At 39.6% G+C, this 142,924-nt stretch overlaps 6 protein-coding genes across 11 annotated transcripts in view; 4 read left to right on the forward strand and 2 right to left on the reverse strand.

The window, feature by feature from the left end:
* LOC309594739 (nicotinamide riboside kinase 2-like) overlaps positions 1–2,834 on the reverse strand; it is a 3,140-nt gene extending 306 nt beyond the window's left edge. Inside the window, exons 1-7 of the mRNA XM_082321034.1 lie at positions 2,531–2,834; positions 2,203–2,293; positions 1,694–1,739; positions 1,377–1,563; positions 1,067–1,138; positions 293–399; positions 1–72 (exon numbers count right to left, since the gene is read on the reverse strand). The exon at positions 1–72 is cut by the window's left edge and continues 20 nt beyond it. Of these exons, the coding sequence (XP_082177160.1) occupies positions 1–72; positions 293–399; positions 1,067–1,138; positions 1,377–1,563; positions 1,694–1,739; positions 2,203–2,293; positions 2,531–2,556 (601 nt within the window). The 5' untranslated portion in view covers positions 2,557–2,834. The remainder of the gene's footprint in view (positions 73–292; positions 400–1,066; positions 1,139–1,376; positions 1,564–1,693; positions 1,740–2,202; positions 2,294–2,530) is intronic.
* Positions 2,835–9,029: 6,195 nt separating this feature from the next.
* Positions 9,030–10,232, forward strand: LOC309595397 (CDC42 small effector protein 2-B-like; the record flags this gene model as incomplete). The annotated part of the gene is made up of 3 exons (XM_082322283.1): positions 9,030–9,083; positions 9,515–9,616; positions 10,158–10,232. The coding sequence occupies 3 exons, from the start codon at positions 9,030–9,032 to the stop codon at positions 10,230–10,232; spliced, it is 231 nt and encodes a 76-aa protein (XP_082178409.1).
* A 9,836-nt stretch (positions 10,233–20,068) lies between these two features.
* On the forward strand, positions 20,069–49,946 carry SPPL2A (signal peptide peptidase like 2A). Of its 6 annotated transcripts, none has more exons than XM_082322195.1 (17): positions 20,069–20,241; positions 24,078–24,197; positions 24,969–25,151; positions 25,988–26,077; positions 29,431–29,564; positions 31,697–31,848; positions 34,010–34,106; positions 35,490–35,591; positions 36,291–36,372; positions 36,613–36,687; positions 37,376–37,432; positions 37,590–37,643; positions 38,074–38,173; positions 39,057–39,134; positions 39,471–39,631; positions 42,481–42,514; positions 47,164–49,946. In XM_082322195.1, the coding sequence occupies exons 1-17, from the start codon at positions 20,188–20,190 to the stop codon at positions 47,193–47,195; spliced, it is 1,605 nt and encodes a 534-aa protein (XP_082178321.1). In that variant the 5' UTR covers positions 20,069–20,187; the 3' UTR covers positions 47,196–49,946. The 6 variants fall into 6 exon arrangements, with proteins under 6 accessions (XP_082178321.1, XP_082178320.1, XP_082178322.1 ...); XM_082322198.1 differs by lacking the exon at positions 20,069–20,241 and adding an exon at positions 20,363–20,730 and having other exon boundaries at positions 42,481–42,516; XM_082322197.1 differs by lacking the exon at positions 20,069–20,241 and adding an exon at positions 20,363–20,705 and having other exon boundaries at positions 42,481–42,516.
* An 8,946-nt stretch (positions 49,947–58,892) lies between these two features.
* On the forward strand, positions 58,893–117,293 carry TRPM7 (transient receptor potential cation channel subfamily M member 7). The gene is made up of 40 exons (XM_082321386.1): positions 58,893–58,973; positions 80,457–80,536; positions 82,946–82,984; positions 83,475–83,673; positions 85,351–85,564; positions 86,099–86,223; positions 87,366–87,537; positions 88,402–88,576; positions 89,808–89,931; positions 90,861–90,933; positions 91,218–91,318; positions 92,236–92,370; positions 93,735–93,788; positions 94,346–94,486; positions 95,057–95,191; positions 95,792–96,072; positions 96,557–96,785; positions 98,021–98,176; positions 98,316–98,459; positions 99,144–99,272; positions 100,232–100,516; positions 101,625–101,799; positions 102,162–102,294; positions 103,158–103,342; positions 104,044–104,176; positions 104,644–105,359; positions 107,454–107,530; positions 108,417–108,476; positions 109,938–110,019; positions 110,420–110,490; positions 110,989–111,026; positions 111,724–111,749; positions 112,100–112,150; positions 112,239–112,304; positions 112,908–113,191; positions 113,520–113,602; positions 113,931–114,136; positions 114,754–114,805; positions 114,897–115,003; positions 116,042–117,293. Exons 1-40 carry the CDS (start codon positions 58,971–58,973, stop codon positions 116,170–116,172), a joined length of 5,670 nt encoding a protein of 1,889 aa, XP_082177512.1. The 5' UTR covers positions 58,893–58,970; the 3' UTR covers positions 116,173–117,293.
* A 7,595-nt stretch (positions 117,294–124,888) lies between these two features.
* Positions 124,889–129,240, forward strand: USP50 (ubiquitin specific peptidase 50; the record flags this gene model as incomplete). The annotated part of the gene is given in 7 exon segments (XM_082322054.1): positions 124,889–125,001; positions 125,434–125,629; positions 126,251–126,442; positions 126,930–127,072; positions 128,171–128,303; positions 129,033–129,188; positions 129,190–129,240. Coding segments are annotated over 7 exon segments (957 nt in total). The 5' UTR covers positions 124,889–124,915.
* Positions 129,241–130,055: 815 nt separating this feature from the next.
* USP8 (ubiquitin specific peptidase 8) overlaps positions 130,056–142,924 on the reverse strand; it is a gene marked incomplete at its 5' end in the record, with an annotated part of 16,597 nt that continues 3,728 nt past the window's right edge. Inside the window, 16 exons of the mRNA XM_082322055.1 lie at positions 130,056–130,990; positions 131,225–131,357; positions 131,736–131,878; positions 132,405–132,641; positions 132,978–133,188; positions 133,712–133,924; positions 134,529–134,791; positions 135,187–135,267; positions 135,876–135,965; positions 137,227–137,823; positions 138,954–139,174; positions 139,370–139,514; positions 140,763–140,925; positions 141,224–141,368; positions 142,108–142,165; positions 142,784–142,924. The exon at positions 142,784–142,924 is cut by the window's right edge and continues 1 nt beyond it. Coding sequence (XP_082178181.1) covers positions 130,805–130,990; positions 131,225–131,357; positions 131,736–131,878; positions 132,405–132,641; positions 132,978–133,188; positions 133,712–133,924; positions 134,529–134,791; positions 135,187–135,267; positions 135,876–135,965; positions 137,227–137,823; positions 138,954–139,174; positions 139,370–139,514; positions 140,763–140,925; positions 141,224–141,368; positions 142,108–142,165; positions 142,784–142,924 — 3,027 coding nt within the window. The 3' untranslated portion in view covers positions 130,056–130,804. The remainder of the gene's footprint in view (positions 130,991–131,224; positions 131,358–131,735; positions 131,879–132,404; positions 132,642–132,977; positions 133,189–133,711; positions 133,925–134,528; positions 134,792–135,186; positions 135,268–135,875; positions 135,966–137,226; positions 137,824–138,953; positions 139,175–139,369; positions 139,515–140,762; positions 140,926–141,223; positions 141,369–142,107; positions 142,166–142,783) is intronic.

Consider the following 142,924-nt stretch of genomic DNA (forward strand, 5'->3'; position numbering starts at 1 on the left):
CAATCTTATTCTGGATCTGTCCATACACGTCGTTAAACAGTTCCTCCTTTGATTTTGTTCCATTCAAGTGCACTTAAAGTAAGAAAGTAAAATGAGAGAGCTGTAATTGAATGTTTCTGTAAGTCTGCCAGATCCTAATTTAAAAAGCATGCACCTGACTGGTATCAGAGAAATATACTCCATCCACCTGCTTCGACTCCTCTCATGCATTTAAGCAGTGTGTATATCGCAGGTTTGAAAAGCGCTCTCAGAAAGCAATCTTTCAAAAGTGCTTTTGTCATTGAAGACTCACCCACATCAACTCCAAGATCTTCCATTATCTTCCTGTGCTTTACGTACATAGGCCAAACGTGGCCATCAAACAATCCAGGTGGATCTGGTACAGTGTAATTCCTTGAACTATAAATTAAGACATTGTTATTCAAGTGCAGTCTAATTACAGTTTAGGGAAATGACAGATCATTCATTCAGTTTCTCTACACACTAGCCTGACGCTGTTGCCTCCAATGTAGTTTCTGAGCTTATCAAAAGTCAGTATTTAGCATAAGCTGCAAGCATAAAGATACCCCCCCAAAAGTTGTTGTTTGATGTGTGGGTCCAAAGTGTTCAAGATGCAAAAAGGATTCCTAAAATGGACTCATCTTAATATTGATTAAGCCTTCTCTTAAAGCTTTAGCAGAACTTTGGGTAAAATAGCTGTCTGCTGATTCCTCTGAAACGTAATTTCAAGTTTAACATGTTTCATTTGCATTAAGAACCATGTATGTGTGCAACAATACAGCCAAATATAAAACCCCGGGGTAGTTCAAGACCTGGGACCCATATCATTGGAAAACCAGAAAGAGAGAAAGCCTATTGAAAGATCTGTGCTGAAATTGAGCATTTGTCTCTCACAGTGGTTTGGTAGAAAGCTTTTGGGTTGGTTTGGTGAAGGAAGCCACAGTCTTCTAACACAGCAGCTACACTAGTGTTTATCCTTTCTTATTTAGAAGCTTTAGAGAAATAAAGTCTTGAACCGAGTAAGATGTTATTGGGCTAGCAAGGGAACTCAGAAACACAAACTTACCTCCTTCTCCTTTTACACTCTTCATATGGAATGGAAAGAAAGTACCGATGGTGGAATACGTCAATCAGTGGCCTGAAAGAGATACGTTTGGTTACAGCTAGACTGTTTGATTAGTAGCAAGAAATAGAAAGGTAAAACTACATCCATTTCCTGTATCTAGAGCCGTCTTCAGATTTGTGACACCTAAACTCACCAGTAGTCAATACCAGCTGCTAACTCTTGGTTTAGAACAGGTCTTTATTCCCTTGGAGGCTCGCCTATCACGTAAAATCATGTAAAAGTCAAAATATATAAAGTCACATTTGATTACCTGTAGGTGTAAAGTAGGAAGCCTTCAACAATAAGAATGTGGACTCTTTCATCTCCTCCCTCCTTATCTTCCAAGATCTGGGCATCCAGTGTGTTGTTGATCCCATGAGAACGTTCAAACTTGACTGGGTTTTTTATCCAAGCGTTGATGGTACTCATCATAGCTTCCATATCTAATGCACTAATCACTAAGACAAAACAGACAACTATCATTAAGCGGTAATTACGTATCATCTAGTACAAAAATAGTGCACATAAAGGATCAAAATACTCGAGGTTTTTGAGGTACTCTTTGATAACACTATAGCAAAGCCTTACCATCGTACTGTTTAAACCCATCTTCAACTTCTATTTCATCTTGGGGCTGAAACAGGGATAAGAAAAAAAACTGCTCGGTCAGCACAGCTAGTGGGAACCTCGATACCCATTTCAAAGCAAGATGCGAGATCCGAACCCTGAAGCTACAAAGAGGAATCTTAACCCTCCACCAGGTTTCTTTACATGCAGATAAAAAGCAGTAGTAACGAGGCCAAGATAAAGCAGCCTGCTCCTCTATCTTCCCACCAACACGAGCACCCGGTACAGCACTCCAAGAAACTGGAAAGCCACCGGGACGCGTTACAGCGCAGGCTTATCCCCCCGCCGCCCAGCCCACCCAGCGAAGCGCCGCAGAGGAGCCGCAGAGGAGGGCAGGGGGAGCCTGCGGGGCCGGGCAGGGCGGCGCGGAGGGCGGGCAGGGCGCCAGGAAGAGCGGGCGGAAGCACGCGGGGGTCACCCCTCGCCCTCCCGGGGCCTGCAGCGGGCGGCCGGGCGGGCTCCCGCCTCACCTTGAAGAAGTCATCCTGGTGCACCACGCTGCAGTTGGGCAGGGCCTGCCTCAGCCGGCGGGTGAGGGTGGTCTTCCCTCCGTTGGTGACCCTGCGGCAGAGCGCCCAGCCCTCAGCCAGCGCCGCGGGCCACGTGCGCGCGCCCGGCCCCCGCCCCCCCACCCCCTCCTCCGCGCTCGCGCCACTGCGGCGGCGGCACGAGGAGGCCGGTGGGGGAGGGAAGCGCCTCGGCCGGGCCCAGCGCCCCGGCGGCGGCGGCGGCGGCGGCGGCGGCGCCCCCCCCCCCCCCCCCCGCCCGCCCGCCCCCGGCCCTCCCCGCGGCTCTCACCCGCCGATGCCGATGATGATGTTCATGGCGCGTCCGGCAGCCGCCCGGCCCGACTCCTACAGCCTGTTCCTGAGGGGCTGGGAAGGGGGGGGAAGGGGGGGGTCGGGGACCCGGTGTCTCCGGTACCGGCCGCCTACGTGCCTGAGCCGGGACCCGGGGGAGGGGGGAAGAAAGGGGCTGGAGAAAGAGGAGAAGGTAGAGAGGGGAGAAACCCAACGTCAACTGCCGGGCAACGCCATGGTCGGAGGAGGAGGGAGCAGCAGCAGAGCTGGTCCGCGCCGCACCCGAGCGCTCCGCAAAGGGAGGCCGGCACCCGCTGCATGGGGCTTCCCCTCACGCTCCTGCGCGCCCATTGGGCGGCCGCCGCCACCGCCGCAGCCAATGGAGAGCCCGTGGCGCGGACGCCTCGCAGCTATTGGGTGGGAGGCGCTCACTCACGCCCGATAGGGTTACAGCGCGGCCGCCCGGCGGCGCTCATTGGTCGCCGCGCTGGGGGCGGGCAGCTGCGCCAATGGCAGGGGCATCGCGCGCCTGAGGCGCTCCGGTGGCGGCGGCGCTGTGCGGGTGCGCCGCGGCGGGGCCGCGCGCTCTCCTCAGGCCCTGCGGGACCGGGCGCTGCGGGAGGCTCCGGGCGCCGCGCCCCGGGCCCCGCCGGCAGTGACGGCACCGGCGGCCGGCTCGGTGCCGCTCGGCTCCTTCGCGGTGGTAGCGAGGGGGTGCGCCCTGAGGAGGGCGAGGCCGAGGCCGAGGCCGAGCCCCGCGCCTTGAGGAGGGCGGGGCAGGCGTCGGTTCCGCTGCCGCTTCCTGAGGCTGCGCTGCGCTCCGCGCCTCCGCCCGGGCGCGGTGACAGCGGCTCCGGCGGCAGGAACGGCGTGGGGCGGGGGGCGGCCCCTTAGCGGGTTGGCAGTGAGGCGGAGGCCGTTGTTCGCCTTGCGGAGCCGTTAATGCACCCATCCCAAAGGCTCGGGGGCTCTTCGCGCCCCGCTCCAGAGAGCGGCCTGTGGAGCGCAGAGAGCTGCGCTCGCACCCAGCGCCTCGCCCCGCTGCCGGGGGCGGCCCGGCCAGCGCCGCCGTCGTGCTGCGGCCTGCAGCTGCCCCGAGGGCCGCGGCAGAGCGGGGAAAGGCGCCGGGTCGGGCTGTGCGGGCATCGCCTCCCCTGCGGCGGGGCTCGGTAAGGCAGGGCTGCTCCGAGTGGGAAAAGCTGGGAGCGAATCCTGCGAGCGATGTGCTGTGCTCTGTGGCAGGGTGACCCCTGCAGTTTTCCAGAGTAAAATGCGCCAGCGGTTGTGCAAGCATCTTCTGCCTTCAAGGTCAAAATCCATCCTTAGGCCATGAAATGAGGGAGTTTTAATGGGAACGCAGAAATTTGACTGGGCAACTTAGTATGGAGACTTTATCCCCTGTAATCCCCAGGTCTTAACAGAAGGGCAGTTCCCTGCTGCTGTAACTGGAGGAGCAGGCGTTTCCCGGGCACTTGCGGTTGTCCCTCGGCTGCGGGCTGCCAGTGCTCCTGCAAACCACAGAAAACTGCAGGACTGGGAACTCTGCTGTGCCTGAGGGACTTACACCTCTTCTTGTTAAGACTTTTTCCCTTCTATGAAGAAATAAAACTTAGGGTCACAGCCTTTTTTTTTTTTTTTTTAATCTAATCTGAGTGTGCTCTTAGTAATGTTAAATTCCATAATTTGCAAGCTAGTAACTCAGTTCAACATGTTTACAATACCAGCGGTTGGTGTGTTGCCCACCATTCAGCTTATCTTTTTGTGAGTTTCACTAATTTTCTTCTGGTAAGACTCCAGGCAAACCTCAGTTGATTTCTCTCACAGTTATTTTTAACTTCCAAACAGAACACATCATTTGGTCTCTTGGCTTTTCTTTTTCGAGGGGGAATGGACAGTTAGTTAAAAATGCATTTTTTTTCATTTTGTGACTAAGCTCATTTCCACTTTGAAATAGAGGAGCTGCCTTGGTGGTTTTCTGGTTGGTTGATTGGGTTTTTTTAATGTGTGTGTCTACTTAGCTTTTAAAAGGAGAAGCTTCAAATCTCTTCAGAGACTACACCCAAATTCCTTAGATTAACAATACCAACACACCTAGATTAATGGAGGTCTTGGGTAAAACCCTGTTCTCAGCTTTCTATGAAGCTTCAGGATGGCAGAAGGTCAATATATAATCAGTATATAATAGCATTGTTATGTAGTTTGAGGACTACATCTCCAACTAAATTTGTAATCTGTACATATGTTAGTAAAATCAGGATGCTATTTCATAGAATCATAGAATGCTCTGGGATGGAAGGGACCTTTAAAGGCCATCCAGTCCATCGCCCCTGCAATGGGCAGGGACATCTTCAACCAGATCAGGTTGCTCAGAGCCCCATCCAGCCTGGCCTTGAATGTTTCCAAGGATGGGGCATCTACCACCTCTTTGCGCAACCTGTTCCAGTGTTTCACCACCCTCATCGTGAAAAATTTTTTCCTTGTGTTCAGTCTAAATCTACCCTCCTGTAGTGTAAAACCATTACCCCTTGTCCTATCGCAGTAGGCCTTGCTGAAAAGACTATCCTCATCTTTCTTGTAGGCCCCCTTTAAGTATTGAAAGGCTGCAATAAGGTCTCCCCGCAGCCTTCTCTTCTCCAGGCTGAACAACCCCGGCTCTTTCAGCCTTTCCTCATAGCAGAGGTGTTCCAGCCCTCTGATCATTTTTGTGGCCTCCTCTGGACCTGCTCCAACAGCTCCATGTCCTTCCTGTGCTGAGGGCCCCAGAGCTGGGTGCAGGGCTCCAGGTGGGGTCTCACCAGAGCAGAGTAGAGGGCAGAATCACCTCCCTCAACCTGCTGGCCACGTGTCTCTTGATGCAGCCCAGGATACGGTTGGCTTTCTGGGCTGCGAGCGCGCATTGCCAGCTCATGTCCAGCTTTTCGTCTATCAGTACCCCCAAGCCCTTCTCTGCAGGGCTGCTGTCAATCCCTTCACCCCCCAACCTGTACTGATACTGAGGATTGCCCTGCCCCAGGTGCAGGACCTTGCGCTTGGCCTTGTTGAACCTCCTGAGGTTCACACAGGCCCACCTCTCCAGCTTGTCCAGGTCCCTCTGAATGCCATCCCATCCCTCAGGCGTGTCGACTGCACCACTCAGTTTGGTGTCATCTGCAAACTTGCTGAGGGTGCACTCAATCCCGCTGTCTATGTCATTGATGAAGATACTGAAGAGCACTTCCAAGCAGTTAAGCTCACTCTGCATCAGGATTTCAGCTGTTTGGCTCCAAGGTTCTTCCAAAGTCTTGGTAATTTATTGGTTTTTACTCTCCACCTTACACCAAGCAAAATGCACTCTTCAAGTTTTGTGTTCAAAACTACTTTTTGATCTAGAAATGCAAGTTCCGCTGTTCTTTGCCATTCCAATATGTAAATGTACAACTATTTAAGGATTTTAACATGATGTAAATATCAAACAAGCAAAGTAAGGATAGCGAACAAATTAGAAGCACAGCAGTTTTTAGAAAGGCAGCTAGGCTGAAATATGCTTCTCTCACATCGATCCAGTACTGGCAGAGCTGGAATGAAAATGGCAACAACTGGACTAAGTTACCACAATTTAACAACAATTTTGGGGCAGGGTGATGGTAGCCTGCATCTGATGTGTGATAATATATGCTAACGTTACACTCATTGTCTTTCACTATCAGCTCAGAGTCAAGGATTTGTCGTGATCAGACCTTCAGTCTAAAGGCCAATTGGGAAGAATAGGTATGTTTAGTGGATGTTATTTATCAAGATGACCGTGCATCTCTCTTGTCTATGGAAAGGGAGGATTCTTTTGCTTTGATTCAGGCAAACATTTTCCACTTCATATAGAATTGATATTTGGTAAGTAAAATACAGAATATTTTGAATACGTTTTAATACACCGCAATGATAGAACAAATTGAGTGTTACGCTCAGTAAAGTATATCTAAACATTCATAAAGCTCTCAGGCGCTTTAAGGCTACGGACTCCAGAATGGCTGTGCATCCTGCCCATCGCATTCAACATCTGGGTCTGCGCGTGCTAGCCATTTCCCTGGCCCTTTGTCTCTGTCTCCTCAATGATACTGCTGCTATGGTGAAAAATAGAGAGAAAGAACAACAGGATATTGTCCAGTTCTGGTCCGTGTGCCAACAGTGACAAAATGTTGTTTTCTCCTCGGTTTGGGGATTCTTGTTGGCTTTTATTAGTCCTGGGCGAGCCTGAAGGCATGAAGATGTTTTTTAAATTCTTCCACCTAGTGTGGAAACCTTGAGTCCCTGGGCGGAAGGTGGTGTCCCGTGCCCTGGCGCAGACATTCCCGTCCTGGAGGATGATACTCTGACTCATGCAGAGGAAAAGAAGAGTTCTGTTGTAAAACACAACAGGAAGGCGTCCAGCGCTGCTGTGTGCCAGGAGGACACCTGCAGAGCTGCCGCAGGGGTGGAAGTGAGCCACAGGCTGTATGGATAGTGCTGAGAAAACTGCATGGCCGCACAAACCTGACGCCAAACTAGGGCGCTATTTTTGGTTTCCGTTCTGCTTTTCTGACACCTGTAGGTAAGCGTGAAGTCCACAACAGGCTTCTGCAACACCTTACAGAGCAAAGGAACCGTCGCACGGTATGGGATCACAGTGAAGCATTCTTGCTTAGCAATCAGGATTAATTATAACGCAGGAATAGGAACTGTAAACGCCCTGGAGTTGCCAAGAGAGGAGCTGGCTGCATGCCAGCGCTTGAATGAGGACGTACCATCCCGTCAGGACTCCCCGGGAGCAGCAGGTAACACCCAGGTACGCACGGAGCCCCACGGAGGTAGATGGCCAAATGCTGGGGGGGACAGCAGGAGGAGAGGGGGCGTTCAACCGTTATTTTGGGCTGGGGATGTTTCTCTGTCTAATTTGGTGCTTGTCTCAGTCAGTCTGCTTTCAGAATAGGTTATTACTGTACAGTGACACACTTTATGATTTTTAAGAAAATCTTAGCTTTGATACAGTCTCCTTAACATTAAATAAACCCAAAAAATCTGCAATTAATGTGAAGTGTAGGCAAAAGCTTTGGCTTCTGTGTGTTTTTCTGGTTTTGTGGGCCACTTGTTTGCTGCACCCAAACAAGGCATCAGTGGTGATAAAGACCATTGTGAGAGGATGAAGTGAGATGAAAAATGATAATTGAGCCAGATAATGAGTTGTATTAAAACCACCCAGGAAAAAATGGGATAGTGTATGACACATTCTGCAATAATGTATCATATAGGCCACCTAAAGCTGAGGCAAACATAACAAACGCTTCATAAGATAAATGGCAGAACTTTAAAAGATCTGTTTGAAGGGTGAGGAGTGGTGAAGTGTAAGAAAACCACATAGGTGAAAGAAATAGATGCGCTAATTACGTAATTGTGGGTCTACATAAGAAATGCCTGAGAAGGGAGAAACTTATGCTGTTTGGTTGTGAAGATTTCTGTTGGGGTTCAGAAAGGCTGAACTGATGAAGCTGTAACTTCTGTTAAGCTGTAAGCTTTAAAAAGATCCTTTTTAATAAATTAACATCTTATAATATTGTTCTAATGATCTGGGGTTTGGAAAAGTTGATATGAAAGGCTACTCTATAGCCTTGGGTTTCATTTGAAGGAAGATAATAAAAAAAAAAAAAAAGTTAGTAACCACTAAAAAGTTGTTTTTTGTCATAGCTTCAGGGCACTTAAAGTCAGTGAGTTTCCTGTTTGTCTCCAGTTCAGGAGTGCTGCTGTGTTAATAGTTTTATACATTCTGGGAAGCTCTAGGCTCTGTCTGACGAATGGTTTCTGTTGCTGATATACAAAGCTCTTTTTTTTTTTCTCTTTTAAGGGCTTTTTGGAGTTGTAGAATACTCTTTACTTTGAGCTTTTCTATGTCTAAGAAGAGTAACTATATCAGATGTAAGAAGGAAACTTTCTTTTGCACCTGTTTGTAAATGTTAAACATTCAAACTGTTGTGCTTCAAAGGTATTTTCTTTCAAAACACTGAATAGTTCATAAGCATTGGCTAGCTCTTCTTACAGTCAGATCACAGACTGTTGAACAAGACCTGACTTAATTCTAGCATTGCTTTTATTGCGCTTCTGTAAATAAACCAGAACTTACACTACCGTCTGTCTGGGAGTAAATGTGCAGAGTTCTCAAGCCTGATTTCTGACATGAACATACTGATTTTAAATTGATGCTACTTTTCTGTCCAGGTATGTTTAAGAATTTTGCAGTCTTGTTGTAGTCTTCTGAAAAGTCTGTTGCTCAATAACTGTTACAAGACTTTGATATATTTTAGTATGAACTTAAATAATAATCTCTTTGCAGGTATACTCATCAGATGCTTTCTGTGATCTTTATTAGTGAATCTGCACAAGCAATTCCTTCCTAAACGCACTTTAGGAACTGCATCTTGGTCCTCGAGCTGCTTTAACTCCCAGAGAAATAATTACACTTAACAAGACCTTATTACCTACTGAAAAATATAATGACTGAATTCCTGGTTTGTTTTAATTGGTGCAATGGTGAACAGCCCCAGCCGGTAGGTAGATGCATGACTGCCATCCTTTATCAGATTTGAAATTTTGTCTTTCGGTTATGTGGAAAACACTTTTCATTGTCATGTTGTTCTGACTAGTTTGGGCTAAGTAATGCAAAAGCTAAAACCAGACCTGTTAAATTATGTTTAAACTACGTGTGTTTCACCAGAAACTTTGGCCATATGACTGTTTGCAGTTCTCAGGCCCTGACTTTCTAACATTAAAGGAAGTTTTTTTTTCTAAAATTCAATTAGCAGTAATACAGTAATAAAAGTGACTTTGACCCTCTCTTACTGCAGTCTGAAACCATGTTACCATGAGGAGTCATTAGGGGTCAGTACTGACTGTCTGTTTTTTAACTCAGCTGCTTATTTCTGTCTGAAAGCTGCTCATGTTTTCTGAATAGAGACCTAAGAAATCTTCTTTCTTATAGAAGAGGCGTCGGAGACTGGACCGGAATATGATAGGAGAACCAATGAATTTTGTACACACTGCACATGTTGGGGCAAGAGAGATGAGTAGTGACTATTCATCGGTAAGTGTGCACCTCTTGGATAAGCAGAAATCTCCACTCAGTAACCTGTAGAGCAGGTAGCTAATAAAATACTAGATAATTGTAAGAGAGAGAAAAATCTGACTTTTTTTTTTTTTTTTCATGAATAGGATAGCATCAGAACAGAACTGTCCTTTGGTTTGTAAACATAAGATACTGTGGAAGATACATTCAGCAAGAAGTGCTCGTTTCCCCAGTATCTTTACATATGATGAGACCCTTTGGATAAAGACTCTGTGGATGTACTTGATACTAGGTCCAGATAACACATCACCCTGAAGTCAAAGCTGTGCCAGGGTGAGGGATGTAAGAATAAGTGGATTTTGGATAGCAAGACCTATCTTATGCACTGATTTAAAATAGTGTTTAACAATCCTGGGTTTAGTTGTTATTTCTCCCTGCTACCGTTGGGACCCAGCACTGCAAACATATGGCTGCCCTGCCTCTTCAAATTGATGCTTTTAATAATTGCTCTCAAAACCAGACTTTATAAGATGCATGTTCTAATAAACTTTTTTTCTAGGCTGTATCAATTCAGGACCACATGAAGTCTAAAGGTGGCTACACAAATGGCGCTTCTGCAACTGTTGAGATATAAGAAACAGAGAAGGCCAAAATCTGCTCTGCCTTATGAGGAGCCCCTGGACTGTGCTTTCATATTCTCTAAAACGTCTTTATCATGGAGTAGGGAGAGTACTTGAATTATAAATAGGTCAGTGCAAGCTTTGGTGTTCTTTGCACAATAGCTCCTGAAGGAGTTATTGTAAATTATCCTTAAAATGGTCTGTCATGGCAGTGTTGTAGTAGCAACTATAATTTGTCACTGTGGATGACTTCCTAGCTGTGTCCCAAAAACCTCACAAAGTTGTCTTGTAGGATGGGATTGGAAGTCAGTATGAATTGTCTGGGGTTTTGGTCTCTGTCTTTTCCTCCCATCAAGAAATGCGGAGGTTGATTCAATTGGAAGATATCCCATGTTTGCAGTTCTTATGTGGGCTAAACTGAATTGCTAAGTAGGATCTTGTAGCCTGTAATATAACTTTGGACCTGTGTTTTAGATGGCTTACAACCTAATGCATAAATCTACTGAGCTGTACTGTAGTATTTTTTGAATGTCTTTTGATGGTGAACAAACTCTAACGTAACATAGTTAGCCGAGTCTGCAAAACCCAGTGAAACTTCTGCCTTGCTGTGATAATGCTTTTGTAGCTAAAAATAGAGGGTTTGCAACCATACCTGCTTTCGAATGAGGCTTAGAAAAACAGACATTTCTCTCAATTACTGGGCTGCCTCCCTTCCATTCATGAAGTAGTGTGACTGTCAGGTATTACTACAACAGAGCTAATAATATGTACCGGTTAACTTCAAGTGATGCTACAATATGCTCACAACTGTGTGTTAATTTTGCATGGCTACTACTGAATTTTAAACTAAACATATTTAAGATCACTCTCTCTGTTACCTATCTGTAACAGTAACTAAACAGGACTTCAAGGGATATATCATTTGTCTTTCTGGCTCCTTAATTTTGAGCCTGGTTTTGGTTTGTGTTTTGTTTTTGTTTTTGTTTTTTAACTGAATTTTTTCTTGCATATGGTTTAAATAAAAAGTATGGTTTAAGTGATACAGCCATGTGAAGGACAGAAATTTAAAGAATATTGTGAAAACTTGCAGGAGAATATTAAATGGAAACAGTGTCTTGCAGAGTTTGAGCACTTCATAAATATGGATATTTAGCCATACCCAAACTACAGTTTAGTAACTACTTAGTTCTATTAGTTTTAGTTTTGGAACTACTTGGTTCTTATTCATCTTTCTGTTAAGTGATGTGACAAAACTGCTGAAGTAGAGCTAGGTTTTTCTTTTACCCAATCACTGACAACTGTTCCCCACCTCGAAATTCTGAATGACTACCAGTGCAGAAGCTTAGGAAATCTGCTTGCTGTCATGGGATTAACTAAATACAAGTGTTAAAATTGCTGCTGTATTAGCACCAGTTGTGCTGGAAGTCAGTGGAATTCTCTCCTCCTTACTCTAGGCCTAAGATCAGTTACGAACCTTTTTCCATTTTAAAAAAAACTTCTAGCTGGCAAATCTTTTAACTTGTATGATTCTGTTTGTGGCTTGTGATACTTCTTATAGACTGCTGGCTTTGCTGAATTGTTAGGCTGCCTTTTCTGAGTATACTAGGGAACTTAAAACATGAAAGGTAGCTCTATGTTTCTGTATGCACTCAAAAAAACCCTCCTCTTCCCCTTATATTTCATCTTTAAGGGCCAAAGAAGAAGAGAGAATGTTACTTTCTGTAACAGTCAACAGCTGATCATAACATTCTGCCACCACATGAGAGAAATCTAATACCCATATCTTGCTAGATCCTTACTCTTGAATTAGAATACATGCCAAATTTTAGTATATTTTTAAATTGGCATGAGTTAGCTGTACATTTAGCTTTTTAAAATCTTGCGTATTTCTGTCTTCTAACTTCAGATTTATTCCAACAGTAGCACCGATTCAGCTTTATTCCAACAGTAGATTCCAACTTCAGCTTTATTCCAACAGTAGCACTGATTTATTCTAACATAGTGCCGTATTAAAGTGTCACATCATTAAAAGGAAATGTTTTGCTATTGCATTAAAGCTATTTTGCTATTGCATTAAAGGCGCCATTACTTTTAAAATCAAATCTAAACAAACAAAAGCATGTCTTAGGACTTAGGTTTTTTTATTGTTGTATATTTAGAAACCTTATCTAGCTGTAACCTGTCATGTAACTCAGTATAAATCTACCTTGGTTATAATAAATCTGTTGAACTAGGCACTTGCACTCTTTTCATATTGTGGAAAATCTTGATATTCTTTCTACCCTGAAAACCTGTTGGTCAAGTGGATGGATCGGCGTGGCTTGAACTTTTATTGCACAAAATCAAATTTCTCCACTAGAGAGCACAATTTTACATCAAGTCTTTTCTGCCTGCTCTATGCAAGCTATTACTCCACTGTGGGGTTTTTTGTTTGTTTGACGGCTTTTGAGCTTGACTGGAATAAAATACAGCAAATATGACCAAAGGATCAAACTTTTTAATCTACGGTGTAGGCTGTGAAGACCTTGTATCAACACAACGTGGCAATGAAACATTATAGCTCTGACTTGAAATACTGTCTGTCTTACCCCTTTGTGTCCCTGCTGGGCTTTGCTGACTATCCCATAATGCTGGATGAACTTGCAGTCAGTGCATAGAAAAGATAGACGAGATGAACTACAGGAAGAAAACAGTGCTGTGTTACAGTGGTATCAAAAAGATCTCCTCTGGTGAGTGGGTGCCTGTAAGGCTTCCAGATACTTTGTGGTTCTGCAAACTTGGTTAGTCAAGAATCTCGGGCAGTTGTTTGAAGCACTGTACTATGAAATCATTCAGATAAAGTTAGGCAGTCCAGGAATAGGAGGTAGAAGATAGATCTTCCTTCCTAACATTTGTATCTTCTTTTCTCGGAAAAACACACTCTTCAATGGGACTGATGGAAAAGAGTACTTACAGTACTCTGGTTTACTAGGTTATGCTTCTAGTTTATGGCTCCTGAAGGTAGACTTTCAATTCTAAAATCTGTAAGACAGGAGAATCACATGCTAAGGGTTAATGTCAAAGGTGTGGAGTCCTGAAATAAAAAAAAATCTGGTTCATTAGATTGCAGATTGGCTTCAGGGCAGAAAACAGACTAACCAGAGATAGAATGTTTTTCTAAAAACAAGGCTGCTTGGAATAAATGTTTTTTATTTATTTGTTTTTAAAAAGTGGAGACTTGCATTTTTAACTCCTTGCAATTGTAGTACCACTCTTGCTATATACCTTTCTGTCTTAATACAGGGGCTGGATCAACAGAGTTTAGACCCAAAGTAGCAGTTAATGCTTGACATTCAAAGTTTTAGATGCTTACCTCTCTACAGTTGACATCCCCGTGCGCCTAAGGAGATGCTCTAAGTGGTTGGTGCTTGGGCTTCTGCAGACAAACTGCCCTTTCTTCATACACAATAATTTGTCTGGCACACGAGGCCCAAGTTACTTACATCAGTGGTTTTCCTGTTGATATTCATGTGGTTACAGTGTACATGTAAAAGGTTTCTTAGTCCTGGGCAGAATAGGTCCTCTCTAGGAACTGGCCTGTTGGGTGGTTGTTTCCTCAACAGAGCCTTAAGTTGTGGAGTTACTTAAACTTATCACCACATGCAGCTCTGAGTCAGCTTTGTACTATGCTACGTGAAGGCATAAAGTCTCCTTGTTACTGCTTAATTCTTCATACTCCAGGGAAGGTGGTCAGAGAGGCTAACGGGTCGATCGGGAACTACAGAAAAATGAGATACACGAGTGAGGCAGGTTCAGAAGCCATGGAGAGGCAATGTGGTATATGTTTATGAGGAATGAGAAGGGAGCAGAACATGTGGATGTTAACATTTGTTATCTGCAATGCACAGGACAGCTTTGTTGATATCAATTGGAAAATACTCGTCATGTGTGCATAATTGGTATATGGAGGAAACTGGGCACTTAAATGCATGACTAAGCTGGGACTTTGAGACACAGATTGCCATTGTAACTTTAATGGGTGGTAGTATCCTCTTCCTGCATTGGCTTACAAAGCTGTTTTCAGAAAGTATGGAGCCACCCAGAAAGCTAGCTTTGGTTTCAGCAGTTGCAGACTGATGGCACATATATGTTTGGAAGATGAGATGTTGAGATGGTGCCTTTTTTTTTTTTTTTTTTCTGATGATGATGAATGTGAGGTTACAGATGTTCTAAATGCTGAGGCCTGCTGCACCCAACACTACCTCTATGGAACGCAAAATAAATAAAACTTAGAGTTAATACAAAATAGCAGAAGTGAAAGGGTATTTGCCTTCAGTCCACCATGCTGCTGAAACTTCAGGGAAACAAACTAGATCCATCTGATATTCAGCTTCCAGGTGTTGGGAGAGTATGGACGGGTTGGAACTGAAAGGTCATGAAGACTTTCTTGTGCCTGAGGAGGTTTGAGTGATGTTCTCCTGGACTCTGCAGGCTGTGGTGCCAGGAGGTCACCATGGCTACACCAGATTTCCATTAAGACGTTTTCTCCTGGTGCTATGTAGAGAAAGGAAACATGAAAGAAAATAATGAAAGCACTTTGAGTAGGCAGGTACGTTACTAGTATGTGTTCTTGTGCCAAAAAAGCTCACAGCTTGAGGTGCTTGATACTGAAGGAGGACTGCTGTCTTCACCTGGGAACTTAGAGATGAGCACGCTCATGTTATAAGAAAAAACTGTGCCCTTTCAGGGAGAGTGGGGTGTGCAAGGGCACCCATGGCATGGTATGCTTTGGACTCTCCAGCACCTAAACCCAGCCCTAACTGGCTTGTCAAGTGTTGCCGTATGGCTACTGAACACCTTGTGGTTGCCACTTGTTCCCTACGTCCTCTTTCTGTGCATCCCATTAGCGTGACCAAAATCCTAAAATATTACCGAAAAACGTAGTTCAACTGGGAGGAAGTTCCCTTAACCTAATTTTAATTCCATTCAGAAGAGAGTAGTAACAGATGGACAAGAACAACAACGTTGGGGTGTCTGTTGAGACCTCTACAGTAAATTACTCATGAAATCAAGGCCACAAAGCTGTATTGGAACTACTTTACTCAGTAAACCTTTTAATTTTTTTTTTGTTGTTATTAAAACAATGTAAAAGGGAAGAGTATTCTCTTTATAACAAATTTTAAGTTTCCTCTGATATTTGCATATAAATCCAAACTGAACAAAATCAAGGTTATTATTACTAAGGGCCCACCCTAACTCGGGTGAAAAAAAAAAGCTGAATTATGTCTCTTACTGTTTTAATATATATGTTTTAATATATATGTATATATTTAGACCTTCATCTTAAGTAAGCTATGTGGAATGAAATAATCCATTCTTTTAAACTGACATTAGTATGATTGCTCTGGGTTACTGGAAGCTAAAAAAATGGACTTAAAATCTACATTTAAACTACTGAGAGAGAATTTGGTGTGCTTTTAAAGCTGACATTGGCCTGTACAAGTGGATGAGTAACTAATTTCAGATTCTTCATCAAAGAGCTAGAAAAAGGGGTTTTTTTATAATAGTGTATTTACATGCATCTGATCTTGCTGGTGCTTAAGAAAGACATGTACCTTTTACATAACTTACCTGAGCTGAGTCTAAAGCTGAATGAAGACTATACTGATAACCAGGAATTAATCTCTTTGCAGTGAGCTGTCCGAAATTAAGGATTCGTAGATCGAGCAAAACAATGGCACTTATTCTAGACAGAAATCTATTTTTAAAAAGTTGATCCCATGTAAGTAAGTTTGAAAGTCCAGTTGCAACATGTGCTGAAGCTGCATAATAATGGTGAAAGTAATACGCCTTGAAATGCAGTTAATCCATGTTTACCCTTGCAGTCTCTACAACCAGGAAATATTAAAACCTGACTCAATACCTTTGAGGGCGTGATACAAGCTTGAAAATATAATTCAAAAGTAAGCTTTACTGTCCTTCATTAATGCATGCTAATGTGACCTTGCTGCATAATAGCATGTGAGGAAGGCTTTCACTAGTTTCTTTCAACTACTTTAAACATCACCTTTGAAAATGCATTTGAATTGGCTGTTCTCTGTGCCGCATAATATCCAGTGAACTAGGGTCTCTCTTGCTTGCATAGGCTGATATTTACTGGTGTTCAGATAAGGCTGTTAGTACATGGGGAAAAGTTGCTAGACATGTGTTTGTATTAATAAATAATTCTTAAATACTGGTCTTTCTCTGTTTTGGATCATTTTCTCCCCAGGAGATAGAGGTCCCATCAGGCTGTTGCATATGTCCCCATCTTTGCCACGTGTGTACGCCTCACAGAGACGGCAGGTTTCCGTAACGATGTTCCCCATGTCACTTTAATCAGTCACTTTAATCAGTGTTATCTTGCTGTCTTGTTTCCACGCTCCAGCCAAAACGCCGTGAAAATATGAAGCACTGAAAGAGACAGTTTATAGGACGGGGTAAAATTTTCTTTGGTTAAGCCACTCCCTTTTCCTTGTCACCTGCTTTATTCTGCCCTGCTACTCTACCGCCCACTAAATTTCTTTGAAATAGATCTACATTCAGTATTTGGGTCAGTGTTCTCTCTTAGTTTGTAGAAATTAACACAACATATTAAAAATTCCTTCATCCCTTTGAAGCTTGTGTATTGCTTAATGAACCCAAAATCCCCTCTTTACTGATTTTTGTAGGACAGAACTGTTTAGTGAGCAGAGTCTAGTCTCTCTTACCATCTTAGTCCTTTAGAAATTATGCAATATATTTTCTCTTAAATACCTAATGCTGATAGCCACCCTTCCAAATCTGCTTACCTAACAAGGCAACTATTTTCTGTTTATGGTATTTTATGCAAAATTACCAGAATTAGACAGTAATTCAAAGTTAAACTAATGGAAAAGCAAATGTAATTCGATAAGGCGATATAGGGAAAGGAACAGAAAAAGGCAGATTGGTTGGAATAAGTTTACTCATAAGCAGAGAGGCTGATAAATATGAAAAAAACATAAAGAAGCACTTAATGCAATGGGAGAGTCAGGAGAACAGCCTTGGACTGGAAGATGTTTTGGGTGTCTTTCCTTGTGAGTCAAATCATTTCTGTTTAGAAGTGTGCGTATGTGGTGGAAAACAGGCAGGAGGAAGGAAGGGATAATTTCATTATCCCTTTGAAAAGAATTTCAGTACACGTATAGTACATTCAAGCAGTTTCTTTTTTGTGGTAATGGTTATTTAGCTTCAGTTTCCACTTTCTAAAGTGCTCAAAGCCTACATTAAACAACATCTTTGTTCCTTAATGCTTTGAAATGCTTTAGGAATGCCTGAGCTGAGGTACAAAATCTATTTCACAGTGATGTTTTGGTTGGGAAAGGGATTTTTCTGAGTGTTGTTTCTCTTATTTTCTCTGATGGAAATAATTATGGTGGTATAGAAAGGATGTGATTCCTGGTGTGGATTTTCAGTATCTTACACTGATTATGAGTAGAAGCTTTGTTCATTCCAAATAAGGAATTTCAGGTTTAAAACTGGGAAAAAAAAAAAATCTTTTAGGCTTTGAAGTCATTCTTCAGGCTCTGAATGTCTTCATAACCTACTTTTCTTCTGCCTGCAATTGGAAATAAAATATATAAATAAAATCTAGTTTTTCTTATAGTGCTGAAATTTGAGACTAGATCATCTGTTTTTAGTTTTGGTTACACATTAAAGCTAATGGTAAAAATCAGGGATGACTTAAATTGCCAATAAAGATTACCTAAGAAGTTTTTATTGATGTCCTGAACATGAGCTGCCCATGTCCGGAGCTAACATTAAGGCTCTCCAGCGCAGGTATTCCTAACCCGCACAGTCCCCCTGGACTGCAGGGACAGTGTTTAATGTAAGACATGTTTACACAATATCTTTAAATGCGCATCATCAAGGCAGGGGAGATCAAACCAAACATTCGCTTTAAGTAAAAGGAAATTGTACTCCTAGTATTTCTCCTTGGCCCATTTCTTTTTAGCTGCAGACAGAATAAAAACTGCTGTGCTTTCCTGGGGAACGCGAGGAGAGAGATCAGTATTTGGTAGGGCAGGACACTCCGTGGAATCTGATCCTGTGAGCGCTTGCAATTCAAATTAAACACTTCTTCCATGCCTGAAATACACTGTCATGTACATACCCTTAGCTCTTTACAGATCACAGAATTGATAGATTTATTGAAGTAATCTGTATTAATCTGTCATCCAGATCTTGTTCGATTCAGAAGAGGAGATAGTCGTTGGCATAAAGCGTCACGGTTACTCTGGCAACAGCATCAAAATAGAAACACACAGATGGACAATGTACTAGCTGGGTTTTTTAAATACCAATTCTGCACGGAATATGAATTATTAGCTGTGTCATGGTGTGCCATTATCTTTCAATGTTTAAGCACGTTAAATTGTTAGACACACTTTTGCAACTTGGCAAATCTACAAGATGCATAAGCCTGTTCTGGTGCTGATATAAAGACGAGTTGCAGATTGTCACTGGAGGGGAAAAAAAGCTTGCCTGTTATCATCAGACTCTCTGTATTGATCAAAACACTACTTATTTACAGGTAGGTAAATGTTACTCAGATTTTTACAGCAACAGAACAGCTTACTGAAAATTTGCCATGATGCAGTGGGAAATGTTCCCTGTAGATATTTTACATGGCTTTGTCCTCAAGTTCACACAGAGGGAAAACCACGTGTGGAGGAAACCTCCTTCCTCACGTAGTAACTAAAACCCACTTAGTTTGCGAGCAGCTCAAGCGAGTGGGTTACCCACTTAAGGCTTTGACGTACTAACGCTGGACTGCAGCTCAACGCTCATCCTCGTGCCTTTCTCCCTTTCCCCTTGCGCCTCCACCGCCTCGCTCGTGGCCACGTCCCCTGCTTTCCCCAATGTCCTTATCCTCGCCTCTTCCCCTCCGCTGCGACGCTGGCCCCGAGGCAGGCCCGGGCCCTGCGGCAAGGGGCTGGAGGGGACGGCACAACCAGTGCTGGAAAGCCTCCAGAGACAGATGTTGCACAACTTCCTTAGCTGGTAAATCACAGAGCTGTTTCAGCTCGTCTCCTTCCTGCAAATCATTGCTGGCTCTTACATCTGCTGCATCACAGCCCTTTTAATGCTTTTGAAGCCTGGAAGACGGCTCTGAAATGCTGCTTTTTTTTTTTTTTTTTAAGTGCAAACAATGCAAATTCCCTCAACCTTTTGTTATAGTTCAAGTTTTGCTGTTTCTTGTACTTGTTGCTCTCGCTTCAGAGCCACTGCTATCCTCATCGCACCCCTCTCCCGTGGCTTTGTGCGTGGGCTTGATCATCCAGGAAGACGGAGCGAGATGAAACACTCAGATTTGTCCCGGGAGACGTCGGGCAAAACGGACCGTTTCCTTCATTGGTAATGGCTGTGAAGGGTCCGGGGCAGCGTTAAGTACCTCAAACCCGCACATCTGGGGGCTGCCAGGTGGGAAGCCCGACCAGCTGACAGCTGCTGACCGCCCAGAAAACCACAGGCAAAAAGAAATACGGGGGGCAAGGGGCCGCTGTCAGCAGGAACACGCGTGGGCCCGCCCGGCTCTCCCCGCCACCGACCCCTCCACACCCGCCCCGTCGGGAAGCAGCCCCGGGGACACCCGGCCGCTCCCCGCCTCGGCCCGGCCGTGCGGGCCCGGCAGCGGGAGCGGGGACCGGGCGGCGGGACGGGGTCTTCGCCCCCCCGGCGCCGCCCCGCGGGAGCGCCGCCCTGCCGCCGGGGGCCGGGCGTCCCGGGGGCGGAGGGGGGCCCGCGGCGCCCCGGGGGCCGCGCCGGCGGCAGCGGCAGCAGCAGCCGCCCCCATCGGCCGCGGCGGACGGAAGAGGAAGTGGCGCCTCGCCGGCAGCCGGCGGCGGTGAGAGGCTCGGTGGCGGCCGCGGGGAGCCCGACCCCAGGCGAGGCCCTTCCCCGAGCAGGTGGCGGCGGGCGCTGAGGACGATGAGGGCCGCCGGGCTGCTGTGGGCCGCGCTGTGGGGCCTGCTGCTCCCGCCGGTAAGGGGCTGCGCTGCCCTCGCCGCGGGAGGCGCCGGGGCCCGGCGGCCGGGCCGGGCCGGGCCGGGCCGCGCCGCTTGCGGCGGCCCGGGCGAGTGCGGGGTGGCGGCGGGGCCGCGGGTGGCGGCGGGGCCGGCCGGGCCGCCCGTCCCTCCCGCTCCGCTGCCGGCCGAGGGGCTCCCCCTGTCCGCCTTATCCCCCTGGAGCCGTTCCCTGGAGGGCCCCGACCACGGCCCGCGTAGCGCTGGGCCGCTCCGGCCGGACCGGTGTGTGCCCCCGCCTCCCAGCGCCCCAGGGGCGGTTTGGCTCCGAGGTGTGTCCCGGGGCCGTTTCGGGCCTCCCGGGCCTGCCTCGGGCAAGGCCCCTCGGTTGCCCCCCACCTCCCCGGAGCCCCGGGCCTCTCCCCTGTGCCCGGGCCCCGGTGACGCCTTGGTGGGTTTGGATGGCAGATCTGCCGGGCCCAGGTAAACGCCGATCTTGTTTCGAGAGGTATTTAAATTGGGGTGCTGGGAAAGGGGGGAGCCCGTGGTGTGTGTGTGCGGCCTGGCTTTTGGCTTGTTCATCTGAAGTGCCGCTTTGGTTCCCGTGTGGGACATCTTTGCAGCTCCTCTCTGCACGCAGGTGTATATGGCTATGGAAATCTGGCAGGTTGCTTTCTGCCTAATGCAGTAGCGAAATGGGGAAGCCAGAAACCTCTGTAATCTGCTTAAGCAGTATGAAGGGTATATCTGCATTAAATGCTGCTCCATTAAGTTGTTGTTGGGGTTTTTTTGTTTGTTTGCTTGCTTGTTTTTAATGTGATTTTTGCCTTCTTTTGGTAAGGCAGGATGCAGAGCACTTCCCTGCGTGGGAAGTCACCACTGGATATGCTCAACAGTAGGCGCGCAGCGCAGTTTGTTAGTGCCTTGAGAATGCCTTTGGGCGAAGTAGCTTGTGTCTGTCTAGGAGGTGCTCCCTCGCTGTTTGTAAATCCTGCATAGCTGTCATTAGTTGTGTTGGGGTTTTCTGAAGAGCAGCTTTGCTCCTTAACCCCATGGTTTGCTGCTGCTGACAAGGGAAGGGGCTTCTACTGCCCTCCTGTAAGACTCCAGGCCCCATGTCCTGCCTCCTTCTTTGCTCTACAAATGCATTTGTAGCAGGGGTGAGCATTAGACGAGGTCATTCAGCCTCAAGAACAGTATCCCGAGACTGACAGCCTGGGGACTTGGCGCTCGGGAAGGTCCTAGGTGTTTGGGGAAGGGCCACTGCTGCTCTCTGAGCATGGGCACTGGTTACCCTGGGTCAAAATGCCCGGAGGGAGGGAAGGAGGGACAGTTTGTGTGTGTCACAGGGCTACTGGCAGAACTACAAAATGATGCTTGTTCTGTTCATGGCTACTTTTTTTCCTACCTTTTTAGGTTTTTGTGAAGTTTATGTACTTGCTACGTACAAAATACCTTCTCCCTGTTCTGTACCTTTGAGTTTCTTATATGTCTTATCTAGATGCTAACTGTGACGGATATTGTAAATGTAAGCATGGTTTGGTCTCTTGTGTTCACTGGTTCATATAACTTCCAGTATTCTAGGTGGTGGGGTTACTGGTGCACTCCAAAGCTCAGCAGTCAGCCCAAGCTCATATCCCTGCACTGACAGGCACATGTTAGGAAATACGAGGATAAAGAGACAATATGAGATGTCTTCTTCTCTATCAAAGATAAGGAATTATACAAGAAAAATTTAAAGGTGGTAGAGGAAGGAAATATGGTGAGGGAACCACCTGTCAAAAATAGGAAGAAATTTGTCTGAAGGTGAGGGGCCATTGGGAATTGTCTGAACCTGAAGTGAAAGGGGATGATCCTGCCCCTTTAGGTAAGGACGGTCTCTCCTGTCACGCCTCTGCTCCACGTGGGATCGTTTTTATGCTGGAGCAAGTCAGCCTATGGAAGCAGGTTAATCTTTTCAGGAGCAGTTTTGTGGACACACTCTTTGTCTTCCACTTAAGTAACAAGATAGAAAATGTGCTCAGTAAGAAATTTTTACTTTGTGTGTATGCTGAGAGTAAGATTTGTCTTGTACTATTCAGTGGCACAGCTGACTGCAAGGCCGCGTACCCAAACTAGTGGCCTTTGTCTGTTGCGAAAGAAGGATACTGAAGCAGTTAGAAAATAATGAAAGTTCAGCTGGATGCAACAGGATTTCAGGGGGGATGTTCCAAGTGAGGCATAGCATGTAGCATCTCTCTTCATTTTTAACTTCTAAATGCTGTCTTCAGAGCTCGGCAATGACTACGGGAGGGTAAACGTCATGCTCTGGTCCTCCCTCCCCCCACCTTGTGAGCAAGAATTGTGTTCCCCAATTTGTCCCCGGAGAAGGGAAGCTTGCCAAACAAAACATGCGTATCAAATAAGCAAGCAATCACTCCTTCTAGGTAGACTTATGCTTGTGTAGCATTAACACTTGATTTCCGGGAAGCCAGAAAACAGGTATTATTCTACTTCATGAAGCAGAAAGAGCTTTTAATGGATGGAAACATCTGGGGTTTGCACCTGTTGGAAGTCATTATTGCTTTTAATTTGCCATTAGCTTATACTTTTAGGTGAGTGCACTTAAGAGGGAAGCTTGATAATTTTTGTGCGGATCATAAATCATGAAACAACTTATTTCAGCTGACAGCTGAAGAACTGTTATATGTTAAACAGTTAATGTGCTCCAGCCCTTTGATACTGTTCTCCCAGCAAATGTTCATGCGCTATGGCCAATATAAAGGATTCCTCTGAAGAAGGCCTTTTTGCTATTCAAACCAGGCAGACACAAACCTCTGAAACAATATCATCAGATGTTTTTCTTTTCTCTCCAGTTCTCACTTGCTGCAGAATACTGATACGCTAGCCTGAGGAGAAATGCCTCTATAGCGCTGTTAATGATTAGCATTGTACATCTGACAAATATTTGGGCTTTCCCCCCTTACTCATGCCTACTTCTAGCTTAATATCTCAGTGTTCTTTCGGACAAACCTGGAATTTACAAGAGGATTTAATTTTTTTTTTCGTCTATTGGTACCTCCTGATATTGAGTTCAGTTTCTCTCTCAAGCAAAACAGTCGAAATGAGATCATCTCCCAGTTTTCTTAAGGTGACACTTCTTTGAGATACAAATGACGCTTATTTGTTTTCACTACTTCACATAGATACCTGACCTTTATTAGTATATTAATGCTTGGGGAGAAGTATCTATCCCTAAAATTATCAGAAGTTTTAAAATTCATATCTATTAGTAAATAGCTGACATCATATTACATGAGGGACTCTGAGAGTAATCTTAAGAGACACCAGTATTTCCTTGACTAGACAAATTCTTCTTAAAGTACACTAGTTGATCTCTTTGTGTTTACAGTTATTTGGTAAAAAATATTCTAGGAATTGCCATATAATACCTTTATTAGTAGGGGAAATTCTAGAGTCTGCAAGGAGAGAAAAGACTTCAATCCACTTTTCCATGTACTGTTTTAATTGCTTTCTGTGTAAAATTTTACACTTTTTGGAAAGTACAGGGTACAGAATCTGAAATCATTTGCCTGGGTTGCTTGATGGTATTCTACTTGGTGACATGAACTGTACATGTAACAAATACATTGTATTTAAAATGAGGATAAACAGTTTTATGCAGTGACTTGATTTTTACTATTTTTCCATCCTGCTTTCAAGCTACCCATCTCATTAAATCAGTCATTATATAAAATAATTATTTGAATAAATTCCTTTTCTCCAAACAGCTCTTTCTAACAGCTTTTTATAAGAATTATCTGTACACTGATAGTCTGAACTTTGTTTAATTCAGAACACCCTGGTTTATTGCAGGTAACTGCAGATGAGGGGATCCTGCACGCTTCTGGAAATGGTGTGCCTCCAGTAGCAAAGGATTACTGCATAATTTACAATTCTAATTGGGTATCTCTTCCAAAGAGCCTGGACAATGCTGTAAGTAGCTTATGATCATACTCCCTAAAACTAGAATGTAATATGAATTTGGATCAGCTATAACTGGGCTTCAAAATTTTGCGTTAAATAGGTGCTATGTTGAATACTTACCTTTTTGGGTTGTGTGGTGTCCCCCACCAAAAAAAACATTTCAATGTAAAACAGTAAAAATCATTTGTCTGCCCCAGACATCTTTGCTATGCTACTTTGGCCACTGGGATGTCTTGACTAACTAAAGAAAACTGACAATAATTTAAAAACAATTGTCAATGTGGAATTGAACTTTGAAATAAGGATAGAATTTTTTTTCTTTTTTAAGTTCTTTTGTAATAAGTATCTTATCAGGCTCACCAACTGTTTTTGAACAAGTATTATAATTCAGAACTCTGATTATGTTGTATTTGTCAGTGCTTTTTTGGCTTGTGAAACCTAGAAATATCACAGAGTGTACACTGGATTGCCCAGAACTACAAGCAGTGATTTTTCTATATAACCAGTTTCTTATGTTTAAATTACAGCAACGACTGCTGTGAAATCGCTGTTTAGAAACAGCTAGATATTTCAGCTATACGCTGCTCTAAATGTCCCTCAGTATTGCAGGCTGCAGCAACTGCTGCTCTGATTTTATGTTCCTGAATTAATGATTCCTTTCTGTTAAGCCTCTTTCTGGCAACCCTCAAATTAGGGAGCATAGTAATGTCTTCTAGATTAGTTCGCATTATCAAATTCCCTTCTTTCAACCCGTTCCTCTTCTCCCCCTTCTCTTTGCAGACTTTCAGGACTCTGGAAAACCTGACTTCTACGGTACTGTGCAATTCTTCTGAAGTTCCTTCTGGCTTAATGAAGGACAAAGCAGTTGTAGTGATGAGAGGAAACTGCACTTTTTTGGAGAAAGCAAGAATTGCACAAAGTTCGGGTGCTAAAATGCTGTTGATTGCCAGTAAACCTAGGCTGGTAAGTTACAACATATAGTTTTCTTCTGTAGTGAAATAGTGTCTTATCTGTTTGGTCCGATGCAGTGTTGTGCAGGGTTAGCTGAGAGAAACCCCAAAGCAGAGGACGCTGGCAATGTGTGGGATTCCAGCATGAGTCATTAACCTTCCCCACAGAGCCCTGTGCTGGCACAGCTGCTGTTCCTGAGACCAAGAGGGTTGTTCCGAGTTAGTTCTGTGCAGCGCTGTGTTATATCGTGTAAAAGTATCTGCAGCTGAATTGTATTTTTAATCTGTTCCTTGTATCTTTAATCATGTTTCTGAGTGCAAATGCCTGTCTTTATCGTTCCCTAATTTTAGTGTACTCTGAACTCGCTGTAATCTTGGCTGATACTTTGTTTTAGACACGTGTGAAAAAAATAAGCTAGGAAAATTTAATCCAAAATTGGAAATAAAAAGAGGCGTTTTGAGATACCATTACAGATACTTCTGTTGTTTTTTTTGTTCTCTATTACAGCTGCAACATGTATGAACGAATATTTGCAATTTATGGATTTGTGTGATTATCATGAAAACTTAATCCTGTTTTAAAAGTGTAGAGAATAAAAACAATGTTTTGATTATCCCCTGTAATACTATAAAAGCATGAGAACTTTATGAATCCAGATGTGTTGGTAGTGTCACCTATTTTGATTTAAGCACATCTGTCTTCACTAACGTTTTGCAAAAGGTGCTGAATGAGCTTTTTTTTTTTCTTCCTACAAATACACTGAAATTTAAAGGATAATCTGCTTTAAGGGATCTAACTTGCTTTGCAATTATGCTCAACATACTTAGCACTGACACTTTCTCTTTTAGTCTCCTCTTTCAGATAACAAGACTGATTTTGAAGATGTGACTCTTCCAGTTGCTCTTATAAGATATAATGACATAGTAGATATGCAGTTGGTAAGTAATATAACTTCAGCATGTTATGGTTTGTATAAACTTAAATTTTTGAACAAATAAACAAAATAATTTCAGGTCAGATGTGCATGTCTACCTGATTTGAATGTGCATAGATACTGCTTTCAGTTTCACAGAAGAGGATGGATATTAAGTCGTGGAAGTGCTAGTCTTCCTAATTCGGGTCAATTTGAGAGAATGATTAATTAGAACACTAAGAATGGGAAACGTAATACCTAACTGGAGGGAGGGTAATCTTAGAAGTCTTCCTGCTAAACGAGATAAGCAGCCTTCCAGTAGACTTGCATACAGTTGCAGATGCCTGACATACGTCAAGAGCTATGGCCTGAGAGGGCTGCTCCTTTAGCGCAGAAGCTAGAACAGCTGAGCTTGTATCTGCCGGTATCATATCTTTCAGGCAAGCAGTACCTTATCAGGCTGGATCTTGAGGAAGGTGTGAGGGTTCTTTTTGTCTTTGCTAGATGATGAGCTCTCTTTATATAGCATGACAGCATCTGTTACAGAGCAGTTAGGCAGTATAGATTGAGTTTCTGCTCATGAGTTCATGGTGAGATGCCAAGCGTGTGTCATTAAAATGTGGCAGTTGTGGTATCTCCTACACATTATAGGCAGGGGAGTTTGTTTTGGGGCTATCTGGAGTGTTTTCCTTGACATGTAATATTAGGATACAGAATATTGCAGAGGGTTTTAAAGAAAACAGTATCTTTTCTTCGGTGTGGCTTTTTCTGTTGTTATTTTGTTGTTTTGTTTTTTATTTATTGTTAAATAGCTTTGCTAGGCAGGAATTGCACTGCCCATGTTTTTCTGTGAATAGCAGAGGCTAGCACTAACCTGTGTAGTCTTAGCTGCTTGGATTGAATTTGCAAGCTCACTTCACCATTTCTGCTCTTAATCTTCAGAGCTGCCATGGGAGGTTGTCTTAGGTAAGTATGCAAACTGAAACCATGCCTAGATGTATAGGACTTTGGTTGTTTTCTGTCTGTTCCCATTAAAGATTGGTTCTTGCCGAGCACTGACATGACTGAAGGAAGGTTTGTGATGACTGTCTTCAGTCTGCCATAGTCTTGATGAATACTGTGTTTTGGTTCGGGTTGTCCTCTGTCTCGAAATTTGTTCCTTCAAGTAAGACAAGTGTTGTTTGCTTAGTTGAGTGGTGTTCAGATATGCCCTACTAACATGAAGGGGAACTAGGGCAAGGGTAGAGCCCTAATTTGTTCTGAATCTTCTCTGCACCACTTTATTACCCAGTGCTGCTTGGGGTGGTATCGTGTAGAATCGCTTCTGTGTGGCTATAGTAATTCACCAGAGTAACTTTGCTAGTAGGTTAGTGTGCCAGATGATGTCTCATCCTGCTGTTGAATCGAAGAATTGGGTTTGTCTTATAATGAGACTGCCTTCATAAAAGTAGTGAGCAACACAGCCTAGACTATAGGTGATCCTTTCCTAGTTCTGATGTGTTTTGCCAAAGCCTTCTGCCATGTCACTGGCAGCTGTTGTTTTGAATGATATGTGCTGCTTAGAAGCTGGCAGCCATTGTACTCTTCCTACTACAGTTGTATCTCTGTTTTAACTCTTTTCAAGGCTTCCAACTGTCTCCTTTTATTTAGAAGAGAGACAGCACCAGTCTGAGGGTAGCTAGTTTGCATAAGCATTCTTTCTACTTTTTCTTAGAAGATTTCATCTGTTAGCTTTCACCATTCGAGTCAGGTATACTATGAGTCTTGGTAGCAATAGCAGAATGTTACAAACCTTCTAGTAAGTGGACAGCTCTCTTGCAGAGTTGTTATCTGATGTGATGTATTTGATTCTAGTGCTCCCTGTGGTGGAAGTTGAGACTTTGCAAGTTTTTAGTGAAGAGCAGAACAATAGGAACAAAAGGAAACAATCACTCTAGGTTCTAATGTGAATTATACTTTATAAGATTTCTGGAACTTAAAGGAAAAACTGGATTAAGACATGTTGGAATTTAATGCTAAAAATGTATAAGCCTTTGGATTTCTTAGGGTTTTTTGGTGCTTTTTTTTTTTGTCTGTGGTTTGGTTTGTTTGGAGTTTTGTTTTATTTTTACATACAGGATTCTGTGATTTGAATAGGGTTTCTTTGCCTTTATCTGATGTTATGTTCCACTTCATACAACTGCAATGTTTCACTAGAATTTAATTTTCTTTCTTGTTTTCTGAACTTCCATAACTTCAGGCAAAGGAATGATTCTGACTTCTTTAGCCTGCAGTAAGGTTAATATCTGTAATTAGATAATTCAGATGCTGAAATGAATCAACCTTCTTCACATATGGCCAGCATATTCCACTACACTACTCAGCTTCCCATTCAGTCTCTCCACTGCCAGTTTCATCTTCCTGTAGCCAAACCTGCCTGGCATGTTCGTCTCCTCTCCTGCTCTTATCCCACATGCAGGCTGTTAACAAATCTGGTTTTCTGCTGTCTTTTGAAGTCTCATTTCACTGCAGGATTGCTTTAGATGCCTTAACTTACTTTGACTACAACAGCAAACCTTTCTTCCCTACCACCTTCCATTTCCTGTCAAATTATCCTTTGTTTCTTAAATCTCTCCTTTCATTCAAATGGAAGCATCTTGGTTTTGCTTTCAAGATTTTTGTAGAATTCCGTATCAGTTATGTCTCCATGTTCCCTCCTATCTTCTTCAGTGTCCTTCAGCTGATTGTTTTTTTACTTTGGTCTTAATTTTTTTAAGTAGCATGAAACTGCTTTCTTTTCTTTTGAATCCATCTCAAATCACTGTCGTGTAAAGCTGTTATTAAGTAACTTTCTGCCACCTTGAGTTTTCACTGTGTCCTGTCTGAAGCATCGTGCGCCTATCTGAACTGTGAGTTTTGTGGTTTCGAGAGCTAGAGGTAGATCTCTGCTTATATCTCACTGGAGCTGTGAGTTTGTATTTCAAGTTCATTGACTCAGATATGCTCTCCTGCAGAGCAGAAGTCTTTGATAGTACTTGGTATATTTGGGGGATGAAAAGCTTTTGGGCTAGAGGCACAACTTCTCAGAAGCGTTGAAAGAATGCAAAGAAGTACCATTTTGCCTGTGGTATCCATATGTTTCCACAGCAGTAGTAATAGGGTTGTTTTCAAACCTGACCATCCTGAAAGGTAGCATAGAAAGCATTTGTTCTTTACAGTGACCAAGGCAAATATATGGGATGTCTTCTGCAGTAAGTTGAAAACTTACTCTCAGGATTGTGTAGGTTAAGAGCAGGAAATCATGACATGCATCTTGTTGGAAAATAAACCATATAATTTCTTTGTCGTCCTTATGGACCAACTTGTATGGTGTTTGTTTGTTTGGTTTTTTTTTTTTAGACACTTGGAAATGAAGTTAACGTGACTCTGTATTCACCACCTTTGCCAGAGTTTGATTGCAGTATGGTTGTCATCTTCCTAATTGCTGTTTTTACGGTGGCACTAGGAGGCTACTGGAGCGGAGTAGCAGAACTGTAAGTTTGTTAAACTGCTTAAATTATGTGAACTACAAATTTGTGAAAACTGTGACTATGATCAGTGAGAAATTATGTTCTTTTAGGTTGGTAGTTAAAAAGTTAGAAGATCTAGGTGCAATTAGGTGCTTTGCCATGAAACGCTTGAGGACTGCAACCTTTGAAAAAATCACCGTAGGTCTTTGAGAAACCTTGAGCAGTAGATTGTAAAAGTCCCTGAGGGATAATGCAGCTCTTGGGAGGAGGAATGAGTTAACATTTGGACAAATTACGAAATACTCTGTAACTAGCATTGTAATACTCCAATATCCATGATAGAAAGTAGGTATTTTAGTGACACCTTTAAATCCAGTGATCCAAGAGGTGCTTATGTAGCTGTATATGGTGTCTGCATTAGCAGGGATCTGTACAACTGCTTCATCCCAGCTGGCTGTGCAGCACCCTCTGGCATGTCTCTGCACCACACTCCTGTCACTGGGAGCACTGGGGAATGCAGTTTGGTTGTGTCGCGGTGGCTCCAGACAGTTAAAGTCCAACCAGGCTTATCTGCTTAGCTTTGTGTGTTACCTGGTGGAGCAACAGAGCCGGGGCAATAGCAGCTCCAGCGCTAGGCAGGGGCAAGCAGGCAGCAGCGGTTCCTGTGCAGGGAAGGGGAGGGAGTGGAAGTGTACAATGTGGCAAATGCAGGGAGAGGAGAGGCAGGAAGGGTTTCTGCACTGTGCTTGGGGCGGATGCGGCTTTGTTCAGTGAAGTGAAGCGCACTCAATGCACAGAACTGTTTTTAGTCTGGGGTTAAGCTGGATGTAGCGGTCCTTCAGAGCATGGTATTATTCTGCAGTAGTTCTTGGATGTCTGCGTACGTTGGATGGACCAGTGTGGGTTACTACCTAGGGCTTCCCATTCTCAGTGCTGTTCTCCTGCTTTGTTCCCCGGAACAACAGGGAGTGGATTGTATGTGATAACAACAGCTTCCTTTTTCCCACTAGTTATGCAAATCTAGTGATTTTTAAAGAGATTAAAGAAGCAGAAGGAGTGGGGGGGGTGTTTCTTTTCTTTTAAAGGTTGGATCTGCTTATGCCTCTTTTTTTACCCTGCAGTGCTATAGGGTGTGGCTGCAGTGAATGCTAAAATAATAAAATGTGATGCTGTCTCCTATATTGAAAAATACCTGGATGTAATTATATTAAACTTGTTAAAGCGCACTTTCATAAATCTAGGGTGAGCTTTTTTTAAAAAGCTGCTTATTCAAAGCATGTCCTCTGAGAAGGTGATTCATCTAACAAAGCATCTTACTCCTGTGCATTTTTCTCTTTTGAAGCTAGCTGTTTCAGTGCTGAATTTAGCATTTTGTAGGTAGGTCCTGGGATTTGTCAGGAACATGCTGTCTGGTGGGCAAGTTGCACTAGCGTCTGTACTAAAGAGTAGTAGGGCTATCTGCTCAAAGAACAAACGCAACAATTTAAGTCTCCTTATTTTGCATGGTGAGGTATAAATATGGAGTATGTATGCACAGAAACCTTACTCCCAGTGAAAATCCCCAATTAACACCCCCTCTCTTTCATTTACTCTGTAATTATGAGGTGTAAGGCTAAAAGAACTAGTACTTAGCTAGCTTCGTTCTGCTGACATGAATGGGTTTTGCAGACGCTTAATGTCTATAGTTGATGTTTTAAAACAGTGTGTAACACCCATGATTTTGATTTATCATAGGCATATTTATCAGATTGACTGCATTTAGCCCAAGAAATATTGTAGTCAGAGGTGATGCGCTAATAGAGTTGAGTGCATGCATCCTGAAAAGGAGTTTCAGTATCAGACTAGTTTTCCTCACGTGGACCAGGGTTAGGGTACTCCTTAAAGTTGGCAATCGCCACATGATTGGAAAAGAGGGCAGTTAATCTTTTCCTTGTGATCTATGCTAGGTTTGAAGTGCATATTGCCAGTAAAAGATGGAGAGAAACTCAAACACTAAGCATACCATTTTTCTGTCATTTTAAAGTCCAATATTGGTATGAAGGATTAGACTGAAATGCTGTCAGCTAAAGGCTTTATAACCAACAATTCTGGTCCAGGTAAAATGCTTTCATATTCTGTCATCTGAGGTAAATGTGTTTGTCATTTTCTTAAAACAGTGAGAATTTGAAAGCAATAGCGAGTCCTGGGGAGAGAGAAACAAGACGGAAGAAGGAAGAAAATGTTACTTTCACCCCTGTAACAGTTATCTTGTTTGTTGTCATCTGTTGTGTCATGCTGGTCTTACTTTATTTCTTCTACAAATGGCTAGGTAAGAACCAATGGATAATCTCATTTGATTTATTTTTCTGCATGATCTTATCAGGTGTCTAATTCTGAAAAGCTAGATTTCTAAACTAAAATTAATGTAATTATTTTAACTGTTCTCTCCATGTATGAGTTGAGGGTTGAAAAGATATAGTTGCTACTTAAAAAAGAGAGAAACTTTCTTCTACTCTCTTATGAAGGCTGCCTTGACAGTGCTTGTTCCGAATGAAGTAACGTGGAGGAGACATGACTAGCGACTAGTAAAAAAAGTATATGATATGTGTCGATATTCTTGGGAGGTTGGCAATGATAACTTCGTAGTGTTTAGAGTGAAAGCGTTTGTTAGGTATTGCTACATTGACATTGAGTTTGTGGTTGCAGTGCCTTAATTAGTGTCAGGCGAAATGGCATTACCATAATGGAATAAGCTCAGGCATGCTAGCAAAAAGCTAAGTTCTTGAATTATGCAATTCCAGTAAAATGTAGTTTCCAAGCTGCTGGTTGATTTTTTTTTTTTTTTCTTTAATTCTGCCCTCAAATCATGCAACCATAAAATGTACACTGTTTTAAATTACACTTTTTAGTACAAACAATGTAACTTTCATTCTGAAAGCTTCCTAAATTCACTCTTTCCTAGAATTTGTTACCAGTTAACCTCCTGCCTCTGCAAAAGAAACTTCACCATCCTGATTTTGTTTAGCTTTTGTTATCTTGGCTATGGGTAATGCTAGCTTTACTAAACTTGTCCCACTAAAGACTGATGAACCTTTTAATGTGATCAAAAGGTTTAGGTTAAAAATGTCCCCTGTTTACTCTGAGCTGTTTCAGGTGACATTTAGGAAGAAGTGAAGAAAGAGGCTCCTTAAAGGAGACAGGGAGAGGAGTAACAAATTAGTTAGGGGGAGGAAGAAATGTGAATGGTTAAAAGAGAATATTTAACAGCTTTTTGCTAGGAAGCCTTAGGTCTGTGCACTTTGGAGCAGACATATATGAAATTTCTTGGAGGTAAAGAAGCTGTTACCAGGGTATGACATGCTGTCCCAGGATAAAAACAAATAATCTGTATTTAATGAAAAACAAGCAACCAACACCCCCATTCCCCTTTGATATGTCACTACTGTAGTGTGTGAATGAGAGTCCTAATATCAGTACTTGGAGTTAAGATCAATTCTGTAACTGAAGTACTAGGGAGAGAGTGTTTCCAGCACAAGGCCAGTTGTAAAGCTGAGCTCTATGATGGAGTTCTCTGTATATCTTTTTGTAAGTATTCAGGCATTATTAATTCTGCATTGTTGTCTCAAAATTTGAGATTCCTTAAACAGCTGGTTTCTTACTGACTTCAGAGGAACCTGTTGTGCAAAACTTCTTGTTTTGCCTCTTGGAGGCTTAACGGGTCATAACGGCGCACAATCTTGGTTACAACTAAAAAATCTGCTTGTCTTACCTCTTTTTTCAGTAATCTCCTTGTAGGTATCAGAATTGCTTTCTAGCTAGACCTTCACTACCAAAAAAACACCAAACCACAACTAGCAAACAACTGGTTTTGTTTGTCCACATTTCAGAGTGCTTACCATAAGTTAAATACACAATATACTATAAGTTGTTAGAAGATGGAATATTGAGTTTTTTCCTAACTAGGTGATGCCTAGATACATAGAAATTTGTGGAAGGGATGGGGTGTTTACTATCTTAAAATGCCACCTAAATCATTAGTCAGATCTTGGAGATGCTGAAATTTTTATGCATAAGCCGGCAGTGATTAAAAGGAAAATTTGCAGGGAGGCGTATTATCACAAATTGAGAAATCTGGTAGTTGTAAAATAGCACTTTGGTTTTAGCCGTAATTAAATAAAAGTATGTGAAAGCAGTAACAGATGACATATTTCTTCTTACAGAAAAGGGAGGGGGAAAAAAAAAAAAAAGGTTTTCAATTAAAATTGTCAAAAGTCAAGTCTTTGCTTGATGAGAACTCTTGTCATGGCAGAGACACTTAGAATTCAGCTCTTTCTGTAATCAGCTGGCTATAGTCTCCAGTGACTGTATCGAGCAGTGCTATAACTGTTAACCGTTTATATCAAATGTACATCGTTGTGTTTGATTCCTGCTTGCTATTTTTTTTTATTGTATTTTGTCACTGATTCCCATCTTCCATTCTTTTTCTTTAGTGTATGTTATAATATCAGTCTTCTGCTTGGCATCTGCAATGAGTCTATACAACTGTCTTGCAGCATTAATAGGAGAAATACCATTTGGGCAGTGCAGGTATTGTACACCTTTCAACTATTATAAATGTAAGGTTTCTTTTTGTATTTTCTGGTCACTACTCAGGATAGTGTGAAAATATGAGAACAGTGTGACAAATTTTCCTGTATGGTTTAGTGTGCAGGATTGTTACAAAAGAAAATTACAAGCTCCTTTAATAGATATTAAAGGTACCCATAGCATGATCAACAGTTAAAACAGTGTTGTGGGATATTTGCTGCATTACCCGTATTTGAAAGCATTGCTATAATCAAATTTGAAAGGCTCTGCTTGGCTATCTGAGCTGTTTTACAAAATACTGATTGCCTGTAGCATGTGCTCACTTTAACTCTGTAAGGAGGGATCCTGCATGTACTTTGTTTTCTTGGCAATGGGAATGCTAAATAGTTTCCAGTTCTTGGTGGACTGTTTTGAGCAAGTACAATTGCCTCTATAGGCAATAGAGGGTTTTTTCCCTCATGTTAATCTGTACTGTGCCTGTTTCAATTTTTTTTTTTTTTTTTTTTCTTGCAAAGGCAAGACATTGCTCATGTCCTCTGTGTTAGAAGTTAGTGGTTACAGTCCTAACTCAGGTAGTAGGTTATCAGTATACAGATAGCCTCTTACTACTCTTGAGTTACGTGTCCTGCAGGTATTGGTGAGTTTGGGAATGTCCCTGTTTTCCTCCCCTGTATTTTCCCTTGAAATGTTTAATGCAACAAATGGTTCTTTTCCCCAAAAGAACAATGCTTATAAGTTTGGAAGCCTAAGACTATGTTTGCCTGTTACTTAGTACAGGATATTAGTGCCAGGTGATCCAGTAGCACATCAAAGGTAGAGATCAGGTAGAAAAGATGCCAGGTTTTGCGTAAGCTGCAAGACAGGCATTACTTCTGTCAGTTAATATCAGTTCAAGAACTGTCCCAGAAAATTGAGTAGGCAGTGGAAACATATTGGTTCACAATTTTGCAATACATAGTTATTCCATTTTTAATCTTGTATTACGTGTTCTAAAATTGATTTTTCCCCACCACCACCCCTTTCTGGAATGATGACGTGACTATCCTTCACTGACATAGTTCTGGTGGCGTAATTGTTACATGACAGAAATGGAGTCATTCAGTTCATCTGCTTGCTGCCTTCCCTGGATGTGTTTGCTAAAATGAGGACTGTGTGTCAAAGCCCAACTTGGTTCACTGTCTGTGGGCATGTTTTTAATGCAGCCCAGAGAAGCACTGGCGCTGCCGTTGCAAGAATAATGCCACCTGAGTCCGGACAGAACAAACGGGCAAAGGAGAAGCTCTCGGGATGAGAACACCTTGTCAGCTTAAGGACCCATGGTAGCACAGGCATGTGTTTTGGCTGTTGCAGGCTTTCATTTTTAATTTAATTATTTTCTTTTAGGATTGCATGTTGCAACAAAAACATTGAAGTGAGGCTTATTTTTCTTGCTGTATTCTGCATAGCAGCAGCTGTTGTCTGGGCAGTGTTCCGAAATGAAGATAGGTAAGTGATGCATTCTGACTTAAGAGTAATATGAATAATTGTCATTAATGAACTTCCCATCGCATAACTAATCCTGGAGCATAGCATCCTTCTAAACTCCAGTGCCGTTTTCAAAAAAGTCATGAAAGTATTTATGAAGCTTAACAAGCATGGGAATAATAGAGAACAAAGCTATATAAATGAACTGTGCGGTAGTTTGGAGTTACAAAAAATTATGAAGATGAGGAAGAACTAGCTTGAGTGATAATGATTGCCACAGAGGAAAAAAGTGCAAAAATAGCATAGGGACCATAAGACCTATGCTTCCTATGGTCCAGTGGAAGCATAGGACCACAAACACACAAATATTACAGTAAAATCCTAAGTAGCATCTTGAGCCAGATGTGAAGTAGGGCTTCCAATCAAGCGAGCAATCGTACAAGTGAACACCAAGGCCTTGTTATGGCCTCTTTTCAACTCATTTTCTCTGTAGTACGCTGATAAAGAGCAGTTACCTATTTATGATCAGAGGCTAATGTAAGTTGACAATCTTGAAACTAGTATTTTTCTGGATTTGGTAGTAATACTTCCTAAAAACTAATTTCTTGCTTTCCAATCCATTTTGCGATCTTGCTATTTCCAGCAAAATCTAAAATCATTATTGCACTTAGATTCCAGCAGTAGTTTGAACAATGTGTAAAAATGTGTTCTTATTTTTAGGTGGGCTTGGATTTTGCAAGATATTTTGGGAGTTGCTTTCTGCCTAAACTTTATTAAAACACTGAAAATGCCCAACTTTAAGGTATTGTAAGTTGCTTACCTTAAGAAAGTATTCTAATGCTATGAATCTGTAAGTTTAGTGTCAGGAAGTAGGTTTTCAACACTCAAGAAACATATATTAAAAAAAAAAATCTTTACCATTTTTACTGATTGAGAGAAATTTTAACATTTTTTAACATGGTGGTACAGTAATGGTACCAATATCTTAACTATACAGTCCTTGGAAACGTATGGTAATATCTTCTTCTTTGTTTTTTGCCAGTCCTGTGTGATACTTCTAGGCCTTCTTCTTCTATACGATGTATTTTTTGTCTTCATAACACCATTTATCACAAAGGTATGTTTGTGAATGTATCTTTAAAATAAAACCAAAAATGTTGTCGGGTCATTGGGGCAATATTTTTGTCAATCAGATTACTGTTTTCAGTAATCTTGATGCAGAAATGCTGACTTTGTTTTTCTCCATTTAAGACAGCAGTGGCCTAAACTTTCATCTTGTAGGGGCCGTAGAGTGTACTGTTTGTGTAGGTGCCATAAATTTTATTAAATGACTAAGTTTTCAACGTGGCCAAAAGTAAGCTGTTCTCAATTGCGTGACAGTGTGATGATGAGAAATTACTGTCCTCCAGTTTTTTTCCTTCTTTTGCTTTCAGCACATGTATATTGGAACATGCTCTAGTTCTTTCTGCAGTGCTCGTTTGCAGTGTGGTATGAACTGTAGGCAAGTGTACCGTCTTTTATTTTTAGACGGAAAGCTCATGGCAGAAAAAGCTGACATGTTTTTATCTAAACTTCCAGCTACATCTAGTGGGTTGTTTGTTGTTTTTTAAACCAAGGCTGGACTGCATGTTTTTAATGCAAAAAAAATACTGTATAATACTGTATGATACTAGTGCATTTCTTTTGATACTCAGGATGTTTCCAATCGTGAATTGTAAGATGAGGTACAAGCCGTTTTTGTAAATGTAGTATGAATGTTTTGGTATATTAAACCACTAACTTTTGAAAAATAACCTTAATTTCAGAATGGGGCAAGTATAATGGTTGAAGTTGCAGCTGGTCCTTTTGGAAACAGTGAAAAGGTATGAATAGTTGTTTTAATATGTGCAACATACAAATACTGACATTTCGTAGCTAATTCATAGTGTGCTTTTCGGCATAACTTTCTCACAAAATATAGCCAGCTTCTGCTATTTTCTTTTAAGTATTAAATACCTGTTGACTTGGGTTTGATCCTAGAATGATGGAAACTTGGTGGAAGTCCCTACTGAACGCTCAGCTCCCCATGAGAAAGTAAGGATTGTATTTCAGATACTGGATTTTTAAATTATTCCCTCTGAAAAGACTATTCTTTTGGGGAAAACCTGACTGTCCAAATTCTCTTCAGGGCCTGGATATCATTGATCAATACTCTATAGTTAGGTTAATAATCCAGACTTCTTGTTCTCATTATATGGTTAAATGTTGTTTTAACTTTTTTTTGTGCGTGCGTATTATTTGTAAATCTGAAATTCCAGCTTACCTGTTGCCTTAAGCTTTATCCACTCTCTATGTTGGTTTCTGGTTTTTACTTTAGGTTCTACCTATTTTGAAGTTCTGCATTAACAATTAATTAATTACATTAAAACTGTTTATTAATTTAAGCAAACAAACAAACAAAAATCCAAAACACCAGGATGCTTTAGATTAGATTTATGTGGGCTTCTAAAATACTGTTTTACAGTTACCTGTGGTTATTAGAGTGCCTAGACTTGAATACTCTGCATCGACACTGTGTGACATGCCATTTTCGTTGTTGGGTTTTGGAGACATTATTGTCCCAGGTGAGCACATGTTTTTGGCAATTATAACTTATGATTAAATATTTTGGTTTTGATTCTCAACTGACTTATATTAGAGTTTGTTCTACAAAGTAGTGACTGAATCAAATGCAACAGTTTGCCTTGATCTGTCAGTGCAGAATACAACAAAAGCCACAATGTAAGAAAGCTTAGTATGTTACAGAACACTTAAATAGTGAAGGGTTTTTGCTTTTCTATTGCACTGTGTTGTGTAAATACAAGTCCCATGGATAAATCCAGTTGTCAGTATTAATTAAATCTCATTGAAATCTCACAGAAAGCTAGTATTCTGTGACTTCATAGTATTTTTGTATCCTAGGCTACCTAATTGGAGGTGAGGTAACGGAAAATGTATTATCAAACTTTTCCATCTTTCTCAGAAGAGCTGAATTTTGCCACAGTTGGAGTCTTCAGCAAATTACTTAAGTCAGGCACAAAGTACCATCTCATGAGCAGCGTGCTTTCCCTTTTCCTGTGATTTGTACTGAGGCAAAACTGCTGATTGTTAAGAGCAAGCATTAAAATCCGATTGAAGAAAAGTATTAAAACTACATTGTTACTTTTCTGTATTAGTGCCTTCAAAACTGAAAATACCACAATTTAATTAGCTTGCTTAAAAAAACAAAACCTTTTAATACCAAGCTCACTTGGCTCATATTTGCATTATGGTTTTGATTTTCAAGACTTACCGTAGGATTTCTTAACTGGTTCTTGGCTTCCCAGAAATAAATGGGAAGAAGATAACATACAGTAATGGGAAGTCTTACTATAAATTCTTTTTATGCTGCGTGGGTTTGGAAGATTGGGGAGAAAAAAAATCATGGCTAAATATTTCTTTTTTTTTTTTTTTTTTTTTTTTGTCAAGGGCTTCTGGTTGCCTATTGTAGAAGATTTGATGTTCAAACAGGTTCATCTTCTGTATACTACATTTCCTGTACAATAGGTAAATCGTGATATTTCAGCAGTGTTAATCTTCATGCTAGCTTTTTTTTAAATGGCAGACCTAGATAGTTTTCTTTGGGTAAAGGGTCAATGTTGTCAAGAATCTTTTTATAATCTTTTTTTTTTAATGTGCCTGCCCATCTTTAAGGTGAGCATTCTTTGTGGTAGTCAGTTGCTTTGAGAAAGCTTGCAAATACAGAGCAACCTATCGTCCCTCTTTTCTTCAATTATATTGACAAGGAAGATATTACTTTAATAATTCTGGCTTACTAAATGAGTGACTTAATTTAAAAATTCACCTCTTCTTGATTGTGTATGTATAAATATCTTTTTATAGCTTATGCTGTTGGTATGGTGCTGACTTTCATTGTTTTGGCATTAATGAAGATGGGACAACCTGCCCTACTCTATCTTGTACCGTGTACACTCATTACTAGCTCGCTTGTTGCTTGGAGGCGCAAAGAGATGAAGAAGTTTTGGAAAGGAAGCAGTTACCAGGTAGGCTGGATGCCTTGAGTATTTTGTTGTTGTTAATTCCTTTGAGTATGTGCTTCTCAAAGTACTTGGTAATATATATAGAATCATAGAATTGTTCAGATCGCAAAAGACCTGTACGATCATCAAGTCCAACTGTTAGCCTAGCACTGCCCAGTCCACCACTAAACCATGTTCCTAAGCACCACATCTACCCATCTTTGAAATACCTCCAGGGATGGGGACTCAACCACTTCCCTGGGCAGCCTCTTCCAATGCTTGACAATCTTTTCGGTGAAGAAATTTCTCCTAATATCCAAGCTAAACCTCCCCTGGCGCAACTTGAGGCCATTTGCTTGTGTCCTATCACTTGTTACTTGGGAGAAGAGACCGACCCCCACCTCACTACGACCTCCTTTCAGGTAGTTGTAGAGAGCGATAAGGTCTCCCCTCAGCCTTCTCTTCTCTAGGCTAAACAACCCCAGCTCCCTCAGCCGCTCCTCATAAGACTTGTGCTCTAGACCCTTCACCAGCTTCGTTGCCCTCCTCTGGACACGCTCCAGCACCTCGATGTCCTTCTTGTAGTGAGGGGCCCAAAACTGAACACAGTACTCAAGGTGCAGCCTCACCAATGCCGAGTACAGGGGCACTGTCACCTCCCTGGTCCTGCTGGCCACACTATTCCTGACACAAGCCAGGATGCTATTGGCCTTCTTGGCCACCTGGGCACACTGCTGGCTCATATGCAGCTGGCTCACTCGCAATGCAATTCTTGCTAGTCTCAATGTTGGTTATCTTCTGGAATGAATAAGGAAGAATAGTCTTTACTCTTAGAAAATTTTAGTCTAGTAGTTGACACGACAGAAAAAAGCTTAAGGGAGATGAAATAGCTGGTTCAGTACTCATGGGGCAAAAAGTAATTTGTTCTGTTTTATTTTCTTTGAAATGTTTTTTCATGTTTTAACATTCCTCAGCTATCATCTTGATGTGGTATAACATGAGTCACTGAACTAAGCATGCAGATTCCAATTTGCACTAGTCCTGTATTAAAGGACAGCTCAGAAAAGTTGGTGATCAACTAGAATTTTAGAAACTCTCTGTGCGTCACTGGTGTCCTGCGTCGTCAGGATTACATGGAGCATTCAGCAACAAAATAGCTGGCTGGTTATGTACCTACGTTCTGTCGCAGCACACGCTGTGTACACGCTGCCGTGGGGATTCTGCATTTCCCCGTTGGTTATCTCTAACCCTACCCGGGAACTGCAGTCCTTAAAATCCCACCAGCTGTCTGCCTCTGCCTCTTGACATGTGCATGTTCCCCCTGGTTTGACTTCATGTAGTAACCGAATGTGCCAGTAGCCCTTGTGAGCTGGCATTTATGATGACAAACCAGTCTCACGATTACTCTGAATTTTGTTTGAAACCTAAAGTCCAATACTGTTTGGATTCAGCAACTATTGCCTGTATCTAGGCTGTGTTGAACTCAGCTCAGAGAATGGATAGTCTGATGCAGGGGGAGGTGGGTGATGTGAAGTTGATGGTGGAAAGGAGCAGCTCCTGCTTTTTCAGCTTCTGGATTGCAAGGTTTAAGTGGATCAATGGAAGTCAAGGTGGTGGTAATTCTTGTAAATGTAAAACTGCAGGCACGCAGCTCCTGTAGCGCTATCAGCTAAACGCTGCTTTTTCTTGATCTAATAACTCTACACCTGCTTCAGCTGGAGGTTGGCTAGGTATGAAATTACTCAGGAGATCTTCAGCTTTAACTAATACCCTGTCTTTTTGCCTACAAAACCAACTCTTCTCCTTTCATAGGTCCAGTGAATAGAAATGTTTCTCTGTAGGTCAGAATGAATTTGGCTTGTCATGCATTTGTATATAAATTGGTGACTGTATTCTAAAATAAACAGTGTCGCATATATGAAGCCCAGTAACTCTGCGACTGCTGGGGGGGAAAGAGCTTCGCAATTTATTTTCCTCACTTGAATTCTGAGTAAGATTGGCCTAAGTAAATCTGGCAAATCTTTTCAGTGACAAAAACTTCTTGCACTTCTCATAGCAGAACTCATACTTGAAAGAATTATGTTGCCATAGTAGTTATTTCATGTCCTTTCAGCTGGTTTCTTGAAGGATTAAAACTGCTCTGAACTTCAGCTTGTTTTGAGATCAGATGAATTCATTTCTGGCACAATTTAAAATGTTGATTTCCACCCCCACTCCACCACCCCTGAGTTAGACTTGTAACTTTACTAACTCCTATTTTTCTATAACTTCCTAAAGAACTTTTTCTCTATTATTTTTTTTTTCCAGAGGGTGTTATTCAAGTTGCACTCTCAGAATGCTGCCATGTCAATCTTTCTCATGTGTTGTCCTCCCCACATAAAGCTGTATTTTGAACTGTCCTTACTGAACTTACAAACAAGAAAAAAAAAAAAAAAAAAAACACCAAACCAAAAAACCCCACCAAACAAACAACAAACCAAACAAAAAAACACCAAAAACCAAAACCACCACACAACCCCAGGGTTGAAATCTCCAGCTTTCAGTGCTCATTCTGAGGAGGGAAGATATAGAAAGGTGACAGAAGGCTGCTTTTTGCTACAACGGTAATTTGGACTGTAGCAGAGCTGCCCCATTGCTGAGGGTGACCAGACTGCTGTAGAGGTTTGCTTTGTCCTCGTGGGAACAGAGAAACCTTGCAGACTTGTTAGAGCAAAGTGTCCGAAGAATTGGGGTACAAGAGCATGTACAGTGTGGCAGGTGACTAAACTTCATGAATGCTGCTCTTTGTTTATAGTCCATTAGTTAGTGTTTTTGAGTTTGGGGTTTTTGTGATTGTTGTATATGATTTTAATAATGGAATGAATTTTATTTAGGTATCGGACTCCTCCAGGACGCCTTTGCTACAAGGTGTGATTATGGCCTTCTTTTAATGCAACTTTATGACTCATCTTATGGTTTCTTGTTTTCTTTTTTCCCTTCTGCTTCCTCTTTTCATTCTTTTTTGTGTCTATCTTCTTTTTAATTTTTCTTTTTAATTCAATAGAAGAGGGTAGAAGTGAAGACAAGCTATAAATCTGGTTTTATGCTTAGGTGGGTGGGGTTTTTTTCTTTCTTTAAAGGAATACAGGAAAACTTAATATAAAGTACCAATGGAGCCATGATTCCTAAGTCTGAAGGCAGGTTTTGTATGCCTCTCTACTCTATAATTTCCCAAATCCCTAGGAGTGTCTTCAAGTATTTAGAACTGGTGTTAGTTCCTCTACTGTTACCTGTATGGAAGTACTTCACCTAATTTTTCTGTGCCACTGCATTGACATGAAAACCTGCTTAGTGCTAAACAATTTTGTTGTCCTCTGTTATAATGTTCAACATTATAATTTGCTTTTAGTAACCATGTCTAGAGTCCCTCTATCATCCTATTACTCAACAGTATACTTTATCCCCTGCTACCTGCAGTGCTTGCAGTAAGATGGGGAGCAAGGATTCGGACCAGCTTTTGTGGCCTTGCTGCTGCACAGCTTCTAGACTGCAGTGAGAAGGTTTAACCTTAATAGGCTATAGCTCATGACTGCTAACACTGATGGTATTTATTTTAGCTGTCCACTGTCTTAAGCACAGCGTGGAGAGAGCAATGCAAGCTTTCAGATTTCAACTTCTTGCAGAATTTAAGCATTTAAATACAATCTTGAATTATAGTCATCAGTCTAGAGTTATATATCTATTTATAAAGCACAGCTTGTCTGCCCTATACACTGAAGACAATTTGAGATGGTGAACTCTGCCTGACTGGGTCTTAAATTCTGAACTAAAAAGTACTTTTCTCATTAGCTTATTTTGTCTAATAAAGAGTACTTTAACAATTTACGTCTCATTAAAAAGCCTTAATAATAAAGAAATTACATACCAACCCAAGAAGAGGTTAGGAAGTATAAGGGATTGAGTGCAAATTAAAATCAGATGGCCAGACTGCATTTTTATAACTTAAAAGTCTTCTCTCCTGCTGTGTGCACTCAAGTTGTTGGATAGGATTGTTAACATCAGTTTTTCAATTTCTACTTTACATGTATGGGAAATACTCGACTCCCTAAGATAGCTCTGAGGTCCCATAATTTTTAGCTGAGAGCATTTCTGTTTCCACATAATGATGCAGCCTGAAATTCTAGTTATGCTCTGTGTGGCTTTTTTATGGAGTAGTCTTGAGCTGTAATGGGTTGCTGCACAGGAAAACGTTGTAACTATTCACTAAAGCACAGGGATTTCTTGGGAGAGGAATGTACCTACTTTTCTACCACCAAATGGGCAGTATCGCTGCTGTGAAGTGTATAATAAAGGTTTTTCTAGGTTTTCTGGATTGCTTATAGTCCTCCTGTATGCCTGCACGATAAACTAATTTGATGCTTATTTCCCAGTTATTGATTTAATTCAAAAATACTCTTTGTTTTTTGTATCAGTATAATCCATGAAATGATCTTAGTAACATGAAAAATCTAGTGGACTAATGCAACTTTGAAGGCTTCTAGATAGAATAGTCTTGCAACTGTTTAGAGTCTGTCAATTTGAAGTGTTTAGCAAGCTTTATCTCTCTTTGAAATAGTAAATCAACAGATTTGTCATTGGCATGTTACGCAGCATGCACCTGCTGTTTAGTACTGCAATTTTAAATCGCATTTTTTAGATACTTGCAAATTAATCATAGCTGTAAGTTGTTAAGAATTATGTGAATGCAACATCATCAGAGTGAATCTTGCAGTCAAGTGTGTGCATAGCTGCTATGTACTCTTTCACAGGTAGAAGTTTGCATTGGCGTTTCCAGTTTGGCTGTGTGTGTGTGGGTTTTGGTGGGTTTTTTTTGATTTTGTTTTGTTTTTAATAGTTCGTCATGTCGGGAGATAGGTTAAACAGCTTTGTAACTAAAATACATTTCTATCTTGACATCTCCCCTTAAAAACTGTCAGGAATTCAGATGTGGGAGAAAAGCTTCTCAATCTCTTCCACTTTAAAAATGTTCATCAGCTCTCCCCAATGTATGGTCTGCTTCCTTTGGCTCTTTTGAGGCTTGAAACAACAGCTTTGTCCAGGATTTTAGCACGGTGCCTTCATTTTGCTGCTGGTTGTTGTAAAGATTCCTGCAGCTTTCTGCTGAGGCTTTGAGGATGGGGTTGTCCTGAGAGAACCTACAACTGAGAACGCTTGTGGAAAAAGCTGCTTAATGCAATCTTACACTTTTCAAAAGGCATCTGTTGTCCCTGACTTCAAGTTGTGGGCTATCCTTCTTCTGTATGGTGGAGAGGTTAGAAATGGGGTGGGGTGGCTTTTTTTTTTTTTTTGCCTTGTAACATTTATGTCTGTCAAAAAAACCCAAACACCCTTTATACTGTACTAGCCATTTGGTTTTCAAGTTAACTTAAAAATCTGATATATTAAGCAGAGACTTTAAAATTTAAATACAGGTGGTATCTCCAGCATAAGTACGTTTTGTGCTACTTACCTTGGTGTAGGATTAAGAGAAGAATCTTTGACTTTGGGATACACTGAATTGTTGCAAATAGTGTTAATTCTTCCTTCTGGAAGCATCTTGTCAATTTAATAGGGGAACGTTTTACAAAAACGCTTACCCAAACTACCTACTCTATGCCAGCTGTTAGATGGTGCCTAGGATGAAGGAAGGTACCTGGCATTACTCGATGCAATGTGGTGCTGTGGGGGGGTTTGTTGTTGTTGTTTTTTCCCAGAACAAATACTTCAATCCTCATTCAAAATGACAGTTTGACTTCTGTAATTGTAGGGAGTGTTTTGTTTTGGGTGACTTTTGATGTGGGTTTTTGGTCACAGTGCTGGGGGACAGTTATAGATATACTGAAGTGAATGCAAGATTGTCATTAGCACGGGAGCTTGGTATTCACTGCTGGACTGAGTGCCTGCTATTGCTGTAACTCGGTACTTAAGTGTATCAGCAAGGCTAGTGCCTGCCTTAATTCTTTGTGTCTTTAGTTCTGACACGTGAAGGGAGGGATGTGAAAGACCTTTTCTGGTTTTAGTCAGATTGATACTGTGGCCACGAGGCTCTTCTAAGCCTTACCTAAGTCCCAGTGACTTGTTTCTGCCTTGGACCTGTCCTCTCAACTTACTGCATGGCATGCTTCTGCGTCTGGGTTGGGAAACAGCTTGTTTAAGCAAACCTGCTTTTAATAAGGTATGTTTGTATAGCTTGCAGTGAAACAATTGTGTTTGTGTAACAGCGGGTACGCACAGAGGTGGGTCATGGCTAGAGAAGAAGAGAGAAGTTAATGGAACTACTCTCTTTGCCCTATATATAGAATTATACCACACTAAAGTGCGTACGACACAACAGTGTTGGAGCCTGGCTTTGCCTTGCCGAGGATCCTCCAGCGGGTGCTAGTAAGACAAGAAAGCAATCGTGCCCTCCTAGCATGGAAACCTGCCCAGCTTAGAACCCACGCGGTGAGCAGCTGTTTTACAGAAGGACAGGGAGCCTTGTTACTACTAGGCAGGATATGCCGCTGCGCAAGAACGTATGTAGGGTTTTCTGCCTTCTGATGCTGAGAGCAGTATGCCTTTGTCCTAATAATCCTGCCACCTGGGCATATGAGCTCCCTGACGTGTTCTGTTTTTCAGCATTAATTTTACTGCTTCTGTATCTTCTGTCTCAGGTTGTCAGCTGTCAAAGCTGTCCAGTCCTTGGCCTCTTGTTAATTATGCTTCATTCTGAAGCCCTCAAACTGATGGGTCTCAGTTTGTCATGCTAACAAATGTGTGTATGACCTCTGTTATTTATTCAATGCCTTGTCCCAGGGAGGAGACCAGAGCCTTCGTTGCCCTTTAGGAATACAGCAATGGATAGGGAAACAGGCTGCTTTTTAGTGAGGAAAAGTACAGTGTTGTCTTGTGTTACTCAGGTGACCTAATCATTTACATTAATTGGAAGGTATAATCAGTCTATATAATCTGGTTTAGAGTCTCTTCGGTTACAGGACTTTACAATTCCATTGCCTTTATCCTTTTTAAAATAAAAGGAAAACTTACAAAGAAGTGTTGCCAATACAGTTAGTTTTTACTACTGTAATATAGCTAGCTTTTACTGTCATTAAAAGGAAAGCTAGTCTTTTCTATTCGAGCTATTGCCTGCTACCTGTAAATGTTAGGTAGGATCCTAGGGTCTATTTCCAGTTCTCCAAACCGTGTCTGAAAAATGTGCTTAACCCCAATCATTTGGTTTTTTTTCTCTGTATTTAATAATTGAAACACTTTTGACTCATAAGTTTAATTTCTTGTAGAGGACTTGGATCCTTGGTTAGAGAACACTTTTGTAGTGGAAAGCATTAGCTAAGACAGCTTTGATTATTTGGCTTGAATACTTTTCTGATCTATAGAGGACTTCCTATCTCTATGCTGCTAAAAGGCACTCTAACACATTTAATTATATTTCTCTTAGCTAACAAATACTTTGGACCAATGGGGGAAAAGCAATATTTATAAAGAGCCATCTCTTTTTTTTTTTTCTCTTTTTTTTTTTTTTTTTCCCTTTTTATATGCAGATGATGGAACACCTGGATTATACAGGAAATGAAGAAACCACAGCATCAGCCAGTGAACAGCCTGGAGGACAATAACATGCAGGATCCTGATTTAAAATAGTATTCAAATTTTCTACAAAGGAATTAGAGTAAATTTGGTGAAGTTTTACAACAGAGTATTTCCTACTCTGTGTAAAAGGGTTTTTTTACTCCCGCACCTATATTTTTATGGAAAATATTGTTAATAACATAAAAGTAATCAAAATAGACTTGCATTTTTACAGCCAAACCATAGCTAGTGAAACCGTGCCTTATTTCAATTTAAATAAAAGGATATTTTCTATGCAATTTCCCAAATGTGTTTCTATACAGTATATTTTTATAAAAGTTTCTTGCCCATATCCGTTTGATGCATGAAATGTTTTCTTAATTTTGATTAAGACTAGTCAAGTTTCACTAAAAAAAAAAAAGTACAGTACCCTTCATAGGATTCCTTTCCAGATTTTGAATGCAAAGATTGGTAGTAATGTAACTACAGCAACTAAAGAATGAAACTCTAGTTCCATTACTACAAGTAATTGAATAAACAGTGTGTATGATAGTCTGTGTACATTGTAAGCCATAAAATAGATAACAGGGCAAATTTAGTGTGGGGTTGTGAGCTCCCCCCTCCCCATAGTATCACTGGCTTATGCCTTAATTGTGAAAATTGTTAAGCTTTGATGCAAGTCTTTTGGATTATATACACTGCCAGCTATTTAAAAAAAAAAATAAAAGGAGGGAGGTACTTACACAGTTGTCCTGGAAACTTAGGTGCAGCTCCTGGAATAGTTGACAAACAAGATGGTTCGAAAGGCAAGAGGGTTTTTGCTCAAGAAGTGCTATTGGGGGTGGGGGTGGTGGTGAAATGTTAACTCTGGCCTGGTTCTTCTCCTGCCCATTGAGACTGGGTCTGTATTTGTGGTCTTCATTTGGCTGTGGATCAGTTCCAAGGGATGGGGGAAGACAGGACAGAATTTTTTTTTTTTTTTTTCTTTTCGATTTTGCATCTACACCGTACTTTTTTTTTCTGAAAACTATTTTTGAAAATTCTTTGCAATTGATAGACAAAACAACAGATTTGAATAGTGCTAGTAGTGCCTGTGTTAGTTAAGGCCAATGCATGTGTTTAACTGTTTAATCTTAATTTGTTTTAGCTTTTAAAGACTTGGAAAAGGAGAAATAGTTTAAATCATTAGTTTGTATTTAGAAGAGTTTGAGTTTGTTTGACACCTTTTCTTTTTTCAGGAAACTGCAAATTGAGGGGGATTAGGCATAGAAAATTTGTACAGCTGTAATGCTAACAGTTTACACCAAAGAAAATTGGAGAAGGCAACAACAGGAAACCCCTGAGTTCACTCTAGTGCTAACGTCAGGTAGTCATTAAAACTTTTTGCCTATTCTTTAAATGAATGTCATTCCTATAGTCAGTACCAGTTCAAGAACCCCGGAGAAAACAAGTGAATAAGCACATGCTGGGCAATGGCAACGCAGGCTTTCCTGCAGTGCCTCATGTAAGTGCCTCAGTGTTCGCCCGACGGTCACCTCCAGACATTTATAGTTAGTTTGGGGCATGTTGGCTCAGGAAAACTTACCCAGATTAAATCTAGTTTAGCTAGATTTACTTTGGAAGTATGCTAATTAAGACAATTGTAAATCTATATTGGCAGTTAACAAAGGCTTACTGCAAATTCACCTGTTTACGTAATTTATATCAAGTTTCAACTTTTGTTCACAAGAGTCAGGAGCAGACAAACTTACAGCCTGAGTATCAGTTGTTGCCATTCACGCGGATTGACCGTGGTGCCAGTTGATGCGGGTATGATAACCACCTTGTTTGCAACTTCCCCCAGAAAACAGAAACAGTTTTCATACATTAGTAGTTGCCCCTCTTGACTTTCTTGACCTAAGCTGGAAATAACAGCCTCAGAATACAATGATCTTGTGCACCATCTTCAATTTTTATTCGACTGACACTTAATAATAAATTACAGCATACCTCAGTGTTCCAATAGCAGACTGAAAACTTGTCTTCTGATGTGTTGTCGTGCCCTTTGACAAGCCCGGTATCTGCCAAAGTTAAATGGTTATGAAGAAGTTTCTGAAAATTCCTGAAAGAGAGAAAGAAGTCATAACTCATTCAAAGTCATGCACTACTCGCAGCCCTCAGAAGCTTCACGAATCTATGTCATATGACTCCTTTTTCTCTTTGAAATCTTCTGCATGGAGGGTTTATTAAATTTTCAGCTACAAATGATAATGGCATTAGTATAAATAAAGACGACCTTTGGCAACATAAGTGTATTCAGCAGCTGGCTGTGGAAACTCTGTCTTGTTCTGTGCCTAATTACGCTCCATGCCTGATCATGCCTGAGGTTTCACACACATGTGCTGCAGTTTAATGGGATGTAAACTAACTTTTTTTCTTTCAAATGCTTAGGTGCTTTGTTTACAAAAATTAAGAATGGAGTTTAAAATTTTATATAAATAATAGGATAGTGTTGACTACTGAAACGAGGTTTTTATAAGTTCAATAGAACTGATTGCAACACTTTTAGCAATTTTGAATGTTTTTAATGTTAAATTTGGTTGGGCTAAACACTATGTTAAAAGCCTTTTTAGTCATACTTTAATATAAAAATCTTACTACCTTTTCATTGTATGTTTACTGACAACAGCCCCCTTCCTTATGACTCTTAAGTTATCACTTTAAGAATGTTATTAATAAATGTTACTTGGAAAAATAGTTGAGTAATTGCTTTGTTCTGACTCATCTTTTTCTTACTGTGAATGTTCATGGCAAAACAGTTAACACTTCTTAATACCATGTAAATTAAAAATTCATGATACACCCCCATAAATATGTAGTTACAGTTTTTATCCATCCTGCCTGATGTATCAAAGTTATGATTCTGTTTGTAAATACCTGTGCAGCGGGTTTGGTGGTTTGCTTTTTTACCCCCCCCCCCCCCTTTTTTTTTTTTTTTTTTTTTTTAGGGGCAGGGGGGAGAATCGAAGTGTCTGAATTGAGCTACATCAGTTTGGCTGGTCTAACTCTGCACAGCTGTTAGTCATGGGGCTCGGTGCAAGTATACCTGACAATCAGGGAGTTAGAAATTTAACGTGCAAACTTCTTGATGGTAACAAGCTGACTTGCATTCAGCCTAGGAAATAGTGCTGTAGAAGCAGTGTTCAACTGAATGTACTTAGCCTTAGGCATGAAGGGCAAGAAAAAGCCAAGCTTCAGTCTTGAAACCCAGGCTGGGTTGGAAGTGTTGGTGGGGGGGGGGAGGGGAAAAAAATCACTGAACCTGAATACACTGATGTGTGATCCCTGAGACATGCCCAGAACCCTGTGATAGTGTGTTTGGATTTAACATGTTTTTAAGTATTTTATGCCTCTTCTGCTCATACACTGGAGGTTCCAGTAGCATTGAGTCACAGTAATTGAGCACTTACCTCAGAGAACGCTCTCCAAAATGCTCTTTGAATTTACTTATTTTAAAGAGTAGAGAAGCTAGGAAGAACAGACACGGCTGCCATCAGCAACCTTGTTTTTCACTGTCTGTTCCCCGTGCATTCCATTGCTAAGGCTGGTACATTTGACACTTCAACAAAACTGCACATCTCGGAGGCTTCAAAACTGCAAGCAGAAGCGAGGCATTTTCTTCTAAGGAAGAGGGTTACCATTACTAGTTAACAAGTGCTTGCCTGTTTAGATCGCTCCAGTCTTCACAATACAATTCCATTTAGACATAAGAAAAAGCTTTTCACTGTGAGTGTGGCCAAACGCTGGAGCAGGTTCCCCAGAGAGGTGGTGGAGTCTCCATCCTTGGAGACGCTCAAAATACAAGTGGACACAGGCCTGGCCGCCGGCTCTAAGCAGGGGGGTAGGGCTAGGCAACCTATAGAGGAGCCTTCCAACTCTACTGCTCTGATCAGTAAGGCATTTTTCTGCTCGTTTTCCAGCTTGAATAATCTGCAGATTTTTTTTTTTATCATAGAAAAACTCAAATTTTATCACCACAGTGTGAGTTTGATTTTCACTTGGAATAATTTACTTCTACTAAACTGCTAGATTACAGCATATTTAAAAGTTGTCTTTGGATTTGTAATGCTTTCAGATGCTAAAGCACTGTTTTATTTTCAAGTAGCCTATATAGCATATTTTACTATATGAATGACTTATCTTTCTGATTTTTGACAGAAGAAGGAGGAGAGCAACTCAGACTGTTATCCCTTTTGTCAGAAGTGAGTGATCAAAGTTCAAGGTTTTGTGTTCTTGAGAGAGGCTGATGATGGAGCCTCAGGTATCTCTGGAATCCCTCTTATTTATAAAGAATGTGCAAGATCCTGTTTCCCGGAACACAGAGGGCATCAAATAGCTGATAATAGTTTTTTCCCTTGCAGCTCAAAGACCTTTTCACCAAAAAGTGTTTAGATAAAAGAGCTCCCTTTCAGCTTTTTCTTAGGAGTGTGCTCGCAGGTATTCTGCTGTCTGGTTTTTTGTCCCCTCTCCTTGCTCGGGCACATGCTCTCCTCCTTTCTTTCCTCCGCTTTTCTATTTGGGGCAATACCAGCATGTTTGAAAGTGTCTTGGCACATTACTTTGTCTTGGGCAATAATATGTGCCTCTGTTCCAGTATGGAGGCCAGCATTCATGAGGAGGTTTAATCTTCCGGACTCTCTTAAAGCAAATGCAGCAGTCATACCCACCAGCTCAATCCACCAGTACCAGTAATTTAAAACACTAGTTTATCTTCTGCACATCCTTATCTGTGTTACGGTCCCACTGACTTTCTGGGGTTGCATTAATGTTGGTGCAACAGCCTGGCTTAGATTTGAAAAACAAAAAAAAGTAAAGTAAGTTTTTTACAGTTTTATCGGAAGCTGAAATGCGCTTGTGCTGGCTCTCCCCGTGTTTTGCAGAAAGACTACCAGAATATATCAGCTTCTGTATTGTACATGCTTGGGAATACAAGGAAATAGAACAGGTATCGGTACATTTAAAAGTTCAACAATAACTCAGTTACTTTAATTTCAGGCTTTGTTGTGATGTGTCCCTATCAAAGCTACAAGAAAAATGGGGTCCTTTAATTAATGTTTCTTTCAAAAGGTAACCGAGACTATGCTGGGAAATTGATCCATCCTCAGGGATTTAAGGCAACTAACTGCAAAAAATTAGCAAACAGGTATCTCTCTGGTAGGTGAGTATTTCTCTGGTAGCTGATTTAAAAAATTTTAAAAGTAAATTTACAGTATAGTAACAATGGAAAAAAGAGCAAATGCATGCCCATTGGTACCTTTTTTCTCTAGGAAGTGGAACAGCAAGCCTCTGCAGGACAAAGTGACATTGTCGTCAGGGTCACTGCCAAATAAGAATTCAAAGTTGGACTATTGAGACCAGTCCTGTACAGGCTCACTTAACATTTTCCCTTTGGATTATGAGGTAGCTATCCCTGGATTTAAAAAAAAAAAAAAAAAAAAAAAAAATCAAGAAACAGAGCTCTGTAAGGATACCTGGGAACTTGTCTCCAATTTCTAAAATTCAGGAAGCCGTTGGTTTGACCTGCTGCCCTGTTCCTGCAAAGCCATTTGTTTAGACTGTCTCACTGCCCTGGCATGGCCGCCGGCTGCTGCCTGCCCCACGGCGAAGCAGCACCTCTGGCTGCCGCCGCTTTCCCCGCTGCTTTGGGAAGGAGACGCTGCACCCCTTCTTGCACATGGAGCATCTCTACACAAAGGCCACTCGCTACCTCTCCACCATGCACCAGCTCAGCTTCTGACAAGCTAAAACTCAAAACAAGAATTTGTGAGCTCGAAGATTGCAGCAGGAACAATTTTCACAGGGAAACTTTAAAAACCCTATAAAAGTTATGGGGGGAGAAAGTTCAGAAGGAACAAAACTGACATAAAGTCTCCTTAGGTATTTTTTAAAGGCAGGCACTGATAAAATCTTGCAAAGGGTCACCATTATGGTGTAAATGTCCCCATACTGTTCTGGCAGCTGCGCGTTTTACACATGTAAATGGCGACGTGGGGAGGCATGCCCTTGGTGGTTTTGTGCAAGACTTCGGCCTGCGTTGGCTAAGCTCTCAAACACAGTTTTCTCAGCTGTAAGTAATGGATCATATTCCCAAATACAGTATATGCTTACATTATACTTTAGATGATGGGTTGGGTAACGTATCTTTTTTTGTACACTTACAGAGCATGTCGAAGGCAAAATCGCGCATTCAGAACTCTCTGTGTGCTCAACTTAATTAGCTCGTTAACTTGAATATCCCCTCCTATTAATATGGAATATCTTTAATTCAGATTTTAAAACTGGAAAACCCACACTCTCATTTGTCTAACTAACTGGGATGCGACAAGCCATACCGCAAAGCCCAACTTGAGTTACCGGGTTTGCACTCCGAGCCTGGCGCTGTGGGCCGCCGTGCCCTCTGCACCGCCATCGGAAAGCCCACGCCACAACCCCGTCCGAGCGTTGGTGGTCGTTTGCCAGCCCCAGAAAAATGGGGAAGCACTGAAAAACTGCGAAGCCTCGCATGGCTTTCCCTGCATGGCTGCCTCTGGAAGGGAAATAATGCTCCAGCCCTAAGGGAAGAGGCTCAATGTAGTGAGAAGCCCCCCCTCCTCTTGTGGTGGGTGTCATGGCTAGAGGGGACCTGAAGTGCACTGGTGGCCTTCGGTGATACCAAACCAGCCCTCTTACCTCTAAAGGCATGCTACTCCGCGCTCCCTTTTTATAATTACTTCGTTCAGTAAGATGTCAATGCTATTTTTCCAATTTTAATACATAAGCAGTTCTGTTAAATACATACATTGCTTGTGAGATTGGAGTCTAAATCAGTTACAGGGGATTATTTGTTCTATGACTGTTAAATACGCAAAATTAACTTTTTGTACATTATTTTGCTCCTGGTGTATCTTGAATTTACCCTAGATCTTATGACCTATTTCTTGAACATACAGCTAAGGCACTTGTTTCCTTTGAGGGAACACATACCTTCTCGCTGTTAAAGCTAAGACGTTGCTCAGACTAACTACTTTTTGCACTATACCAAGGTTCTTCAAAACCAAAAAGATTACTGAACTTTTGGGAGCTCATCAGAAGATGTGTAACTCTGGAGCATGCCACATACCAACAAAGTAACCAACATTTCTAAACAGTTTAAAAACTCTGAAGTTACACATTTTCTGAGTTTTATTTTCCCTGGCTTCAATGGAAGCAAGCCTCCTCCTTTTAGGTTATACTTCCCAAGCGTTGTGATTAACAGCAATAAGCTGTTTCTACTTCATCCCGTTTTGAAATAGCATATTTTGAATTGCTGAAAAGTTGCATGTTTGTAATGTTATTTGGTGTATTATCAGAGAGGTATTGGGCAAAGTATTTTCACAGAAACTCTGCAACTCCAGCACTAGAAAAACCCTTCACAAGTAATGGAGGGGACTTACAGATCCCATTAACCTGTGCCGTCCTACACCTGTTTTTGCCTTACTTGACAAATTTTTAACTTTCGTGTTGAAAAAACAATTATCTTCAGTGTTCAGGAGTAGCAGTCAGAATGTAAACTAGTGAGTCGCCACTTTAGCTAAAGCTAGACAGCTGATGTACCTAGATATATCAAAAATGGACAAACCTGCAGGGGGGGAAATAGGGTTTGGGAGAATTCACCCTTGTTAAAAGCATAAGAAAAGTGACTCAATAATACCTCTTTTCTGCCAAAGGTGACTTTAGTAGGGGACAAAAATGGTTTCTACACAGAATCTGTTTGGCCTTGAGTAGGATATTAACTAGATTTCCTTATCAGTTGGCATTTGCATCTGATTTAACTATATGAAGCCCAGCACTTTTTTTGAATAACTTTAAAAGAACAGCTGGAGAATAACAGCATATCTCTGGTGAAACTTATCACTGAGTCAAACAAACAAGAAAAGTCAAAACCAGATTACTTTTATTTAATGGTAACGCATTTCATTTCTCATAAAGAGGAATGCTGTATTTTAATTTTTTCTTTCTGTGCATGAGTCAGTATTTCATCTACATGAGGGGGAGTGAGCAATCAAACAGCTTCATCCTGGCTACTGGATATTGCAGTATTGAGATGAGGGCTTCTTAGAGAGGTTTCTTACAATCCCTTAGCACGTACTGCGGTGAGATCAAGTTACAGCTGGTTTAATGCGATGTAAAACCTATTAAGGTTGACATCACGAATTTTACTAGTCCTGGTGATGATTACATAACAAATAATTACTCAACATAAAGTGCCAGTGACAGACTGATAGTTTGCTTTGAGATATAAAAATGAGATACAGGAACCACATAGCAAAAGGAGTTTTGTTTAAACCAGTTATATTCCATTTTAGATAACAGAAGCTTGCTTCAGGTTAAAGGTCCTTAAATGCAATAAGGTCCAAAATAATGCTTCATTATTTCATTCTAATTCACAGCTGACAGTTGTTGATTTGGAAGAAGATACCAGAGGAATTTTGAGTTGACTGTTGGTGTGGTTGGAAGGTAACACTTAGGGTGACAAGCAGCAAATATTTATCCTACTGCTTAGCCCTCTAAGGTTGAGGTACAGTGATGAAAACAAGATTTAGCATCTGAACGTAGAAGGACTCACTCTTTGTGGATGACTAATGCTGCTAGCTCAGGGTCAGATCACGTTATGTTGCGTATGGCTGATCGACGTCATAAAAGGATGTACAGTGACTTCCTTGTGCCATGTGCCATCAGTCCCAGGTCATGGGGATGTATTTCACTGTGGTGCTACGTCCTGCCCCCCCTTCACAACGCTTGCTGAAGGCTGACGCTCCCGCAGACAGAGCGAGGCAGAGAGGATGTTGATGACTCATTTTCCCTTCATTTTATTCACAAGCTGTTCCAATGAAACAATGTGCTCTCTCTCCTTCTAAGCTTATCGCGAACAGTTTAACTCTAAAATAATTTGATGTCAATCTCTTTACGTTTTTGCATGATCAACAGGAAAAAAGGCATGGAAAATTCCTCACCTCAAGCATGTTCTAAAACAATAGCTTGTACCAGAGAAGTCTCATGCCCAGGCTGGCCTCCAGCTACTTTTTCCTACTTCCCTTGCTCCTTCTAGCTCTTGGATTTACAAATATTAAACTTAGAGGTCAACACGATAACCATGAGAATCAAGTCAGTATAGCCTAAATACTGCTGTGAGATGAGATGAAGGACCTAGTCGTAGAAGAACTTGCTCATTAACTTCATGTGGGATGTGAGGAGGTTTAGATTCATTAATTAGAAAGGGAAAAAGGAAGGGAGGAAGCAGGAATGCGGTAGTTTGTCAGAAATGTTTTATGGTGTTAGCTGAAGAATTCAGAAATCCACCATTTTCTCTGCTTTCCTTTGGAAAGTTCTTGAACCATCTCCAGAAAAATCTTACTGGGCTTCCACTGCTCCCGCTGTTCCTGCTCCGTAAGCCAAGAACTAGCACTGGCACAGGGGAATCTGGGCTGGAACAAGCAGCTGCGGATCAGCAGGCTTGGGATTTCTCCTGTGCTAAGAGAGTGAATTTAGCCTGTTAGTTGGGAGATCTGGTATTCAGAACTAATTTAAGTTGTCCCTGGAAATGCCTAATTTTCCTATTCTATGGAAATTAAGAGTCCTAGGAGCCTAATTTTCATGCCTATGTAAGATAGATAGCACAAATTCTTCTTAAGTTAACTAAAAACAAGCATTAGGAGCTCCCCTGCAGCTGAGGAACTCCCCGCAGCAACATCCTAACGTGGAGCGTGGAGCTGAATGCCTGCAGTTGCGTGGGTCTTCTCAAATTTGCACCTATTGTTTGCAGCAAATGGGTTCCGCCACCAGAATTTACTACGGGACTTGCCCTGCTGAATGGCTCTTAATGCGAGTTTTGTTTCTTGGTATCTACAGTTCAGTTTAAACTAGCAGCTGCCAATTCTGGGGTTTTTTTAATGCTTGGTTTGATTTTTTTATCATCCCTTTCTAATCATTGGAGTGGGTCTAGTAAATTTGGTAGTGTACTGAGCCTCAGACTCTTATGGGACTGTTTCTGTCATGCTGAGGCTCACCAGTTTTTCGCTGTGAGCACCTGCAGAGCTCCGTCACCCAGTGATGCACAAACCCACGGTTCAGGTGTGAGCGCAGACTCGCATGTCCATCAGCTTAGCCCAACACCACAGGGAGTTAATGCTGGTGTTTCGCAGCAAGGGGAGACGGACGATATGGCATTCCACGTAACGTCACAACAGTGCAGACAAATGAAAAACAGCCTGACAATGAAAATCAAAGTTTTAAAATGAATTTTAACGTTCTGATTGAGTTTATACAAAATTACCGCTCTTGTATGGCTATGGTATTTTAGAAATCGTACCAGGACCTTTGAGCCAGATTTAACTCATTTTTGAACCATGTTTTCATTGCAAAGGAAACACTGAGCTCTCTCACTCCCGATGTCTTAAACAAAAATTAATGGCCTAACAGTAATATCAGACATACATTTCAGAGGAGAGATTCTTCTAGGAAATCTTAATTTTTCATATTTAGGGAACACCAGTAATTTCAGCCAAACTTAGTTAATCGCTTTTTCTTCCCTCAGAAATGCATTTATTCTAGCATACAGTTTGTTGCGAAAGATAAATACTGAAACGTGTAGCGGGAATTATTGTACGAGGCTTTTTATTAGTGATACGGATTCTCGAGTTTTGCTGACAAAAGAAGTCAAGGTTCCTGCCCTGGGCAGTTCCTAATCTAAACTGGGAACAGAGTTGATTGAGGTGGAAGAAATGCATCCTCCAGCCTCCCTCCAAAATGAACTTTCCTCCAGTGTTGCTCAGAGCGAGCGACAAATCGCGTTGGGCAGGGCGCGGACGGCAGCCCTTCCGCCCCCGAGCGCGGCTGGCACGGAGAGCTCCAACGCACCTCAATGACGCCGTCCCCTGTGATGCCGTTTACATAACGAGTAACGCCGGGGGACGCTCCCGAGGCACCAGCGACCGGGGATCCAGCAACGCGGGCCGCCGCGGCCATGCGGGGACGTTTCCTCGACGGGGGAGCGGAGACCCAGCCCCCGGCCCTGCCCCAGGCCCCTGCCCCGCTCGCCGCCCGCCCCCGCCGCGGGGGAGCCCCGCAGCCCGGGGCCCGGGCTGGTGTTTTTGCAGAGGGACGGGGCTTTCGCTCTCTGAACCGCACGTTTCCAGTCAGACTGGTTTCTGCCCCGGAAAGCCCCGTTTCTGCCGCCTCTTCGGCCTTCACCTCACCAACCGCAGACGGGGGGCACGGCCGCCCGCCCCCCGGCAGCCACTCGCACCTTTTCGGGCTGTTTCGGGACGCCGCCCCCGGCTCCCCCTCTCCCGCCGAGGGGCCGAGGCCGCCCCCGCCCTGAGGGGGCCGCGGCGGGCGGGCGGGCGGGCAGGAGCCGGCAGCGCCGCGCCGCCCCGGCGTCCCCCTCCTCCCGGGGGCGGTGCGCGCTGACGCGGCAGCGCCGCGGCTCTCCGCCGGCCGAGTCGCACAATTATGAGAAAGAGCCGCCGGGCCGAGGCCGCCGCCAGCGCTGGGTCCCGGTGCGGAGTCGAGCCAGCGCCGTTCTCCTCGCCCCGCTCTCCTCTTCGCCCCGGGAGCCTCGTCCTCGCCCGGCTTCTCCCCACCCAGCCCTCCGCTGCTGCCGAGCCCAGCCCCGATAGATGGAGACAGGCCCCGCCACCGCCGACGCCGAACCACGAGCAGGAGCTGCCCGGCGCGAGGAGAGCCAGAGTCGGCGCCGAGACCCAGCCCGGCCCTGAGGAGAATGGTGAGGGCCGCGGCGGCGGCGGGGCCGGGCTCGCCCCGGCGGGGCGCGGGGAGCGGCGGAAGGGACGGGGGCGCCGGCCGCCGGACCAGACCTGTCCCAGCCGGCTGCTCCGAGTGCCGGCTGCCGCGGCCGCCCCGATGCGCCGCGGCCCCTCTGCCGCGCGGGCTCGCCTCCCGCCGCGGCGGTCGCTGCCCTGCCCGCCCCGTGCGGGGCGCCCCGGCGGCGGGGAGGAGGGCCCCCGCCGGGCTGTCACCTGCGGGCCGGAAGGGGAGGCGCGGGCGCCTCAGGCCGGCCCGCGCGCGGTGCCCCGGCCCCCGGCGGGGCGCCCCGGCGTCGCCCCCCTCAGCGCCCGCCCGCCCACGACCCTGCGGGCCCGGCGGGCCCTGCCCTTCCGGAGCGCCCCGGCCGCGGCTGACCCGAGCCGCCGGGGCGAGGCCGCCGCCGCCTCCCGGCGTTTCCAGAGCCTCCTCGCGTGGTGCCCGCGGGGCCGCCGACGCCGCCCTGCTGCCGCCGGCCCCGCGGAGGGGCGGCCGCTCCCTTCGCAGCCCTCCGCGCCCCCGGGCAGCGCTCTGGGGAGCCGGCCCTGCGGCCGCGGGGGCCCCGCCGCTTGGAGACGCGACCTTTCCTTCCGTGCTCTTCGAGTGCTGCCGTAATCCGGCATTACGGTTTTGTGCAGCACCAGAATGTACGCGGCGGACCACGTAGTTCTCTTCCTCCCTTCTCATCTTTCTACCTATTTACTTCTTACAGTTTCTACACCTTGTCATATACAAGGGAGCGTATAAACCCTTACAAAGAGGCGTATCAGCTTCTACAAAGAAAACACGGGTTTAATTTCAGCTCTTTCTTATTCTGGCTGCTAATCAGCTCTTTATCCCTATAAGTTTATTCCTTAATTGATATTTATGGAATTCAGTGAGCCGTCACATCGAGTGTTTTCAAATCATTTTGCAAATCTAAGTGTGTGTAAATCTGTGGATTTCTACAGTCTGCTTGAACTTGTAGTCAGATGCTTTATTTCATTTTAAATAAAAGTGTTTTATTTCACAGTATATTGTTCAAAACCACGGGGATTCATATCCCTGAAGCTTCCATTTCTGACTGTATCTGTGAACTGTGTAGAAATGTGGGCTGTCTTTTTCTAGAATCTGCAAATCCACCACTCTTCTAGGAGGAAGCTGAAAGTGCAACCTTCCGTTCTGACTTGAAAGAGTACTTGGCATCTCTCACTTGTCTGGTACTTGCTCTTCTCAACTGAAGTGGTTTTTTTTTAGTTTTGTGGGTTTTTTTTGGTTTTGGCTTTTTTTTTTTGTTCTGGTGTTTTTTTTGGTGCTGACATAGCCTAGAAATGTACAGATTGGTTTTAACCATTGTACATTTGTAAACTGATCGTGGCTCAGCACTTTTTCTGGCAATGGAACATGTTTGCAATGTTTTATAAGTATGTGTTTATGAAATATTTTGAAACCACTGTTTAACAGGTGTTTTGCCTGAGTTGAATGTAGGACGTTTTATGCAAGTTCATTTAGCTAAAAATTTCCCTGCTGCTCCATGACTATTTAGCAATTTTGAAGAATTGCTGGACAGTGTCCAACATGAAATCAGGAATTATTCTAAAGAGTGAGTTGTTCAATGTGGCAATTCTGGGAGTTCAGTCTTTTTTTTAATGTGTCTGTGTGGGTGAGATAAGTGTCTGCTAGATCATCCTTCATACCTTCTGGTATGAGGCCATTCTTGACTTTGCTATTTAAAGTGGGGGAAAAAACCTTTGTGCATGTGGAACTGTTTAGGCTGGTTTTGGACTGTTTGTACATTAGCTTCCTGATGTTTTACTTTGATATTTCTTTTGCTTGCTTCAGCTCAGGAACGGAAGGGTAATTTTCACTTGTCATACAAAGGCACCTTGAAACATCACCTTACATTTAACAGTTATCTCACTTATGTTTAAAGATACTCTATCAGATCGTTTACCTCCCCACATGGATTATCTTGGAGAGAGGTACTCTATTGTGTTTTAAACTTTCACTTCTTTTCTTGTCCCTTGAGGCTCTGCATAACTCTAGTCTTGCCACCTTACCTTTTTCTCTTATCACATCAGCCCTGCTTTCTCTGCTCTGCTGGTGATAGACTGCAGCATCCGAACTCCTCTCTTTTTCTCATAGTTATCTTTACCACTTGCTGTGCTTCCCTTTCCTGGAAGCTTTGCACCAACACCCAAACTTTTCCTGCTTCTCTTTCATGTCCCTTTGTGGGGTGCGTTTCTATTAACTGTTCGCTCCTTGTGGACAGTTGTGACAGATGACTATTTTCTAAACAAAAAAATATTGTTTTAAACTTCAATAATTGATGCTGATGCAATAGGGTTTGGCCATATTGGTTTGTCGATTTTACACCAGTAATGTTGCAAATAAATCTCTAAGAGGATTTGTCAAAAAGTGTGTGTGAAGGGAGGGAGATGCTTTTGTAGTCTACAATTGGTGTGCTTGGCAGGATTTTTCATAGTAAGTTTAATTTTCTTTCCCAGAAAGACCCTGATTAGCCTAATTAGGAGTTTAACACGTAGTTATACTAGCAGTGACACTTTTACTAAACTGATACTGTCAGCCTATTGTCTGAAACAAGCCCAAATTTGAAGTTCCAGTCTTTAAAGGCTTGGGGTTGGATTTAAAATTGTGGCTTATGCTTTGAAAAGTCAAGACAATGAAATGATACTTCTCATGCCAATATACTTAACCTGAAAAATGTATCTTTGTCTTCTTTTATTAAACAGATATTTATTTCTTTTGGAATCCCTCATTTCCTTTAACCGTGTCTACTTTGGCCGCAATATTTGCGTGACACGTTAATTTGCTGAAACAAGTACCGTTAGTTCTGTTTTTTGTGCCGCTTTTTTAAAGGCAAACCGACAGTAAAATCAATGTGTGTATTTTCCAGAATCGGAATTTTGTCTTTGAGGTCATGTTTCTTGTTTCTAACATGAACAATTCTGTCTTGGTGCGTTTCAGCTTCACTGATTGAAATTCCAGCAGCTGGCTTTTCAGCAGATAAATTACTGAATAATCTTACTCTGTGTATGTATTTGGATAAGATACTTTGATTATTAAAGATAATGTCACTTCTTACCTCGGATACTGACCAGTAGTGGTGGCCTCTGACAAAAGAGTCCATATGCTTTGTTATTTCTACAAAAAATAGTGAGTGGTACTGACTTGACCTGTGGTAAAACTTGAACGAAGTTTGTTGCATGCTTTCTTCACGTCCCCTGGCCTGAAACCATCTTTCTCCTCTATTGTGTTCTCTGCAATCTCGTTATTGTCCTTCATCTGATTTAATCCCATCTTTTTTGCTTCCATAATGAGGATGTACAGGTAATGGTGTCATGTTAATATATCGTGATACAACCTATACTGAAAATGATCTAACTAATCCTTGGTTTCTGTTATTTTTATTGCTTTAAGCTTTCCTTTTACTTAAATTGTGGATGTTTTTCTATTTCCAGTAATAGCAAGCTAATCTAACAAAAGAACAGAAAAAGTAAACCCCAAAACCTTTGTATTGGCAAGCTTCGCTTCCTGACCTGGCGCAGCCCAGGGTTAGCTGGGCACGGGTGCTGCTGCGCCAGAGAGGAGGTCGGACGTGCAGGAAGTGACTTGTCTTTGTGGTAGCAGCCAGGCATTAAACCAGCGTCGCCTGGCACACCGAACCGTTGCATCTAACTGGATGGGACCACAGACCAGAGCAGCAGTGTTTTGGAGACCAGGCTCCATCACAGGCGTTGCACTGACAGAGAGCATGCTATTTTTCTGAGGAGTGATGAGGTTTTTTTCAGCCTTTTTGACACCTATATTTTGCTTAGCATGTAAAGTGGATGTGAGGCATTTTAAAGCGGGGGTGTGAGCCACTTTCTTTAACCGCCAGGTTTGCTGGAACCACAGTACAGCTCGAGTTTGTTTTTCTCCCCAGCCACTGTATTTCTTGCACAGAAGTAGGGATGATGCAGGTTGTCTAATCACTGTTAGGTGAGCAGGGGAAATTTCTTACCCCTCTGTTCTTTCCAAGAAGGAAAGGCCTGGGAACTTCTGATGGGATAATGAAATATAAAAAACAAGAGAGAAACTGGGACAAATAACATTGTTGTCCTTAACTGTATTAGTTTTTTTTCCTTCCCAAAAATTGGGTGAAAAGTGTTATAAATGTATGGGACATACAGGCAGAAAAATAACTGTGTTGCTGGTTGTGGTGCTGATAGTTCCGAAAACCTGCCTTACGAAAGGACTAGAATATTTAACTGTGGAAAATGGTTTGACAACATATGGTATGAGGATGTTGCAGGAATAGTCTGTAAGGTAAATGTAGTGGTTGATTGCCAAGGAGAGTTTAAAGTATGGTAACAAACTGACAGCATGTTAAAGCTGATTAAACTTGGTTTATAAGTTATGCATTTTTTTTCCCCTCAACTAAAGCAAAGTTCAGATGTTACTGAGGTGGTAGGCTTGGATCAAACCTTAATTCTGGGGATTTCTGTGGGTTGTTTGTTTTTTTTTTTTTTGTTTTTTTTTTTAAATTCTAAAAGTCAGATCAAGGTTATGGATTATTTAATACTTGTGTTATTAAGAACAATATAATTTTTTTCTCAAACTCAAGCTGCTTCATGCATTTTCCATTGTCAGATTTTCTGAAACATTTGAACTCTGTGTATGGCAAATGTGCAGTTGCTGAGTTAGTGTATCCCAACCCATCTTTATTTCATTTGATTTCAGCTGAAGGAGGATGGCATGCGGTATGTGTGCTAGCATATCTGTTGACTTTCTACAGCTGCAAAATCGGAATTTTACAGGCTGTTTCAGTAATAGAGTTGGTACTTTGTTGCATGTAGATTGACAACTACTGTTTTCAGAAGATGATCCAACTTCAGAAACAGCTATTGTAAACCCTCTGTGAAGCTTTATTGCTGCTTCCTCTTCAACCTGTCCGTGGAGATCACTGGTTTACATTCAGATATGGTCCAATGTGAAGTGCTTATTTTGTTTAAATGCACATCATGTGTTTTGCAAAGAGCGTGCAACTGGCAAATGAATATACAGTTTCAAAGAGTACAGGTAGATGTGTGCATATGGTTTGTCTACATCTGAAAATTATGCATGTGTGAATCTTATCAATGTCTAGACTTACTGCAAGTAATTGTAATAGCAACAATTTGGGGAGGCCTTTTTCTGAGTGGGAGAGATTTGGAGCTATTCCAAGGTCTGTGGCAGCCTGGTCAGGCTTTTTACTTCCTAGTCACAGATCCCAAAGCCTGGTGTGGATGACTCCCAGTGCTATTGGATTCTGCCTTTAATTGTTTACTACTAATCAAATGAGGTTTAAAAAAAAAGAAGAACCTGCAGGTTCTGAGAATTGGCATATTTCTATTTAAAATTCTGGTTTGCTGATTTTTATTTTTTGTTTTTATTTTTTTTTTACTGACTACCTTTTGGGTGACTACTAGAATATATTTTTGCTGTCATACACTAACATGTTCATGCTTGAGAATACTGTCTCAGTTACAGCTCTAAGTTAATTTAATCTAGGTGTTCAGTCTTTCACCATAATATAACTCTGTAATCTTCAAAGCCTGGGAAAGTGTCTGTTACAGCTCAGTCAATCTTATCACAATGGTTATTGCAATTGAATACCAGCCTTTGTTCCATGCATTGTTCCCACTTACCTGTACCCAAAGAGGTAATTATTTTCTTAATCTTATCTACTTGATTCTTGTCACCTTTGCCAAGAGAGGAACAGAAACTTTGCTTTGACTTTGCTTTGTAGTCCCCTGACTTGTGTTGGGTGGAATTTTGCAAGATGTCCCTGGCTGATGGTTCTTATCCTAATATCTGCTAAGTTTTTCTCCTCCTAATCCTAACACTGCAAAGTGATAATCAGTTTTTGTGAAATGCAGACTTGACGAACTTGACTTTTAAAATTTAAATTTAATAAACAAATAAATTTACATTTATGCCTTCTGCAAATGAATTTCTGGTTGCTTTGTTAGGCATACTGTATTTCACAAGCACTTATTGCCTAAAAATTTCTAGACTCAGGGCACTTTTAGAACTAGTATTACTTAACAGTACAGGTCTTCCCACTATTACTCACTTCATTGACAATATAGTTACCGAGAGTGCTTGAGGGGTGGATATGTGTGTTGCAGGGTTATAATCTCAGATACAAGGCAGGGTTGACGTTCAAGACCATAGTATCTTTACTAGCCACTCCTAAGTCTGCCAAAACGCTTCTTAAAGGTGTGGTTGTAATCCAGTCTAAACTCATCTAAGCCCTGGCTGTTACCCTTCTGCCCATCCCTTTGTGCTTCCTTCTGTGCTCAGTCACTGTTTCGGGGATCCGAATTGAATGAACATCTAATCACCTCCTTTTTTTGAGGATTAATTCTTTTGTCGGTCACTTCCCTGAATCGGCTCTCCATGTGACTGCATAAATGCTGGTGCTGGTATGAGATAGGGTGGGATCATGTGCAGAGGCTTAGGAAAATGAGATTGTGGCACCCCAAACTTGACATAAACAGTGAAGCTGGTTTGGAAGCTTGCTCTGAGGTGCTTGAGAGTTGACTTGTGCCATCATATTAGTCAGTGTTCGGTTACTCTGTGTATCACCCACTCTATGTGAGTGTTTTCTAAGTCTTACAGCCTTGTGTGGAGGCATGGATGGAGCTGTGCCATTACAAGTCAGGTTCTGTAGCCTCTTCAAAGTATAACCCAAATTGCATTGTACACCTTGTATAATTGTACTGTAGGCACGTAGTAGCTATGCTTGAATTACTTTTGTATCTAAATTCTTGTTTCCAGAGGATGTTTTCTTGACCACCTTTTCTGAATGTGTGCTACCACCAGATGTAAGATACCTTTTTTTTTTTTTTTTTTTAACCAGATATGCTGTGCTATAGTCTGTCTTTGTGAACTGAGCTACACCAAGATGAGTTTGACCCTTTCCATCAAGTTATTTCTGTTGGCAAATGATCCACTGTTGGTAACTTGTCTCGCATAACAAAATATTGCTAGATTTTTTTTCTCCATGTTCTTAACATGCTGCTTATTTGCTTTTTAGTGGTACTCCCATCCCTGTTTAACTTTCTCAAGAAGCTGAACCTGTTCCTTTGGGGTAGGAGAGAGCAAAGCTGCATTCTGCTAGTGTATCTGATAGAGCTGAGCACAGCAGCTGTGTGACCAGATTCAAAGACCATCATGCTGATGTACAATATAGTTAAAATTGCATGTATATTGGCTTCGTGTAGTAAGCTCTGTGCGGTATACTAGTTTGTGGCTAGAGCCAGTCTGAAAAAGCTCAGCTTCCTTTCAAAGCCTGTCCCCGTGGCTGCTGCGGTCATGCAAGTATTTAGTCAGGTGTAACTTCAGTCACCTGAATAGGTTAAATTATGCAGGTGCTTAAGTGACACATGATTGGAGCCTAAAAATACCAGTTGTGTAATTACAGAACTGTTAATCAACTTTCTCTTCAATTATAAAAAAATCAGTTAATCTACAAGAGTAGGTGCAGTTAATGATGTTTTAAATGTCAAAGTCTTACCAGTTTCTCCTGTGTTCCCTGGCTGCAGTATTGTCTGAACTGTAGTTCGCAGAATTCTGTTAAACAGCAAATCTAATAAAACTTCAACTGAAGGCACTGGAAGAGTACATGGCTGAGGGTGATCATCTGGCCAAAAAGTTTGAGAGTGATTGATCTTGAAGGAATTCCTGCTCATGGTAGTAATCTCGCACTAGGGAAAGAGTAATGAATCACCGCTACCATAGCTGACAAATATCCTGGACAACTTTCTAGGAACTTAGCGTGGTCTGGTGTTGCAAGGCCTCTGGATGCAGAACTAGTTGGAAGAGGCTCGCTCCTCCCAATTTCATAAGCTATATTTTACTGACTCCTTAATTGTGTTGCTGAAAGTGTTCGTGGGATCACACGGCAGACTAGCCCACGGAGCAGCCCTGCGAGCACTTACCTCGGCCTGTGTGAGGGGCACGGAGCAACGATGTGGAGGTTGGGATGGACATTAACCTCTTAAACTGGCATTAACTGGCTTTGCAGCCAGAGGCATTGAAAAGCAGAAATATCCCCTTAACTAACCTTTGTCCTTTCAGTTTGTGCCAACTTCAGAAATGCTCTTGATGAGGATTTATGCCTTTGCCTCATTAAGCAATTGGTCTGTCTTATTCTTGGTTTCTTTTATAAAAATCTTATGCAGAAAAATCCTTTTTTTAGTTTCCAACTGTAGGAAAAACAGTTTGTATGCGTAGAGTTTTCCGTATAAATCCTTCCTCTGTGTGTAGAACTTGGGGACTCCTCACTGTTAAATTCTCTGTAATTGTTTCAATGCATTAGTGAAACAATGTGGTCTTTTTATGTTGCTTATATAGGGAAAGCGGGCAGAAAACACTCATCGTCCTTGTCCTGGTTGGGGCTGCCAGCTAGTGTTACAGGTGAACGTTCTGCAGCGATGGAGGCCGCTAACAAACAAGTCATTGTCTGAATGCATCAGTCTGGTTGCGCTTGGTGTTCTGTAGCCCAGGAGAGAAACATTTAGTGCTGGTATAATCATAGTACTTTGCTGGACAACACGATACAGTAAACTTTGGGTTGCGCTTTCTTCCTGGTATAGAAAATGTAAAAGACTGAAGCTTTTCTGCCTTCAGAGAAATCCTGTTTTCAGGTTGTAGAAAAATGTTTTCTTGTCACATGCATGTAGACAACCTGCAGAATACAAGTAGACTTTGCAGAGAGGGGGAAGATTATTCGCAAAAGCTAATTAGGCAGTGAGTCCCTAGGCTTGCTCAGTGGAGACCGAGGGGGATTCAGAGCAGCTTTTTTCTCTCTGCAGAGAAGATGTAGAAAAATTAGCGCTGCTAAGATAAGGTTAGTCTTTTTGACTATCCTCTTGGGTGTCATTACTGGATTTTTCAGGGCTTTTCTGACAAATGTAAAGATCTTGCAGGTAGGACAAGAAAAATCTTTTGTAATTAATGTATTAGGAGTTAGCTGAGTTTTAATTATACTATGAATTAGGAAAAAACATCTTCAGTGCCAGATGAGAATGGATGCTATTCTCAAACGCAGGGTATCTGCTTACCTAAAACGTGACCTTAGGCAATACGTTCTTGCTTCATTGGCAGCTCTCTGAGAAATAAAGAAATACCGTCTTAGCTTCCTTTCCTTCCTGAACATCAGGGTACAGGTGCATAAAAGAATGCCTTTTGGTGTGACAGATCTGTAGTCTTTTCCTGGATGCCTAGAGTAAGTGTGCTTTGGGGGATTATTTTTATGTACCTTGACAGTATGCTTAGATCAGCTCAGCTGTTTTGCTAACCCAGTATCTTATTGCTACCAAAGGGGATGTCCTCCTTCCCTTGTTCCCACCCTGATCCTGGCCATGGGGTCTTTTCCTGTGCCTTAGTTTTCAGCCCAGGTTGCATCTGAATCTGTTCATTCTGACATCAAAGCTATCTGCACTTTTTTTCCTGGAAATAATGTTGTGCTGGTTTAGGGAGCCCAATAAACTCACCAAAGGGCTAGTGCACAACTGCTGGTGGGAGGGAAGTAGCAGGAGAACAGGTGGGAGGGCAGGGTAGTAACTTGCTTGGCTTGTCTTCTCTGACTGCACCCTCACTGTATAATTTGAAGAATTGCATCTGTTAACGCAAATATTTCCCCTATGTATCTTGGTTTTGCTGTTGCCAGGACCTCCACCTCCTTACTGTTGTCTTTTTTTTCTCTAGAATGATAGTCTGTCTTCACTCCTTTCCCCCCGTAGGCCAGAGAGGAGCCCGAGGTATAACTCCAGTACAGCTTAGGGAGGCCTTTGTGCCACGTGCCACTGAGCATTGGTGAGTTTTACTGGAAGTGAGTATGCTGGAAGAAACTGTAATAGACAGAAAACATTTATGAAGTGCAAGTGGTGTTTAATTAGTTGTTTCCCCCCACCCCGCAAAAAAAAAGTTACTTTATTTCTAAAAATCATCTATTTAATTTCTGAGTGATTATTTAGGCTTGTGGTATTTAACATAGATGTGTTGCAGGTAGTTCAGTTTGGTGGGTAACCTGCAATTCTGCATCAACATTTGGTGGCAGAGCTGAAAAACTGTAGTTTCTTTGATCTGCTTAAGTAGAGGATACCTATATCACTGTGCAATGAACAAAAATTAAGAGATAAGATTGAGGCAGTAAATTGTACATCCTGGGGAACTGCCTGCATTGCTTCATTATACTTTCAGTGAATGAACAGTCATTTGGAACGGATCTCTTTTTTATGTTTCAAATTTTTTTCTTCTTGAGTTGATCTTCCCTTTATCAAATATATTTAGCTCTCCCTGTTAGAGCAAAAAGAGAGTTTTTGTCCCCACAGATTATTCTGCCTTTTAGTTGATACTGTCCAACTTGATGAATCAGAGTATTTCAAGTCCATACAAGTGTTTGATAAGAGTTTTGTGCTTTTGATTTGAGATCTGAATACTCAGCTTGGGGACTCAAGCTTGCCAAGGCAACCATGTAAGACTAGGATAAGAGAAACACTAAAATGCATTCTTCTGTTTCCCTCTGCATTAGAGCTAGCCAGACCTTCGTTTAAATCAGTAGTTAGGCATTAGTATATCTGTGCTTGTATCTTAATTAGCGATGCTGTGTTCATGTGAAGGATGGTGTTATAGGAAGCTTTGTAGTGCTTTTGTTAAATGGTGCAGTAAAATGGTACATTTTAGCAGCCTGAGTATTGACTTGGAGATAAAATGAATGACTTTAAGCTCTCTCACAATACATTGCATTGTGTAGGTTTTACATCTCTGGCTGTAATATGTAAAAAAAACATTCACAAAGAGGGATGTAAGAATGTAGTTAAGACTTTCAAAACCTGCTAATAATAAAATGGTTGAATGCTAATAAGAGAATCAGTGTAAGAGAATATTTCAGCAGTCAGTATGAGGTTGTGATGGAGAGCTCAATTTTTATGTAAGACTAGCCTCATGAGAGATCAACAAAATAAGACACAGTAGCTCAAACAGCTGTTTGTTCCCCTCAAAAACAGACGGTGGAAATTTTTTAAAGTGCCTAAATAAGCATTATACATTATTTCAGACAGTAATTAGCTGCTTTCACATTTGCCTAAATAAAGCCAGTTAAATTTCTTCTTTGCACTTTTCTAGAGTAAACTGAAACTACTTAAGTAGTTTTAGTGGGGAACTTTATCTTCTGATAAGAGTTTAGGTCCATGGATGTCTCTAGAATGCTGTCAGGCTGCCTATGCCCCGAGATGAGGGCTGTAGTCAGCGTGTGCTCTTGAGCAGCTGTGGACCTAGGTAGCTCTGTTAGGAGGGCTAGTTCTCTGTCCTGACGGGCAATGAAAGTGTAACTGATTCCCGTAGCTCTTTGTTAGTGAGCTGAATTTAAAAATGCTTAAGTCTTTGTAGTTCTACAGTAGATGAACTATATTACAGCAAATTCTTGTTTTGGCTTGTTTTTCTCCCAGCTCGTCCTACTTTCTCCATCCCATTCTAATTTCCCAAGATTTCTGGTCACTGTAGAGAGTTGACCAAAATGTTCGCTTCCCCTACTGTAGCTAGCAAATACTGGCACATTGACATGCACGTGTGTATAAGCAGGGAGAACACAGAGAACAGGAGCTAGGACAATGTACCCCATCACACCTCAACGATCCTGTCCGTAAGTAATGCACATATTCCCCTTACCAAGGAAGTGAAGGCAGTTCAGGGGTTGTATGACTAACTTCTGTCGCCCTCAGACATCAGGTCCAATGCTGATATTTTAATACTGGCCTAGAACCAGCCTAATATTAATTTTCTACTCTGAGATGACTTGCATAACTTAGAGTGATTTTTTTACAATACTTGCTATAAAAGTGAACAAAATTCCAAATCTGTTTCAGGTGCTTCTTTGCTAGCATGGTTGCTGAAGGGCCTCTTTCCCAATGTTAGTAGTTTTGATTATAAAAATAAATTGGTTTTCCCTGATACTGTGCCTAAAGATAAGTTAAGTGAAATTTCATCATCCCTAGCAGTGGTCTTGTGCTGTCACCTATTTCACATGCCCACTAGTATGTTCTCTTGTTCTTCGCTCTCACCCATGCTATTCAGAGAAATAGTATTGATCTGTAATAATTTAAATGTGGGCATAAGGCTTCCTGTTTGGTGTTTTTTTTTGATATTCAAAGGGTCATCTGAGGCTAGCTATGTCAAAAATCCCTTAGTGATAATAAGTTTCCATTGCTCTAGTGTGTTAATTATAGCCTACTTAAGTCAGCAGGCACCAAAATCTTTGCTGGGGTGATAGAGAAGTACCTTTCTTTGTATGACATTTAAAAATAAGTCAGATCTGTAAATGGAACAGGCTAAGAAAGCGGTAGAGCAAGACCAACAACATCCACCCTTCCAGCTTGCTTTTGTAGTTGTAATGTGCTTCAGCACATACTACATTAATCAGATGTCCATGCACTTCATGAACCAGAAAGGCAAGATCTTCTTTAAATCTGCAGCTCAAATAAAGCTGAAATATATCCTTTGCACTAGGTGAACTGAACTTGCAGCCTGTACTCTGTCTATGAATAGCGGCTGCCAGAGCTGAGCTTTTTTCATCTCGGAGCAAATCGGAAGCAAACCGAGGGTGGGATTAATTATTTGGCTGGTCGCAGGAGCCCTTTCCTACTGCCTTATTTCCAGAGGTGGCCACCACTAACTCCTTTCTTGCATCTGTGATTTGTATTCCCTATGTGATGGGGAAGGGACTGGAAGTTGCTTGGGGAGGACAGCCAACGGATCCAGGCTATGTGAATTGTTTTAGCTCTGAAAGTGTGCCCCAAGCCTCATTCCTTCCAAAAATAAACCCAGAGTTTATAGGATTGTCTGTTCATACACCCTGCGTGGCACGTGCAAGGTAAGCCCAGCATTTGCCGGAAATGGGGGGTATGAACCAACTAATTCTTTCATGTGGAGTAAATCTGGTGAGCCAGGACGTGCAGAGGTCTTAGCAGCCACGCACAGTGTGTCCCATCGGTCCCTGCGGAAAGGACCAGGTTGAGTGGCCATCCTTGACACCCACAGAAATTATTTGACCCACTTAAAAAGGCTTGGCATCGTTTCTGTTGCGTGTTGGTGGGTAGATATGCTGACTCTACCTCCCTGCTGGTCTTATTTAAGAGAATGTGTAGGCTTGCAGTCTGCATCAATGGTAAGATTAGAACGACTACAGACTGCAGCTAAATCGGTGTTGAGAGAGGTGAAGTGTATGCAGACTATACAATTGTATCACTGTAGATAAGGAAGGAGAAGTAGGTTGGGTGTTTAAAAATGTAAGAGATTTGGGATTGGTTTATTGGTGACTCGACATAATTAAAAATGGGTTTTGAATGAGGGACCCTGGCAGAAAGAAGCAGGCACTGTATGACAGGTTTGAAAGTATTCCTATGTACTTTTGCCATGTATTTTTTTGGAATCTCTCATTTGAACAAAGTGGGTATGAGAGTTAAAAATGTTGGCTGAAAAGCTGTAGCTATATTTTCCTTGCAGTTACTACCACATGTTCCCTTTCTATCCTTTTCTTTCATCTATGGTTCTAAGTCTTAAGGGGTAAAGAATTATTTTCATCTCCTTTGAAAACCCAGTGAGCTAATTCCTGGTTTGTTGCTTCTAGATCATAGCTTTGGTATATGTTTTGAAATACTTTATGGAATGCATTGAAATTTGATTGGTCTGGGAGTTCATAGAAGGTCATTTATAGATTCTGTAGAAAGGCTAACATTTTTTAGCTTGGTATTTCATTAGCTGGGAGGATTGCAAATGTAAACTATGTTGAAATCAATTTAGTTACTCCAGTTTACAGCAGTGAAACTGGTCTACCTTCTTCTGTGTTTTCTTTTCCTACCAAAATTCCAAATTCTGTTGATGAAAGTTGGGAAATAAAAAGCAAAATACACCCACCCCACCCTGAATAGGATACTCTGCTTTTCTGAAGGCATGTTCAGGAACAGCGTGCCATCTGCTGTGCTGACACAGTCTTATAGAGTCTCTGGTTTCGGCAAGTTTGTTTAATTACTGTATCTGTTAATTGGACATTTATCTCTGAAGGTGTTTATTGTTATCTCAGCTGAGAGAAAGCCATTTTGGAATTACACCAGTGTGCACGTGTCTTCTGAAATCAACTGATGATGTATTCCAGTGTGACCTGAGATCTCTCATACTGTAGAATCAGTTGTGAAATATTTTCTAGGTGTATTTTAATAATTTTTTTTTAATGCCTTGTATGGATGGCATATGCATTTTAAGATTCAATACTTTCTAAAAGGGAGGAATAACTTTATGACTGGTCTAAGTGCAGAACGGCATGCACCTTCACATGGGTGTTAAGCCAGCAATTTAAAAAAAACAATATTGAAAAATATGCTGGATTTGCTTTGAATTTACCCCTGAAAGACCTGTATTGCAGTTAGAAGATGACTTCCCCAATAATGTGGGTAAAGTGGATTGAGTCTGAATGTAATAAAAATATTAGGTCTGTGGGTTTTATTTTGGTGCATCAAGATGAAAAATAACGACTTCAGAATGTTAGATTCTGTATATGAATTTATGGTCTTTTGAATTAAATGAACCTACAAAAAAAATCCCCAAACAACTTAATGTTACACTTTGTGATTGTTTGGTGAAAAAGTTCCCACAGAAGCAGCCTGTTCTCCAAACAGCACATTGGAATCACTGTTGTCAAGTTTGAGAGAGCTGTAAAAATCCCTTTTGACAAATCCCAAGTATTCTTTGCATCCAAAACTGCACGTGGATTTGGTGAGTTCAGTGGTGACTGCGTTACGTCAGAGAAGAACTTGATGAAACAATAGCTACTCTGTTAGAGACCTGGATTGCTGTGAAAACTGTTCAGAGTAAATCTCCTGAACTGTTCAATAAAGAATAGGATTGCTGAAGGTTTGTTTTCGGCACTAAGGAAGCCATTGATATGAAGATTGATATCTTCCATCGCTGCCTCATTTGAGGTCTGCTTCTGAATACAGTGTGCAGGAGAATTGACAGAAGACTTTCTCTGACTGCCCTTTTTCTTTCCCTGCTTCCTCAACAGTTTTTATTTAAAATAAAATCAGTATTTTTTTTGCTGTTGAGCAATGTATTTTCAGGACCATAGCAATATTTTCACTAGAGAAGTCTTTCAACCCAGAAAACTAGAGCAGTTTGGTTTCACATGAGTTAAGTGAAGCCAGGTGAACCGTTCTGCTCAGAACAGGATCTTCAACATAGCAGAGACACCTTTTGTGCATGATGGGTCTGTGTCTGAGCCGTTCGGGTTCTGTGACAAGAGGTGCCCCAGTGGGTTTGAGAAAAAAATAAATGAAACAACTTTTTCTTGCAGATGAGGCTGGTAGTTGTTTTAGAATAATAATAAAATAATCCTGATGTGGACTGCAAGTAAAATATCCTTGCAAAAATTTTCATTTGTAGTGCATTAAACAACAACTTAATCTTAATCCACAATCCTTCTCATTTAGAGTGACATACTTCACAAGGATATGTTAAATCACTCTGTATAAATATCATTTGGCATTGTGATAATATTTGGGCCTTTTTGTCTTTCTAGCATTGCACGTATCCATACTTTCTATAGAAGTTACTTTAAAAATTGGTAAGGTTGACTGATATTCTAGTTATTGATTCAGGAACAAATTTTGTAAGCTTTTTGAATGTGTTGTGTATTCTCTGGACAGACAGCGCTGTTATTCTTCAGCACAGAGTCTTTTAAATATAGTTCGTAATACTAGCTGGCTAAATGCTTTGTTTTCTCCCCCCCCTTAAAAAAAACAAAACAAAACAAACCCAAGCAGTAATTATAGAGGTATGTAATTTTAAATTGCAAGGAAAGCAAGTAAATTAAATGTCTGGGGTTTGCTGGAGCCAGGAGTTTAAAACAAACGTTAGCAAATATATGGCATCAAACTGCCTACCTTTTTCTTTTCTACTCCCATCTGCTTATGTACTTAATGTTAGCTGAAGTTCTGAAGACTTTCCTCAAATGATAAATGTTTCCTTGAAAAACTGAATTGTGCTCTGCTAGCATTTTTAGTACAAAATTTTAGGTATTTTCTTTGAGAAATGTAGGCATAACTGTTTTTCAGATAACTCTCCACCCCATACACAGCAGCTTAGTTACTTAGCTCATCCTAGGATGCACATTTTCAGTATCATTCAGTTAATTTGTAGTAAGAACAAGTCCAGGTGCTTTACCTGGAGCACTGTTCTCTACTGCCTTAAGGGTTTGAAGCCCCTGCTGGAAGTCTTTGCAGTGAGAGCTAGCATGCATTTTATTTATGGCACCTCTTTCCACAAGAAGTTTTATGAATTCTAAACTACTTGATATGCATTAACTTAATTGGGTATCATATTCATCCTGGTTGTTTGACTTTATTTGGTTTTATTCGATGTATTGAGTACAAAAGCGGTAAGATAAAGGTTTGTTTGGAATTTCTGCCTTTCGGCTCTAGCTGCAGGAGCCCAGTGCTCAGTTAGGGGCTAGCTGGCTGGGCAGGGATCACAGTTCAGTCCCATGGTATAGCACGTGTTTGGCTAATGGAGTGGGTATCTTAGATAAGAGATCCTCTTGTAAATCGTGAAGAGTGTGTGCAGTATGTATAGTTATATAAGAAGCAGTAACTTGTCAGTGGACATTTCCTTGAATAGACAAGCTAAAGGATGTTCCTAGTGCGGAATGCCTCTCAGAAATGTTTTGAAATTTATCTTGTTGGTTGTAAGTGACCTAGATGGATAGGGCTACTTTACGGCAGCGCTAGCATGAGTATTCCTGCTGCAGTTAGTTTCCACTGTATCTTGTTTTCAGGCTTCCTGAAACTTTCCATGTATTTTCTTTTGCCCAAATGGAAACTTTAGCTTTCTGGAAAATTGGAGGTAGTGGGGAAAGAATACAGAGTCTATTTATTTTTAAATAAAGGACAAATAACATCAGAGGATCTTTTCCTTTTAAGAACTATTGCATATATTGAACTGCCATGTAGTGTAAGCAGAGATTTGAAAGCTGAAATATGAGATGCCGTAGAAAGTGGTATGACTTCTAAATTTGAAACTGAGGTCTATTCAATCAGTAATTGAAATCTCTCTTATCAGCCTTCCACAAAAGTCACAGTTTGGAATATTGTTTTTTAATCCACTTCAGTTTCCTGATTCAGCTGGTCAGCTTTGCAGAAAAATTGTCAGTGGAAGTGCTAGGTTGGTATGCAGCAATTGCAATTATTTGAGCACTGGTGAAACTGTTATGAAAGCACTTATTTATTGGAAATAGTTTAAAGTATTTCCTTTAATCATGATCCCAGGGTGAGTATATCTCTTCTAGCTTATTAAATCAAATCTGCGTGCTTTTTGTTTCTTGAAGTTCTTTCAGAAGTATTGAAAGACACAGTGAACTTTGTTGTCTGCTCAGAAATCAGTGCAACCAGAATGAGGTATCTTGCATAACTCTCTACAGCTTAAAGACTGAGCAAAAACCTTGTTGGCCGCTTCAGGACTAGGAGTTAGTAGTTACTGTAGTACATCTTCCAAAAACTAGAAGTTAACGGGGTTTTTGGTGTGCAGATGAGTTTCTGCCGACATTGACTGCTAAGAGGTCTTAATGTGCTGAAATCTTCATAGATATCTTACCTGTAGGAAAAAGATAGTGAAGGTAGTTCTGGAGTAATATTAATTGTATTAACATTTTTCTTCTAAGTCTTAAATTTTATTCAGCTCGAGAGATTTGAAATGTGCAGGAGAGAGTCTGGAAAGCTAAGTTTTTTTCCTCAAGGTGCAAGTTGGAAAGGAAAGTAAATAGTTGAAAAGCAGCTCATTATATGTTCGTACTACTTGCGCTTTTTGCTAAAATCTGACTATATGTTTTTGCAGGAGCGTTCATAGTACCTTTTCCCCCCCCTTTTCTTTCCGTTTTCTTGAACAGCAGCACTACAGAGCTCACTATTGAGAGCTCCTGGCCCATGTTGCCTGTAACCATCATGTAAGGTACGCCTTCTAAAATACACTAGCAAAACAGATCATGTCAATCAGCAGGAGTTGGCGCATTACTGGAAGCAGAGTTTAAGATGGGTAGTTGTGTATGCTGTAAAGATGATTAAAAAGCTTTAATGAGAGTGGGCAATTTTTTTAAAACAGTCTGATAACTTGCATATTGATTTTTTGACTACTGACTTTATCTCCTATTTTAACTTAATCTTTAGCTGATAAGGAAGTATTTCTTAGAGGCAATTGCTGCAACTAATTTATCTTAACAGTGTCCTCACATCATCTTCCTTTTTCTGGTCATCACAGGAACGTTATGTAATAGTAGTTCGTTCTTACAGGGAAGGCAATATCGTGTGTCAGTTCTTCCTGCATTTTTAATGTGATCTTTACCCGTTTATTGGAAATGTCTCTCACTTACTCTGTTCTCTTTTTGGTTTGCTCCCCACCCTACCTTTTCCCCTCTCCTCAACTGAAAACAAGACTCTGTAATTAGCAAGTTCTGTATAAAATCTCTTGCGATAAAGATTGATAAGCATACAGGAGTCCTTCTGGAGAGAGCCTAATTGTACCAAATGAAAAGTTCCAACTATGTTCTAATAAAAATATAGAGCCTCCTCCATGTAAATTGCGTAGGTGTACCCATGCTCTACTGAAAATACTTTTACTACTGAAGAATAGAAGGAAATCCTTGATGAGTGGTTAAAACTGTACATTCTTTAAGATAAATTTTTTTTTTTTTTTTTTTTTAATTTTCAGATCCGTTTATTATGGAAAGTGGTGTTGCACATTGTGAGCCAGTGTTCCTTGTCCCCAGCTTTGATCGCCACTCAATAATAAAACAATATTGCATGGAGCAATTGATGCAATTACTTGTGGTTTATATACTTCAGATTCCGGTATCTAGCACGTTATGCCTGTGATAGCTTGCTCCAAGGTGTGGTTTCAGCCAGCTGACTAAACCATTTAAGTATTAAATAATTACTCTGTATCTTTTGCATTCTGGAGGATCTGCAGAGTTCATATGTAAGCTTAAACTATTGCAACATTAAAGTAATGATCTATACAAGACCTCCAGTTTTAAGAAATGAAGTACAAAAATACATACCCATATAAACAGTGGGGACACTCAGCTAAGCAGAAAGCAGCTTCCAGAACTGGGATTCATATCACAAAGGCAAAGGCTTAATAGTGTTAAAAAAAAAAAAAACAACTGTGAGAGGAGGAAGCTAAAAATTTGGACTACCTACTGTATTTATATTTTTACATATAATATGATATACATGTATAAATGTACATATACACATATATCAAATTTATTTTTATAACACTGCTAACCCTCTGATAAAGGTAGAGAAGAGATAAAGCTGTTTTGAGCCCAGCTCATGTAAGGCACAAGTGTCCTAGGAAATACCCAGCTCCTTCATGGAAATTGATGTGCTTGTCTTATCCAAGAACTGAGGAGAATGCCACTGAGAGATTAGCGATTAATTCTGACGAGAGCAGAGGAAGAGATCTTCTCTTTCACAAGCCTGTTTAGAGTCAGTCACTTCGATCTCCTGCTCCAAAGGAGAAAGAAAAAACAAAACAAAACAAAAACCAACAAAAACAAAAAAGAGGGAAAAGCACCGTAAATGTAATAGAAACCTTCATAACACCATGTTTGCATATAATGTCTAATATCCTGCTTTTCCCTTGCTAGGCCTTCTTTCTTTCTCCGTTGGAACAGTATTCTTTCCTGTGTATAGGGAAAGGAGGTAGGACAGTAGCAAATAATGGCTTTGGCTATTTATTCCAGGTGTTTATAATACTAATTTAAATGTAAGATATATGGTGCAAGTGCTTATTCTGTTATTTACAGCTCCGCTTCCCTGCCATGATTCTTCCCTGTGGATTGTGCCTCTGCCTTTCTCCTACCCTTCTTTCTCTATTGGGAAGTGCCTGAACCCTGCAACTTTCCATCCTCTTTGGAAGAGACTGGTGGCCCTCTTAATGTGAGGACAGAAACTGGAGCAGCAGTTTGTTGCCATCTTGACAGATTCATAGTCAAAGTTCACTAAAACAAAATACTGGAAGGAGATCATGATGAATAATGTGGGAAAGATCTGCTGAATCTGGGAAATGTTTTGAAAGAGGGTAGGCAGTTGAGGAGCAGTTTTCCAGGGGCCTATATTAAAACTAGCTGGTACATTCTTACTTGTAATAATTTCTCTGTATTATCTTAAACTGATCTGGAAATTGTGGTGAGTGAAAAACCATCCATCTTTACTGAATCTTCTGTTATAATAGATCTGAAAAAAAGAAATCTTAATTTCGTCATAGTTTCCACAAACCTCTATTTAGATACCTGTGAATAATATACATCAGTCTTTTTTTCCCCTCGTTGTAAAATAGAACAAGTATGAAATGTCTCAAATTTTTGTAAAGGTAAAATGTAAATGTAGAACAGGGCATGCTGTTAGCAATGAAGAAATATTAATATAACCTTAATAAGGATTTAAAGCAATATTGCATAAGGTGCAAAATGGCATCCCAAGATTTTTTATTGTTTTTAATTACTAAAAGTCATGTCTGACTTCCTTTCCCAATGTATTGCTGAAATATGATGTAGACATCAGGTGTTATGCATATTGTTTAGCATGTAATCCTGAGATTATCGTGTAAGATAATGTTACATGGTTGTTTAAAGCAACCGAAATGAAATTATGTCCAGCTATTAAAGTAGGTAAGCATTTCAAGAAGTAAACATCCTTAATTTCATGTTTAGGAACACATTTCGAGTTTAAGCTTAAGACACAGCTTAGAGATGGTAATTAAATTTGTTTATTGAGATGAAAATTTTCTTGATGAAGAACAAAGGTTATGACCTATTTATTGCTACTAGAAAAGATTGACAGTGTTGTTAGAAAACTTCCTTACCCACAATTTCAAGGTAAAAATTTTACTTTATTAAAGAGGTAAATAGGTGAAATTACTATTATCTCAGTGTAGCACAGTTAATTTTTAAAAAATTTAACTTTTTTTTTCTTAGCAAGGTAGGTAAACAGTCTATTTTGAAATTGTTTGGGGGGTTTTGGTATGTCTTTATGTACATATTGCAAATTTTTACTATTCAAATGTTAGCTTTGAAAAAATATTACTTTGGATTTTAATGGATTTGTATATAAAATAAGTTATATAATGATTCTGGTTATCTCAGCTTTTAGGCAGTGTGAGATGCTTTTATAGGGTCATGTGTGGTTTTGTTAGTTTTTGGAAGACAATGACAATTTAACTTCTTTATGTTAGAGAGTACTTGCCTTCATTTTTAAATAATAATAAAAAAAACACTCATGTTCTAATTCTTTTTTCCTTAAAAAGCATTTTTCATTGCAAAGTTGTATGATTTGTATTTTTTAATACTGTTATACTTCTTGTTTTTCAGTCCCAGAAATCCTGGATAGAAAATACTTTCACCAAGAGGGAGTGTGTGTATATTATACCAAGTTCAAAAGACCCTCACAGGTAAATGAGAAATTATGCAAGAACTCATTGCTGCTCTTTAAAATTAAAAAAGTTAGTATTGTAAAGAGAGTGTATAATAGATTTTTGGACTAACTACTCTGTCTGTATAAAATACTGTCTTTAGTTCACTCTTTTGTGACCGGGCCTTATCACTTTCCATGCTTAGCTTGGATTTTTTTTTTTTTTTCCTTTTCTGAAAGTACTTTGGCATTGCAGAAACCTCTAATAAATGTTCCCCTGTTCTCTTTGCTTCTTCTTACCAGTCTTCCTAGTGATGTCTGTGGTGTGTCTACAGTGTGTGTGGGGGGGGTGTAATTTTTTTTTCTTTTGGTGGCATAGTTCTGAAGTCAGAAAGTCTCATAGAGATATACTCTATTGTAATTTAAAGAACAGCAGTGTGAGTGTAGGGTGAAGTGTAAAAATAAACCTGACAGTGCAGGAAAAAGGGATGAAAAATTCATAGAAGAATAAAGAAAAACAAGAACCGTGGTGGAAGAAAAAAGTACAAAACAAAGACTGAAGAAATATTTGCTTCCAGGGAAGATAGATAAAATAAGAACAGTTTGGATATCAAAAGATTTTGTGTGGTATCTAGTAATTTTTCATCCTTAAGTTCTGTAAGGAAAAAATGAGGCTGAAAAATGGGGAAATATGTTTCTAAAGGGGAGACTGAGACTAGTGAAGAATATTTTGCACATCTCACGTGCTGCTTTTACCTTATGCTACATTAGAGATGTGAAATCAAGCCAAATTAGTGATACCTCTAACATACCTAATTGGTAGAGTTTACCTTCACTAAATGTTACAGGTGTAATTTTAAGAGTTCCTACAATGATTGAACTTGATGTGCGTGGTCATGACATCTGTGTCACAGATTAAAACAGATTGAAAACAGATTAAAAATTGGTATTTTAAGGCAGTTCTGTCTCCCAAAAATGTTTACTATTGTCATTATGGATTTCAGATCAGCTTTTTTTCTTTTTTTAGCTTCATATATTTGAGAGCAGCTGAGAAACCTTTTCTTCTGAACTTCTGAAAACTTCAATTTCAATATTTTCCATGAAAATGTTCTAAACCTCTTTTGTTCTCTTGGGGCAGAATATTACTTTTCTTTTAAGAACTTTGTTTTTAGGCAGAAAAAGAACAAAGTAAATGCTGTAGAATTTTTAAGTTATTGTAAATAATTTACCACATTCCTTGAAACCATGTGACGTGAGAAGCTTTTAGAATTTATAGCCATGATTGTAGCACATGGAAAATTTGCAAATGCAAACAAAGTAATTAGGAAGCTGTTAAAATTTCCAGAGCACTTCACAAGGAACAAAATGATCTTCAACACTTGCACTTTTAGTTTAACCCATTTGTAGCATACCTTACAACTTTTCCATCAGATTTTGTCCTTCGGTTTCTAAGAATCGCTTACTGTTGTTTGTGAATTATGCATAAATGAATCAAATGTAGACAGGAGTATTTGGTACGTTTTGTTGATCTGTACCGTTTAGTATACATAATTATACTTTAATAACTGTTAGAGAAGATCTAAAGCTATAGTTCAGTATTAAAAATGTAGATGATTAATAGCAGAGTGTAACTTCTATAGAGGACAAAATTAAAAACTTGTTTATGCTCAAAGTCTGAAAACAGTTTAAGACTACTGTATAACATCTGTATTTGTACACTTTTGCATACTAGCTCTTAACCATAATTGGTTAACAGCTGCTTATGAAAATTACGGAAAACAGTAGTATAAATTTACCTGCTATGTTAATTTTCAATGTTACGAAAGCTGTTAGCAGAAAAGCACAGAAAATGTTTAAGATGAAAGCGGGTACAAATGAAGAATTCTTTTTATATAATAAACTTTCTGTAAAGACAGTACTGTATAAGGTTTGTTCAAATACATCTTTTTCTGCACATGTAACTTAGAAATGATCGAATAACCTTGCCACACAGGCAGTTCAACTTGCGTGTATATTAGAAGGATGAATTTGTAGAATAGATGCAACAACGTATAGTTAGAATGAGTCCAGGAAAATGCTGGTCTGTAAGTAACTTCTCAGCATCTAGCAAAATGTTTCAGTTTGAGTACTGCAGATAATCCAGTCTGAAATATTCCTGGGCTTCAGATACTGATGGTTCAAAGCCTGAAAACCCGTCTGAAGTCTCGGGACTGAAGCTTTTGCGTGTTTATGTGTTTTTACTTGCTAAGTAAACTACAGTCAAGACAGACAAGTTACCATGTTAAAAACGGGCAAACTTGAGCAGTGTGTTTTCCATTTACTGGAGATCTCTCTTGTTCAGTAATGTTTCTGTAACCACATGAAGTTGTGTGAGTGGTTTGTTCCCCTCCTCCCCCTGCCCCTAAAACTGAAGCTGAAGTTTACTCATATATTTAAATATTTCTTATAGATGCCTTCCAGGATGTCAGATTTGTCAGCAACTTGTCAGGTAATAGTCCTTTGTAATTACAATATTTATGAATATTTTTTTCCATTAAATAAGCACTTTCATAATAGGGTTTTAAAAAGTTTTGATCAATACTGCAAATGACAAGTCAGTGAAAGGTTAGATGTAAAACAAATATGACTAATGAATAAAGAACTGTCTGCAATACATAGGTCACAGATTTATAAAGGTTATAGAAAATATTTGGCTTCAAAGTATCAATTTTCTATGTCCTGACTACTCAGTTTCTTCTGGCCTCCAACTTGCTATGTCAGTGAGCCTCAGTATTTTGCATAATAATTACGTATTGTAATTAATTCTTGCTACAAATATTTATGGCAACAAGGTTTGCTCTGGAAAAGAGGTTTATATAATATTTAGAGTCTTTACTTTCTAAATCTGATGTATCTCTGTTATAGATAAAAAGTTCTTCTCTCTTGTCTTCTAATAATAGTATTTACTCAAGTATTCTAAATGATATGGTTGGGTGCAGGTGCTGTTGTGGCCGCTTGGTCAGACAACATGCTTGTTTTACTGCAAGTCTTGCTATGAAATACTCCGATGTGAAGCTGGGTGAAAACTATAATCAGGAAATAGAAGAATGGTCAGTGGAAAAACATACAGAACAGACCTCTACTGATGCTTATGGTGTCATCAACTTTCAAGGTGGCTCTCATTCTTACAGGGCTAAGGCATGTATGACATTTTCTTTTTTTCTTACTCTAAACATGTTGATAGAAATGGTGAATGCTTCATCTAACTTTTGACATTAAAGGCTGAAAACAATGGCACCTGTATTGTGACAAACGAGTGCCCTCTACTATTCTAATTTTTTTTTTAGTGTGATCTGAATTCTTTCTAATTTCCATTTTTTAATTTTATTTTTCATAACAAAAGTTGCTCAGATCTATCAGAATTAGTTGTATTCATGTACAGGCTTACCTTCAAATTGCAAATAGTGATAAGAATTCATAATCATTTTAGCAAAACATTACATTAAGAATTCAGTGTCACTGTTTCAGACTTCATGAAAATACAGCTTACTTATCTGTGCTGCTTGCTTACTTGTAACTGTTAAATTTTTATAGGACCTGTTAAGTAACACCTGCTATCTTAACCCTCTATTCATAATTTTCAAACTCTGAAAAATCATTTAAAATTATGGACAGATGTGAATATGCTTCTTTTTTTCAAAATTATTAAAGCATAATCGTACTGATCAGAATAACTAAGTTTTTTGGGAGAGGGGGTTAGTTAAAAACAAGCATACCAATAAATCGAAATTTTGGAAACCAACTCAATTCACAAGTGCACATGTACTGGAGAGGCTAGAAAACTGGAAATTCTGACGTATTCTCCACAACTATTTTGTAAAGGATTTCTGGTTGTGGTAGAAATAATTTAATGTTCATGCAGTTATAATCTGCAAGGGGTTCTGATACCGTGTGGCTCCTATGGCCAAAATGAAGTGCGTGAGTGAGGGAGCTGTGTTCTTTATGCAGCCGGCGGAGCCCCCAAGGAGAGTCCTGTGCTCTAGGTGAGATCATCTCTGTGGAGAGAAGGGCTCTTAGCAGAATTCTTCCATGTTGGTAATAGCAGTGTATGTGTTCCTTTGTACACTCAGTATGGCTTAAAATTGCTGCAAATCCTTTTCTAGGAGTGCAGAGGTAGCAAGCTGCCTGTACTAATTTCTGTGCTTACTTCTGCAGAGCGCTAGTGGGGTTGCTAAAACCAGTTTATTGGAATAGTGATTTTTTTTTTTAGTTGGAACTTGATTCAGGTAGGGCTTATTGAATAGCTCATATTAAAGATGCAGCGGTGTTTTTAACTGATCAACCATCTACTTAGTCTTATGCTGTTAAACACAGCAAGTTAAAAAGCTGCTGGTTTTGAAGTTTTCTATTAAAGAATGTAGCTTTCCTTCCCAGCAGGAATAGAGAAGGAAAAGCAAGCAGCTGACTTGCTGTAAAACTTTTTGGAAGAGGCATGCAAGCCTCTCCCCAGTAGATGGCAGAACTTTTATAAATATTTTTGAATTTCGTCTAATTTAGAGATTGTCCAATGCTTTCATAAAGACTAATTTTTCTATGTCACTGTGCCAGTAGGATGGAATAACATAATCTTTCTGTAGTTGTTCCCTTTCCAAAACTTGTTTTCAAAACTGTTAACGATCTTGTCCTTAATTCTGGAGGACGTGAAGTAAGCTTGTTCATTTATTGCATCTGCCATGTTTCAAGAAAGCGAATTACATTTTCCATAGCCAGGAATAGGATAACATATGCTGAAGTACATCCTGGTTCTTCCTTTTACTCATCGATTCTGTGATGATTTCTTTTAAGAACCTTTTAACTCTCTTCTTACGCCTGCAGTATGTGCGATTGTCATATGACACTAAGCCTGAAGCTATTCTGCAACTTATGCTTAAAGAATGGCAGATGGAGTTGCCGAAGCTTGTTATATCTGTACATGGGGGCATGCAGAAATTTGAACTTCACCCACGCATCAAACAGTTGCTTGGCAAAGGTCTTATTAAAGCTGCAGTAACAACAGGAGCCTGGATTATAACTGGAGGAGTGAACACAGGTAAAGAAGTACCAATGAATGTGCACAGTTAACTGGATTATGGTTTGTAAGAGCCAAAAGATTTAATGGATGCATAATTTCGTCTTAAAGCAAAGATTTGAGTGAGTTTGGTCAAGTGAAATTAAAATAATACATTTTGAACATGTGTAGTTGGAAGTGGGCTGCTCTTTTGTCTTGCAAAGAGATACAACACAAAGGTGGAGGGTTTTGGATTTTTGTGCTTTTTTGGCTTGGTTTTGGGGGTTTTTTGGCCTTTTGTTTTTGCAACTGCAAGAGGAGAAACTTAATGCAATTAAAACAAGTATAGTAATGTACTGGAAACTCTTTAGTTCTTACTAGGCTAATATTTATTTTGTTGAATTACTGATACATAGTACTTTGTTTCCTCCTAGTAGGTGTAGTATGGTGCTTTTTCTTTGGTGTTGTGTCAAATAAGTTCCCAGATCCTTAAGGGCCCAGTTAGCTAATAAAACAGTTGTATTTCTTAATAAGATGCGACATTCAATACATTGAAATCTTTTTGTGCACAAACAGGTGTTGCAAAACATGTTGGTGATGCTCTAAGAGAACATGCTTCCAGATCATCTCGAAAGATTTGCACTATTGGGATTGCTCCATGGGGAGTGATTGAAAACAGAAATGACCTTGTTGGAAGAGATGTAAGGATAAATTACCTAATTGAAATAATGATTTACCTGACTTATTTTTTTTGACAAATCTGCTCAAGCGTGTTTTTTCACTCGCTTTGCATCATTGGAATACTTGCTTTAATACGAAGATACATTGACATGTGACTTATGCAAGATCATTAGTGTAAACAAGTTGCAAAATGCAAATGCACTAGAGGAGGAGCTTGTTCTGAAGTACTTAGTCCTTTCCCCCCCCCTACTGATATTACTGGATCAAATAACAAAAATGCTAAAGTATTACAGACAATTCACATTTACAGAGGCCGATAAGTAGAAAAATTTTGATGCCAAGTCTTCAATGCTACTGTGTACCAAAGCAGTCACAAGTTTCCCCAAAGACACATTTTCAAAGGATCTTTTCTCTATTATCCTTCAAAACAGAATTCTTTTGTAATATAGCTACCTGCTTTCCTGCACAAAGTTAAGAGCTACAGCTGTTGGTGTATCCTGACCCAAGGCATGCTTGTATGTGTCAGTGCTTCTTGTTGAGCCACCGCTTCTTGTGTCTAGATGTTGTGGTTTAACCTGGCAGGCAGCTAAACACCACACAGCCGTTCACTTGCTCCCCCTGCAGTGGGATGGGGGAGAGAATTGGGTTAAAAAAAGTAAAATTTGTGGGTTGAGATAAAGACGGTTTAATAGAACAGAAGAGAAAATAATGATAAAAGAATATACAAAATAAGTGATGCACAATGCAATGGCTCACCACACGCTGACCGATGCCCAGCAAGTTCCTGAGCAGCGATTGCTGCCCCCTGGCCAACTCCCCCCAGTTTATATAGCGAGCATGATGTCATATGGTATGGAATAGCCCTTTGGCCAGTCTGGGTCAGCTGTCCTGGCTGTGCTCCCTCCCTGCTTCTCACTGGCAGGGCATGAGAAGCTGAGAAGTCCTTGACTAGTGTAAGCACTACTTAGCAACGTCTAAAACATCAGTGTGTTATCAACATTATTCTCATCCTAAATCCAAAACACAGCACTATACCAGCCACTAAGAAGAAAAAATTAACTCTATCCCAGCTGAAACAAGGACACTAGACAAAAAGTTAATTTTCACAGAAACAAATTTGAATCTTTATAAGTAAAAGACATTGTTCTGTGCTTATATTTAGGTGGTTGCTCCATATCAAACCTTGTTAAACCCATTAAGTAAACTAAACGTCCTAAATAACCTCCATTCCCATTTCATTCTGGTGGATGATGGAACAGTTGGAAAGTATGGAGCAGAAGTTAAATTGCGGAGAGAGCTGGAAAAAACTATTAATTTGCAACGGATCCATGCAAGTAAGTAATTCTGATGCCTGAGGGCTGAGTGTTGCTGTGCTTTAATGGAAAAGGTACTCACACCAAACATCTGAATGAGAAAATAGAAAAATTAGTCTTTTGGTTTTGTTTCAAGTATGAATGATTATTTTGCAAATGTCAACTGCTGCTTTGGACCCTAGATATTGCTAGGAGATTTAGGATTTCTCTGGGACCAGAGAGGAGGGTTCTTCTGAATAAAGTTGTCAGTTTTGCTTTGATAAAGCAAATGTATATCACTTGAGTTACTAGTACGTTGTAAGGCCTTACTGGTCTGATTGATTAATGGTTTTGACACTGATCGCTTGCAGTTTCACAATAGGGCAATTGAGTTTGTAAAACATCATCTATGTTTGTGCAAAGAAGCCGTGACTTCTTTTGGTGTTTTCCCAATTATGGCGCAACATGTGTGTTTTTCTCTTCTAGGAATGCTTTTGCAATACTCCCTGTCAGTAGAGGGTTTCCATGTAACTGTGTTCAAATCGTATGTGTATTGTCATCTTTGGAAACTATGTGGGGGGGAAGGCAGAAGGGGAGTTCCCTGAAGAAAAAATGTTCACTTTTCTGCATTCATTCAGGAATATTTCTGTGAAGAGTCTCTTCTGTTTTGTAGACTGTATTCCATTGTATTTATCAGCTTCTTTGCAGTGCTTTCCCCCAGCTCAAAGTATAAGTAGTGCTTGAAACTGTGCATTAGCAGCAGTGAAAATGTCTGGCAGGCAGCATTTTAATATTTATTCAATAGAAGGGACATACTTGATTTATTAAATCTGTAAAATCAATCTTAGCATTCCCTATACACTTACTACATTGTCTGCTTTTTATTGCTTATTTGCAACTTTATAGGAATTGGCCAAGGTGTGCCTGTGGTGGCACTTGTATTCGAAGGTGGCCCCAACGTCATACTCACAGTTTTAGACTTCCTTCAAGAAAGCCCTCCTGTGCCGGTGGTAGTATGTGAAGGAACTGGTAGAGCTGCAGACATATTGGCGTATGTTCACAAGCAAACAGAGGAGGGAGGGTAAGTCCTAGCACTGCTAGCCAAACTATCAGTCATACACAGGTGGGTTTTGAGATCATTCCTTAATGAATTTGTGCAAGAGTTCTTTCTATGGAAAGACAAAGGCTAATAGTGGAGAGTGTAGTCTTACCTGTGATGCAGCTTTCCAGGTTGGCTGCAATAATAGCTCTGGCTAAAGACCAAGACATCTTTTCTAGTTCTAGGTTCCTCCCACATACCTTGTACTAGTTGCACCAAATTCTGTAGCGTATGCTTGCTTCAGCCGTACTTAGAAGGACAGGAAAAACGTACACACCTGTATCCTAAATTAGGGGTATTATCTCATGTGCAACTTCAGTTACATGCAGTAATTTTGTTACACCATTGTAACTAGAGGACCCAGCTCGCAGTTTAAATGCTCTGTCTGCTTCAACTTCAAATTTTAACTAAGCCACAGCCACAGTAACTTAAGCGATAAATGACACTGTTCTTAAGTGCGCACAACAGTTTTGCTCAACAGAAGTCAGAGCTGACCAGACCTTCCAGAGATGTGAAAATAACATAGAGAATGGAACCAAACTCCTTGAAAATATCACTTGACTATATCGAATGGAAGTATTTTCAGGCAGTTAGCTGTGACATAGTAGTAACTTTTCTTGAAAGAGAGCAGAAAGAGTTTCTGTGTTGTTTCTTCTGAGTAGTATTAAAACTGAAGTTTCTACACGCTTCTGTTTAGTGTAGAAAACACTTGTCTGTTTTAACTGTAGTTTCAAATAATAAAAGGGATGTCCTTGGGCTCCACAATACTTAGTGATTTCTAGTTAGTTGTCAGGCTTGCATAAATCCTTACATATATTGGGTCCATGTTACAGGAACTGCCTCAGAACCAGGAGGCAGGGATCTAATGTAGCAGTAAACCGAACAGCTTTGTCCATAGTAAGATCAGAAGCAGGTCTTACTCAGAGGGCTGAGTACTTCGTATTTTGTGTCAAAATCTTTTAGTTGAGACTATCCTAGAATGGATGAGAAGGAAAGGGAGAGAAGCTGAGTTACTTTTAGGAGGCAGTAGTAGAAAGTCATAGATTAAGCAACCTATACTTCTTTCTAAAGGTTACCCAAGATGTTGCCACTGAAACAGTAATAAGCTTATAGATAGTAAGACTTTGAATGGACATGTTGAAACGAATTAAATGCATTGTTGTTCTTGCTGTTCATGTATAACAATGTGTTTTCCTGTTTGTTTCAATCTCAGGAATGTTCCTGAGGGTGCTGAGCCTGAAATAATTTCAACCATCAAAAAGACATTTAACTTTGGTCAAAGTGAAGCAGTTCATTTGTTTCAGACACTGCTGGAATGCATGAAAAAAAAAGAACTTGTAAGTAGATCTTGCCATAAAAATTTTTTATGCAAGGTGCATGCATTCATGGATATAATATTAAATTGTATCTCAATGTTGTATATGACCAAGAGTCATTAAAAAAATCTTTTCTGGACATAACATAGTGGATCTTCCAGTTATAGAAGATAGTCAAATACAGTTTTCATGTATACTTTATCTCATGGCCAAGAGAGACTCAATTCTTGTGATTATTTCTGGTAATCTGAGTTTGTTTTTGTTTCCAAGCCTGTTTGTTTTCAGATGACAGGATTCTGGTCTGTTTATAGTGTGTATGTATTTTGTATTTGGGTTGCTGTCCTTTTTTCTTGCTTTGATTTTTTGAAAACCTTGGGACTTTTTTTGCTTTTTTTTTTTTTTTTTTTGGTCTTTTAATTATGACTGTACTAACAAAGGTCTACTATCACTGTGTGCTTAAAGCAAAAGCACTTTATATAGCTTTGTATGTAGCCTGAGTTCAGGTACTGGTGTCTCATTTGGACATCATATTGTGCTGTTCTAAGGTTTAAAATTGTCATATTTGGCTAAACATGTTTGGTGGCAGGTTAGTCTCATAATCTAGAATGAACTGGAGGGGTAAACAGAATACTGTGTGGTGTTTATAGACAATAGAGAATTGTAATCATAGTGGGGAAAGAAGTTCAAATTGATTGAAGAGTGTAAAGGGCTTCTGCTATGCCTTTTCTCATAAAAGATTGTCTTGTGTGGCACCCAGTTAGGAAAACAATACAGAGTGCACACTAAAGCTAAGTTTTTAAATTGAGCATAGGCTTAAATTGTTAAATTGCATCCAAGATAAGGTGACTTTTTAATGTATTTCAGTTCCTGACATAAAAGACTGGAGCTAATCACCTTTGCCTGAAAATAACTTTTAAAATATGTTTTCCCTGCTTTACCATTTTGGACAGATTACAGTTTTTCACATTGGGTCAGACGAACATCAGGACATTGATGTGGCAATACTTACAGCATTGTTAAAAGGTGAGACTTTTAAGAGCATTTGGAATTCCCAGCTATTGTTGTTTAGTGTTTATATGATGAATTATTTATAAAATACTATAATCTGTAAGAATCTTTTGTTTTTAAGCAAACAATTATCTACTATGTTTTCTCATTGTATAATACCATAATTTGTCATAAATTATGAAATATACTGTATAACTTTGTGGTGGATTTCTTTATTTGGCCTTTTAAGGAAGCAGGAATGTTTATTATCTTATATTTTAATTAATTTTAAACTTTTTTCATTGTTTTTGCTTCTTAAGGCACGAATGCATCTGCATTTGACCAGCTTGTTCTTACACTTGCGTGGGATAGAGTTGACATAGCCAAAAATCATGTTTTTGTTTATGGGCAACAATGGCTGGTATGTAATGATCTGGACTAAGCAGAATGATATTTCCTAAGACAGAAACTCAACTTACTGTAAAGAATGAATCTTTTCACTTTTGTAGAGAGAGACTGTAGAATACTGACACGTTCATTTTCAGGACAGTAATTTTTGCATACTGCATAATCTTAGAGCTGTTTTGTTTATTGTGTAGTTGAAAATGGTCCAACAATTCTAGAAATGTGCTAAGTGTTCTTAATAGCTAGAGGAGAAAAAACATTGCAAAAGGTGGAAGCTGGATTCATGTTAGTCAGATGCTCTTACTTCCTTACAGTTGCATGGTCGTAGGAAGTTCTTAAGAAGCATCTAGTAAAATGCATATATTAACTACTGTTGGCAGCACTGCAGTGTCTTTTGACAGGGAGGACAAAATGTCTGTTTCTTGTAGTCTGCAAATTAGTTTGAAAACTACATTGTGGATCTTGCCTTTTTCCCATATTACTGTAAAAATAAAACACAATCTTATATGAGTGGGCAGTCAAAAGTACATAATATAAGGCTTGTTGATAGCAATGATGGTTCTGAGCATTTGTCTTTGAAGCAAATTGTGCTTTAAATGGTTTATGTCTTTGTGTTTCATCCAATATCAATCTATGAGAACAGCTTAACTATGTTAAACCAAATGTCTACTTAGTCCCATGTACTGTGTCAGCAGGAGATAGCTGTGGAAGAGTATAAGACTTAAGTCTTCAGAACATTCTCTCATCCTGTAATTGTGTGAGGTTCAGGGGATTTTCTGAACCAAGGGTGACATCTTTGTATTTGTAGACATATAAGGTTTCCCCAGCCCTGGAAGTGAATGAGGTTGATATGTAATCTAAGTACACTTACTTTTGTGATGCCCTGGTTTAGTGGTTCTTTCCAGGCTCAATCTTGTGACTTATTTGTTGTAGGTTGGCTCTCTGGAACAGGCTATGTTAGATGCCCTTGTGATGGATAGAGTTGCATTTGTGAAACTTCTGATTGAAAATGGAGTAAGCATGCACAAATTTCTTACAATTCCCAGGCTGGAAGAACTTTATAACACAGTAAGTGAATGAGTGCTTTTTAAGCTACTTTTAGAACAGCTGTTTAGTCGCTCAGCATGTTGTATACTGGGTCATGTGCACCAGTCCGAAGGCCATGGGGCGTCAATAGGGATGGCTTCCTGGCGTGAGGTTAGAGTTGAGAAGTGCATGCTGTCTGGCTGCTTTGTTAGCGCCACAGCTGCTTTCTGGCTCTTCAGAAATGATACCAGAAATAGTTTGTCAGCAGGATGTTCATCTGTGTCTGATGCTGGGGATGGATATTAAAGGGAAAATTGCAGCCTTGTTGTGGAACATATGAAATGTGTAAACCACAGGGGAAGAGAACAAGAGAAAGTCAGATGGATGAAACTTGTGCACAACATATGAGGTCTATAGAGAGTATTGTTAGGGCTTCGTAAGATTAATTCTGTCTATAGCAGTTAATATTATCATAATAGTTGTAAAAATAGTTTATTTTGTGAACCTGGATAGTTATAAATATTACTTAGAAAAATTTTGTTGCTGTAGGTGTTGATTTAAGAATTTTGACGTAGTTTTGTATAACACTAAGTATGTATCAGGACAAAACAAAAAACCTTCCAGCAAAAAGTAGCTAAGGTGAGTAGCACACAAATATGACTTAATTATCTGCTTTTACCAAAAAAAAAAAAAAAAAAAAAAAAAAAGGAATTCTTTAGCTAATAAAGCTCTGTAAAGAAGCCCACATGATCAGGTTTTGTTATCTGGGTTTTTTTTAATTAACCTTTTATGGTGTTGCTTTTACACACTTGATGTGCATTTGATTGAGTTTTGTATGGGAGCTAGGGTAACGACACGTCTAAAAGTGTAACAGTCCATGCACTCACAAGACATCAGAGAAGGAAAAAAATCCACTTTGATAAAAAGAGGGAATGTTCAGACTAAAGATTTACAAAGTAAAGTAGCTTTTACTATGGATCCTGCAATACTGTAAACATGAATATCAGTCTGTGTGTGTTCCTGTAAATTAAAATGTTTATTTGTTAAAACTTGTCTCTATAATATTATATTTTAGTAATATAAAAACCCCATAATGCTGCTGTTTGCATTCTGTTTTTTTTCTGTTTTTCTTTTGGATAAACTATGGGTGTATTAATTATCTCCCAAATTAAAACAGAAGTAAAATGAAACAAAAAAGGAAGTAGTCTATAGCTAATATGGTAGTTTGAAATATTTGCATTTATTTGATGGGTACTGTTTGTTTCAAAACTAGGGATTTTTTTTTTATTTTTCAGCCAACATGCAAAAATATTTGGCTTCTACTGTAATCTTCTCATGTTGTCATTGCACTCTAATTTCTCATTCCAAATCCTCCCCCCCCCCCCTTTTTTTTTTTTTTTTTAAAGAAACAAGGCCCAACAAACCCCACACTCTTTCATCTTGTTCGGGATGTCAAACAGGTATGCTGTAAATGTAAAAAAATCTGTCAAACTAGCAGTGCTAGTTTTTTGGTGATTTCTTATGTTTGACTGTCACTTTCATCTTAGGTTTATTAATTAGATTTTATTGTAAATAATAAGCTATCTCTGCAGTCATTCTGTTGTTTCCAATACTTGCTGTTGTATGCTTAGTGCCCTGCTGCCAGAAAGATGTTAAATCCAATGAGAGTTGTCTTTTTCATCTTACTTGTGATTGTTTTGCTTTTTGGGGGAATTGAAAGCTGATATGCCCAGCTAGGAGTAATTTTGGCTGTTAAAACAATAGACAAAAAACAGTCGTCCGTCCCCCACCCTGCCAACAGAATGAACATCTGCCCTGCTAGGGGAGATCATACAGAAAAGAAGCTATAACCTTGTCTTTTTTGAAACTGATAAATATTGAGCCATGTAGATGTTTTTTTAATCATGAAAGGTTTAATTTGTTTTTTATTTAGAGCTGTGATGTGACATGTAGAAAGACTCTAAGCAAGTTTAAGATTGTAATTTGAAAAACTAAAAATACCTTTTTTTATTCCTAGGGAAATCTTCCTCCAGGATATAAAATCAACCTGATCGATGTGGGGCTGGTTATTGAATATCTGATGGGAGGGACCTATAGATGCACCTATACAAGAAAACGCTTTAGAGCTATATACAATAGTCTCAGCGGAAACAATCGGGTATGCGGCAGTTGGATAACAGGACATGCTGATTCATATGTTCTCAATTAAAAAAACACTGCGTATTTTGGAGGAAAATTGGATCCATATCGTTTTGTTCTTCTTGTCAATGGATTGGTTCTTTTAAAGGCAATAGTAAGGCCTAGGAGGGCAGCTGGTAGCTGTTTTGGGATTGAGGACAAACAAAAGGTTTTGTTCTCCTGCTCCTTATTCTAGCACATCTAAATTCCTTCTCTGTTATTCCCTTTTTTCCTACTCATAGGGGAAGAATGGGCACTAAACACGCAGATTCACTAGGGCTTGGGATGCAGATATTTTAGCTTTTTGTAAATAACAAGTGTAACTGTCTACTTTGTAAGTTATTAAAAAAACCAAAACAAACAAAAACTTGTTAAATATCCAGTGAAAATTCTGGTTGTTGCTGTTACATAAGTCTATCACTGTTTCAGTAGCAAAGTAGCTATTTAATTGCTCAACTAAGTATCTAGCTATAAACAGATGATTTTATAATGCGTAGTAGGTAAGAGTAAAGAAACCAAACCAAACCCCTTCTCCTTATTCTTCTTACAGCGATCTGGGCGAAATCCTTCAAATACTACTCCTCAGATGTGTAAAAGCCACGAGTCTTTTGGTAACAGGGCAGACAAGAAAGAAAAAATGCGCCATAATCACTTCATCAAAACAGCACAGCCATACAAACCAAAGGTACAGATGTGTGAGGGGAACATGGTGGGGTTTATTTTAAGTAGTTAAGAGTGGAAAAACTGGTTGAAATCCAAGTGCCACTGAAGTGCGAGTAGCAGCAGTTTTACTGACTTTGGTAAAGCTGGAATTTCAGCCATGCGTTTTTTACTTGTTTATAAACTGTCTAGCATGCTTACAGGATTCTGTAAAGAGTGTTTAACTTTCTGTATAGTAGTCTTCTGGATAAGCTTTGGTATGTTAGGGAGCAAAAAGCTTATCTTTGGCACAGTTCTAGCAATGCGGGGACTCGTGGCTTTGTAGACAGAGCAAGATTTGGCCACATGCCTCCATGAGTTTCCTCATTTGTATGTAGGTATATTAGTTGCTGCTTTTCTTTTGATCTATAAATCAAAGTAATTCAGTCTCCCCGTTATTACAGTGAATTGGACTCAACTGAAGTTTTGGAACAAAAGTTCCAGCTGCTTTTCAAGTCTTCAGAAATTCGTTTTTCTTTTTATAATTACATATAATTTGATATTGGATCACTCAGGATTTTATTTCATGTTATGTAATGACCAAGTTTAGAGATTTAAAATGTAACTTTGTAATTTTATTTTGAAGATTGACACTGGTGCAGAAGAGGGAAAAAAGAAAAGAACCAAAGATGAAATAGTAGACATAGATGATCCTGAAACGAGACGTTTTGCTTATCCTCTCAACGAGCTGTTACTTTGGGCGGTGTTAATGAAGAGACAGAAGATGGCTCTCTTCTTCTGGCAGCATGGGGAGGAGTCCATGGCGAAAGCCTTAGTTGCTTGCAAAGTGTATCGTTCAATGGCATATGAAGCAAAACAAAGTGACCTTGTTGATGATACTTCAGAAGAACTGAAACAGTATTCCAAGTAAATTACATTTATATAGTTAAAAATCTCTTCTTGAAATTTACAGTGAAAGTAGCGGGCTATATATGAACAAAACCCAAACTATTTGATTAGCACACTTGAAGATAATTCCTTTTTGCAAAAAGGATTAAGTGGCACTCTAGTAGAAGCTTTATATTAGATAGTGCTCTCTCTTGAGAGCTGTTACAAGCCATGATTTGTGATTAAATTAAAATGACACTGAACGTGCCTTTTACTTAGTTCCATGTAATTTCCTTGCATGTTTTAACAGCTGTTTGTAACCTGCATATGTTTTTAACAGAAGTCACAGATTCACATGTTGTAGTTACAGATTACTGTGCAGTATATCTGTACAGAAGGGACAGGTTGACAGTCCCTTCAAGTTGTACTACTGGGAATTCGATTGTACAAGAAAATTCAACCTAAACTCAAGGTCATTTCTATAGATACTAGACCTTGTTTTTTTGATTTTTCTTCATTCTAGCGAGTTTGGTCAACTGGCAGTTGAACTGTTAGAACAGTCATTCCGACAAGATGAAACTATGGCAATGAAATTACTAACCTATGAGCTTAAAAACTGGAGCAACTCAACTTGTCTGAAGCTAGCAGTGTCATCAAGGCTTCGTCCATTCGTAGCACATACTTGTACACAGATGTTGTTATCAGATATGTGGATGGGAAGGCTGAACATGAGGAAGAATTCATGGTACAAAGTAAGCATTGTCGCAGTTTGTTGGTGTAAAAAGGATCAATGTTTAAATGGAAGGAAAGCATGTGTTTAAATGTTAGTAGTATAAAGCTTTCACGACTATAGCTTATGTTAATAAATCCTGTAAAACAGTCTCTTATAACATAATCAAAACTGGAAGTATTTATTGTTAACTCTTCTTTTGACACTCTATTATCTTTTCAAATAAGGTACAGAAATATAGAAGGCAAAAACCAGGCAAGTAGCCTTTAATCAGAGGCTTAAAGAGATCACGTGAATACTAATCCGCTACTAAAAACCTAGTGGTAAAAAAACCTTAACAGACAGAAAACCTGCTATAAGAATCATGCTATAAGAAAACCTGCTATAAGTTTCATGTGTTTTGGCTTTTTACAGGCAGCACATAAGACTTGCTGTAGAAAAGCCTTGTGTATATCCTATTTTGGAGGAAGAAATTGAGCAAAAGCAGGGCACAGAATGAAACAAGGGTAGGCAAATTGGGGATAGGTTTTCCAATGGTGTCCTTTGTAATCTAGATCAATTGAACCAAAATGGGAGTTGCATATTTCTTTGAGATGGTGTTCCAAAACCTTATTGTTGCTAGGAACTTAATGAAATAAAACTTTCCTACAAAATATCTACAAGCATCACTTAACTTGTGACCTACTAAAATTCTCTTTGATAACTGATTAACCATTTTCTTGCTTGCTTTGTAACAGGCTACTGACAATAAGTAGCTCTCACTTATTCTCTTCATCCATACCTTAGCTCATTTTTCTACCATAAGTTGAAATAAAACCCCAAAATAAACAAAACACACATACTCCCCCCAAAAAAACCCAAACCTACAACCTCGACTCATATATGCTTTTTAAATACACCTTGACAGTACACAGTTCTAGAGTTTCTGGGAGTGGGTTAAAGAACAGAGTGTAAACAAAACATCTCTGGATCTTCAGGCTTGGAGTACATTCTTTCTAGTGGCTTTTAGTTTTGGAATTTGTTGATTCTTCCCCTTTCCTGTATCTTCAATTCAAGGAATGCTCTGTATACATGATCTTAGCCTCTTAAGTGTGTATATAAATAATAACAACTAATTAATTTCTGCATTTTTTTTTCCTCAATAACAAGCAAGTGAAATTTGGACAATATATTTTCAGAGGATGTTCTGTGTGTTGGTGTATTCTAATACTTTAATGTAGCTGTGAACTATTTGCACTTAGTCTTCATCTTTTCCAGGTGATACTGAGTATTTTACTCCCTCCTGCTATACTGCTGTTGGAATATAAGACCAAGGCTGAAATGTCACATATTCCTCAATCTCAAGATGCACATCAAATGGCAATGGATGACAGTGAAAACAACTTCCAGAATGCAGCAGATGAAATACCTATGGTAATGTGTGGCAGAGGGAGATATTAAAAACAATATTTCTAACTTAAAATAATTACATTTTTAAATTGAAGCGAGAGTTAAAACGAGTGTCTAAAAGCATGTATTTCTGTATGTGAAGTTAACAGTCCTTTCATTTTAGGAGGTATTTAAAGAAGTAAGGATCTTGGACGGTACTTCAGAAAAGCATGATATGGAGACTCCAGCAAAACCTAAGAGACTGCCAATTACACAGAAATTTTATGCATTTTATCATGCACCAATTGTGAAGTTTTGGTTTAATACGGTGAGTTTTCTTCTGTGTAATGTGTATTTTACTTGGAAATCTAATGAGGATTTTTTGGTTCTTTTCCCAACATGTAGTTCTGTGACCTGAATCAAAGTTTAAGCACTTTTTAAAAACAAATGAAAAACCCTTACCTTGCTAAGCTAGAAGTACTTGATTCTGAAAGCCTGCGTATGCACATGCAGTGCTTTGTGGTTTGGGTTTTTTTAAGTTCATGATGTTGGCTTTGAGAAATACTTTTTCTTTTTTTTTTTTTTTTTTTTTTTTTTTTTTTTTTTTTTTTTAAAGCTAAGAGAATAATTAGCATGAACGTTTGTATTCTGGCCTGAGTAATTAATTTCAGCAGTTGCTAGCAGGAATTCTATAATCATTTATTAGGCTAAAGTATTCATGCACAGCTTTGTTTAAATTACTGTAATAGAAACTCTAAAATTTGTATTAAAGGAAAAATAGCTGTAATAAGAACAAAGCTTTGCTAGTAATAGCTTATTACAGCTATTTTTCCTCCTCTTAGAAGAAAATGTTTGTATCCCCTTATAAACAATAAGTTGTCTGCTTAAAGGGGTAAATATAGTGCTGTAATCCTATTTGAAGCTTTTATTGTATACCACATCAAAAGATTCCATGCACATCTATAAAGAACCCTTCGGTAATTATATGTATAATTTTCATTGCTTTTTTTAGTTGGCATACTTGGGATTCCTCATGCTCTACACGTTTGTGGTTCTTGTAAAAATGGAAGAATTGCCGTCCGTTCAAGAGTGGATTGTTATTGCTTACATTTTCACATCAGCAATTGAGAAAATTCGTGAGGTACGCCTGTAATAATCTAGGATTTTAGTTTTCTTTGTCAATTAAAACAGTATGCTTTAAACTGTTTATAAACAAGAAAACCTAAGAAACTTTAAGATAAAGGCATTACATCATGTACTCTGATGCTTGAACTTTGGTATAGGCTGCTGGTTTCAATACCAGTGTTTCTCGGCCTACTGCTTGGACTTTGCTTGCTTTTCTTCTGTTTCCAATGGGGAAGAGATGGAGGCCTATTAAAAGGAGGTGGGTTTTTTCCTCCTGAATTTCAAGGAACTGGCAATGACATCCTGGTCTGATTTTTTTTTTTTTTTTTTTTTTTTAATTGTTAAAATCCACCCTTCCTCCCAAGTTGATTTTTTTTTTTTTGTGTGTGTGTGTGTGCTTATCTGTAACTCACTGTCTAGAAGTTGTAATGAAATAAGCAACCTTACTTTTCCGAGGGGTGAAATGTGTACTTATTTATTAACATCAGTCAAACTCTACCACTATGCTACAACTGGGATGACAAAACAAAAAAAGCTTTATTGAGACAGGATAGCTATTACAACTACAATGTTGCTGGTCAGCAAGAGACTTTTGAGAAGTTCTATGAGAATTTTTAAATGAGAGAGAGAAAATTAGTTCATTAACCTGGTACCTCAAGCCTAACTGAAGGGGCAGAATGTAGGGCTCATTTTTGTAACAGTAACTGCCTCAAACCAAAAAAAAAAAAACCCAAAAAAACCCAAACGAAAATTCCGTCATAAATTGTTCAGACAGAAGAAAACATACATCCTCCTTGTCCTTGTTGTAAAGCTGACACAGTTAAACACCAGTTTTGATTCCTCAGTGTAAAACAGTTAATCCATTTGAATAAGTATTTTATTTTTGCAAGTATAAAAATGTTACTGATTCATACATTTCAGTGTTGGTCCATGTGCAATGAATGTGAGCAGATCTGACTTTTATCTTTATTGCAGATTTTTATGTCAGAGGCTGGGAAGATTAATCAGAAGATTAAAGTTTGGTTCAGCGATTACTTCAATATCAGTGACACAGTTGCCATTGTCACTTTCTTCATTGGGTTTGCATTAAGATTTGGAGCAAAGGGGAATTTTGGTGGAAACACTTACACGGAAAATTATGTCTTTGTTGCTGGAAGAATAACATACTGTCTCAATATAATTTTTTGGTATGTGCGATTACTGGATTTTCTAGCTGTAAATCAACAGGCTGGCCCTTATGTTATGATGATTGGGAAAATGGTAAGTCCTACTTTTGTTACTGTTTTTTTTTGTTTGTTTTGTTTTGTTTTTTTTTCAACTGAAATATGTTTTTCTTGCTGCATCCATTTACAAGTTTTCTCAAAGTTTTATTTAGAAAAAGTTTGCTTATCCTGGTGTAATATGTCAACAACTCAGTATGCAGAACTAGCTAGCTGGAACATAACTTAATGTGTTTCAAAGCAAGCGCTGATTTAGAAGGCTTCCTTTATTATGGAGCTTTCTCTGTCACATATCTGTAAAAAGCTGGCAAATCTTCCTTCTCTGGTCTGTTTTGTTTTTAGATGTCAGAGACTTGAATGAATATGATGATGCCTTTTTCTTCATTCATCTAGCATTGCTTCCCTGTTGGGTCTGAGACTTATTTATAGTCTTGGTTTTCTTGCCTTTGTGCTCTCTAGTGCAAGACTTCAACTTGTTTTGTGTCCTACAGCACCTTCATTTTTTGTGCTGTGGAAAACTGGGAATAGATTGTGGCTCTGTTCTTGTCTTCTCTCACACAAAAAATATTCAAATTGTTTAAATTTAAAACCAAATAACTTAGAATAGTTCACTGACAGTAAAGCTAAATGTTAAAAAAGGTTTTAAGGTTTGAGAACTGTATATACAAAGGTGGAAGGGGTGTTTGTTTTTCTTCCCCCTATAAAATGGTTCCTACAAAGTTGAACCCTGTTGTTCCTTAAAAATGAGGGCATCAAGTTGCTCATTTCTCACTTTGATTTCTTGCAAGAGGCATAGGTTCAAACTACTTCTGCGTTTTGTGCAGCTATTGAGTGCACTTAGGAAGGAATGTTTCTTTATCAGCTGCTGCTCATCCACGTAATAGGTGTTTGAGTTACAAAGGAAATACTCTCAGTTGCCTTTGGCTGAGGATACTAAATACTCTGTAAGAAAGGAGAGGAAAAAAACAAATTTTGTTACACGTTTTGTTATTTAATAAAATTTTCTGACTGAAATATAAGTGTTCCAGACTCTTTTCCTTATCTAATACATAGAATTCATCAGGCTTACACTGTCACTGTAGAAGTATTTGAAGTTGTGAAATCATAGTTATGACCCTGTGGATTAACTGACTTTTTTGTGTTAATAGGTGGCCAACATGTTTTACATTGTGGTGATTATGGCCCTTGTACTACTTAGTTTTGGTGTTCCCAGGAAAGCAATATTGTATCCTGATGAGGCACCCTCTTGGACTCTTGCTAGAGATATTGTGTTTCATCCATACTGGATGATTTTTGGTGAAGTGTATGCCTATGAAATTGATGGTAAGACACTGCAATTTTGAAGCAAGTAAGGAGAAAACTTACTCTGATAAGATCTTCTCAAGGTCTTATGAAATTCTAATTTTATTAAATGAAATGAAAGCTGTCATGCCAAAATTTTGGCTGTGGTGGTGTATTATACTATTTTTTAATGGTATGATTATACCATAGTATTAACCAGAAATGTTTCCTGTATTTTCCTACCGTATTCCTAAATACATGGAGACATTTTGAATTGCAGAACCAGTGCATGACAGTTGGTTGTTGCAATCTTTATAAGTGATCTTTTTTTTTTTTCCCCATCTATACCTGCTGGGAGTTCTAAAAATTGTACGTATTTTCTCTGTCTTTTTTTCCCAACACAGTATGTGCAAATAATTCTGATGAAAAAGTTTCTCATCTCTGTGGCCCAGGAACATGGTTGACCCCGTTTCTTCAAGCCGTCTACCTCTTTGTACAGTACATAATTATGGTTAATCTCCTTATTGCATTTTTCAAGTAAGTATATGGATAATTGTTAATTTTTGCTAATCCTTTGATAAGTTTCTATTTCACTGTAATAAGATAACAAGATAAGAATAACTGATGCCAGTTCAAAGCAATCCCATTTGCTTGGAAGTGTTTTCAGGTTCTAATGCTGGTCTTTGTCTCCTCCTCACTGCAAGCCCGTGACTTAAGTAGGGAAGTGTGTGATGTGACTGGTATGTGTCGCATCTATGAGGCCAGGGGAATTGGAAGTTTAAGAGAATTTGAAAGCATTTTGTCAGAAAACAAAATTATTTCTGGAACTGTATATTGACTGTTGTTCCTAAATTCATTTAACAGTCTCTAGTTGGTTGAGTTGAATTGTAGTCGAGCAAATTGTCTTTTACAGTTCTCTGCAAGCATTTGATTTATGGGAACAATCAGCTTGCTAACACTGAAGAACGCCAGACTGCAGAATTAACGTGATCTGATATAAAAATATGGGTTTAGTTAGAAATAAATTTTGTTGTTGTTGTTGTGTGGCAAACTTGAAATTTGATCTCAGTGTAATTTATTTCTGAGGAAAGGTACTGAGATGTTACCTGATGAGGGAATTTTTTAACCCTCTCCTTGCTTTGGATCATGGTATTTTCTTGAATGTGTTTCCAACTTCCACTAAAATAATTTTGCAGTAAAAGACAAGTATGTGCTTTTGTCTCTTTACTTAACTAGCTTCGGAATTCAAGATTGCTATCGAAGTGTTACAAAAAACAAAACAAAACAAAAAACCAACCAAACAAACAAACCCAAACACCAACCCTCACCCACACCCCCCTTCCCACCACCCCAAACCAAAAACCACCTTGATCTGTTAATGCTTTTCTATTCCCTTTCAGCAACGTGTATTTACAAGTCAAGGCAATTTCAAACATTGTGTGGAAGTATCAACGCTATCATTTCATTATGGCCTACCATGAAAAACCTGTTCTGCCTCCACCACTTATTATTCTTAGCCACATGGCTTCCCTGTTCTGTTGTATATGTAAAAGAAGAAAGACAGACAAGACTTCAGATGGGCCAAGTATGAACAGTTATTATCCAAAAAATTACAGTAACTTTTTTTGACATGATTCAAGCAAACTGTCAGAAAAGTACTATGTTCTTGGTTATAATGTATATTCTCAAGAAATTCGAAGTAGGTCTTAATTTTCCATGTTTTTAATATTGAATAAGGCATTAATTCTGTTCAAAGTCCCAGTGTTTTTGTGAAGGGTATAATGCACAGCTCCTAGAAATCTCCAGTCAAACTAACTTATGACAAAAAGAAACAAAAAACCAAGATTAGAATTCCTATTAGTGTTGATGGGGGAAGAATTTTTTTATTTCTTTCTGGAAAACTTCTGTTCTTACTGGAAACTCTTTGAGAATTTTTTAAAAAGGAAAAAAAAAAATATTCCACAGATGATAAAATCAAGTTAAGTAATCTAGCTTCTGCCTCAAAGAAAAAGGGATTGGAGGGTAGGAATGTAAGGAATGATGATATTGTGCACAGATCCTCTCAGAATTACTATTTTGATTTTTATTTTAGTGGAAATCTTTGACCATGAACTTTTTTCTAGCAAGGAGAGAGGAAGGGTCTTAGGTGGCACTGCGTTTTTTTGTTGTTTTTTTGTTTTGTTTTTTTTATTTTTAACACCCTTTGTAAAGTTGTGGCTATTAGTTTCCAGCACCTGTACTACTTCACTACATATGCATCTTCTTAACTGTTTAATCTCTCTTTAGAACTCTTCCTGACAGAAGAAGATCAAAAGAAACTTCATGATTTTGAAGAGCTGTGTGTTGAGATGTATTTCAATGAAAAGGATGATAAATTTCATTCTGGAAGTGAGGAGAGAATTCGAGTCACATTTGAACGGTAGAATATTTACAAATAAAATTTCTGAATAGAGAAGCTTAGAACTTCTGCAGGTTTTTGAAATGTGCTTTAAGGGGGGTAAAATGAAGCTCAAGAAAATACGTATTTATGCAAACTTTAGATTATGTCTGTCCATTGCTATGCAGAAGCTAATAGTGTGATTGATGCTTCCTGATATGTAGCAGTACTCAGCTGAGGCAATTGTGTTATTTAGTTTCTCATGATATTTTAAGAAACTGATGAATTTGAAAAAGTGCTGTAGGCCCTCTATTGACATGTGTGTTAATTCTGTGATTCAGAAGTATGTACAAACATTGTATTACAAAACAGTCCAACACTATAGTGTATACCATCTTGAAATTTCAGAGGTTTTTTCCTTAAATGGGCAGAAGGAGTTGCAAAGATGTTTCTTTTGCACGTTGAGAAAAATACCTTTCATAGCTACTTCATAATTTGATTTTTCTTAGGGTGGAACAAATGTGCATTCAGATAAAGGAAGTTGGTGATCGTGTCAACTACATAAAACGGTCACTACAGTCTTTAGATTCGCAGATCGGCCACCTACAGGATCTCTCTGCTCTAACTGTGGATACTCTGAAAACACTGACTGCACAGAAAGCTTCAGAAGCCAGCAAGGTTCATAACGAAATCACACGGGAATTGAGCATTTCAAAACATTTGGCACAAAACCTCATTGAGGATGGCTCTCTAAGATCTTCTGTGTGGAAAAAGCACAGCATTGGAAACGTCTTTGGTTCTTTTCCACAAGGAGGCCTTGAAAGTAATAATGCTTTACTCTGTAACATTTCTCTACGTGATGAAAAAGAAGTCCAACATAAGACAATTGGTCAGGAGTTAGCTCCAGTTCCCCGAAGAGAAGAAATAAACTTTCAAGAGGCAGGTTCCTCAGGCAGTGCCTTATTTTCAAATGCTGTTTCTCCTCCAGAACTTCGCCAACGAATACAGGCTGCAGAGATCTCAAAGTCTATTAGTAAAAGTAAAAAATTAGGCAATTCATCCAACAGCATGCCACATGTAACATCCCCAACAGCTAAATTTTTTGTTAGCACTCCATCTCGGCCCAGTTGCAAAAGTCAGCTGGATTCTTCAGCAAAACATGAAGAGACTGTTTTCTCTAAGGCTACAGAAGGAGATAATAATGTAGAATTTGGTGCTTTTGTGGGTAAGTATAACAAAGTAGATTCTGAATGTCCTGAAGTCATTATTAGCTGCTCTTATCCTCTTGCTTCTGGCTCTGCTTGCCTTGCTTTCACCCAACCTTGTGTTGAAAATGGAGGATACATTAATTGTGGTTTTATTCATGATGAGAGTGACACTAATGATAACTACAGCTGCAGAGTTGACAAATGTGATCACCAGTCCTCTGTCACCTTATTGAAGAACAACCCCCAAACGAAGTTCTCTTTGTCAACTGGCGACTTGACATCAACAGTCAACTGTGGCGGCTCACATGGAAAATTGAATATTAAAGATGAACTTTCCAAAAGTCAGCATGTCCATGCAATGGAACTACAAAACCAAGATTTATGGTCTAACATCCTTATGGGACTACTTCATAAACTGTGGACCAAATCTAAGCCACAAGGTTTGACTTATCAAGAATTGTATAGTATTTTGGGTGTATTCCGGTTGCAGGTGACTTTATTCTACCATTTTGCTCTGCTTTTTTTTGCTTTTAACATCTCTAATTTCCCTATTGTTGCTTGAATTTTTTTTAATTAAATTATCATTTCTTTATAATTCTGTCACATAGACAATATTTTTCTGAAAAACATTAGCCAGTTGTTGAGTATAGCAGCTTTGTGCAATTAGCAGCTCTACGACTTGGTATGGGCATTGTAGACAAACTTTTTCTGACTCATTATAAAGCTCCTACCTTCTCATTGCATAAACTAAAAATATTGTCTATTTCTTGACGTAATTACAGAAGACTTCTTAGGCTGATGGAATCCTGGACAAATATCTTTGCGGTATCTGTGTCAAGCTGAGGGATCCTCCTATACTATGTTTCTAAACACTGTTATAACTGGGATCTTCCACTGTTGCCTAGGCTAACGTATCTTTTGGCAGTCGTTTTGGAAGCTTCTAAAGTCCTTTTATTAAACACACCATTATGCCTCCCCTCAAGTTCTGCTTAACAGTAAAAAGGTGCACGTTTCTGGTTAGAGGTACTTACATATTTGAACAGTAAAACAGTGGCAGATTCATTGCAAAACACAGGTGTGGGTTTACTAACTGATTTCTGTAAAGTAGGTAATGCTTTAAGTACGCTTAGTGTATAGCAGAAGATCACAATCTGGAATTGTCAGGTTGCCTGCCAGAGGTGTTTTCTTGCCCCCATTGTTCAGGGATGTCTCAGTGTTTTCCAAAGGTTTGTTGAGGATGTAAAAATTTAAATCTTTAGACAAAAGTTTATTCTACTGCTGTGAAACTTGGAGTTCTAAGAAGTTACCTGCATGCACTAGCATTTTTAGGTTTGTGTATGCGTAGGAAGAATATCTACATGTTTGTACACTCACTAGCTATCTGTTTATAATTTCCTCATGGTTTAAAAAAAGAAAACTTTTTTTTAAATTCAGAAAGCAAGACTAAACAGAAATAATGGACAGTGATTGTATAACTCTAATCTTTAAATGCACTTCACCACTAATAACTTTGAATACTAACTATACTTATTTTACTGGAGGCAGATTTTTAGTGTATATTCCTCTGACATCTCTAGCATTTAGAACATACTCTTCATCCTTATGGTCCACGTTTTATAAAACTTGTGATACAGTGTAGCTTTCCACTGTGAAGCCAAATAGTTTTTCATTCATTATAAAGCCACATGCTTGGTAAAATTCTGAAAAGTATTTCTTGCAACTGGGAGGATGAAGGGTATATTGTAAAAGCTACCTCAAGAAAACTGTCTGCTTTTCCTTCATTTGTCATATGTAGATAAAAATACTGTAATTCAGACTGCCCTGTTCCTTTCATGTGAGGAGCATACGCTTGAGTAAAATTCTAAAATGTTACTTTTACTTTTTGAATTGTGGTAATCCACACCTTAATGTGGGAAAAGCAATCGTTTCATATTAATATTTTGTCACACTGATATTTAGTGTGTTTGGAACGTCTTCTCTAGTGCAAACAGGCACACAGAACGTAGATGGTTTGTAACCCTTTGCTATGGTGATGCAGACTGTTGGCATGGTCAGACCATTGGAGGTTGCCTTTGATTTTGAATACTGTTTTTCAATTCACTGTGTCAAAGGTCACAGAGACAGCATGGAGTTACAGCGGTTTAAAGAGGCAGCAAGCAAAATTAAAGAAAGAAGTGCTGATATTGAGGTAAGCATGGAAGACTATCAAACAGGTGAACGGAGATTTTTTTGGTTTTGTTTTTTTGTTTTGTTTTTTTAACTGTGACTTTACAATATGTTTTGAAAAAGTCCAGGAGCAAATATAATCAAAGAACTTGCAAAATGCAGCCTGGAAGGAATGTGTATCTGTTTTACGAGTTTAAAAAAAAAAAAAAAAATCTAGTGAAAACTCATGCAACCTTAACTACACATCAAATACTGTTGCTTCATAATATGATACTAATGAAATATTAAACAAGATCTGAGGTTATGAAAGCTGAGATGACTACAGCTGTGAATTAGGATAAAATTATGTATCCCATAGTTAGTGTTTAATGAAACTTTTGACATGCATAAATTTCAAGATCAGCATTGAGGAAGATTTCGGTGATTTACATGATATTTTGTAGAGCAAGATGATAGTGTGTATGATTTTTAAGAGTGACAAAAATTGACAAAAATTGTTCATTATGCTTCCAAGAAGAAAAGGCCTTTCTAATAAACTTGTCATAAACTAAAATGATGTATAATATCAATTTTTTAAAAGAATAATAAAAATAACTAAATGGAAAGTGATTAATTGTAACAAACCTGTCCTCCAAGTGCTATAGCATATGTAAAAAAGCTAGTTTTCTCACTGTAGTTGTTAAGAGAAGTTAGTAAATACAAGTTACCATTTGCAGTTACCCCTCATTCAGGGGAGAATCTGACTTGAGAATTGCGTTATGACCATTTGCAATGTCAGTGTTCTGCTGAGTTGCTCCTTCTGGACCTTCTGATAAGTATCATGTGTGATCAAAAAGCTTTGTGTGTGTATTTTTGGCATGGTTTTTTTGGTAATAATGTTTACAATTTGCTTTGTTTTCTTTTAACAGGAGCAACAGGAAGACTTCAAAAAAGCTATATTGGAGGGCATAGAGACAACCAGACTTCAAGTAAGTAAAGGCAGCTTTCGTTTATGAGAGGTGTTATTTTCATCAGATACCAAATGTATTCTTTACAGCAAAGACAGGGAACTCTATTTTCTTATATCATTATTTGAAAGTAAACTCTGGTCATGATTTTAAAAAAAGAAAAATAGTACAGTGTAACCTTTGTACAAATACAGCTGGATGTCTCCTTCATGTAGGTCTAAATAGTTCCAGTGTTCGGTACTATTGGGATGCAAACTCCAGCAGTAGCATTTCCAGACAGTACCACTGTTCTTAAACACTTAGCAATAGAGTTGTCCCATCTTAACTGGTGGGACTGGTTTGATTCTTACCTTTCATGTAGGCCCTACAGTCATTGATTGTAAGATGGTGAAGATGTATGCAGAACACTGAAATGCACGTAGGCCTAAAAATGGGTTTTCAGAAGACACTTTCAGCAGGTGCATTCTCTATGTTGCATGGCAGTGAAGTATTTATGTTTTAGGGATGTAAAGAGGTAGTCTTTCTCATATAAATATACACACACACACACAAACTTATACACATGTGTTTGTGTATAGGTAAACATTTTGGGGACACGCCTGTGTGTATGTATGTGTTTACATGTGTGGGGTGTATTCCTTAAGAGAGAAGGGTGAACAAGAGTGGTAACAATTTCCTAACTGTTATAAATCTTGGAATCAAAGCAGGGCATAGCATTCTGAGTTCTAGTTTTTTATTCTTCAAAATCTTGAGTTTTTGCATTTGGAATTAATACACTGGTGGTGAGGAATGTTCCAGCCCTATGCCAGTCTACATGTAGTTCTAGCTTGTGATGAAACTGCCTTTCTCCTTTTTTGCAAAAGAAATATTTTGTTGCCAAAAGCTGACCACTTCAGTAGATATTCAGAAAGTATGTAATTATTATTAAGGAATAAGTCCATGAGGAAATTCCGTTCATAAACTGTAGGGTTTTATGTGGCAAGACTTCTCTAGTTTTTGTTCCTATTTTCAGTGGGTTCAAACTGAACTTTAGTTTCAGCCAGAGCCAAGTTCTTAAATGAGAATTGATAGTTAACAAAGGCACGTGAGAGTATAGCTGAACTTGGTGCTTGTAGAGATCCAGTGTAATGCACGTTTCTGTAGCCTGTATCCTATTGTGACATTCTCTTTAAAAGAATTCTTTCGGTATGGGTCAGTAGTCTTAATGTGAACCTGAAGATGTTCGTGCTGATGGTTACTGTGAAGAGCATTTTAATTGTATTATGCACTCAGCTTGTACATTTTTGTGCAGCAAGGTATTTGAGGTACATCCAGAAGTTTTTAAAAAAAAAAAATAAAAAAAAAATCCTAGGTAGTCCTAGAAAAGAAAACTGACTGTGTGCCAAAATAGTACTAGTTGAAAACAATGATAATGATGACTAATTATACGTGGGTTTTGTTTTTTGGTTTGTGGTTGGTTTTTTTGTTTTTGTTTTTTTTTAGGGTCTTCAAACTGACTGTGGTCTAAGACAATCTAGTTCTTGCGGTGGGTTTACTGACCCTCTGGCAGTCCATTCAGAACAACGTAAGTGTGTCGTCTTTTCGGGTGACCTAATTTTATCTTTCAATTCTATTGCTAATGCATATTCTAAGAAGATACAAAGGAAACAGAAAAAGTTAAAGCATCTTGAAATATTTTCATGATTGGCGCTACTTGAGTCTGCTCCTGTGTCTCATTGTGGTTCTTCTAGTCATGCCAGCTTAGTTCTGTTACCTTGTATTTCCCATGGATAGCTGGAGTCATAAAAAGCTGAGTGTGCTAGTCAGGACTGTGTTGGAAACTTGGCAAGATCAGATAGTGGTGCATCAGGCTTTATTTATGAGAGCCACATTAAGCTGTCTAGTTGATCACTCTATTAGAAAATAAGTAAGTAACAATGACACATGCCGTTCTTTGTCCAGTTATAAATCTCTCTCATTTGTAGTATACAGCAAGAGTAGAAGAGCATCGAGTGAAGACACTCAGCAAGTAGACTCTAAAGCAGCCTTACTGACGGTTTGTATCCTCCTTTTTGTTGTTAAGCAGAACTAGAAACTGTGAACAAATAAATGAGATGAAACAGATTGTGTAAAGAATAATACTGATTTGCAGACTCATTTGTTCAAGGAGGCAACAGAAGAGGACCTATTTTGACTGAGGGAAGGAGTTGCGCATGTTCTCTACTACGTATCGTGCGTGTTCTCACTGTGAAAACATATGCAGCTTCCTGTTTATGGAAAAAAACACAACTTTTTGTTTAAAAAAATTATTTATATAATCCATAAAACAGTAGTAAATATATAGCCTTATCTATTCTTTTAACTGTAGTTACCATTCCTCAGTTGTATTTGAGTGTTTCCATTCAACTGGAGTTCAGTACAGCCTGGTGAAGTATTTCCAGTAAACAGGCTGTACCGCAAGATCTTTAAAGCACACTACCACCCCACCTGCAATTAAATATACTATGTTTTCCTTAGAAAACTGAAACTTTTGTTTTTCCTCTCTGTTTTAAAGGATTGGTTACAAGGTAGACCTTCAAATAGCAGTCAAATGTAAGTAAGCTTTCTGTTAATGGAGCAATTTTATTACTCCCTATTTTGATTTGTTTTTCTTTTTGATTGTTGTCTTTGGCTATAGTGGTATTCAGTTGCATTTAATGAAAAAACAAGGTTTAAGGGTTTTTTCTAATAAATAACTGAATGTGTTCCCTGGAATGCTTTGACAGGTTCTATTTAGATTAATGGGGTCACGTGTCAGAGGGCAAAACATGCCCTTAAATGAAAATGACTGTGTTGACACTTACTAAGGAGCTAGCTTCCTGGTAAAGGTCTTTACCCAGCCTTTCAAACTGCAAACCCTCTCTGAAATTGTGCAGACATTGCTCTTGTTAACAATTATCCCCTGAGTTAACTGTTAAAGCTATTACCTTATTAATCTGATAACAGAAGGGTAAGCTGTTGTGAACAAGTTTTAATTAAAGCACCTCTGTGGGAATGAGCTCTTGTGATGCAAACTTTACATAATGTTGTGCGTGACTTGGTGGTATTTAAAGTATAGCTCTAAAAACATGAGATTACCTAACAGCCTTCCATTACTGTTTTGTAATTAAGAACCCTGTACTGCCCTTGAAAAAATAGGATAAAAGCAGTACTGAGGTTAACAAGGTGACCTAGGATGGTGTGTCAAAATCAGTGAGTAAAAAATAAGTTTTTAAGAAGTAGTGACTGTTGGTTTTGTGGCATTTCACAGGCCATCTGAAGAAGATGCATTGAATGGTAAGTTTGTTTCTGCTATAAACAAGCTGGGAGCTTTTCACGTAAGCAATGGTTTGGGTCTTGTATGAGAATGTATTTAACTACTGATAAATTAATGGACACATAGTAGTATGATTTTTTTATTACTTTTTTTAATAAATAGCCTACCATTGAGCACTACAATTTTTTAATTTCCGCTTCCCCCCCGAGGTACTGAAGTGCTAAGCATGATACTTAATTTTCTGCACAGCAAATCTTTTTCAAACTCTAGTTGCTTGGCAAGTGTTCTTTGCATATGTTAATTTTAATAATTTTAATACACAGGTAGCAGTATGTAATTTTTTTTTTTTCTTTTATTTTTAATCTTTCAGGCATTGCTTCTCCTTTCAAGCCTATCATGGATATCAATTACTATTACTCAGGTCAGTCCTTCTTATGAACTAATGCTCGTACTTTTAATGACACTTATTAGAACCTTAAACTTTAACGAATGCTGTAATTTTCCTCTAGCTGTAGAACGAAATAATTTGATGAGATTATCACAGAGCATTCCATTCACTCCTGTGCCCCCCAGAGGTAAGAACTGTACTTCTTGTTGCTGCTTCACTATGGTCTTTTGGGGAAGAAAACAAAAGCAAACTCTGTACAGATTCCTTCCAATATAGAATGATCAGACTTTTAGTGAACTAAAAGTCTAGTGTCTGTCTTGTAGGACTCAAAAATATAAATGAGTATGATGCCTTTTCTAGGGCAGCTCACTTGATTGTGAAATCTAGAATGTAATTGTAGTTATCACCCTCAGAAATGGTGATACAGTGGTGATAGTATTGTACTAACAGTTTTTATAACAAACTATTCTGGAAGGATTCCTTTAAGTTGTCTTAACTCGTATAAAGTGTTAAACAAACATTTATTCAGTGTTCTTAATGCTGTTTGAACAGTGTCATTAATAGTTCTAATGAGGAGAACAAAACCGCTGTACTACTTTGCTGCTGTATGAAAGAAGTTGGAGAGGGGGTCTTCTCACTGGGTAGTTTAAATTGTTTTGGTTGATTAAGGATGTTAGTAACAACTTAATATCGCAGCATGTTGAAATCTAAGAAACTGTAGGTTTTCAGTGCTTTTAATTTTAAACTTGGAAAATTAAATGCAGGAATTGCTTTTTGCGTTGTACCGTAGGTGAACCAGTCACTGTGTATCGCCTTGAAGAAAGTTCTCCCAGCATCTTGAACAACAGCATGTCTTCCTGGTCGCAACTAGGACTCTGTGCTAAAATTGAATTTTTAAGTAAAGAGGAGATGGGAGGAGGTTTACGTCGAGCTCTTAAAGTAGTATGCACATGGTCAGAATATGATATCCTGAAATCTGGACATCTTTATATCATCAAGTCTTTTCTTCCTGAAGTTGTGAATACTTGGTCAAGCATTTATAAGGAGGACACTGTGTTACACTTGTGCTTGAGAGTAAGTTTTATCCTTGTCACTTATTAAACATAGACAGGCATTATATGTTAAACAGGTGTCCGTCCCCCCCCCCATATACTTAGTGAAAAAAAGAGAAAAAAAGGTTAGTCTGCAGTTCTCTGTGAGGTGAAGGGTTAAAAACTCTGCTTCAGTATGCTTTACGAAATCAAAAAGCTCAAACTCTTAAAATGTAGACATAATTTAAAAAGCAAGTAATTAGTTACACTGTCTTGGGGGAACAGACACTTGCTGTTCCTGCTGCATTTTTGGCTCCTTGATGTTCTCTGTCATGTAATGCAGCTAATGAAATATGGGCTTTGAATTGTAGGAAATTCAACAGCAGAGGGCAGCACAGAAGCTCACCTTTGCTTTCAATCAAATGAAGCCCAAATCCATCCCATACTCTCCAAGGTGAGTGTATTTAAACTTCTGTTACGTTGCATGTTTTTGATACAGAAGAATGCCTACAGGGTTGTTAACAGGTGGGTGAAATATATTAAGGTACTGATATGTGAATACATGTCTCGGAACATTATTATGAGTGTGTCAAGCAGAATTATCCTTGGCAGTATTTGTTGATACTTTTTGCACCGATTCTAGCCTAGTGTGATAATATAAATGACTTTGTGTAATAGTTTCAAATTACTTAAATTATTAGTAAATAAAATAAAAATCTAGTAGTGATGATATATTTGCCATTTGTTTTTGAAATATATTCAATGAATATGCTTTTTACTAGGTTCCTGGAAGTTTTTCTGTTATATTGCCACTCTGCTGGCCAGTGGTTTGCAGTTGAAGAGTGCATGACTGGGGAGTTTAGAAAATATAACAACAATAATGGTGATGAAATAATTCCAACTAACATGCTAGAGGAGGTTATGCTAGCTTTCAGCCATTGGACGTATGAGTATACAAGAGGAGAATTGCTGGTACTAGATCTGCAAGGTAATGTCCTTATTTTGAAATTGGGGTTGGGGCCAAGATAGATGTATGTGGATTTCTCTTGTGATAGCGTTTTATTAAGAATTCATATGCTGTAATAAATAACAAGCATTATTTAGTGTGTCTTGGTCTAGTTAATCTGAATCTATGGTTGTCATATTTTAAATGACATTAAATCTTGCAGCAACACGGGGAATATAAATATATACGTCTTTTCCTAATGATACGCACCATAAAAAAAATCTATTTTTTGGCACATTCGTGTAGTGCCAATATGGTAAGCTGTATTTATCCTGAATTGTGTGTCAGATATTCTGACTGTGAGAACTATATAGGAAACTTCTTTCATGCGGGTGAAAACTAAAATTAGGAATTGCAGGCAGATGTAAAAATAGGTGGAAGAAATCTGAGAAGTACAAAGTGCTTCTATAGGAGCAATTTTTGTAAGGGTGAAGAGTATCACATATCATTTGGGTTGGGGATTTTTTTCCTTTTTCTTTTTTTCTGCCTTTATTCTTGGGGAAGCTGAGAAGTCATAACTAAGGATGCCAAGGCTTTTCAATATTAATGAATTTATGTAATGCATCAGATTTAACTTTTTCTTCATGTGCTGTCTGAAGGTGTTGGTGAAAATTTGACAGATCCCTCTGTGATAAAAGCTGGAGAAAAAAGGTAAGGTTAAAGAAGGATTTAAAGAAAAGTATTAAGAAATTTTCACCAGAGAACACATGCAGCCCATGTTTATGTGCACTTTATTTCTAAGGTCATATGATATGGTGTTTGGTCCAGCCAATTTGGGAGAGGATGCAATAAAAAACTTCAGAGCGAAGCATCACTGTAATTCTTGCTGCAGGAAACTTAAACTTCCTGGTAAGGGTTTCTGTATTTCTTCTTCTGAGACACTCATGTCACAAATTGTTGTATGATATATAATGAAATAATTGTCATGCTGTGAAAGTGGAATAAGTAATAAACAGCAGTTTTGTAATTTGACTTTTAAAACGATACGCCATTTTCAGATAAAATCCTAAATGAAGGCATTAAGAATGTCTGTGTGTTCTATATCCATATGCACAGTATTTGAGGAAGGTAGACTGGATTGATCAAGACTTCAGAAGGTACAGTAAAAAAATTATAAAGGTTCCTAGAAGAAGTAGGAAAAGCAGGTCAAGATGATTGCAAACCTTCAGGCTTTTAAAACAAAATAGTGCTTATGTTCATTTTGGTTTTTTTTTTTTTTTTTTTGTGTGGGTGGGGTTCTTTGGTTTGGTGTTTTGTGTGGTGTTGTTGTTTGGGTTTTTTTGTTTGTTTGTGTGTGTTTTTGTTTTTTTTTTTTTATTTGAGGTGTTTGTTTCTTTGCTGTTTGTTTTTTTTTGCTTGTTTTGTTTTTAAAAACATGTCCAGGTCTGCAGAAATTCATTCAATTCCAGCTATTTTTTTTTTTGTACGGACTACACTACACTCATCTCAAACTTCAAAATTGTTTCTTTGTATCAGGCTTTTAGACTCCAGCAGAACAACATAAGGAACTTGCATGATTCCTGCCTGTTTCACACTTCCAGGTTGTTTCTCACATGCTGAGAGGCCATTTATTTTAAATTCGAGTTGTAAATCCTGGTAACATAAAACAGATCATGGAAGGATCCAGTTTCCGTGGAAAGTTGACTCAGTCCTTGCTATAATGTCTATAAATAAAATAATTCTGAGGTTTCCATCACTTTTTAAAGCAGAGCGTTAGGCTTCCTATTACACGTATGATAAAAACATCCTTTTTTGACATAGTGCATATTGAGGAGTTCTTCTTTATAAGTACCTATGCACACCCAGTTCTGTGAAAGACTTTTATGCCCCATTGATTCTACTAGCTCAAGAAATAGTAATCAGTATGACTTCATTTTGTTTGTACAGATCTGAAGAGGAATGATTACACACCTGACAAGATCATATTTCCTCAGGATGATTCCCCTGAATTGACAATTCAGCCTGGAAGCTGCACCAAAGAATCCGATTCAGCTAATTCTATTCGTCTGATGCTCTAATGATGTGACCAAATCAGTGGCTTCACCATGGAATGTCACAAAGTTGTCCCTTATCTTTCCTTCACTGTAATTAAAAGAAAGATATGTCAAAGCAAGGATTACTATCTAAGTGGAATTTTGGCTGGTCCATAATCTAAGGACCTAACAACTTGTGATAACCACCTACAGAGAACAGCTTGGTGGCTGATCGTTTTAAAGGCTGAATAACGACAAGTATTTAAGATATGTTTTTAAAGGGGCTTTTTAGCAGAAAGTTTCTTTTTTTTGTTTTGTTTTGGTTTAGTGGAGGATTTTCTCTCTGTAGTCCTGTGGTGTGCAATATGCCTTCAACCAAAAGGATTTTGGTAGTTGATGTTTTAAGGTAAAGCATTTGTCTGTTTGGCAGCTGTCTTACTGTCAATCAGCAAAAGGCAGGAGAAAGCACCTACCTCTGTAATGCCAGAGTATACTTTGAGCATTTTTGGAAGTGTTCCACTAATATTTTCTCACCAGATGTCTTTTAATCTGGCCTTTTGAAGAGGACAGAGCCAATGAGGTGTGTATACGATGCTAGTACGCTGAGGTTGAAGGTAGGAACTTGATCTGTTCCAATAGAGAGAGAGTGTCTCCTCTCAGGATTCAGCTTCATGGCTGTAAAGCTGTTTTTTTCCTGGAATAGAGCCCTAATTGTGCATAATGAAATTTCTTGTTTTATACATTTCAATTTTATCAAGTCACCGTCAAATAGTAACAAAGCCATGTTAGACCGGTATAATCATATTTAATAGAAGAAATAGTATTTACTGGTCCAGATAAGTTGCCTTGTAAGGACACAAGTTGGAAGTGCTTTTCCTCGTATGTAGTGACTGCTTCAGAAGTTATGCCTTCCAAAGATCTCGTAAAACCAGTATATCAAAACCGAATGTACACATAACTTTTAAATGTATTTAAAATTGTGTAGAAAACATCTTTAATGTTATGTTATTTGTGGTACTTATTTAAGAGAGACTAGGATTGGATTAGCATTATGTAAAGTACGGGAGATGGCAATGCACCTTTCATGCCAATAAAATGTAATTTAACTGTCCCAAATATTGTTGAGCATTCAGCAAGAAAAACCTGTTGTCCAACTGAAGTTTCATGCTGCGATTTTTTTTTTTTTTTTTTTTTGTTACATAGGTACTAATTTGTAATTTTTAATTAAAGGGCAGTATATAGCTCTAAATTTTTTATTCAGTAGTGTATCTTATAGATACAGACCTAAGGCACGAACACAATAGCTGTTTAAATGGTGTTTTATGTTTGATGGGGAAAGGTAAAATGTTATAAGGATATAATACTGTATACATTTTGTATATCATCAAATCTTTAAAGAATCTAAAAATAAATTTATTCTTGTTTACAGACTTCTGCTGTCCTCTTAGTCTGAAAGGTTATTTGGGTGAATTTAAGTAACTATGCAGAAAAGTAGAATTTGCCATGCTGGATCAAAGCTTTTGTCTGCCTTTGAGGTATCTTAACTTTGGCTAACAGTAGAAACTGGGGGGGGGAGGGGGGGGAGAAAGTGAAAACTGTCGTAGTGGACAAACATATGTGATGGGATTAATGGGTAAATGAGACAAAAATACCTTAAAGCTCTTTACAATGTTTGTTTTGAATCAGGAGCTGCTTCATGGATGCCTGACTGCATCCCCTTCTGTTGCTGTGAGGTAATGGGCAGTTATTCAAGATGTACTTATACCTTTTTAATGCTATGTTCTTAGCCAAGTAACAGCAACAGTGAATCTGTAAGGTGAGGCTGGCTCTTCAAATTGGGAAGGATTTCTAGAGGAGCCTCAATGTTGTGAAAATGTGACCAAGTTCAGTGTATTAAATAGGAAGACTGTTTTGGGAAAATTGTAAGTAAAAGTTCGAAAACTTTTTGTTTCCTGACAGAATTTACTTAACAACACACACTTAATTTTTACAGCCATGATACCTGTCTTCAGTAGTTTTGCCTGTGACTCATTTCCTAACAAAATAAACAGATGTGACTGGCGATGGGTGTGTGTGATAGTGGGGAGTGTTCCCTTTGCTCTGTGTTGCAGTTCCAAGACCAAGAGGGACAAAAATAGGGTTGGGGAATGTGTGTAAGACTTGGAGTGGTTAACACTACGTATTTCTGTACATCTTCCTGGCATGAGTGCTAGCTTACTCTGTGAGACTTAGAGCTAGAATTATGAGAGAGGCCTGTGTCTAAATTGAAGGGGATTAAAATCACAGCTTTCACAAATTATCTTCTCCTTCATGCTAGCAGAAAAAAAATCATAAATGTAAGTATCCTTCAGGGGAGGCATTGGAAAGGCGTGGTGGCAAATAAAAAGAAACCAAGCTGGTTTGAAGAAGTAGCCTGACTGTGTTAGGATAATAGCGTGTCCTATTGATGTCAGGCTGTAGGAACATGAAGGTTATCCCATGTGATTTAATTTGGTTGAAAACATCAAGTGTCACTCCTCTGCTGAAACCCCATTGCTCTTGAAGTGCTCTATGAATAGAGAAGAGTTGTGATCCTTTAGCTTTTAAATTTCCTTTCGATTACTGAAGAGGAGAAAAGTAGAAGCAGCACTGGAACTTCTGTTAACTATCCAAAAACAAAATATCAGCGTATCTTGTTAGAGCCTAGTTTTTAAATACAGGAATATAATTCAAACCTTCTCTAATTATTTTTAGTAAAAATCTGAAATGTTTCAGTGACTTTCCTACTAAGAGGGTATTTAAAGAGTCTCTCTCGTACAGGGAAACAGGTAAGCTACATTATTTTCCTTGACAGATAGTTTTGATTCCCTACCACCATCTTCAGGATCTTTTCATTAGAAGAAAAACCACGGAATAACAGATTAAACTGAATACTATGTACTTGTAGACTCGTGTTGGTTACTTATGTAGCTTCTGTTTTAAAATGCACTTTAATTTCCTCCAGCATCAATATTTCTTTATGCAAAAACCTCACACATACGAGTGCGCTAATTTAATCTTTTAATTAATCCAGCAAATTTAGCGTCCTTGACTGCCTTCTTGCAGTATTTAGGTGTTGAAACATTTTGGAGAAAACCAATCCCAAATACATTGTGGCAAAATACGCAAAGGTGAGTCTCCTGGGGAGCTGGTTTCCCAGCTGCTGCTCAGCAGCCTTGTGATTCAGAAAATGAGGGATTTGGCTTTTAAACTGCGGCAGTGACTTCCTACACTTTTATTCTTTGTGGTTGCATCTCACTTAATGCCACAACACTTAACACTGCAAGAATTTGGAGGGGGGAAAAGGCTACAGCTGAAAACTTGGTAGTAACAGTTCATGTTGAATGTTCCTAAAAGATCAATTGGAGAAAAAAACCCCAAACAAACATTTTTTAAAATATAACAAGGTTTCTGAAAAGACTTCTGATGATGTAATCTTTCTTTTTACAATTAACACTTTTCCTTGCAAGTAATCCATTTCGTGGTGAGAGTAATGGTAAGTTAATTCTCAACCCCTGAGCCTGCAGTAGGGTAGCACTGATGTGGATTTGTTGTCGTGTTATGTTAAAATAGTAAATCAAGGTCTTGATTCGGATTCCACAAAAAGTAGGAATAAGTATATGCTTTTACCTTCTTGAATGATGCATGTTAGCATTGCTGATTTTAGTACTAAAATTCAGCTATATGGATTTATAGTCTTTTTAGAATACTGACAATATATTTAATGATTTCAGTGATTTATAGTCTTCAATACAAATTTTGTTCTACCTGTATGACAGCTATTACAGATTGAATTTAACTTACCTTTCCCAATAATGGTTTCAAAAAGTGCTTTTTAGTGCTGCCATCAGCCTGTATATGACCATAGTACTTGCTTTTCAGTATGTTTCTTTAAGTTATCTTCCTTTTCTTTAATGTGTTCCCCTCTGTCAGAAGGCAAGGACTCTTGGTAAGAATGTTTTTAAGGATTAGTAAAAGTTGAAACAGCCCTCGTTAATGCTGCCAACTGCTCAGTAGTTTGCAGTGCCGTTGTTCCCTGTCCTGTATAAGAAAAACAAATTACTTTGTTCCTTCTGTCTGCTGTTCTTAGTCTGTTTTACAACATATCTTGTTTGGTGCTCTTGCTCTAAATAAATAGTTGGCTGTGCTCGTGCTTGTCATTAATGGAATGAAATCAAGATACAATTCCTTCATATCAGCTATGGTGGGCTAGAGCTTCAGCCCATCGAATTAGTCTAGAAAATGCTGTGGTTGCGTGCACTAGCACATCACTGTGAACATCAAGCTTGTGAACAATTTGTAGCTGCTAAGCCTTTGGGGGCTGTAATTTATTTTTGTGCATCTGCTTTTTTTTTAGAGCAGATGATGAGAATATTTAGTCCAGTAACAGAAGCTTGCCAAGAAAATGAAGGAGCAGGTTCCTGACGTGGAGATTCCAGATGAAGTGGGCAGGAAAGGTAAGATATGCTGGGGGTATAGGGCTAATTACTGTTTCATTAGTGATAATGAAATATATCTCAGTATTATTTAACCATGTAGAAGGGTGAAGATACGTCAGCATGGATTGTTGTGCTACACCAGAAGCTAATAAAAAAAAAATTAAAAAAAAAAATCCAGGTAGTGATTTTCCGTGTTTGTGCCATGCTGCTATGTTGTTGGGTTTGTGCCAAGTATGAGATACAGATAGTGATATAAGTAGTAGAGGTAGAAACTAAGCCCCAGCAATTGCTGAGGGGTGTTGCAGAGCAGGAAGAGGAGGATTAGGACAGATTGCTTTTTGAACAGCACCTGAAAAACTCTTTCTTGCAGGGAGCTTTGAGGTCAAGAAAAATGGCGAGCTGATTATTTTCTGAGATTGAAACTTCAGGTGTTCCCTTTTCAGAAGACGTGAGTAACGACCACTGCAACCAGTGACATCCTTCTCTCATCTTGTGTCCACAAAAATGCAATTAACTACTAACAAAAGCTGCCCTTGGAAGGTGACACTAGGCAGGAGGAAGCTTCCTTGTCCCTCGCACCTTGCTGCAACTGAGCAGATCTGTTGCAGAAATTTGCTAGAATTTTGTTTCTTCGAGTCAGATGTTGATGGTCATTCCTCAGCCTCTGCCGTGGCCCAAGCTCAGCCTTTCCCTAAGCTTGCATGAAACATCTCACTTCCTCCGTCCCACATGAGTATCGGTCAGTGTGTCCTTCTGTTAAGTCCATGGTCGAAAATATGGTATTTGTTCTAAGTAAGACTTAATATCATCTGGCTCCTGTTCCACTCGCGTGTGGAGAGCGGGGAGGGACATCCCCTGAGCCCGAACAGGCGGTGGGACGGGAACAGCAGCGCAGAGCAGGAACCGGGATGCGGCTGCGTGAATCAAATCTGCCAGTCGTAAGAGAGACCAGGGGTAGGAAAGACATGCCATGAGCAACTAGGAACAGGGATAGACGAGTCCTGGAAGCACCTATGTCATTCGCCAGTGACAAAAATGGTGCATAGGAATACAGAAGAATAAAACCGACTTACATTATCAGTTACCTTTCTTTGAAGGGGTATTTATAACTGCATGACAGGTAAGCTAGTGATCCAAAGCCAGAAAGCCTTGTTAGCCCTTTCTTACCCTAACAATGTTGAAGCTATACATCCCATCATCAAAATATTACAGTTTTGATTTTGACTTTTCTTGGTTTGTTTTTTAGGCTGGAAAAGCTGCTAAAATGAAGGATAAGCAAGACACTGAGAAAAATCACACAAAGCGTCAAAAATTCATTAACCAGGAGAAGAACACAAGCTGCTGGCAGTGTACCCTGTATTCCAAACTAGGAATGGATACTTACCATGACTCTTTTTTGTCAAAAAAGATAAAATCAGGAAAATAGGGAGAGTCATCCCATTGAATACAATTTATCTTCAGTGGCTAAATTCCAATAAAGTAAAATGAATTCCTTACTGTTCTTGTCCTTTCTTGATATTTTCTCCAATGTTGCAACTGTCCTAATTCCTGTTTGAATTTTATTTCTGTATTAGTGTACATTATTAGAAGTTCCTTCATACTTTTTTCCCCCGAAGGGCTGCAGGAATAAGCAAGGGGCCTTGGAATCACAGAAATGTTGGAGATGGTCTCACAGAAATGAGAATGAAGGCTCTACCAAAACAGGCTTTCAGAGAATTTACAGAAGTCCTGTACTTCTGTACAGCCTGCAGATGTATTACAGGCTTCAACCTATACCTGCACAGAGATAAGAATAAGAGTGCATGAGTACTCTGTGTGTCGGGTGTATTTCAGTTATCCAAAGCAAAACGGGTCAAGCACAGCTGGTCTGCAGCAGGCCTTTTGAGAAATCTGCAACGTGCATTTGTCTCTGCGTTTTACCTGCAGCCCTTTGACAAAGTACCTCCGTCCAGGTACAAACAATCACAGCCCCGCGGGGGAAAACGCATTGCATTTCACCCTCATATTTTGCATATTTGAGCTGAATAAATTTGCAGAAAGAGGCAGGATTGAATTCCTAGCTAGTTGAGATTTGTCGACAAAAGTTAATTAAATATTTCAGGGTGGAAAAAAACCCGAATATACTTACGTATTAGGACATACTCAGGCATTTGTATATGTTTGTTAAAAGTTTCAGGTTTAACCCGTGGGATTATAATTTAGATTTTAAAACATTTGGAACTCTTGGTAAAGTGTGTACAGTATTACAGTTCCATTTACAAAAACATAGATCAGATGTTGAATAGTAGGGGTGGGGGGGTGTGTTGCTTTTATATCTCAGTTTGCAGATAGGGCTGGGGAGGTGAATAGCAGTGACAGCAGGTACGCTGTCCAGAGAGTGCCGGGAGACATCCTTTGCTTGCAGCTTAGCAAGTAAGACAATTAGGGAATTTTTTATAATGGCTTCCTGGGCCTCTTCTGTGGATACTTGTTACTTCCCAAATCGTATGTTAAATAGGGAACACCTGCTGCGCTTCAGTGGTGTATGAAATTCAGAGATCAATTACGCTGTCTCATTAGCTAATTAAAAAGGCGCTTCTCTGCCACTACCCTTTTTCCCAGGAAGATTTTCTAAATGCCAATAAATTAATTCAGCGTGATGTTTTGCGGTAGTTCCGTCTTTTTATGGTCAACACCCTCAGTCATCACTGCCCTTCCGTCAGAACTCGGCAATAATAAACGCTGCAAACATGAATAAACGTGGGTCAGGCTGAAACTGTCTGCCCAGCGGTGGTTACCTTTCGGTTACCTTTCTCTTCCCGAGGTTGTTTTGGGTGGCGCGTAGGAAGGAGACGGAGGCAGGTCGGGCCGGACGCGTTCCCCTGGATGAGAACTGATGGAACAGAATGGCATCACAAAGCGATGGGGCAAGGGGAGCCCGGGGGACGGGACGCGCAGGGTGGTGCTAGTCATGCCATGAAACTGGATGGAAGAGGTGATGGTATGAAGAAACGAGGGCAAGAGGCAGCCTCCCTGAGCTGGGGCAAGCACAGGCTCCCTGCGGGGCTGCTCGTGGCTTCCCAGCCATCTTCCATACCCTATGGTCCCAATATGTTTTCTCCTCTGAGTTAGTGTTTCTCAGAGATGTCTATAAAAGATGGAATTAAGTGTTTTCATAGGAAACTGGTCTATAGGTAGAGCTGTTTGGAAATGTTGGCTCTGCTGTTACTGAAATTTAAAAGGAAAGGGTAGTCAGGCACTGGCACAGGCTGCCCAGGGAAGTGGTTGAGTCCCCATCCCTGGAGGTATTTAAAAGACGGGTAGATGTGGTGCTTGAGGACATGGTTTAGTGGTGGACTGGGCAGTGCTATGTTAACGGTTGGACTCGATGATCTTAAAGGTCTTTTCCAACCTAAATGATTCTATGTAGTTGTTTTGTAGGTAGCAGATGATAGAAAATGGCTGTTGGCCTGGGAGGTCTCCAGAAAGGGGAACTTGGGCATGTGTTGTTGAGCTGAAGGGAAAAAAATGGCTTTTCTTGTTCTACAAAGATTGTTGAGGTTTCAGAATTTCCCCCCCTTCTGCATCAGAATAAAATAGCGGCCTTTAAAAATTCAACATTACCGAGCACATCTGGGTTGCGCAGGGTCTGTGTTCAGACCTCTCTTCTGCCTAATTGGGGATGGGGACGGTTTGGTCCAGGACAGACTTGTGCAGCAGGAAAACAAACCTACTAAAATTTTCTTAATGTGCATTAAGTAACATTTTGTGGGAAAATCTAAAGAGCAACCTGTTTATGGCAGCATCTGGACTGCAACCTGTGGCTTTAGAAAGTACGTAAGTACCAGACCACTGAGGAAATGAACTATAACATGCATTCTGTAGGGAGAAATGCTTAAGATGATAGCTATTTACAGCTGGTTACAGGTTTTGAGTAATTGTGTATAGAGTCAGAGACTGAGTGGAATTTTAGGAATAACTCTAAAACGCCAGGTATTGAGATAATACCTCTTAATGATGTATCTCACCCTATTGGGAAGAGCTTAGCGTAGGAGACAGGGAGTCTTTACCACTCTATTAGCCTGATGAAAGTAAATGTGAATGTGGCTTATGACGAAGGTCCTGAAACAGCAGGAAACGTCTCCGCAAGACAGTGCCGCTTCCTAAAAAACATAATACAAAAAGCACCGTAGCATTTTAGATTTCCACTGTTGTGTTTTTTTCCTGGTAGGTGGAAGTATGACTGCATTTGCTTGGAAAGCGTGAAGTATTCCTGCAAGGAAGGGATGGAGCAGATGAACAGCCAGCGCGCAGGGCTCACCGGCCTGAGGAATCTGGGCAACACGTGCTACATGAACGCAATCCTGCAGTGCCTCTGCAGCGTGCCACCGCTCGTGGAGTATTTCCTCTCAGGACAGCACAAAGCAGCCCTACACAAGTCAGTTGATTTATTCACGCTACTTATATTTTTTCTGCGTGGCACTGCCGCTTTCCTTCTAAAAGATAGGCGTTGCCATGAGAATGTCTGAGGCAGCCACCTACCAGCTCCCCAGCAGGCAGTTATAGCCAAATTGGCCACCAGCTGGTTTCCTTCCCCTTCCTCTGAGACCCTCAGTCATTTTTCCTTGCCGAGTAACTTAAGTGTTATACTTTTTTTGTCATTTTGATGGTAATACCAGTGCCTGTCATTGCTGTCTCGATGATGATTCCTACTACTTTTAGTATCTGCAGAGTCCCTCAAACCAAATGACAGGCTGTCAGAGCTGTACCTGCGTGTATTTTCTAAGTTTGTGTATTACACTCCCATTTGAAGGTGGAGCCACCATCTTTTCATACTTTACCCGAAATTTGTGTTTATTTTTTTGCCAAGGGAGAATGGCGAGTCTGCAACTGCCTTTGGCTGTTTGATGTCCGATATGTGGCTTGGAGAGTTTGACTGCGTTTCCCCGGAGGTTTTCCATTCCGTCCTTGGGAAGCGGTACCCGACTTTTAGCAAGAAGACTCAGCAGGACGCACAGGAGTTTCTGATCTGTGTGCTGAACGAGCTCCACGAGGCTCTCAAGAAGGTACGAGTGGTGGTGTGGGGGCCGTAGCTGGTTCCTCTTTGCATGTCGCGATTTAGCATTCCATGTAATAATTGCCTATCCTCCTCTCCCAGCCCACACCACGTGCCTGCTACAAATGGTCGTTTTCTTCCTTTGCTTCATACCCACGTACACACAGTAATTCATTTGCTTCTTGTCTAATGCTACGTCAGATTGCACCCTCTATCTAAATGATAATGCTCTCTGTAGCTCCGTTATCCTCACCTCTCCCTCTCCTTGCTCCTTCCACGTTTTGCATTCTTCCCCTTTTTCAGCTGCCTGAAACCTTCATGGCTGCCATGCCCCCGTGTCCGCCTTTCTCTTCTGCAGATCCACTGATAAAGAGCTTGTCTAGCAATTAAATCACTCCCATCTAATGTCCAGAATATTATATTTTTGTTTCATTTCTCTCAGAAAAGGAATTTAGCTTACTCTGCATGTATGAAATATCAAGGAAAGTAATAGCATTTTAGAGCCAAGTTCTGCGACAAGACTAACAACTAGCCTACCCAAGCAGAGGGCAGCGACCGTCAAAACCCAGTGAAGGCACTTCTGAGGCAGTTGGTTACCTACATTGTGTTAATTTTTTTTTCTTCTGTATAGTCAAGCAGTAGAAGATGCATAACCAATGCAAAAGCAAGCAGCGTCAGTGAAACATCCATTATCACACAGTTATTTGAGGGACAGCTCAGTTACAATATCACGTGTCTGGAATGCAAGACCACCACCGACAGACCCGAGAGCTTCACCGTTCTTTCCCTGCCCATCCCTTCGAAGAGCAGGTGCTCTCTGCAGGTACGACTTCTGATACAGTCCTGCTGGTTTTGGCTTCACGTGGGAATAGGTGGCTTAGACTTATACGTGTTATTTAAAAAATGCAGGTTTTTAGTGACTGTGGTTCCCTGGGCACTAATGGATAGTCTTTGAACGGGTCCCGAGAGAAGTGGGGTTTCTGTGCTGGTCTCTGGACCGCAACGGCTGCTAAGGTTGTGGGAGCAACGCTCCCGAGTTGCCACGGGATGAGGGATATTAAGATTGTTCAATAGCAACCGTGAGGGTTTCTTTCACTCATCAAAGTGTTTTCTCATTTTTGGGGGGAAAAAGGAAGCCGATGTTGGCTGCTTTCTGTTCCAAGTGTATTTATTTGTAATGTCAGCCTTGCTACGTCGTGCTTCGATTAGGAAGAGAGCTCCAAATTATGGCAAACCCCTCTCTTACCTTGCTTAGGATCTTCAGAGGTGCCGATCTGTTTGAGCAAATGATTTTTTTTTTCCTTTGACAGGACTGTCTCAAATGCTTCTTTCAGCAAGACACACTGACTTGGAACAACCAAATCCACTGTTCCTGGTGTGGAACTAAACAAGATGCCGCAGTGAAGGCCACCATAAGCAAGGCACCGCAGATCATTATTTTTCACCTCAAGAGGTACAGTCTGTAGGGGGTAGGACCTGGCCGTTTCCCAGGATTTGTGAGACATGAAGGACAGTCACGTTTGCATAAAGGGGAAAAAAAAAATCAGTGCAAATGGGTGGTTTTAGTACTTTTCATACCTGGAAGCTAACGGGGCAGTTACAGAAATACACCTGTCAAACGTGCAAGTTGCAATCTCAGCCTTACGCTGTACTCCAGCCCAGCAAATTTTACTCACTGCATTTGGGATCTCTTCTCCAAAGGGAAGAAAAACTCCACCGAGGAGTGAGTGACTGCAGTTAGCACAGCGGTTCACACGGTCAGACACCCCTGCAAACGCCAGTTCCTGGGGCAAGTGGGAGAGCTTGTGACTTGGGTTCTAAGTGCAGGACCGAAACGGGGCGTTTTGCTTGTCGTTCTTGCAGCCGAGACACTGTATTTTTGCTTATCCCTTAACTAGCGCAGGTCGAAGCAACTGGGTCTACTGAACAGAGCGGTGCCTCAGCGTAAGAGCTCCCGATAGCAGACTTTACTAGCCACGCATGGCCCCATGCTAAATTTATTCTTAAGAATTTATTCTTAACAACTTCCCACCTATAAAAAAAGATTACCCTGGGATGGTTTGCTTTCCCCGAACTACATTAGGTAAAGTTATTATTTAATTTCCCGTTCAGTATCTGCTTTCCTTGACACACTCAAATGAACTTGCGGTCCCCAGCTGCAGCCCTTGGCCACATTATAAAAGTTTAAAAGTATAGCGTTGTACTACAAGTTACAGAGGGAAGAGGGATGGAGCCTGGCACGACAGAAGAGCTGACAACAGTGCTGTCCAAAACATGTAAGACACAGTGACCGATGCAGAGATTTGACTTCTGCCATTTCTAATGGACGGAAGGATCAGGAAGCAAGATCTTTGCTTTTCTTGCTGGACCTCTCTTGGGGGTGTAGTGCGTTTTCTGTTAGTTTACAGCAGCACTCTATACGGATCTTTATTTCAAAATGCTGGGTAGTCAGTGGTTGTTTTTCCCTTCCCCTAGGAAAGCCAGTTAGCAACCACGACAATATAAGAAAGAAGTTGAGTGTTATTTAAAATAGTTCAAAACGTTATTTCAGGTTTGAATGGCAAGGCAAACAGGAAAGGAAACTCTCAACTGACATCTGCTATCCACTCAGCAGCCTGGATCTCTCTCCTTACACTTCGCCGCTTTTCCGCCAGGACGCGGAGTACAGCCTGTGTGCCGTAGCGGTGAGCTTGCCTTTCCTGCGTCCATCCGTAACGCCCTGCCTCCGGTAGCAGCTGAAGCCTGCGCTGGTTTGGACTGGAGGAGAGCAAGTCCTCTCTGTTCCAGGCACTTAAAAATTGTAGCTAGAGCATGTGAGAGAGCATGCTTCCTCTTTGCTTCACTAACAATGTACCAGTAACAAGGTTTTTATGTATATGATTTATGGTTTTATATATATAAACATATATATATGTATACTTGTTTTTTTACCTGCCACAGCCACAATCCAGTAACAGTATGTTACCAAAGAAGAGAGATGTTACCACTTCTCTCTGCTTCTCCCTGCCACATCCCTAGTTCGAAAACCACGCGCTCCTGGCACGTAACGCCTCAGCCTTTTCAGCATAAACTCACAAGCTGAGCCCGCATGGATCCTCTCTGCAAATAAGGACTAAATGATCTCTTTTTCCATCACTCACTGCAAGTGGGGCCTGCTTATCATGACCTGTATCAGGGCTAATAGCTGGGTTGCAAATTTAGTATTGCAAAATAGAGCAGCATAATTATCATCCATTTGCTCTGTTTTAAAGCATTTATTTGAATTAATATTCCTCGCTATAGGCCAAAGGGGGATAGAATCTTCTCTCCCATCTTTTGCAAGTGTAAACAAAAAATGATTGCCAATTCCTAGCTTTGCCTGCGAGGAGACAGAGCGAGCCTTCTGTTTGAACAGACTGTGGTGTTTGTTACAGAACCACTCTGGTTTTCTGGATGACGGCCACTACACGGCGTTCTGCAAGCACTCGGTCACCAAAAACTGGTACAGCTTTGATGATGCACAGATCACCAAGATCCCAAATTCCTCAGTGCAGACTGACACAGCTTATCTCCTCTTCTACATCTGTCAGGGCCTTCTCTGCACCCATTAAAAACCTGCTAGCCATGGAAAACGAACAGTGAGTAAGCCAGCGATTAGCATTCATTGGCAGCATTTGCCAGGTCCTGTTTCATCAATAAACTGGAGCATTTGCATGACCTGATCATCTGGTGTGGTCCTTCAGGGAGTAACTTCTAGAGAGAAGAGCTGCAGCTTCCGAGCCTGTTAAGGACCGTGCACCCGCTCCGTTTCTACGAGGGCTAATGGTTGTTTGCTGTGACAAACCTCATACGTCCCTCAAAAGACCACAATTGCTGAGCAGATAGATGCACTTACCTGAAAATTCCTGTTTCTCTGTTGGTTAAGTAAATTATGTTGTTTTAAGCTGCCTTTCAGAAACTGACAGGGGGATACTAAGGTGAAAGCATACGACCAGATCCCTGAGGGTGTACGTTTCGGAAGGGAGCAGGGGATGAACTGACCATTAACATAAGAGAAAGAAAAAGGCATTATTCTAGTATTGTCGTTTTTGTCCCCCTAGCACTGCAAATTCATTTACAGCTTGTAAGCTTCTAGAAAACAATCAATCCTGGTCTTAATTCCATCAGCAAGACACATGCACGTAGACAGAAAGAAGCTCACAATGTAGGATTTAAGATTTTTGAATGCCAACCTAATTGGAGAGGGAAAACTAACCTAAAGCCAGGGCAGGGAAATGCACAAGATGCAACTAAAATAGTTTCTAAACGAATCAGTTCTACGCAAAGTAGTATTTTTTTTAATCTGAAGAACCTTTAAACTGTGTGAATATGATTCAGACTGTCAGTATGTAGAATCCTGACCATTACACAACTAGTTGAGAATGAAAACACCAAACCCAAAATACATTTAACAGGATATATTTTTAAATCATTTCTTCATTAAGGTTTTTAATGCATGTGTACATGAAAATTTATATTAAAAAATTAAAAAGGAAAATTTTGTTTGTTTAGAATAACTCTGAAGTGCACAAATATTGACAAAAGCTAACAGAAAAAAAATACAGCTCTGCTTTTTTAAGTAGTGTTGCAGTTACTTAGAGCTGGCAAATAAACGCAATCCTCTGAGTTTTAGAGATTCTCACAAAAAGGACAACATTTTATTATATACATAGTTCTGATGTGCAAGTATGCAATCAATATGTACACTTACATTCCTAACTGTTTACATCATTCTAGAGTATTCACAGTAGAATCAAGCTTAAGGTTAGAAATGTGAAAAGGCCATAACAGTGAAAGAAAAAAATAAAAATCAAGATATGCCTTGGGATTTTAAGACATTTTAAACTACTTGTTAATAGATTTCAGATGACTAAGCTAGAATTTAATTTTGGAGCAGACTAAAAATATAGTTGTTTTTTAAATAAATGGTAATGCAAGTATGCTTCTTAAATGGTTTCACAGATGGCAGTATTACCACAAGCATTATTAATCAGTCTTCTGATTTTTAAGCACGAGTACTGACCAGAAAGAGCTTGCTTGCAGAAAAGCTGCTGCAACCATCCCCATATCTGTGACTATGTTTGTCATAGTTTTGCATATTTATATGCATTCCCATACCTACTTTGCTCTTATAAAAAGAAAACCAGTTTTCTTAACCCACACTACTTTATGTGGCCACATCCACTGCTCGCTGTTCATAAGAAGTGTAAAAGAGAATATATGCAGCTGAGGATTTCACAGATGATGCTGAGATCTCAGACACTTCATGGTCGTCAAACTTAAACCAGCGTTGTTTTGAAGCATTTTTGCAGTAGGCTGTATAGTGCCCTCCATCCAACCCGCCATAATGATTCTGTAAACATAAGAAAAGGAAATAAAATGCACGGCCTCAAAAGCTGCCATTTCTTCCCTGGTTAGGGAAATAAACTAGAATGTGAGATTTTTACTAAATACCAACCATTCTTTTCAGAATACAACTTAATCTGCAACCAGGTAGGCAGCCTGGAAACCCAGATGAATTGCACAGGCTAACCCAAGCCTTGGCATAAAGACCAGCTGAACTTTGAAATGGGACAGGGTTACTTACTGATACTGAAAACAGATTGTATCTCTTCAAGTTATTCTTTGGACCAATAACATACTGTGAAAGGTCAAGAGTTTCCAATGGGAAATCTACAGAAGTTTGAAGCTTTTGCTTCCATCTTCCATCATAGGAAAATCTAGAGGATTAAAAAGCATCATTAAAAGTTACAGGTTGTTCACAAGCTATTTAAGAATATTAAGCATGTTTGTTTTCCCTGTTTTTAACCAGGACATGATCCCCCAACTAAAGCATTTGACCCCCGATTCTGTTAATGCTTGCACATGTTAATGCTTAGCACAAACAAAAAGAGATCACGTGCAAAAGTGCTTCGTGAACTACAGCCTAATAAAAGAGGCATCCTATGAAAATAAAATTCTTGCAACATTAAAACTGGAAATACATCTGGAGCTTTCTCTAATTAAAAATGGTTAGCTATCACACTGGAACAATCAATCTCCATCAAAGCCTGGTCGCTTCATCCTAATTAATTTTTACCGATCACTGTTTCTCTTACCGTTTCAAGTGCACAAGAAGAACAGGTGGTAATTTCCAAATTTCTATTTTTTTCAAAGAATCCCTCCGAGTTTTGCAATGGCTACAGTAAAATCTATTGTTATCAGTGAGCTTTTCCTCTTTGGAGAACAACCTAAGGCATTCCTAAAACAAAATACAAACACAGATTGTGAAGGGCAGGTGTTCACGGAAGTGTAGCAAAAATGTTTGTTTCCTATTTGGTTGTTAACCTGCGTCAATTATCTGTGTGCTATGTTTCACAAAGGTGAGGAAAAGTGAATTAAATCCATGTGTGGAAGTAAAAGTTACTGTGTATGTTAATTAGCTGCAAGTCCTTCAAAATATACCTACAATATTTTGTTTAAAAACACAAAATATTTATACTATGACCTACAAAAACAAATACTATACATGTCTTTGCTGCTACTGCGGCTTAGATATTTCCATCCTGCTTGTATTTTAAAACTTTTAAGGAATGGCCTATTTTTTTAAACTTTAGAAAAATTAAAAAATAACGAAGACTCAGATCTGTTCATGTTTCAGGTTAGTGTAAATCAAGCTGGAATATCGACCAACCCCTTCCACAGGAGGCTGAGCAGAAGCAACATCATAATGAAGTCACAGAGAAATGTTTTTACTTCAGCACTGTTTCTCTCTAGTGCCAGCGTACCTGCAGTGTACATTTACTAGTGGATGCAAGCGGTAACGACAAATACATGAAAGCCTCAAAGGTCCGTGACTTCTTGTGACATGTGAGACACTGCACTGTAGATTTGAACTGGCCTTGAAAGAGTGCCACAATAATGGATTCATTGAGCTGTTTGTGTTTGTGCCAGGCTAGTTCTGCTGCTCTGAAGTCATCAAGATGATCATTGTTTTCTTCCTTGTGTCTTTTCCTGTTGTCAGCCTGGATAACAGAAGTTTAAATACCATAGCCATATATTAACATATAAAAAAATAGAAAGTCTCATCTATAGGCAAGCATACTATTGAATATTTGCCAGAATATTTAAACATGTCAGTGTAGCCATCCATTTCTTATCTAGTTAGGCTTCTTCCATTACTCCCTTCAGTACCTTATACTGTTTCAAAATAAATTCCTACTTTTAATTCTGAATACTAGTACTTCCTTCTATACAAGGTTCCAGTAACATAATCTTCTTATGAAATAAGAGGGTCTTTTTAAAATTTATTTCTCTTATCATCTGACAGATGTGTAATTTGTTACAAGTGTATTGCTTACTTTATTTAGGTCTTCATGCAAGCCATCCATTAGAAAGAGAAGTAATTCTTGGGAGTCCTGTTGGCTATATCCTGCAAATTGGTCATTAATCTTCCCAATTGTAATTTTAAAGTCTTTTGGACTGATGTATTTATACTGTCCTGTCCATAAAGCTTTCATTATTACACCAAACTCTTCAGCCACTTCACCTTTATGCCCCAGGAAATTTGACCTATACAATTAAACAGACCAGGAAAAAAAAATATAGTGAGCCATTCAAATAACTCTTTTTTTTTTTTAATTTATTATTATTAATTCAAGACATTATCCCAATTTCAAAGTAATTTCTTTAGACTAAGAAAAACTGGCTGTTAGACTGAGTTAAAATTTTTTGCCTACTTCGGCACTGTAATTTGGTTCCATATTCAAACTGGGCGGATGGAAGGCACAGCTGTTTCCAGCTTGTTTTGTAAACTGCTATTTAAATATTCTGTTTGGTTTTAGGAGACTCTAGTACACTTATATTTATCAATATGGCAAGCACAGTTTAATTAAGACTGTCCAGTAAAATCTATTTTGACACACACACAAATTTTGAAAATGTCAAGAGACTTAGAAGTTAGCATTTGTCTCCTACTTAAAAAAACAAGCACCCCCCCCCCAAGCCATTAAGTGATTTTTTTGAATTAACAATTGTAAGGACAGGGTTTTTTCCTTCAATTATACATTAAAGGATGAGAATAAGAGATTGTTACCTGTTAATATCATCTTGATACAAGTTTCTGTTAAAATAATCAGCCAGGTGAGGTGCATTGCACAGACACTGTAATATGGAATTCATATAGCAAGTGTTCCCTAGATTACGAAGTCCTGTAAGAGCTGGTCCCGATCCCCCAAACACAGGATTAAGATTCCGAATTTGTGATGCAGAGAGTCTTGAAATTTCTGCTTTAGTGTAACAGACCGGTCTGTAAGGAAGAAATTATTTTTTAGGAGTCTCAGACTTGACAAGGCTGTGCACATAAGCCAACAGAACCACCCTCCCTCACAGGGAATGGCACAAGATGAAGGTTTAAGCTATTCAAGACCAGTCAATGCATAGCGAGAGCGCCATATACACTGGCCTATAATGAGGCTAAGTTACAGGCTCCATCAATTGTGGGGTTTTTTGGGGGTTTTTTGGTGTTTTTTTGTTGTTTGTTTGTTTTAAAATTCACAGATGAAGAATTAGCTGTTGACTTAAGCCAGTTGGAAAACTGGAAACTCGGCATTTCACAAGCTGTCAGAAGACTGGCATTTAGTATGTTAACACAAATACTACCACTTAAAAAGGAACAACTGTCCAATTAGACTGTGACCTCTGAAATTCATGTTAATACGTAACAATTACATTAATTCTCAGAAGATAACTGCCCTATACATTGAACTTCTAGCAATGAAATTTAAGTCTATCACGCTTCCATCCTTTCAACCCTACTTAGAAAATATTAATGAATTTCAGTTGGTTAAACACAAATAAAGTCCTATATGCTATCATATTGCATGAGTTGTGGTACAACTTATTGAACATACTTATTGTCACGATTGACTGCAGGAGTTACAGGAATTCTTTTCTTCTCTTCCTCCTGAATGGCTTGGGTTATATCTGGGGAAGAGTAGGAGCGCTTCAGTTTGGAGTGTTCTCTTTCTCGTTCAACAGTCACCTGTGGCTTGGGTTTATGAGTTGGAGGGGTTGATGGAGGAGTGGATGAAGGAGCCATTTCTGGTGGATACATATGAACAGTATTTGTTGGCGAGTGATAGTAACGAAAGGTTCCAGTGATTGGATCCAGAAACTTGGGGAAAAAAAACAAATTGTTTCAAGAACAAGTAAAAATCCATCATTAACTTACTTACTTACCTATTTTTCAACTACTGTAAGAACAGCGCATGAGTTTTTCAAACATTGAGACATTAACAGTCGTGACTGGCCTCAACACTTAATGGATTAAGTTTACTGGAAGGCACCACTTTCACCAAAATGCATATTAAACAGGAACTGCTTAGTACCAGAAACAGCAGATGAGCTCTCCTAGTTTCATTACAAATAATGTTAAAATTCAGAAAATAACTGTGTGTAAGTCGAAGGGGGGGGGGGATCGAATGATCTAACTTAGAAATAAGACACAATTGAAATATATTACAAAACTGCACAAGGCAACTTGATTATAACATCAGAATAGAAAGTTACCTTTGCCCAGCCTGCAGGCAGTCCTGGTATTATCCTTCCCATTTCTTCACTTCGCGCTCTCATTAATGGCTCCCGCTGAGACTAATAAATAAATGGAAATGTAACTTATGTTACTTATGCAGAGCAGCAAGCTGCCTGTGACTTTCCCTATATAATTACATGATTTAATGCAAAACAGTTCAGTAAGAAATCCTTGATTATAGCTGGAAATACAATTTATTGTAATGGTAATATAGTACTACTATTTTGTATCACTCAATCTAAACAAAACCCATTTGTTGACATGCTCCAGAAAAAAAAGGACAATTCAGTCTCATGAAAGTCTAAATACTCAACTTTTTCCCTAAAGAAGCTACTTTATTAGGAGTATGTGCTTCTGTTAAACACATATGGATGATCTTTTCTCCCTTTCAAAGCAGTATGTGCAAGAGTATGCGTGAGATGATTAATTAGTGTGGAATGCTTGTTAATGCCATCAGAAACATATGAAGATTTCTAGTGAAAGGTTCAAGTATTTTTTTCAGATGAATATGACAAATGAAAAAAAGCAAACAGCTGGAAACATGGCATAGTCTTTTCTCAAGATGATGATTTTAAAAAGTGAAATGAGGTGGAATTTAACATAATACAATAATCATAAAGCATCTGCACTTGATTGGTTTTGGCTACATACAACACATTGTATTTACTTTAAGTCTTTCAGTATCTTGTTCAGAATCCTCTCTAAGGGGTCCTGGCTTTTGAGCTCCACTGTCTGGTTGTCCTTTAACCCCAGTTTGCTGTAAAAGATTTTGAGAGAAGGCTTTCAGTTTTCATCTGGAATGTCAGTAAAGAATGCTGATAAAGCAAAATAGGGGAAAAGCAGAGTTTTCTTTTCTTTTTCGGTTGTTAAATGCACATGCCACAAAGAAGTGGTTAGAACAGGTATCTACACATCATGTTTACTCTTCCTATCATCTATACTATAGGCAATTTGCTGGAATAGCCTTTGTAGCTGAATGTTGTGTTACATAAGACAGTTTGTTATGTAGTTTCAAGAGCTCAGAAATAAAGTGCAGAAGTTCCACCTACGCTACTTCCCCCCTAAAAGCTGTGGGGTTAACAATTTGTTTTTAAATGAAAGACTTTTTCCCCTTTTATTTCTCACTGTGACAAAGCCTCTCCATGAAAAAGGCAAACTGTGAAGCTAACATTATGCATTTATTTTATCATGGGCAGTCATTTTGGGATTATGTGAAGTTGCTCTGTCAGTCAAACAAAAGCTCAAGAGTGACTATGCTAAGGTTGCCCAGGAAGATTTATTTTGGCTTTCTTGTGCATCTGCATTACACAAGCATCAAAGTTTGGTGAAGAGAGAGAAAAATATCCTACTGCATCTTCTTGAGAAACAGTTTTAAAGACATCTGTTCCGTTATTAACTCAGCTTCACAAATGGCTCCTGTTCCATGACCAGATGATTTTTACTAATTTAAGTTTGCTATTTTTTTCAAGAATCTGAGGAAAGAAGGAACTGTGACCCCCCTGCAAAGAACTGGAACTGGACTGTTCTCAGCAAAACTACTAGATCAGGGTATTGCTTTGCTTCCTATGCCAGTCAACAAAATCCTGTTATATCAGCATTTATGCAGCTGGGGGCACTAAAGAGTTTGTTACGATAATGTGATTCTGTCCCCAGCATGAGTTACAATAGTATAATATACAGTACTGGGCTGGTACAAGAAAGAAAATGCCTCTATTTTTGAGACAGAGGATTGCAGCCTATGAACCACCCCTTCTAGCTCCATGTCAGTGGGAAGTTTTATTATCCTATGGGGATTCCATGCTGCTCACCTACAAGCAAGAATCAAGGCCACCTTGAAAAAAAAAAAACCAAAAACTATTTGTGGCTTGGTTTTAACTTTCTCCTCTACATTTATGTAAATATGACCTAAATAAAAATCCAATGATGTATTTAAAATTTCTAGATTGATACTAGAGTATGCACTCAAATCATCCTGAATCACTACTCCACATTTGGTGACGATTTTCTCTTTCACTAACCTTGCCCGAAACAGTCGCAAAGGTCTGAGATGCGTCACCCAGCGCCCGTCTCTGCATTTCTGGTGTTCGAGTTCCCTTTTCTCTTTCTTCCATAGATATTTTGTCAATCTCAATCCTTTTTGCACCAATGCTTTCCAGTTCATTTTTATTTTGCTTTTTTGCTTCTATTGCTTCTTTGCGTGCTCTTTCTTGTTCCTTTTCCTCCTGTTCTCTTTTTATTTGTTCATCCCTCTCCTTCTGGTCTCTGTCCTCTTTGGATTGCTGTAGCTTTTCTCTGTGTTCCTTTTCTTTCTGTTCTTCTTTTGCTTTTTGTTCTTGTTCTTCTTTTTCTCGCTTGAGTCTCTCTTTCTGTTCTTCTTGTTGCCTCTCACGAAGTTCTTTTTCCCGTCTGTTTTTCTCTAACAGAGCAGCAGTTTCTGCATGTACACGACTTTTTTCTTCTTCTGTCAGAATGCTCTTTGCATCACGTAATGGCTTTGTGGACCGGTCTGGAACTATTCGTCCATTCTCAACAGGCTGGCTGTCACTGACTGTAGTTTCAGATTTTGGTCTGTTATCATCAGGGACTTTTAGTGAAGGCTTTTTAGTACGATCAACCTGTAACACAAAGTGTACAACAACAATTCACTACAGCTATTACTGCCCTGTTAGCTAAGCTTTTTCTAAATGGAATTTGTAAGAGAATAAAGATGATGTAAAGTTGACTTCTGCCTGAGAGATAGAGAACTTTTAATTTCATTAAATCTGGTACTTCAAATTGCTTGTTAGTAAAAGTAGGTATTCACTTAACTTCCAGATATGAGATAAGTATCAACAAGCCCTACAGAACCATAAGGACAGCATTAAGCGCTGATTACTACAACTCTTCATTTTCAGGCTTCCAAAGGTGAACGTTTTAGGACAATCAGGCAGCCTAATCTGGGCTTGGCTCTCTCAATCATGTGACAGAGCATGTGATTAAGGCAGAGCTGCTTGCTGGGAAGAGGTATTTAAGAATGGCTTATGCTCAGACCTAGGAGAGCAAGTTGGTTTTGATGCGGAAGTGGATGTTCTGAAGAAGTAAAAGCCAGTCTAGTTCAAGAAAAAACAGAAATAAGGTTTTTTTACAGCTTAGGGTCCCTCAGCTGAAATCTGTATTAAAGGTAGTATCTAGAAGGGTGAAAGTGAAGAGTTTGACTTTAGCCTTGTCTCCTAAGGAAAATGTTATTTTAGTGCAAGGACTCTACAAAGGTGTCTTTAGAAAGTTTTATCCCCATGAAAGGAAGAAACAAATCCCTACACTCTCACTACTGGGCCAAGAGAGCTACCTAAATGTTTTATTATTTGAAGGAAGACACAGTTGCTGGAAAGCAGACCTTTGGAATAGCCAAGGTAAGCCATGGCCTAACCGCTCTCTCTGTATTTCATCATATGTATGTTTTAAGTAGAAAAGTTTGCTTATAGAATTTCTGAATTAATGATCAATTGCTGACCTTCAATTTCTCAGGTGCTCATATCAAAATATTCATGAAAAGCTCTGCAATTATGTTAAGTATATTCAGTTTCATAGAGTTCTGTAGATTAGTTATAATGGCTTCACAGACCACCGATAGTCTCTGTACCAATATACCTGCATACGAGCCTTAAACAAATACCGAGTATGTTTCTTCGTGGATTTAGGCTTCTGCATGTGGTGGGTCTCTAGTAGATTAACCATATACTAACTGAAAAAAAGAAACACAGCTTACCTCAGGGATACTTCTTGTAATTGATACTGGATTAACTATAAATGAACTGTCAGATTTTGGAACAGCAGCATCCTGTACATTTGGTCTGTTGAGTGATTTTAGTCTCTCTTCCAAATTATCTCCCGTTTCTTCATTTTCAATCACTTCTGTTGGAGATGGCTTTATAGCAACAACAGGTGGAACAGGAGCTGGCTCTTCCAGAGATGGATATGTAAAATCCACTTTAGGAGGGGGAGAGGAAGGAAGCATGATAGAGCTCTTAAAAACATAAAAGCAAAATAATCCCCATGTTCCACCAGACCCCAAAATTTAGATATGAGATCTAGCCCAGAACAAGGCTATCCTGAACATATTTGAATAATTAAAGATATAGCCTTTAATTATAAACAGTTGGGGGGGTCATCCTTTATACTTACAAGAAACAGTCACTGCTTCATTTCTGCTGTGCTGGGGTGGAGTTACTTTAGCATTTGTTGTGTACTGGGGAAAACAAAGGAGCCAGTTTTCGTAACCTCCTTCCAGAACTAAAGGTTCATTCTGCAGTATAGTTTTGCTTTCCCACTATAAGAAAAAAAAGTTTGAAATTAAATGATTTAAAAATAGAAAGAGACTTTTACATCTTAACGGTGTTGTTGAAATTTGTGTGTCTAGTCATTACATTGAGACAGGTTATTTCTGAGATTTTTAAATAAGAATTAAATAGGCTGCAAAAACCCTTTGGGGAACAGAGACCCTCTTTGTGTTTGGAGAATGCCCAGCACAGTGAGGTTCCTGGCTCTACCTACAACAGGGTCTGAATTTCCGGTACAGAAAGAACCACTTACTACTACTTCAGGTAATGATCCTCCATGCAGAAAAATATTTTTGTTATAATATTTGCTTCAGTTTCTTATCTGATAAGTTTACTGAGTGATTAGGGGCGTTGGCTTTAGAAAGCATGTTAACTTTCTGAAAAACCCTTGAGAGTTCAGGCTCCAGACTGGCCTCCTCCTCCTCAGGTCCTCAATATTAGAAAATGAACAAGGCACAGGGGGTTCAGAGAATATTCTGGCAAAGCAATAAACAGGGAGAACTGCCTGAACTGTCTCTGAACCCCAGTCTTGAATGCTTAGGTAACAGAAAGATGTGCAGTCTTTCACAAGAGCCATGAATATAAAGGGTAGGGACAACACAGCCGTGGCCAGAGTTCTGACTTGAAAATGTTGAGCATCTGCTTAATACTGAGTCTCTATAAGCTCCTTGCACTGATGAAGCTCAAATTTAAATTCATGTTTCTCTAATAGTTATTTTCAGTAACACACAAAAGTTAGCCATGCTCAAAATATTTCTGGGATCTCTTTCAACAAAACTCCTCCATTCTAGAAAGTGCCTGGCTGATAGGACTGCAAAGAAGGTAGCCTTCTTTGGCCTGCCTATGCAGGTGGCCAGCCAGTTCCCATGAATAAGGAATTAGAGTTGCTAGTACAGGAAAGAGGGTGACAATTTTTCTGGCAAACAGTACTAAGTACTTTCCCAAATAGCACTGTCAGCCAAGAACTCTAAGTTTATGAGCTAGTTGTTGAGGAGAGGAATTGAATCATCCTGCTGTTTACCTATTTAATAAATTATACTGTCCTCTAGTAGAGCACAAGCATGGGAATGTGAAACTTCAGACTACACTTCCGCTATCAAAATAAGCAGTCTCTGAAAACCGAACCAAGACGTTCGCCTAAAGTGTCATTAAGTCTTCCATATACTTTGTAATTATAGGTGCTTTAAGACCTTCTTATTTATTGAGATGAATTAATAAAAAACATAGAACTTGCCAACCTTAAAAAGCGCATCTTTCAGGCTCTGAAGGGTTGTTCCTAGCTTTAAGTCTTCAGCAGAACTAGACCAATCTAGCAGTATAACATAATCAAAGTGTCCTCTTCTCTTCCATGGATCTCTAGAATCCTCTGGGAGTCTAGCTTCAATCCAACTCGCAGTAACTCTAAAATGTATTAACATGCATTTAAAGACAAATGTACAAGTAACATTTTGTCCAACAATGTATAATCCGTATTATGTTTATGTGCTTGGATAAAATAAATATGCTCTGGCTTGAAGTCAGTACATGCAAGAACAGACCTGTCCAGATATGTCACCCACTTGTATGTATCGGGGACTCCAAAACTAAGCATACAAGCTTTAAAAGCATATAATATTTTTTTCAGTCAATTTATAAATAAAGTTTAAAAAATTTCAATATAAAATTCAATATTTCACTATCATTTAGTGTTATTTCATACCCAGGACTGATAGCTTCTTCTGGGACACTGATAGATCTTGGAATACAGGATTCCTGATAATCCTTTAATCTTCGAGCATCCATTATAATCAATTCAATATTTTTGTCCGACATCATTGCAAACAGTTTCTCAGCTGTGACTGCTCCTTGAAATACAGAAGATATTAGATGCAAAAAGCTACATTATAAATGGAGATAGCTATGATCACATATGACTGGTGCAATCAAGACTGCAAGCAGATGAAATGGAACAGAAAAGTCCCACAAAGTCATGGAGGTGAGACACTATAAAATAAATATATTGGCCCATTTGCTCCTACTACTGTAGTGATTAGCACCTGATCTGCTGAATTACTGAACACTTCAGTGATAAACTAGTTTTAACTTTTTGTGGTCTCATTTAAATCAAGCTATATAGGCAAGCATTTGTAAACTACATACTGCAGATGTTCCTCTTCAGTTAAGAACTCTAGAGAACACTTTCACATATTTATTACAGGAACAAAAAACAGAAGGTTCGGAGGGGGGAGGAAAAATTTCTTACTTAACTGAGAAAGTTGACACATTTCAGTCTTGCCTAGATTTTTTCTTATCAGTTGAGGAGACATTTTTCTTTCCACTTTGACCACTCTAGGGCTAGTTCAGCTTTAGTTACTAAACTGCTGAAAAACTAAGTACAGCTTTCTAAGTTCAAGAGGAGTGATGAAGGTGGCAATACAGAGCTTAATTAATTACTAAGTCACTGTTACTGAAATGCAGGATACTAGAATTTAATCCAAATACTCTGACTGTGAAACTCCTTAAAAGAACTGCAACTGCTTAAGCGATAGGTACATAGATAGATGGAGACCTTTTTCACATCTGTGTGAACACTGCATCTCTTACCACTCAGACTGTCAGACTGATCCTTTCTTTCCAGTGAATGCTTCCTCTCACCATTAATCTGTGTTGTAAGGGGAAAAAAAAGGTAGTTTAATACTCAGAACAAAGGTGGCCAACAGACACTGACTTTCATACAGCTTGAAGAAAACTGGTCAGACTGTAAGCAACAGGAAGAAACCTAGAAAAATGAAGTTTTTTCTAAGATGTGTTGACAGATGTACTAAAAAGATATCAAAGTTGCTGCCCTACCTAGACAGAAACCAGTTAAAAAGGCAATACAACCTAGGACAGTATCATCTGCCAGATGAAATTCGTAAAGCATTTGCAGAGAAATGAGTTTCTTTCCACACTATTGCTGAAAAGTCAGCTGTCTCCTGAAGAGGAGACACATTATCCATAAAATCAGCTTATTACCATTACATTGGGTTTCTTACACTAGCCAGTTCTGTCATAAAACAGAATTTGACTTCACAAAAAGCCTAGTCTATCTTATACAAGACTTGGAGGTTGGTAGGACTCAACATCTTCCAAAGAAATGTCAAAGAAAGGTTACAGGGAGTGTAAACTAATTTTAAAAAACATGATTCTGAACTGGAAATAGCTACCAGTAGAGACCAAATGCTAGATTAAAACTATACGTTTAGACTGAATTAGAGAGTCTGTAAACATTTTCAATTACCCTTTGGCTTTTTCCTTTCGAATCCACAGCACTTTCTGAGTTTTTGGCTGAACTCTTTCCATCATCTTTTGGTTCTTGCTTTTTCTGCAGCTCTTGTCTGTCCCTCTCTTCAAGTTTTTTCCGAACTTCAGCTTCCTCATA

The sequence above is a fragment of the Platalea leucorodia genome (assembly GCF_965183815.1).
Source record: "Platalea leucorodia genome assembly, chromosome: 9".
In the NCBI taxonomy this organism is placed as follows: domain Eukaryota; kingdom Metazoa; phylum Chordata; class Aves; order Pelecaniformes; family Threskiornithidae; genus Platalea; species Platalea leucorodia.

Coding starts and splice junctions, on each gene's coding strand:
- SPPL2A (XM_082322193.1), top strand. CDS start 23,326: ATGAGATCATCTCCCAGTTTTCTTAAG. Junction 24,198..24,968: donor CAAAGAGCCTGGACAATGCT/GTAAGTAGCTTA, acceptor TTCTCTTTGCAG/ACTTTCAGGACTCTGGAAAA. Junction 37,433..37,589: donor CTTTTGGAAACAGTGAAAAG/GTATGAATAGTT, acceptor GTTTGATCCTAG/AATGATGGAAACTTGGTGGA.
- TRPM7 (XM_082321386.1), top strand. Junction 93,789..94,345: donor TTGTTCGGGATGTCAAACAG/GTATGCTGTAAA, acceptor TTTTATTCCTAG/GGAAATCTTCCTCCAGGATA. Junction 108,477..109,937: donor TAGAGACAACCAGACTTCAA/GTAAGTAAAGGC, acceptor GTTTTTTTTTAG/GGTCTTCAAACTGACTGTGG.